The following is a 123,586-nucleotide window of genomic DNA, read 5'->3' on the forward strand; positions in this document are numbered from 1 at the left end:
CACCATTACACCACCACCACCAGCCTGCACAGTGGTAACAAGGCATGATGGATCCATGTTCTCATTCTGTTTACGCCAAATTCTGACTCTACCATTTGAATGTCTCAACAGAAATCGAGACTCATCAGACCAGGCAACATTTTTCCAGTCTTCAACTGTCCAATTTTGGTGAGCTCATTCAAATTGTAGCCTCTTTTTCCTATTTGTAGTGGAGATGAGTGGTACCCGGTGGGGTCTTCTGCTGTTGTAGCCCATCCGCCTTTGTGGCTTCACAAATGCTTTGCTGCAGACCTCGGATGTAACGAGTGGTTATTTCGGTCAAAGTTGCTCTTCTATCAGCTTGAATCAGTCGGCCCATTCTCCTCTAACCTCTAGCATCAACAAGGCATTTTCGCCCACAGGACTGCCGCATACTGGATGTTTTTCCCTGTTCACACCATTCTTTGTAAACCCTAGAAATGGTTGTGCGTGAAAATCCCAGTAACTGAGCAGACTGTGAAATACTCAGACCGGCCTGTCTGGCACCAACAACCATGCCACACTCAAAATTGCTTCAATCACCTTTCTTTCCCATTCTGACATTCAGTTTGGAGTTCAGGAGATTGTCTTGACCAGGACCACACCCCTAAATGCATTGAAGCAACTGCCATGTGATTGGTTGATTAGATAATTGCATTAATGAGAAATACACACACTATATATATATATATATATATATAAACTTTCTAAAAAGTAAAAAATAAGCCTCTCATACATCACTTGTAAAATAAAAGGTGGGCACTTTTGCTAAGATTTTAAGAAGCGTTTTTTGCATGTCGATTGATGAAATGCACTCAATGCTTTTATTTTACGAGTGATGTATGAGACGTATTTTTTTACTTTTTAGTACACTTTTTAACTTAATATAAGCGTGATTTTTAAAAAGTATTTTTTATATATATATTATTTTCAACTTTTTAGTTTTGGGTTTTAGTATAATTTTGTAAACAATATTTTAACACTTCCTTTAATATTGTTGTTACTAGCGCCATCTATTGGTGAAATCTTTAACTAGTCTTCATATGAAAATTTAAATTTCTTAATTAACATGGATTAATTGATAAATTAGTGAAACTGATTATTAATTCATGTATTGTCATCAGAAGTGAGTAAGTGTTCAAAATTTCAAGTCATTTGGACAATAGGAGGTGGGTTAAATATCAATTTGTACCAGACAACAAACAGGTGAAGTTAAAATAAGTGTGGTAATATGATTTAGCAAAGCAAAGCCATACATTTCCAAAAGATCAATTTAGTTTTGGAAAGAATAAGGAACATGTGAAACAACTGGAATGATGAGAATGATCCACGACAAAATCTGGGTATTTAACCAAAAACTTGTTTTATAGATATTGAGAAAAGTAAGAATACTTTATGCACTGTTCACATAATTATTAGAATGGACAAGAATAATGGACGTTTGACTGCAGCTTTCTACACAACTCAAATAATAACAGTAAGAATAGCCAACCCACAAATCAGACAACACTGTGATTAAAAGAGGAGTGTATATTGTCACCAACAGTGTGCATGCAGAAGCAATGATAAAAACGGCATGTAAAGACCTAGAAAGTTGGTTATCTTATTGGAGGAGAAACAGTGAAATCATGCAAATTGGCTGATGACAATTCAGAACTTGCTAGTATGTACAGTGGAAGGATGACAAGTTTTACCAAACTTAATGACACAGCAAAAGAAACAGAAATAAATGGTAAAAAGGCTACAAGTGACGAGGATATCAAATAAGAGAAGGCAGACGATTCATTATCACTGATGAAATGTGGAAACTTGGAAAGAGCACTGCATAAAAGCTATTTAGGCAGCTTTATCACATCAGATGGATCCTGTTCAAAAGAAATCAGAACTGAAAAGGCCTAACAATTTATGAAGAAAAAAATAGATACTAAATAAATGCACCAATACACTTGAAAAGAATAATAAAGAGTTATATCAGTATCATATGTGTGACAGTCGTGAACAATATTAAAAAGAAAATGTAAAGGGACTGGAAACATTTGAAATATGGACCTCGTAAAGAGTGGTGATCATAAGTTGGATAGATTGGGAAACATATGAAGAAGGTCAATGTTTGGTAGAAGAAATGCTTGGACTCTTGCTATCAATCATGATATGAAGGACTGGAAAAATGCTAGGCAGGAATACCCTCATGTTGAAAATGATTGAGGGAAGAATCCTGTCGAGAAGACCAAGAAGAAGGAAAAAAAGATTAAAAAAATAAATAAAATAAGTGAGTTTCAGAAAGGAAGGAAGGACAAAGTAATCTGGAGGAGAAAAATATTCTGTCTAGAGACAGATCACATAACGATGATGAACAGAGAATTTGACAGGGTCCCCAAAGTAATTCAAGTGGGGCTATGTCTAGTATAGGAGAAGGCTTTAACTTATTATTTGGGAACATATGGTGGTTGACCCCAAACATGCCTTCCCCTGTTTATATAACACAAGAAGCCAAGAATTATACACACACTTCAATCTGCTTCACATTCTTCTTTTCTTGTTGTGAACATGCATCCTTTCTAACTATCCCATGAACAAAAAACACAGTTTTAGAATTTTTTTTAGAATTTCAGGAAGGCCATTTTCTTTTGAGACGCTGACCAAAATCAATGCGTTTGCTATAATGATATGCAAGGAACAGACAAAATTACTTCCAGTACGGTCTCATCAACACGTTGGCTAACCTTAGCATTTCCTTTCCTTATTAATGATCCACCGTCCCAGAGACCAAGATTATTTTACAATCACCACTAATTGCCGAGAGTCACACTGGTATCATATTGTGTATTAGGAATGTTAAAATCAGAGCTGTCACTACTTCTTCACATACTGTACTGTATATTCGCAGCTTTAAGACATAAAAACAAGAAATCCAAACACAATTCCTCAACTATACATATTTTTTTCTGCTCTAATTCATCATCTCATTTTAAGAATTGCTGCCGAGGTCAGGAGATTACATCAGGTATATCTTAAAGTCAAAGTCTAAGATTGACACTTGGGAACCCCTGTGCAGACGACAATCCTCCTTGTCAGCTTTCCATTAAAGGGCCACAAACCTCTGTACAACTCTAGGGATAGAAACATTACACATACCTATTTCTGTGAAGCCTCCACTGAACTGAAAGGCACTGTAATTATATGAACAACTTATTTTTAGTACAGCACTCTCCACTGACTGCAGGCACAAAGCATGGTTAACAATTTTCATTTAAACTACAAGTATAGATTATACTAATTACTTAATGAAGAATTATTATACATAAAAATAAAGTTTTGTTAAAAGTAGAAAGATTGCATATACAGTACAGTGGAACCTCTAGATACGATCACCTCTGTATACGAGAAATTTATGACAAGAGGAAAGTATGAGCGAAAAATTCGGATCTAAATACGAGCATTGGCTTGCGTAACGAGCCAAGAGCCATGCTATGGTTATGCGTGATGCGTTTCCTGATCCGCCTCGACTCGGGGATTCACCCAAGCTGACGCTACCAGCCCGTCAGCTCACTCAGTGTTCCTTGTTCTCCCGTAGCATGAGGATCTACGTGTTTGTGCGCTTGTGATTTCATTGTTTCGCTGTAGCTGTTTGCTGTATAAGCGCATCCAAAAATATCGCGGACATGCAGACGGAGAATAGTAGACGATTGCCCTCAAGAGGAGAGAGAGAGAGGCAAGCGAGCGGGAGAGATAAAGAGAGAGAGAGACGCGTGCGCGAGCGAGATAAGGAGAGAGAGAGACGCATGCGTGAGCGAGAGAGACGCGTGCGCGAGCGAGAGATAAGGAGAGAGAGCGACACATGCGCGAGCGAGAGAGAAGAACCATCAGCTCAGTTATGCTCACATGACGCTCAGCAGACAAAATGTATCCATACTACTTGTATTGCAAGACATCGCTCGTTTTATCAAGTCAAAATTAATTTAAAAATTTAGCTCTTTTTTTACTTGCAAACCTAGGTTCCACTTGTATATATTATTTATCAGTGTTATTTGTTAGGAAAATTGATTTTTATGTTGATATTTTTGGGGGTGCGGAACGAATTTAACTGGATTTCCATTATTTTCAATGGGGAAGTTTGTTCTAGATATGAGAAATTCGCTATAAAAGCTCAGTGCTGGAACGAATTAAACTCGTATCTCGAGGTTCCACTGTACATGGAAATTAAAAATGTCCATTAATTAATTGATGAACTATGGGCAGCTAACAATGGGGAGATGAAAACTGTAAAAGAATAATTCAAAAACTTAAGTCATAGCTCTGGAGACCTCTGACAACTGGACGTTTACCCCCTTATGGGTTTTCAATAGTGGAGTCTGTGCTGGCCATCCAATCTGATAAGGGAGTCTTTCCAACCAAAGATTCCAATGCTCCTTTATCCAAGATGACTTTTCTATACACAGGAAAACTGCCTGGCACTACATCAGAAGCACCAAGTGCCATCTTCAGATTCTGAGAAGAGAAACATAATAAAGGAGGGTTAGTAACAGTTATATATAAAATAACATCATATTTCTGCACAAGTGACTAACAAACAAATGCAGCTCTAGTCAGGGTATGCCAGACTAAAGTGAGTCTTCAGCTGGAATTTAAAAACTGAGACTGCTAGGGCATCTCTTGTATTAGCAAGCAGATCATTCCATAGCTTTAGGGACCATGTACCTAAAAGCTCAACCTCCTACTGTTATTTTATTAAACCTTGGAACCTTAAGTAGGTTGGCATCTTGAGATTGCAACTTGCAATCTGGTTTGTAAGTAATAAATTCAAATTTGTAAGCAGGGCCTTGCCCATTAATGCTTTAGATGTTAAAAGGAGATTATTCAGAAATATGCCCTAATTTTAACTTGGAACCATTGTAAAGAAGTGAAAACTGGAGTTGTGTGTCCATATTTTCTGGTTTGTGTAATAATTCTTGCAGCAGCATTTTGAATTAACTGAAAACTGCAAAAAGATAGAACAGCCAGTGTATAATATATTGCAGTAGTCAATCCCATTAGAAATAAATACAATAATTAATTTCTCAGCATCTTGCAGATTTACATCTTAATCTTACAATATTTATAAGACGGGAAAAAAAAAAAAACATGTTTTGTATTGTTCTGTGTATTTTAAATGACATGTTAGAGTCAAAAGGTAACACCTAAACTGTGTGTTAACTCGTAAAAATTAATGGCGATTTTAATAGAGTTACAGTGATGGAACGTTGTTGTGGTAAGCATCATTCCCTCCATATTCAGAGACAAGTAGTTTTCCTCCTTCCCCTACATTAACTCTTTAACAGCATTGGAACATGTTTTATTTAAAAGAACGGTATAATTAGGTGTCATCTGCAGATGAGTGAAAATGTTATGGTTTCTAAATATTTCAAGAGGAAGAATGCAAGTGAAAACTGTAAAGGTCAAAATACTGAGCCCTGTAAAACACCATATATAACTTCTAACTATATGGACCGCTGTCAGCACATTTCTGTATGTACTGGTATTGATTCGACAAAATAAGGATTAAATCAGGTAAGCTCAGTGTCTGTGAGCCCATGGTAGTTTTCTAGCCTGTGTAGTAAAACTAAATGCTCAATGTTATCAACTGCTACACTCAAATCTAACAGCGTAATTACCGAGAAATTTCCTTCATTAGAGGATATCAGGATGTCATTTACAGCACCGGTTAGTGCCGTTTCTGTAATATCAGTGTTCAACAGCGGACTCCAGTGTGTCAGGCTAGGTACCAGAGAAGTACAATTTTCCATGGTGTGAAGCAATTAAAATAGATGTGCATTCCCTGGAAAAATCCCCAGTACAAATCAGATACTGTTGCTCTAAATATTTCCCTGGTCAGGAAGAATCAATTTCTATACGAATACCTAATATTACCTAACTTGTAGGCTGCGATTATCCCAACATTTTCTTTGGAATATTCAATTACATACAGCAAAGCAAAGAATTGCTTCTGAAAATGATGCAGCAATTCAGAGGAGAACATCAAAACAGATTATGGTGTTGAACATTTTGGTAATTTCAAAACATTACACATATTTAACACTCAAAATAAATATAGCAGTAAAAAAAATAGAAGTCATGCAAGTTACAGCAAACCGAATACAGACATTTTCCAAAGAGAGCTGTGATTTCAAATAATGGCACAGACGACAGTTCTAGTCTGCATATTTTTCTTCTCATGGTCAAATAAAAATAAAGTAAAAAAATGAATTTGAAGACAAACAGACTTATGATAGCAATTGTCCATTATCCACAATGACACACAAGTGACAGATATTTCAAATGATTTCTTTAATTAAAAAAATACCAAAGAAACCTTCTATGGTGGTGGTTCTGTTTAATGAGACATTTAAATAAAATGCATTACTATAATTATTGACCAGTAATGGCGCACTAAACGATGACTTATAGTTTTCATCCTCTTTCTCTGTACGTTTAGCATTCGTTTGCTCAGAGGTTGATGTGCTTGCTGCTTCCTGAGCAGCTCTTCTTTTCTCCACTCTAGTGACCCTGCATCTTCTCTTCTTTTGTCGGCATCGTTTCGCGTTAAAATTGATTAAGTCAGTATTTGTGTTGCAATTACTTAGTATGTTTTCTTTAATTTGGCACTTAAGTCTTCAATCTGCCTCAAGAATGATTTAAGATATGAAGAGGTAGGGGAAGTGAAGGCGAAGGTGGTAGGAATGAGAAAGGCAACTGTATGTATGCATGCACTGCACGGCCGCCCTGCTGGCCACTGCTGAGAGTTGCTCTACAATAAAATAAAAAGAGGAATAACCTTGGATGTCACTCATCACCACAAAATTGGACAGTAGACGTTGCATAGTATATGAGTACCAAATTTCAGGTCAATAGGTCAAACGGTTTGCGAGCTACAGGTGATTTAAAAATCTTGGACAGACAAATGGACAGCCACGGTAGCGTATTATATACAAATATTTTCAGCAAAACAAATGAAAACAAATTCCTTGATTCTGGGAATGAATCAAAAGCGTGAATAAAATAGCTAGTACTATACACTCCAAGGTTTTCATGAAACAAGGCAACAAGATTATGGACAAAACTTTAAGCTAGTCAAGGAACTAGCCTGGATCTCCGATATGAACATTACTTCTTAAAGATAAAGGACATTGTGGGGGGAAAAGGTGCATGTCTCCTTAGTTATACAAGGGACAATCACCATGGATGGATTAAGGCCAACTACCAGCCCCTACTAAACACACAATTTTCCTTTCTAAAGAGAACCACCACCAAAGATCCTTATACAAATGTGGTGTCTTTATATTACCCTAGGCCAGTGGTTCTCAATCTGTGGGGCGGGCCCCCCTAGGGTGGCATGAAGTAATAAAAAGTGGGGTGTGAAGACATGAAAAAAAGAAAACAAGAATCAAAAATATGAAAAATACATCTATTGAAACCAAAACAAACTAACTTAAACTACATTCTGATACATGAAAAATATAGAGTTAGATAAATGTCTATAAATGTTTAGCAGGTATAATAAAATATGCTTCTATGATATATCATTAATTACAAAAGAACAAATTGGTATTAGTGGGCTCCTTTCAAAAAATGTTTTTGCGTGATTAAAACTGTTATGAAAACTCGGGTTGCAAATACTTAAAGGTTGAGAAATGCTGCCCTAGGCTGTGCTTCTCCCAATACAGCTCAAGCAAACCATTTGAGGTTTCTTTTCTAGGCAGAAAGTAAATATGGAAAAATGAATGAAGCCATTTATTTTACAGAATTTCATAATTCTTTATACTGTATATAAGTATGCCAAGCATAATGGAAATCTAATGAATGAAAGTGGAAGTCAAAAAGTAGTTGAATGTTTGAATGGAAACAGAAGGAAAAGGGAAGAGGCATGGTAAAGTGCAGCCAGAAGAAAGCAAGCTAGCAGGCCACAGTCTCTACGACAACATGTATTCATATAGCACACTTTAATATAAAAAGTGTACTTAAAAGTGCTTTGCAAAAGCAAAAGAAAATATACAAAGACAAATAGTCCAGTCCATGAGTATGAGCCCCTGAAAATTCTTAAACGGCTCATACAATATTTTTGGTAAATTCCTTAAAATTTAAGTTGAAAGTCTACACTTCAATCATATCTTGATTGCTTCAAATCCATTGTGGTGGCGTACAGAGTTAAAATTATCAAAATTGTCACTGTTCAAACACTTATGGACGTTACTATAAATAAAATAAAAAACAAGAATTCCTAATGGAATGGAATTAAGCAGACTTGTTGATCCAAGCCAGTTTTTAAATCTCTTAATAGTTACAAAGGGCAAAAGTCATAGTTTAGTTTAATAATACATGCTATTGTGAGACGGCTCACTCAAGTTAGACAGTGAGAATTACTATTTAAGATGATCAGCAGATGAAATGTACTCATAAAATAAACTCAATGTTTTTTACCAAAACTGTAATTGGTCTTTCATCAAGTTTTAAATGCTAATCAAAACCAAAAGATGTCAATACTAAAAACTAGTTCATTACCAGGAAAAAGTAAATATTGGATACTTCAAGAATGCACCCACCAGCCTTTAAATATCACTTTTATGATATCACACATCACATGGTCTTAGGTGTTAATGGGATAGCTTGCCATCACAATTTTTAACACAATCATTCCAAAATACAAAAAGTATTTGGTTTTGTCTGTGCTGAGTGCGTTTTGCTTTCATCGTCCCGTTTACTGTCCATTATATGTGTGTCAGTAAATGTTTACATATATTTTTACTGTTTTCTGGTTATTTCGTCATGTCACAATCTGTAAGGCGTATGGCTTGTTATTAGATCAAGGAGCCTCAGGTTATCCAAGGAACAGTTGTGGTAATGTAGTGGCCGTCTGGGTAAGTGGTCAGCCATTACACAATCTTGATTGGGTTTGATTGAGCAACCAAAACAAAACTGAGCACTCAGATTGCGGAGGGTGTGGGCACACACAGCCACACAGACAGTAGGGTTTTCTTATATAATAGATAAATTATTCTGATGCTAAATACAGTCTGCACCCAATTGCTTTTCCAACTGCAAGCTAGAAATGCTTTTTAATTTTGTATTTAGTCCATCCAGCTCTATTCTTTCCATGAGTAGTAGGAATGCACGAAATACGAAAATAAATGCCTTCCCTGCACTTAAGGGTCAAAAAGCTGGACTCTACTATTGATTCTTGTCATATTGGTGACTTCTAGAGAGAATCGTTTGCTGCCAGAGTTAAAATGAGTATTAGTGAGGTTTTAGTAAAATTACTTTTATTAACTAAGAAACATTTCCAGAGTATAGCCCTGCCATTTTTTCACAGATGTGTAATATTGTGTAATGCCTTCACTGAATCCCGAGCAATTTACTGCAATTTCCTTCTCAATGCCCTATCTTCACAATGTATTAACAGAGCACAACAAATCAAAAAAACTGCTGCTAGCCAGCGAGGCATCAGACATCTCTTCTGAAATTCCTTTGCAGGATTCTCAGTGAATAATTGTTAACATTTATGTTGGCAACTTTGAGAACCCATCTCCCAAAGTCTATCTTTGAAGCAGAGCAAGACTTTAATTTTTCAACCACAGCTGAAAACCAGTTTCAGTTTGATTTAGATTTGTCTTTCCTGTACTTATTTCTTTTATCACTGCACATTTTTTCATGGCTATATTGATGTACTCTTTGTTACTGTCTGTCAGCTTTGACTGTTCAACACTTCCTTTGTACAGTACATTTAGGTCATTCATTTAAATTCTGACATGTTGCCAGGATGTTTCCAGGCTCTTCCCAGGAAAATCAATATGACTTTGACATGTATGTTTTATTTCAATATTATTGGAGTTGTTCAGTATTTTGTTAGCTTAATAAAAAAAGAAAACGTGTTGGTGTTCGCTGTAGAAGATGTTATATAATATTAACTTTGATTAAGTTAATCTAACACTCTACTGTCATTAGCAATGTGAAGAGTTACATTACTCTCTTTGCAAGGGAAAAGAGCTGGTCACATAAGGTGCCAAAGAGGGAGATGAAGGACCATTTGAAAACAATGCACACAGACAACCGATTATTTGAGCAGAAGGGGAGACCTACAGATCCACCCATTCTTCAACCAGAACACCAGTTGGACGACAGCCCCGCTAAGTGGAGAAAGGTTGAGAAAGTGGTGAGGAAACACGAGCAGCTTCAGCTCCAGGACCAAATGGAGTTCCTTATCAACTATACAAAAATGCACCAAATGCCCTACAGGTCCTGTGGAGGTTAATGAAGGTGGCATAGAAGAGGCAAACCTTCCCAAAAAAAGTAATCCCCAAGGTAAAGGATGTCTTGAACATCAACCAATGTTGACAAATCAATCTTTTGAACTCTGAAGGGAAGATATTCTTGAGCATTGTTCCTCAAAGGATAACGACCTATCTGAAACAGAACAATTTGAACAGCACAGTGGTATAGAAAGCTGGCATACCAGGATTCCCCGGATGCTTAGAACACAAAGACATGATATGGCATCAATACCAGTATGCAAGATGGGAAGGAAGAGATCTACATGTCTTATTCCTGAATCTACCCAAAACTTTTGGATCTGTCCCTCGTTCTCTCCTCTGGACAGCCTTCAACCTCTCATATGCCAAAGACCATTACAAACTTGGTCAGGAACTACTTCCAAGATTTGCAATTCTATATTACAACCATAGAGTACACAACATCATGGCAATGACCGAAACTTGGAATAATGGCAGAATGCATCATTACCCCACTACCTTTCACCATGGCAATGGAACTGATCATCCGAGCATCAAAATGGATTGTAGGAGAACAGTGTCTGCAGTTTGGACAACAATTACCTCCCATTCATGCCTACATCACCACCCTGACATCAACCGTTGCAAAAAATAAACTGGGAGAGGATGACGGTAAAAACAAGCAAATCAAGGAGCATATCCATCGCCAGAGAAAAACAGTGTCAGAGATTCCAGTCAAGAGCCTAGGGCAGAGGTACAGCACAAGTATCAAAGACTCAGACCACAGTAACAAACTAAAGGGGGAAAAAAATCATCAAAGGCGATACTAATATATACACAAGACCTTGCTTCCTGGCAAGATGATCTGCAGTTCGGGTCCTCCAGTCTGATGGAGACCTCATAGGCCGTTACAGACCACATCTCCAAAATTGAAAAGCTGGACAAGACAATCAATTCATTCATCAAGAAGTGGCTAGGTCTACTGCAGTGACACTGTAGGATCAGCTTGTATGAACATGGTATGCTGGAGGAGTATGAATGCAGCAAAGTGGTTGGACATGACTCTGATGGAGTCTCAAGATTCTACAATGCACACAGCTGCTCCTAGACAGGCAACAGGGAAGAAGCAGACTCTGTACAGTTAGCAATATCTACTCTCAGGCAGAGTTGGACAGGTGCAAAAAGGAACAGGTAGGTTTGGGTTAGGGAAAAGTCAACTAAAATGGCATAGCGCAACATCTATCAAGAGAAGAAAGCTGGTGGTTAGCAAAGTCCGGCAGCAAGAGGAGGCAGAGACACATGCAAGGGCAGTCTCACAGTCCAAACTGGACCAGTGGACTAGCTGGGAAAATCTGGAGCATTGGAAGCTCTTTTGGAAGAATCTGTGGGAGATAGAAGGAAGCCAAATTAGTCTCATCATCAGTGCCACCTATGATGTTCTTCCCACACCCATGAATCTACATGAATGGGTTGGAGAAGGTCCATCATGTGATCTCTGACAAACCCCAGCAACATTACATCACATCCTCACTGGCTACAAAACCAACCTGACGTAGGGCTAGTATACCTGGATGCAAATCAGGGTTCTACATCAACTGGCGATTACCCTGGAAGAAAGCAGATCTACCACCAATGCCCTCCCTCCTCTGATCACTGGATTCATAAGAGCAGGAAAACCTACAGTGAAAACGTCTACAAGTAAGGAACCGACCCTTCTGGGGATGGGATGGGCTGGGGATGGAAGATGAAGGCTGATACCTGATCTTGTGGTGAACCTTGCAGGAGTTCTTGTTCATTGTGGGGTTAACCAGGCTATGAAAGGCAGCAGCTGATAATGCATCCATCCATCCATTATCCAACCCACTATATCCTAACTACAGGGTCACAGACATAGCAGCCAAGGCAGGACAACATAGCTGGTGTACACAGGCGCTCCCAGTAGAAATAGGGTGTACTGTAGGGGGTTTGTAGCCACGTCAACAATCAGGCTTCTGAAGGAGATGGGAGTATGAGGGCAGGCATTCCGACATGCCATCAAGTCACTATCAGAACCTACCGAACATAGATTTGGCTGAAGAGAAAGGATCCCAACTGGGCCACAAAATAAGGGGTAAAAGTGGAGGAGTGCGCACCTAGGATGCCAGGTGTCGTTGTTGAGCCCTATCAAGGTGTCATGGGCATATCAACGAAACACAGATGAAGCAGGGAGCCCATCTGATGACCCCAATGAAGCAATTACATCATTCCCATTCAAGACAGTGCCGTATATTGGGATTGTAATATCAAGTCCTATGAGCGGGACAAAACAGTTTGAAGGAATCAAAACTTCATTTATGTTGCTAGTCACGCTGTCTGGACATAAAACACTTCTAGCAGTTCTATGCCAGTAACTGGTAATCACAGTGTTGTGATAATAGCTATATAAATTAAACTATATAAAACTATAACAAATCCCTTACATTTCCACAAATAAAACATTCCATGTGATTAAAGCCCTCATGCAGCTTACTCACAGGTAAATCTTGGCTTCCACAATTACCTCAATATATAAATACTGTTTAAGGCTTTTCAGCGATTCAGACATTATGCAATCCTCTAACAATGATGAAAGTTTTCCCCAGACTAAAGAATTTTTTTTTGTATTCAGTGTGAATTTTTCTAAGTTTGTGACACAACCTGTACTGCATGTTTATGGACAAAAGACAAAACAACAGCCAACAGCTATGTAACATTAGTGTTAGAATGTTTGCTTTCAATCATTACAAAAAAAAAAAAAAAAAAAAAAACTCCAATCTCTTTTCCTTTGGATTATATACTTAATTGTCTCAAATGTCCATTACTGCTTGTTTCAGTAGAATATCTGTCTTTGTACTCTGTGAAATGAACACACCATAAATAAAGACAAAAATAAAACACTGAATTGAAAAATGAAGAAAAGGTGAGATGTGCCAAGCAATAAAAAGTGTGCTTACATTTCAGTTATATTTACTGCAGAGTTGTACAAGTCTATTTATGATTTTCATATGCCATCTACTGGACAAACTGTTTAGTACATTAAAATGTGATGGTGAGATACACCTTTCACAAGTTAAATGTAGCCTGTAGCTCTACAGTCCAAATCTGAAATTAACTTACCAAATTATAGGACAATGAACTACCATAAAAACAAATAAATTTGGGTGCAGAAGCAATTTCTGCTCCTAGCTGGATCCAAGTGTGCAAATCTAAAAGGACCTACACCAGGACATACTGTATTCCAAAAGGTAAATCTCACCGCTCAGGATGGTGTTTCAGCCACTATCCAGGCCCTGCTGAAAACTAATAGCTACCTAGAAATTACTGAATTTTTCATCACCAAATGAAACTATATAGGGTGGTCCAGATCTAATTATGCAATTTTCATTACACTATAACCTAAGTTTATTACACAGAAAATCACCCAAAAAATCCTGGACCATCGAGAAGTGTGAGAACTGACGACATGAAGAATCGTCTTCGCGCCGAACTGGAATCGCCCCCCTCATCCAGTCAAAGTCATCCAGAAGACCTGGATCTGCATAATTAGATCTGGACCACCCTGTAGATTCGGCTTCTCTTGAATAGTTGCAAGTTAAAAACATGGTCTAATTTTACCAACTACCACACACTGGATAGCAGTACAACCTTCTTCTTTTGGCTGTTGCCACAGCAGATCATCTTCTTCCATATCTTTCTGTCCTCTGCATCTTGTTCTGTTACACCCATCACCTGCATTTCCTCTCTCACCACATCCAGAAACCTTCTCTTGGGCCTTCCTCTTCTCCTGTTACCTGGCAGCTCTATCCTTAACATCCTTCTCCCAATATACTCAGCATCTCTCCTCTGCACATGTCCAAGCTGGTCCCCTTTGACCTTTCATGCTATGATTAGTGGTTAAATCAAATAGGATAGATAATAGATCAAGAGCTTAATGATATTATTCTTGTACATTCCTGAGAAGAAAAAAAAAATCAAGGGCTAAGGCCTCTGATGCCACCCACTAACAAAGCACAGCATATCTCAGTTATCTGCAAAAACAACACTCTCCAAAGACTTGTTTCCTGAGAATCCTGTGGAAAACTTGGACTTCCCTCATCTAAGCTAACCACATTTTGCAGGAGTCCTTCAATACTGCCTATACGTGGCACACAATTTCCTTCTGTTCGGGTCAAATATAATACAGTGCATCCGGAAAGTATTCACAGCACATCACTTTTTCCACATTTTGTTATGTTACAGCCTTATTCCAAAATGGATTAAATTCATTTTTTTCCTCAGAATTCTACATGCAACACCCCATAATGACAACGTGAAAAAAGTTTACTTGAGGTTTTTGCAAATTTATTAAAAATAAAAAAACTGAGAAATAACATGTACACAAGTATTCACAGCCTTTGCTCAATACTTTGTGCATACAGGCCTGATTGGTGGATTGCTGCAGAGATGGTTGTTCTTCTGGAAGGTTCTCCTCTCTACACAGAGGACCTCTGGAGCTCTGACAGAGTGACCATCGGGTTCTTGGTAATCTCTCTGACTAAGGCCCTTCGTCCCCGATCGCTCAGTTTAGATGGCCGGCCAGCTCTAGGAAGAGTACTGGTGGTTTTGAACTTCTTCCACTTATGGATGATGGAGGTCACTGTGCTCATTGGGACCCTCAAAGAAGCAGAATTTTTTCTGTAACCTTCCTCAGATTTGTGCCTCGAGACAATCCTGTCTCAGAGGTCTACAGACAATTCCTTTGACTTCATGCTTGGTTTGTGCTCGGACATGTACTGTCAACTGTGGAACCTTATATAGACAGGTGTGTGCCATTCCAAATCATGTCCATTCAACTGAATTTACCACAGGTGGACTCCAATTAAGCTGCAGAAACATCTCAAGGATGATCAGGGGAAACAGGATGCACTTGAGCCCAATTTTGAGCTTCATGGCAAAGGCATGTGCTTTCTCAATTGTTTTTATTTTTAATAAACTTGCAAAAATCTCAAGTAAACTTTTTTCACGTTGTCATTACGGGGTGTTGTGTGTAGAATTCTGAGGAGAAAAATGAATTTAATCCATTTTGGAATAAGGCTGTAACATAACAAAAATGTGGAAAAAGTGATGTGCTGTGAATACTTTCCGGATGCACTGTACCATTAAAGAACTCCACCATTCAGCACTGTCAATTTGAGTTACACAGGACCATTAGCACTCATACTACTTGTTTTGGAGACCATTTTACCCTTAGGTTATAAAGGATATTTCATAATTGCTTATACTATCAAGTCAATGAGCTTACCTTATATTTATCATCACATACTGCTTTTGATACATGTTGTTGTATTTGCTGTCAGGTGTTTGAATTATAAAACATTAACTAGTCTGTTGGAGAATTTTAAGTAAGACTCTCCTTGTACAGGACACACCAGACCAACTTAATAAATGCATACTTTAAGAAACAGATATTAAAACTACATGGCAAGCCAAATTAACGTGCAACTCTAAATTCAATTTACATGCCCGATAGATAGATAGACAGATAGATAGATAGATACTTTATTAATCCCAAGGGGAAATTCACATAATCCAGCAGCAGTATACTGATACAAAGAAACAATATTAAATTAAATAGTAATAAAAATTAAAAGAATTAAAATAAAATTAATGTTCGCATTTACTCCCCCGGGTGGAATTGAAGAGTCGCATAGTGTTAGGGTAGGAACGATCTCCTCAGTCTGTCAGTGGAACAGGACAGTGACAAAAGTCTGTCACTGAAGCTACTCCTCTGCCTGGAGATGATCCTGTTAAGTGGATGCAATGGATTCTTCATGATTGACAGGAGTTTGCTTAGTGCCCGTCGCTCTGCCACAGATGTTAAACTGTCCAACTTTAATCCTACAATGGAAAAAATGCAGTTTAGCTTTTCAGAAATCTAAGACTCATTTCAGGATATCTAAAAGTAAGTTTCATTAATACTGTATTAAGAGATCTTCAATATATTTTGAACTCTCTCAAAAATATTTCAAGATATCTCAGGCTTATTTTGGAACTCAGTATAGTATCCTGTATATTTTAAGATATCTGAAATTAAAATTGTAAAATTTCACATTTCTTTGACAGCATTTGAGATATCATCAACAAGAAGGAAATAATTTTAAAATTCCTTAGACTGACATCAAAATGGGTATTATACATATTACAAAATTATATTCACATATCTTGACATACATTTTAAGATATCTCAAATGGAGGACAAAACTCTTTAAAGATGTCAGGAAATTAGAGATACTTAGAAATGCACTGTATTTTACATGTCTCAAAAAAGAGTCCACATAAAGGACACCAGAAATACATTTTATAAGTTCCTGATTAAATTTCATGATATCTTGGTAATATATCCTGACCATTTTGAGATATATAAAATATACTTTGAACTATCTGAAAAGCATTTTAAAAGATCCTTACCTATTCATTGGGAGATAAAATAAAATGCAACTGAAAAATTCCAAATTGACAAAGTATTCAAAGAGCTATTCTTCCTAATTTCTCTGGTTTCCCCAATCACAAAAAAGCAAGCCTAACTAGACTTTAATACTAAAACATGTTTTTGAACATGAAGACAAACCAAAAAAAAATTTATATCTACACTGACTGATAACTACCTCAGAAGAGGTTATCATCCCAGGCAGTATAATACAGGCTACTAATGAAAGTCACATTACTAAAATTAAGAGATCAAAGGCAAAACATTCAATTTTCAAAATCTTTCTGCAGAAATTGATGTTAGACAATTAAAAAAAATGTAATGAAGAAAAATCCTGTTTTGTACAAAACACTTCCATTCCTTTCTAACCTTGAAAATACATGGCATTTCAATATATATAGATAAAAAGATTTACAACAATACTTATTGTAGCGTACTTATAACCTTAATACTTAAACATTTCTCCTATTTGTGTAAAAACTCTTTTTTACAGTTAATGCAAGACTGCCTTATTATCATGATCACACATTATGGAAAGTATTTGCATGCATAAATTAAACCAAATCACAAATGTATTTTCTGTTGGCAGCACAGAAGAACTCTAGTACTTGCACTTGATTTTCCTAATTTTTTGTATATCTGCATTAGTTTTAGTTAGTCACTTAATGTTTGTAAAATGCATACATGAGCATTCTACAGAAAGCTTGTTGATAATGTGATAACCAAAGAGCATGAACTGAAGTTTTAACGACAAAAAAAATAATGTAATTTTATGTCATCAGGTCATATAGCATACAAAATGTGACAGGGAGCAGGACTGACACTATCAGCTACAACAACAAGATTTATTTATATAGCACATTTTCATACAAACAGTAGCTCAAAGTGCTTTACATATTAAAGAATAGAAAAATGAAAGACACAATTATAAAACAAAATAAATCAACATTAACATCGAATAAGAGTAAGGTTCAATGGCCAAGGGGGACAGAAAAAACAAAAAAACTCCAGACGGCTGGAGAAAAAAATAAAATCTGTAGGGATTCCAGACCATGAGACCGCCCAGTCCCCTCTGAAGTATAGAAGTCCTTGAAAGGACAGCTTATTGTCCCTTCAAGAACTCCAGCTGTTGTACCCCCACATGTTTAACACATGATTTAATGCATTTCATAATGAAAATAATAAAAGTATTTATCTTAGCATTCGAAATGTTCAGAGAGCAGTAATATTGTGAAGTGAATGTATTCTGTGTGGCAATCGCTGCATGCGGCTCCTCTCAGTGCAAGAGGAAGTCAGTTTAAGAAGCACATCAAGATTAACATGAGTCGGGGAACACTTAATTCGAAGTATTTAATGTGCTACATTAGTTATGAAGGGGTTTGAGAATATCCAGTAAATTAAACATTTTAAGATTAAGTTTACAACGTTCTACTTTAATGACAAAATAAACTATGAGAATGAAGCCAACATGCAGACTTTATTCTCAACATAAGCGTCGAGATTAAAGTAGAAATGTCGAGAATAAAGTCAGCATGTTGACTTTATTCTCGATATACTTTTTTCTTCAGTGCCTGCATTTTTTCCCCCTTCTACATGGCCCTAATACACCTCAGTATAACATGGAAATACTCGACATGATGAAAAAATGTCCTAATCTCGCCAAATCTGGACATTTATCTTAGCATTCGAAATGTTTACAAAACAATAATATGGTGAAGTGAATGTATTCTGTGTGGCGATCGCTGCCTGTGGCTCCTCTCAGTGCAAGAGGAAGTCAGTTTAAGAAGCAAGTCGAGATTAACATGGGTCAGGGAACACCTGAAGTATCCAGCTGCAGTCAGGACAGTTTTAATTCTCGGACAGATCCGAGCACTTCAGACACTACGAGGCCCATAAATTGACACCCTGTTCTGTAGCTATTCAAGTTTTGCTGGTGAACTGACACCTATGTTACACACCCCTCATGACGATTTCAATTCCCTTTATATCCTGCACTCAAACGTGTATTCAGCATTTATTAAACTTCTAAACTATTGACATCTTTCAGTTCTGCATCCGAAGCAATTGTTTTGGTGTCATATACAGTATTAGAAACAAACTGAACAAAAAAAGCTTAACGTTTTGTATTTTATAGCACATATTTTATACTGTATCTGTGTTTGCCATGTCTCATTCATGAGACTGCACCGTTTAATATGTTAGTTATATGCTGCACTCAATGGAGCAGTGGCTCTTTGGCTAAGGATCTACACTGGTAATCAGAAGGTTGACCCCATATAAAAATGGGAAATGCTAAGGAAGATGACGAAGAAGAATAAATTATGTGCTGCATTCAGCTGCGATTAACACTATATATTCTTACAGACTCTGAATTGAATAAATCATATAATATGGCAAAGTCAAAATATGTAATACTACATGCCTGATGTTTAGGAGCTCTTTAGAATATTGTCTTTGTGGTCCTCTGTGTTGTACCATTATTACTGGTGTGCAAAATTTTTATATTAACAATTCATTAATTGTGGTTGGAGTTTATGCTCCAGCGAAATGACACACTTGCCCTCAGAAGCATGAAGAGGTACAAAGTAGTTGTTTGAGTCACCCAGCTAAGATTGGCTTTGCGTACCCATAGCTGATGGCTCACAACATATATTCATATTTACTGTGAGGTCTATTACATTAGCGCCACAGAATATCCTAGTGAAGCTTTTTTTTTTTTTTATTTATAATAAATATTTATTTGCACACACGTTCAGTTTGCCACCATTGCTATAATAGTGCATTTAGCACAAAAGTGATCTGTACCGCAAACACCGATTTTAGGGGCTTGGGGATGAGAAAGTGGGTGGAGTCAAAAGAGATGCAGCTAACAGGAGGCCCTCAGAATGTCTCGCGTCGCTGAATCTGTCTGAGGCCTAAACCTGTCCTGACTGCAGCTGGACTGTATTGGGAACACTTAATACAAAGCATTTAATATGCTACATTAGTTACTACAGAGTTTGAGAAAACCTAGCAAACTAAACATTATTTTAAGAAGAAGTCTACAACATGGCAAAGTTAAACCTTTTTTTTTCCCTCTCTCTAGTTTAAAGGTTTAAATAAAGTCGACTTTTTTCTCGACACTTTTTTTTTCTCCTCCATGGCCCTAATACGCTTCCGTAGTGTTACGTTATAAACAAACGTGTTCTGAGATTTTTAAAGAAAAGCCAAACAAAATGACACCTTTTATTGGCTTAAAAAGATTACAATTTTACAATACAATATATACAAGATTAGTTAAATAAAAGGTGTCATTTTGCTTGGCTTTTCTCTACATTCATAATGGCTAACACGGTACAACACCCTAGTACTACTGAGATTTTTAAAGAAAGGTAGTTCTACTTATAAATCATGGCATGATTTTTAACAAATGAAAGCAGGAATTCATGGCCCCTAGGCCAGAGTCTCTGGCGGGCCCTTCACCTAGGGTTAAGGAAAACATGATACCCAATTGGAGTCTGATATTGTTTTTAGTTTTCAAAATATTTATGCTGAAGTTGACACTCAACGCTGTAGGATAAATTCTTGCTTTCTGTTCATACGTTTTGTTTGTGCAGAATATCTACTCATCCCACACCAGGCCCCTGTGATCCAGGGCCCCCTGGCTGGAGTAAGGTGACTATCCATCCCTGTTTTCCGGGGACAGTCCCTACTCAGAAACACGTCCCCGCTTTGTCCCCGATTTCGTCCCCAGTTTCAGCTGGTTCACTTTTTAGAATGTATCTCATCACCAGGATAATTTGAACTCGGCGCGCATGCGCAGTATTTTGAAGGAGGTTATGCTTTACCGCAACTTTGGCGAGAAGTCATGTGATAAGCTTTCGCTTTGTATGTAGTCTAAGTTCCTCTAAACCACCCCCGTCTCCGGATTAGCCCAAAAAATGGGTCACCTTAGCTAGAGCCATGTCAGCCCCCAAGCCATGCAGGAATTCCACTGTACTCTAAATATAATGACCCATGCAAACGTACATGCTTACTTATCTACTCGACAATTATTCCTCCCAGTAGCGCGAAATAACATTCGCGAAATGCCCGCTTGGACACACTAAAAAGTCGTCAAACTATGCTTTTTATAAACGGATTAAAACTTCACTAAACCCACAGGTTTACTCCGAACGAGGCATTACGACGAAATGAGACGAATGTGAAAATAACAAAACGACGGACTTGACTGTTGAACTACTCAAGAACAGGAGGAGGCCGTATCTGCGCACTTTGGCGCCCAGTGTTGTGTTTGGCGGGACACGCGCACCGAATTGGCGGTAAGCAGCAGCAGCTCCTTTCTCGAGTGGACACGTCACAGGACGGTTAGCAGTGGCGCAGTTCCAAGACGAAATTTAAAATAAATAATAATAATAATAATACAACAGACGCAGCAAACAGCGCGAACTCACAACAGATTTTCTACGTCCGGTATAGTTTTGTTTACCAAAACATTTAGAAAACGGTGTTAAAATATTTCCGTAAGCGATTTTTCTTTTTCCTTTACCAACCTTTGATTTCGCACTGTCAGGATTCAGCCTGAGCAAATCAAAATTGAGACTTTCAGTAAGTCTCGCGGCGCCTACAATGACTATATAATGACTTCGGCTTACGTTAAGAATATGACGGCTGTTGTTCACTACCGGTTAGTTTATGTTGATCTTCCGCCCGAATGGCCGCCTTTTCTCTCCTCGACTCCCCTTTAATTGGTTGCGGCACATTCTGGACTTATCGACGGAAGGAGGGTGGGCTCGAATTTGTGACGCAGTCGCCGTCATTAACGGCCTTACCGTACCGTCCCGATTTGGATAACGTTTAGTGTGCTTCTGACATTCTGACAGCCCAAAGCGTGACATTTATGCAACAGCAAATATCGTTATTGGAAAAAAGTCGTTTGAGAAAAATATCGAAGGACCACTTTGACTGAATGGAGATCACCGTGGGCATCGCATTGTGTCTGTCACTGCAAGAATGCGCCTTCCACGTACACCACAGTTAGTTAAAACACTCATGAGTTTAATGTGTAAAATGCATTGTATACATAATTTAACAGACAAGCTTGCATCCGAGGGCCACTTATGGCCGACTTCTCCGTTTGCCATTAAGCCATTTTCATTTGTTTTTCATCTGCTACAATGGATCTGATTATTTAGCCAGTTCCCCAGTGCTTTCAATTAAGATTAATAAGTGAAACGTAATTAATTTGTCAAATGCATGTTTATATTAAAGAATCAGAATGTTTATATAAAATAATCAGAATATCTTTATTGTCATTGTAACAAATACAACTAAATAGAGTTACACATCAGAAGGAATTTATTTATTTATGCAAATAGCAATCATATGTTTTCTACACGTTATCATCCCTATGGTGGCATGAACCTTCTGGTTTCCAGCAGTTGCTTGAAATCATTAATCAGGAGAAAATCATTTTGGGGTTGCTACCCCATATTTTGGGATATTGGTCACAATATGCAAATAAAATTAGTTTCCGTAGTATATTTTACAAAGTTATTAAAAAATGTTGCATTCTCAAGATAAAATATCACTTAGTAAGTGTTTACATTGTTCTTTTCTTTAGTTATTTAAGAACAGGCTTCTAGCAATTTGCATTGGAAGATGTTTTATACACACCTGCTGAAATCTAAAAGAGGGCCTTTGGCAAAAATATGGCTTGCTGCTCACTGGGAAAAGAAGATCACCAAAGTCCATGTTTATGAGTGCAATTTAGAAACAACAATCAAAGATATGATTACACCCAAGGTAAGTATGTGTTTCATTACCAGTATGAAGCAATAATAACTGATTAAATATATTTAAACAGAATGTGCAAATTGTATTTTTTCTACAGTTTTTTTTTTATTATTAAACAGCACATTGAATACAGTTCTGTTAATACATCAGACTTACACAAACAGAATAGTTTTTCTTTTTTTTTTTTTGCTGCATGGATCGTCTTAAATCACCCTATGACCCTGAATGGAAAAGCACAGTTCAATTACAGTAATCTTATAAAATTATTTTTCTAGGTCATGCACTGCAAAACATGGGGTTCCACATTTAAATATTTTTCGTTATTTATTTGTCTGTAATACCTTTAACTCCAGGGCGGCACGGTGGTGTAGTGGTAGCGCTGCTGCCTCGCAGTAAGGAGACCTGGGTTTGCTTCCCGAGTCCTCTCTGCGTGGTGTTTGCATGTTCTCCCCGTGTCTGTGTGGGTTTCCTCCAGGTGTTCTGGTTTCCTCCCACAGTACAAAGACATGCAGGTTAGGTGCCTTGGCAATCCTAAATTGTCCCTTGGTGTGTGTGCCCTGTGGTGGGCTGGCGCCCTGCCTGGGGATTTGTTCCTGCCCAGACCCCCATGACCCTGTGTTAGGATATAGCGGGATGGGAAATGACTGACTGACTGACCTTTAACTCCAGAATAGAATAATCTAGAGAAAATGCATTGTCAGATTTTTTTATTATTATTGTTTATTAGCAAAAGTTTTTCAGTCAAGGATCATAAATGAGGCATTAGCTGGATAATGGCAAACAGTACCTTCAAGAGAGTGTGCAGAGTGAAAGATCTGAAAATACTCCATACACTGAGTACACACTCATTTTCTCATCATTCCCTTAGTACTGCAGCTTTGCACCTATGTTTTATGCTTTATATAATTTCCATCCAACACCCCCCATGCTTTTTTTGATAAGGTCAAAGTTTCAAGAAAAGTTTAGTAATATACTGAAACAGAAAGGAAAATCGATAGGCAGAAACCACGTGACTTTGAGAATGCATCTTTAAGTTTATGCAGATTTGAGTTCCTTTTATTATATGAAGTAAATATCAACAATTAAATTTTGTTTTTGTATATATACAAAAACTTCACATCAGACTGAAGGCAAGTTAACTGCATCATGAATGATACAGTATGTTATTATTGAACAAACGTGTTAAAACATAGTAAAAACAATCTGGGGTCTTCACCTGTAATGAACCTATCGCACTCAAATTGTCAGCCCCATTCTGAAATAATAAAACAAGCCAAAAAATAATAGAACAACTTTTGAACATGGACAGTCTACAGTCTTATTATCTCAGAAAACACAGCCCCAACATGCTCAAAGCATGCTTGTAAAAGGATATTTTGAAAGTTAAATGATTATTTTTTACTGTATTTACTTTAAAAAAGGGACATTTTATTTTCTCTATTTTCTTTTATAGTCTCTTTCCACCGTACATAGATTTACAGTACTAGTTATATAAATTGGTAACTTTAAAATGACCTGATGTAAACTACTATGAATGTATGAATGAGTTCTGTCTTGCAATGATGCTTGTGGAATAGGCATCCAGTATGACGCAAAAAATGCATTTAGGTGGTTGTGTTTTAAATGTAACATTTTGCAAAATTTTGTTCAAAGAACATGCTTTGTCTGTTTCAACCCTAGATAGAAATCGCTTTAAGAATTTCCGGACATTTGCTTCTAGGAGTTGTGAGGATCTACTCTAGAAAAGCAAGATACCTCTTGATAGACTGCAATGAAGCTGTTGTTAAAGTTAAGATGGCTTTTCGCCCAGGTGGCTGACTTATTCTTCTTAACTGGATGATAAAAATATGTTGAAAAAAATCATAGATGTATTCAGGAACTAAATCAGTAAAAAATAAATTATACTCTGGTAACAATTAAGACAATAAACTGATAAATAAAGTTAGCATAATGATAAAAATATCTAGATTTTTCTATATTTCAGTATATTAATACAAATTGAGTTAAGAATGGTATTAAAATCAACAGATTCACATTGTTTTCAATCTATTTGTTTTCAGAAATGTATGTTTTAAATAAATCAATCTTCATTTTTATTTTGTAATTTTGTTACTTTATCAGTTAATCCATGATTCAGACTTACACCACTTTTCTGTAGGTTTAAATGATCTTCCTGAGCAGAGCTTAGAAGCTGCCCATAAAGCCATCACTCTTGTTGAAGACTTTACTGGTTTTGAAACAGAGCTACCTGATATCAAGTAAAATTTTCTTTTTTTTTCCATTATATTTCATTCTCATGCATCACCTATGATCTAAAGAGTTTTGCTGTGTTTTCTGTTTCCATGATATATCATAATGATTTAAAGCATGCTCAGTTACACCAACTATTTATACAGTAGCTGACATGTTTATTTGATTTGCTTTTGTGCCAAGACAATTAAAATGCAGCACTGTGCTAAGGCATTGCTTAAACACTTTATTTAATAATATGTGTATTTATGAATGTATTGTTTGGCGTTTTTTGATCCACTATAATTATTTTACTGTAAACCTTACTCAATATTTAGATTATACTGCTAGGTATACTGCTTCACAGTAGGAAGATAGACAGAATCTGCATAGTTATTAAAACCGGTTTCCGTATTGCCTCTTCAATAATATAACCAATTGTACAGCATTATTCTGCGGGTAGAATACCTATAGATGAGAAGGCATGTTCTATGTTTTACTGCATAAACGTGAAAAAAACAAAAACCTTTAAACTTAAGCCTGCTATATAGTGCTATTCACAGGCAAGATTAAGTGTAACTAATTTTAGTTACCGGTAGTTCTATGTTTAATTGCAACACATAAAAACAGGACGGTATTTGTGCAGTTGTATATTTATATGTACTTTTTGTGCACAAGGTTAAACCAACTGAAATTGTTTTGTCTGGTTAAATGAAAAAAGCCTTACCATAGAGGAAATGAAAGTTCAATATCAAAGTAATCTAAACCATGCCCAACTGAAATCACTAGTGATGAAATGGAATACTTCCTGTTTGCAAAGATACAGAGAATATTTTTTTTCTAGTGCTATTGAAGTTGCTGAGTACTTTACTTTGAACCAAGCCAAGACTGAAGACATCACAATGAAAGAGGACTTGGGAAGGAACTTTCTTATTTTTGGTATTTTCAATATGTGACATTTGAATAGAATAATATCATTAATCTTCACTTAGTTTATATTCTGTGTACATTCATATATTTTATTAACATTTCTGCATTTGATTTGTGCTGTTTCAGAAAATGATCTACATGTCTTTGATGGAAGCATGAGTTTCTGTGTCGATAATTCTGTACTGTCAGGTGTTAGTAATCTTACTGATCAGTTCGTAGCAGACGGTTTTGGGGATGAGGATGGTGGTGGTATTTTAGGTATGTAAAATATTTAAACAACGTTACTTTAGCTTCTCATTTTTTGTATGATGTGTAATTTATGTTTATAATATAGATAAATGCTGAACTTTTTTTTTAGCAATGTCATATTTTTTAAAGAAAAAAATCTTGATTCATGACATATAATGTGATTAAATTTTGTAGTATGTAAAAAAAATTTTTTTTTGTTAATAATTGTTTAAAAAGGTTTCTGTAGCATCCAGTAATGTATTTATACAAAATATGAACAAGTGCTTTTATAGATCTTAACTGTGTGCCTGGCGTTTCAATCCATTATTAATACAATATATATAATGCATTATCTTTATACTTACTCTCCCTAGTTTTCTCCTGTCATTTGTTCACTCTGTTCACTGTGATGAACTACTATATATTGAAAGAAAAAAAATTCCATAATGATATAATAATTATTTTCAAAATCTTCTCTATCCTTGCTATGAGTTAAGTATAATTACTTTTGGCGATTAAATTACCCTTCCTACTGTGGTTTCTGAAGTGATGGTTTTGTGGCAAGTGTTGACTAAGCAATGTTTTAAAATGGTATTGAGATGAAAATTTATTTGAATACTTACAACAAATCATGTTTAAGAAAGGAAAGCAGAGAGATTAAATTAATATATACTTGCAGCAGAGTTTAAAAACAGTGTCAAGAGCATTATTGAAAAACGCATATTAACCTTGAAATTCTGAACGATTTGCCTTCCATTTTATCAGAAAGTAGGGCATGTCTCTTACTCCACCTGGAGGAATTGATGAAATGGCAGCTTAAGCATGTTTTCTTGGAGTTAATCATTTAGATCTTATTTTGGTACTGTTAACACTGAGAAGACAATTAGAAAGAAATGTTGCAAAAAGGCAAAAGGTGGTGCAAAAAGAGCTCTGCAGTATTTTAGTAGTAAAACAATGGTCAAGGAGGAGATGAAGTAGTTTTATAAAACTAAAAGATACTGACAGTATAATATAAAATGCTCTAAACAACAATTCTTTTAAGTTTTCAACATGTTGCCACACTTTAGATTAATTTGTGTAAGGTGAAATACAGGTATATCTGATATGAATAAAAACCTGAGTCAGATGGCACACAGTGAAAGTTTTGTATTTTCTTTATGTAATACCAATGAAACTGTCAGCAAATAAAAGCTAACATTTTCCGTTTCAGAAGAATGACTGTTTTAATTAGCTGTATGTTTCTTAACCCAGAATTTACTTGTCCTACTCTTTTGATTTTCTTAATATTCTCAGAAAGTTATAGGTCTCCTTCCTTCATTTTACATAAAAGTGTCATTTAAAAAGTGTTTAGTTGTAATTGAGAATGAAATTGAAACATAGGCTTTGTGCTCAATACCATGGTTACTATGTTAGATATTTAGACTTTAATACTGTAGCAGATGTTAAATAAATATTTATTTTCACATTGCTTAGAATTACACCATTTAAAATTAAATAAAATACTTATCAGCTTAGATATTTTACAGATAAAATAGCACTAGGATCTTTATTATTTTTAACCTGTATTAATTTCAAAAGAAGCAGGTAGCTACCAAATTAAATGGAGTCAGATGCTGGATGAGAATACTGGATGTGCACCATCTTACTGTATCAAATAAAGATAAGTTGTCTAAAGTGGATAGTGTACTATTATATGATGTGGTCTGCTGAGGGAGTAATCCCTGTTCTGGGTTGGCAGATCACCTGAATAAAGTAATCAGGAAGATCAACTATATTATAGGACTTAGCATGACTCATTGGTTACACAGAAAGAGGACAACATGAAAAACTTAGATCCATGACCAATGCTACCCATTTTTTTCTTCCGATATTATCCTGGAGTGTTTTTGGCCAATGACTGATCACTGAGACTAACTGCTTGGGTTATTTTTTTTTACCGTAAATTCACCAAATTAATGTTTTTACCTGTATACATTAAAGCCATAATAAAACAAATGACATACATACAATATACACTATGTACATACAAAGTATTTTGCAGTATGCTGGAAGATTTGAATTTCCCCTTCTGAACAAATAACACACCATCTATGTAAAGAACAGTAACACTAGAAAAGAAGTTAGAAGGGTTTTAAAAGAAAAAAACAAGACTAGCGGGAGTTTAATTCTGAGTATTTGCATGCTTTGATCCATTAAAATCAAAACCCGGATCATTCCTGTGATAGAAATTGCTTTTGCTGTTTTACAGTATTTATTTAATTGATGTTGTCAGTTTGTGTGGTGTATTCTGAAGTTTACAATCAGTTTTATTCTGCTATATATTTAACTTCTTTTCAATAATATGTAGTAATGATAGTAATTGAATGTGCAGTTCCAATTTATTTACACAGCTTCAGTAAGAAGTGGATTTTGGTTTTGACCACAAAGCCAGTCATGACTCTCCGACATTATTTATTTATATTTCATTTTATAATAATAAATTAACATGTTAAATATATCTAAATTAGTTTTTTCGTAATTTTCCTTTTTGACGCTAAATATTTAGATTTTATAATCAGTGGTGATGATGAAGATTATATTACAAAATATTCTTCTGAGATGAACACTTCAGATGTTCCCTTTTTCCTGACACATGAAAAGAGTCCAGGTATATATGTTTTATTTATTACACCTTTATCAGTTATCATGAATATATATTATATATTTTATATAAAAGAATTACCTCAGTTTTGCAACCTACATAATAACTAATACATTGGATTTTCCTATTAGTAACTTACATTCAATATGTAGAATCATCTTAAAATAATATTGCAATAGTGAAAGAATATTTTAATTTAAATTCTTTTTATTCACTTTGTATTATGTAGATTGTTGAGAAATTTGTATCTAATTTTAATAATTTTATTTTAAACTTCCACATAAAAAATGTAAAAGGTAAAAATGTAGAGGAATATTTTCTTTGGAAAAAGAAAGGCTTAAAAACAGAAATGTTATTTTGTGTATTTCTTTCTACATACACTATGCAATGGTATTCTGCTGATTTTGTTATGTCTTAGATGAAACCAGTTTTAAGTTGATTTATAAGCACAATGTATTTATGATTACTATAATGCAGACTGGACTTGTAAGTAAATTTGTTGTATAAGAATTAGTAAAATATAGAGGGGCAATTTGTTACATAAAAGATTACGTGACATTGTCTTTTTCTGGTAAATATTTTCCAGCATAGCATGCTTTAATTTACAAACTATTTTGCCTGACAAATATAAAATATATTTGGGTGAAACAACAAAAATGCAGCATGCTCAGCACAAAAATGTCATTCAGTATATGGGGTATTTGACGAAATATAAGATAGCATTAAATAAGTGAGGGATAAAATTTTTATTGAAGTCATGTACTTGTACACCGGTGTATGCATTGAGATAATGAACCCGGGAAGACCCAGGTCCTTATTGTGTTAGCTACAATTACTTTAAAAATAGATACAGTGTTGGGGTATATTTGTCAAAATTATAAGTGGTAGAGTCTGCTCAACTTGCTGATGAGTCATGAATCACAGATGCTGTGATGATGCTAGCATGGAAATCAAAGGGAAACACATTATCATATAGTGGTAGTAGTTAAAAACTTCTGAACGTTTTTGCACCTGTATTTATTTGAGTTGTAAAAAGAACAAACAAGCAGAGGCAAACTGACTGCAAATATAGGTTTAAGTCTAAAATGGGACCATGAACTATCATCAATGATAATCTGTTATACTATTTGCATTGATTGAAGTCTGGATCATGCCCAAAATGTACCTTTATGGGCAACATTGGTCCAACAAACACCGTAGCCTATTTTGTAGAAAAAAAAATCTTATGGTCTTTCATCTTGCTGTCAGCAAGTTTATGTATGGTGCATAGTTAAGCAAGTCTATGTGCCCAAATATTTACTATTCTGGAGATTTAAGGAAGTTCTGTTATGTCGTTTGTTGCATTTTACCGATTGCCCCAAAAAGCAATAAATGCAGATCCCCATTTCAAAACATTTCTGTTAGTCAATGAATGATTTTGCAAGACTAACATGCCATGGTCATCCCAGTCACCTGATTTATTTTGTTATGGGATATTCTAGAGATAATATCAGAACACAAAATAATAGAATTTCACTTTGAAGAAATATACTGCTTCTGTCCAATAATTTTTTGGCAAGGTGGTCCAGAGCCCTATTAAGATGATTTCTATATTTTTTCGGTAACTGTGCAAAGAAATGCACATAGTAAATTACTGTGTAAATTAGATGTGTCATTATAATTATTAGTATTACTATTAATATTAGTAGTAGTATTATAACATAGGCATATATCTGTGGACACTTTATTTTATACTTTATCTTAAATTACATTATTAAAATGTCTTTTAAAGAATAAAATTAATGCATTAATTTATGAATATATTAGGATAAGTCAAACTAGAGATTCCAGATAACATAATCTGGGCTTCATGTTGATTGGAAAAAAGAGAAATCATAATTGCTAGACCAAATGGTTATCCAGACACTTCTTGTACATTGTCAGAAGTATTGTGGAGCAGGTTAATATTGATGATTTTAGCAGAATGCTGTTTTGTGATTTTGAGTTCCTATGTGATGTTCTTCTTTAGATATCTTCTTCTAAGGTCAGTAGGGATAACTGTATCAGAATGGTAACTATGCCAAGTACCCCAATATGACACAAAGAAATTAAAAAGATTTTAAAATACTTATGAGCTAAAACTGACAATTTCATAATGATTAAAAGTTAATACAGTATTAACACCTTTGATGGAAGTTTTAACAGGATTTTTCTATACTAAATAAATAATTCCTCAACCAAGGTTTAGATGCCAAAATCAGTTCAATGTCTTCTTTATTGACCAGTAGATCTTTTCAAAGTTCAGTGTCTAAATATGTAAAGGTCTGCCTTCTATGGCAGTTTTATTTACCCTTAAAATTTCAAGCAGGACTGTATCTTGTACTCGGTGTGACAGTGTGACTACTGTGTGAATGAGTAGAATGAGTAGTCATTAACATTTCTTGTAAAGGAAAGAGGTGGGTAAGTCTGTTTTGACTTTATTTGCTAAAATAAACTTTTTAAAATGTCCATCTAAAGTTAATGTTGGATTTAAAAAACTAGAAATTTAGAGTTGTGATTTTATATTGTTATGTTAATTTTTTTTTGTAAATTATATAATCTATCTTCCCAAATTGTTTGTTTTTTGTTCCTATTTTTGTATTACTTGTAATTTTGCCCGGTGCCTTTTCCAATAATTATAACTAAGCCTATATATCTCATTGCATTGCCTTAGTTCTTTGCTGAAGTATTAACTCTCCTGCTCGTTATTATGGTTCATATTCTTGGTTTTTGTTTGCCATTTTTGATTTTTGTATTTCTTGTTGGATTCTGGTTATTGGGGGTGGCGCAGTGGTAGCGCTGCTGCCTCGCAGTTAGGAGACCTGGGTTCGCTTCCCGGGTCCTCCCTGCGTGGAGTTTGCATGTTCTCCCCATGTCTGCGTGGGTTTCCTCCGGGCGCTCCGGTTTCCTCCCACAATCCAAAGACATGCAGGTTAGGTGGATTGGTGATTCTAAATTGGCCCTAGTGTGTGCTTGGTGTTTGTGTGTGTCCTGCGGTGGGTTGGCACCCTGCCCAGGATTGGTTCCTGCCTTGTGCCCTGTGTTGGCTGGGATTGCCTCCGGCGGACCCCCGTGATCCTGTATTCGGATTTAGCGGGTTAGGAAATGGATGGGTGGATGGATTCTGGTTATTGGACTTGCTGCTTTCATCAGAGACATTGTTCCTAGAATTTAAGATTTAACTTAGTTTCTTTTTGTATTCTGTATTATTGTGCATTTGAAGTCTCTGTTGTTCAGTTTTAAAACATTTAGTCCTACTCACTAATATAGATTAAAACACAAATAAACAAGGAGAGAACTTGTAAACCTCATACAGTTGGAGTTGTAAGAAAGGAATGCCATCTTTGCTTTACCACTCTGTCTATAAGTTAAAACCTCTGTACTAAACTTTAACCCGATTAAACCCACTGTAAATATATACTTTTCACTTTTGTTGAATTTTTGTAATTTGATTGCTAGGCACATGCCCACTTGATCTGTCCTTCAATAGTTGTCACTAGACGACCAAAGAACTCCATGTGCAAGTTGACACCAGCATTTTTTATTTTTTTTTTAGTTTCAATGAGCTGCTTCATTTCTGGCTGATCCAAGAAGACGGCCTGTAAAAACGCTTCCAAAACACTCTTTGTTCTCTTTTGCCAGCATTTTATGAGCGTGACCATTGATTTCAGTGGAGCAAGCGTTTGGCTGAAAGTTCTCAAAAACTGCTGCATGGAGAAATTTTCTAAACCACTCACTGCTAAAATGCTTAGGTGTTAGTAGTACCATTGAATATAATGGGAAATAACTTTTCAAGCAGTTTAGGAGCATTTTGTCTTGTGTTAAAACAGTACAAAAAACACTTAAGTAAAAAGTGGATTTTAGTTTTGACCCCAAAGTATATGGTGCCCCATAACACCTAATTGGCATTATTGTACCTAAATTAATTATATAATAAATTAATTAATAAAGTATCTATCTATCTATCTATCTATCTATCTATCTATCTATCTATCTATCTATCTATCTATCTATCTATCTATCTATCTATCTATCTATCTATTACATACGCAAAAATAAACAGCTATTACTCTGTTTTTATGTAATAAAGGGGCTGTAAATGGCTGAAGAGTAGCAAGCACAACACTGTGGATTTTTAAAAGAAAGTATTTCATGTGATTAAAAACCTTTGTTTATACCTAAAACTCAACTAAATATAACTCAAACAAAAATTGTGCTTTAGGAGTTTCTTACAAAAAACTGGATTTTATAGTACATAACCAAGGACCTTTTATGATGCACTACCCTGGAAGCAATTTTCTTTAGTGCTCCAGTCTGTCACCAATCATTGTACCATGCTTAGATATCATATCCCATAGCATTGCAAAGTTATACTGTTTGGCACAAAGTGTCTCCCTTTTTGGAAACATTTAGTCTCTTGCATCTAAATAATCACTTAAAACAAGTGTTGCAGTGGCAGTTATATAGTTTCTATTTTTAGAAACGATATATATATAGAGAGATAGATAGATAGATATTTTTATATATCAAATAACATATATCACTCTGAAGTAACAAGTAAACAATTTGTGACTATGTACTTATAATTACAGTATATACTTTGCTTTCAAAATTATTTTTCATGCTGGTCCATGAAATAATTTCTGTTTACCGTTAGACAAAGTTAACCTTTACATTTTATGCAATAGATTGGAGTTTTTGTGCTGCTGTTTGCACATTTTCTCCAGCCTTCTGTTGTAGTTGTGACACTGAAGTTCAGTGTGTTATTTATTTATTTCTTGTTGTTGCTTTTTCCTTACATTTCATATTTGGAATAAACTAAACTTACATTATTTCATAGTTGCTTCTTCCAGTGCTGGGTTATGGGGTTGGGGATGATGCCTATTCTGGCAGCCCAGGGCACAGGGCAGGATACACGCAGCCCTCAGTGCAGAGCTGGTCAAACATACACATATACTGCACATAAACCAGTGTTTCTCAGTCATGTTTAAGTCGCAGGTGGCAGTCGTTTGGTCGATAGTGCATGAGACTTGTTCACAGTATAATCCTCCTTGCCACCGCCACCAAAGGGATCAAGATTTTTTAACTTATTTATAACCACACTCACTTTACCAAGCGCTCACTTCATAATCCCATCCTAAGATGGTCACACTTCAGTTTTATGTCCTGTTTGTAATCATATTTATTTAAAGCATAGTATGAAAATACATTCCATACCATTTTTTGGAGGTTATAAAATAGAGTGGTAGGCCAGTATAAGGATTCGGGCAGACACCAGCTAAATGCCGTTGGTGTCATTTGTCAAATGCCACAAAGTCACCATTCTCTTATTAATATTGTCCAGTCTAGCATATTCAGTTTGTCTGACAATCACGGGAAGTTTTTCTAAATAATTATTTTATTGTTCAGATGATGCCATGAACTGGAAAATAACTCACAAAACTGACATGAAAAGACATAATTGAAGAAACAATAAAAATGAAGCAAAAAATAACATGGGAATTAAACAAGATGAACAAATATCAAGATTCACAGTAGCGATAAGCATATTGTCTCATCAGATTTAATATATTAAGGTTGAATACCTGCATTGTTGTTTGTTTGTTGAGATGGGTGCTTTGCTGTCCAGAATGTGGGCTGCATGCTGCCATTACTGTGCACTGAATATTGTTTGTTTGGCTTGCTTGGGATCTGTTTGTACCTGTACATAACTCTTGACTTAACTTTACTCTTGTTAGATCTTGTTTGCCAAAAAGACATCTTTCAGTTCTTTTTGGAGGGTTTTTGCCCATGAGCAAAATGTATAGGAAATGAAATGAGACTGTATGCAGGGGGCAGGATTTCAGTTGATACTCACTGCCATGAGTAGGTTACACCCTTTGCCCCTCTTTTTATTTTATTCCTGATCCCTCCAGTTAATGTCTATTACCATGTAATGTTAATTATGCCTCATGAAAGTGGCAGTAAAAATATAAAGTGCTTGGTTTTCAGTCCAGTATTGTGGTTGTTTGCCTTTGCAAAAGTTTCTAGTTCAGTGCTTCCAGGTTAATTTGTTTTACCAATTTAAGTGTTTTGGCTGGTTTTGATCTTTTGCTTGTCTTTGGACTCTGCCTTTGTTTTTGTTCTTCTGATACCTTTGCCTAATTGTTATGCTTGTTTGCCCTTGGGAAAATGTTTTGTGTATTTCCTTATACATTTTTTTGAAATATTGTGTTTAATATTTTCTGTTTTTAGAAATTTGTCAGCCTTTTAAATTCAGTTTCTATCTAGTGCTTTGGTTACATTTACAAGTATAGCAGTTACTGTTTTGACCTCACACTGTCTTTATGACATTTCTCTTTGGATTACAGATCAGTTAATTAAATACCACTTTAAATAAAAACTTGTTTTAATGTTGGCTTGTTGTGATCTGTATTCTGAGTTTTATGCTGCCAAACATGCTTTATAATGCTGTGTGCTTTTCACCTATTTACAGATACTGACTGACAGTTACTAGTAACAGCACACGAATGTTTTGCCAAACATAAATTTCTTGATAAAATTAAATAAATCCTAATATTTCAAGGAGCATACCAGCTGTAGTAGAAAGGCATCTCCAAGACACACACATATTGCTACCTTTGCAAATACTATGCTGGTTTAGACTTACATAGAAACATAACGTGCAGGTCGTTGGAATATGGGAATAACCTGGGGCACCTGGTGAAAACACACACAGCTACAAAACTTGGTTTGTGAAGCTCCACACAGACGTTGACTGATGTGGAAGGTATATATTTATGGAGTTTTGTGACTTCTCCCCACTCCAGTGCTCAGGAATACTCTAGAATGTTCCAGAATAAGATTTGACCGATGTATCAAAGAAAAGTTTGTCATGTGTTTCACTTTAGTTATTGTTTTCATCATTACTGCCACTTAAGAATATGGATGGATGGTTAAATTGAGCTGAAATTTTAACAACATGATGTAGTGGTTATAAAACTTAAAATCTTACTTAGTGGTACTGTTAAAGGCATATTATTTTAATTATTATATTGTCTGGCATTTTTTATAATATTTCATTAGTATTAAATAAATAATGTATTTTACCTCAATAAGAATATGTTTACTGTACATCTAAACTAGTAAATGGTTCTAAAATTACATATTAAAACCATCATAATCAGTAGATAGAAAATCTCACTGCCTATGAATTTAGTTAATTAAGAACAATTACATTTAAATAGTTTATTTTTCAGATTTTTAGTTTAGTACTTCCTACTTAGACATAGTTGAATCAAAATCAATAAATTAATTAAATAGTTGAAGCTTCCATGTTTGCTTTGGTTTTAGTTGTGGATAAACACGCTTATGATGAATCAGAAGACAGTGTTCCAGCAATTAATGAAAGTACTCTGTTATTTAATGAAGAACTTTCACTGAAACCAGTTAAACTTTCTAGTAAGTATTTAAAAATGACTCATTTCAATATTATGTATTGTTCAGTGTATGACATTTAAGTAAAACGTACTGTATGTAAGAGTTTGGTTAAACTGTTTTAGTCCAGTATTTTATAACTAATTATAATTACTTGTTACTGTTAATTACTGACCATGATGATACTTTTTACAAATTCTGTATAAAATGTAATTTTTTTAGATTCCCTTGTATAGAAACTAAGTTATTTGGCTAAATACAAAAAATGTTGAAAATGAAACAGGAAGACAACAGCTAGTCAACAAATCAGGGCAACATCTAGGAAGTATGGGTAGGAAGTGGAAAATAAACTACTGTGCGAAAGTGCTATCTCCATTTCTTAGTAGTTTTCCTTGTGCTCTTTTGATGCCCTGCATGAGTAAATGGAGTGAAAAAAAAAATTCTCCAACTTGGTTACTTATAGCCACATTATGTAGTCTTGAGTCCTCTTTTCACATCAGCTGAGTGAATAGGCATGATGAGTGCCTGCCTTTCTAGATATAGAATGTTTGGGAATGCATATAAATGATTCTGATAATTAAAAGTGTAAATGTATTAGAGTGCCAAAAAGGAATGTGACTATTTGTCTTCAACAAGCATAATACAAATTGTTTTATGTATTGACATTTAATAATAACTTTTTCTGCTTTACTGTTGCAGCCATGTGTCTTGTCAGACAAGTTCAGTTTTTAATTGTCATACTTTTTCTTTAAGTGCATGTGAATTGCATGTCACTCTAATTAAATGTAATTACAGTGACATGTTATATGTTACCTACCACCTACTGTATTTAGTACTTTGATATCTTTATTGAAAAGTGATGGTTTCCATAAGGGAATTTGAAACATTTAAAAAAAAATAAGAAAAACTAACTAACTAATTAACTTTTTTTGTCCCCAGTGAGGAATTTGTTTTTATTTTTTACAGAAGCTCTTTAAATAAATGAATACATGAACAGAAAAATAAATATGTATACACACATTATGGTCTAAACACATACCAGAATGACTAAATTGGAAGAAAAATTTATCCTAGAAGTATACTGAAGAGCCATATAGCGATACTGATTAACTAGCCAGTGTACATCACACCTTTTAATACTGTAATTGAGTCTATTTTTATTCAACCAAACTTTTTTCTTTGTTAAGTTGCTATTCCCTTAGTGAATCAGATATACAAGTACAATGCAGATTAACTGGTTGTTTATAAAGTAATGCACTAAGAAGCATTGTGCAATCTGTTTAACTGTATAATCTAACATAGTTCATCAAACTATTTCATCAGTATATGAAAAGTAAGAGTTTGGAGTATGAGTGTTAACTGTTCAAACCTAACAATACTTCATGTGGTCCAAATTAACAAAATGACATCTTTGGAGAGACAACATATGCAGTTTACTTATTTGTTTGGAATGTGGAAATTTGCAGGATTTTTAAATGAAGAAAAAAGCAAAATGGCTCAAAATAAATGTTAGCTTGATCTATAAACATTGTTCATTTTTACTTTTTTCAGATCTTTCATCTTTTAATTAATTCTTCCCAAAAAAAGTATGTCTTTAATATAAAATGTGATTTTTGTACAAGAGGTTACAAGGAGGTTGGTCAGCTTTCTGATATGTAATTAAAAATTTCAGTATTGGGATAAGAATAATTCTGTGCATCCTTGAAACAAAATTGCATGAACTTGATTAAAGTTTGGTCTGTAAATGTGATGTTTTGGTTTTGACCATCTGAGTTTAGGCTCCATGTGATACTTTTCTTGACAATGTACTGTAAATATCTGTTGATAGAGATCATAAGTGGAATGTTAGGTGGAAAAGAATTATAATATCTGGATGTACAGTATGCAGAGGTGGAGTGATTTTAATTAGTTTCTTCAAAAGAACAATCCTTTCCTACAAGCAACAGGCAGTAACAGTTTTTTTTTTTGTCTCGGTTGGAGGTTGCCCATGTCTTACGTGCATCTTTCCTTTTGAACAGACTCATTAATGTCAAGTTGCAATGCTTTCCTCTTACTGTTAACATGTTCATCCAGAGAGCTCCTTGTCCAGGCTATAATCATTGTGAAGGGCAGTGCTTTGTACCAAGCACAATTACATATTAGAAAAATGTTTTATATATTGTGGTAGATATGGGGCACTCTTGCTCCCTTGAACCCCTGTCCACGACTCCAGACACCAGGTAAAAGTCCTCAGATTTACTTTATTTAATCGCCACAGTGCAGAAAACACTCTCTCCTCCACTATTCTCATATAAATCACAATACCAATCACAAATACACAAATAACCAATTCTCCAGCTCCCAGACACGCTGCCACCCTTCCACCCAGCTCAGCTCGCCGTCTAGGAGCTCCCACAGTCCTTTTATATCTCCTGACCCGGAAGTGTTCCCAATCTCCAGTCCATGTGATTCTCAATCACTTCCGGGTCAAGTAAAAGCTCTTCTCTTCAACCCGGAAGCCCGTCGCTCTTCCTATGACGAACTTCTGGGTCATAGGGCATGAAGAAGTCCTCGGTCCTCCCTGCAGCTCCCTCTTGTGGCCCCCATGGCATCCAGCAGGGCTGTGCATAAAAACCACATTGTCCATGATGCCCTGCTGGTCTTCTGGGGACCTCCATGCTGCAAGGAGTGGTCCACCTGGCGGCTTGGGGGTATTGGCCAGGATAAATGGCCGGCCATCCTCCACAATATACAACATCACACTGAAAATAGAATAAAAATATGAAACTTGCCAGTTCTCATACAGTATCATAGTTGTTTAGGTTCTGGTATTTTTGGAGGCATGATTCTTTATTCATTAAGATGTACTGACAGGTTTACAGCATTACATCACACCTTGCAATATGAAGGGTAATGTTTTTTAAATTTTCTCCAAAGATTAAGACATTAAAATAGACCAAAGATATGAATAAAAGGAGCAACAAAATAATTGATTTTAAATTCACTTTTGCAGCACCTTCAGAAAAAAAGAATAGGAAGAGGAAAAGGAACCTTCTTATAGACAGTTCAATGCAGCTTTCAAGTAGTGCCATCCAAAAGCAGCTTTCTGACTTCTCCGACATAATTACTTGGTTAGACTTTGCCCCACCTACCAAATCTCTAATGAAATGGAACAAAGCAGGAACAGCAAATAAACTTCTTTCAAAGCCAACCTTCGGTTTGATGAATAAAAAGTTATTAAAGGTAATTCCAACTAAAAACTTAACTTTTTGTATACACTTATGCTAAAAACAAAATTAAAAACATTTCCATAATTGAAATATTCTTTGTATATTAAGTGATTTTTATTGTGTAATATAAACATTATGTTTTTTACTTTACATAGTACTACGTTTTTAAATGTTAAATTTAAGAAGTGAAAGTTTTCACTAGTAATAATAAAGCTTAATTGTGGATGCGTCAACTTAACATAAAAGATTTCAGTTTCTTTAGTGGCTATTCATTTTGCCTAATCTTACTTTTATACATTGGGCAACATCCATTCATCCATTTTCTATACCGACCTTTTTCCTAGTTGCAGGGACCTTGGAACCAACATCACCAAGAATGTCTCAAGAGGACACCAGTTCATCACAGACCATGCATATGTATTAATATAAATAATTTGAAAAATAATGTTTAAAGAGCAGTAATCTTACTTTTATTGTTTAATTCTAGCAAGTCATCCAATTAAAATAGCTTGTTTTGCAATATGCAAAACTCAAATATTGCAAGGAAAACAATATTAAAATTCTTCCTTCTGAGATTCTAAAGTAATACTGAGCATTGTTGGATTCTTAATTTTATTGTTTATTTTGAATATACTGTAGACAAGAATATTGTGTGAACGTAGCTGAAGAAAACTAAAGAGGTGGTCATTGATCTTAGGAAAATAAAGACAAAGATCCCATGTATGGAAATAAATGGTGAACTAGATGGCAGAGTCACATCCTAAAGCTGATTGATTACCAGTTAAATGAAGGTGCTTTGGATATAGCTAAGAAATTCCAGAAAAGGCTGTTTTTCTTGCGTAAATTGAATGACTGTATTATGAACAGCCATATTCTCCATATTGCGGTGGGCTGGCACCCTGCCCGGGGTTTGTTTACTGCCTTGCTCCCTGTGTTGGCTGGGATTGGCTCCAGCAGACTCCCGTGACCCTGTAGTTAGGATATAGCAGGTTGGATAATGGATGGATGGATATTCTCCATATGTTTTACTTATCTGTTCTGCAGTGCATTCTTTCTTTTGGTTTAATCTTTATCTTTGGCAACGTGCCTACCCAAGACAAAGTCAAACTCCAGTGTCTGCTTAAAGCAATATATAGGGTTTCTGGGGTGGAACAAAAATAAGTGCAACAGCTATATGAGGAAATAGTTCTTAAAAAACACCACCAAATTCTCAAAAATCCCAAACCCTACTCACTAAATTCTACATTTAATTTCAGCTCTGTGGAATTAAACAGTTTCTTACAATGTCAAATAATAACTTCCATATATAAGAGGTCATTTGTACCCTTAGCAATTACATTATTTAATGAGAAAAGGTAACTGGAATACACACCCATCACTGACGTGGAAGATTCATATAAGCCAAAATATAGATGGATAAAAAGTTTATTTTAGTATATGTATTTACATATGCATGTTTAATATATTTATGCATGTTGGTATTCATTTATATGTGGTTTCTTTTACTATATTGCTTATTCCTTGTGTTTTTATTTTTAAAATATATGTCTGTGTAAGTTTAGTATTGATGCACAAACCAAATGAATATGCATATATGAGATATGAAAGTTAAAGTCGAGTTGAGTTAAACAATTAAATTACATGGAAATACAGTGTCACAGAACATATCAGGTTCACGCTGTAATTCTTAAACCCATCTCTTTCCCTTGAAATAAATCTGATCGATGCTTTTATTATTGTGTTCATTATATAAATGTATAAATAGCAATATTTTTAAAAGACTTGCTATTCTTTTACTTGTTAGAAGTACCTAATTATTTCATTTCTTTAATGTTTTTCAGCTGTTTCCAAGCTCCACAACCATTGATAATCTAATGAGTCATGGAAGTGAAGAAAAAGAAAATAAAAGGCATCAGGAATCTAATGAAAATGGTTAACCTACTCTTTATAACTTGCATATTTAAGGGTCATGCAGTACAGTGATGCTAAGGCCTAGGTTTTAATTGCTTAGTCTTCATTTTTATGTTCTTTAGCCACTTTTTAAACCAAATTTCCATTAAAATTGTGGACTTAATAGGTTTAATAAATGAGCTAGAGTGCCAACTGTAATATGGATTTTATCTTATACCACTCATTATTTTTGTCTTTTTGGCAGCAAATGTAATTCATCTCTGATTGTTGGTAGAAACCGCTTTTTTCCTTCAAATACTTAATCATCAGTCTTATGCTTGGGTGTATTATAATTGAAAAGTATTAGTTATAAATGTATTTTACACAGCTGTATGGTAATTGTAATAAATTACAGAATATTTCCTAAATCTTCATGCCCCCTGCCCAAAGTTGCTTGCTTCTTTTTCTAAACATTTATTTGATATTTTACTTTATTTCACTTAGTAAAACAAATTATAGAAGCAAAAAAACATAAAATAAAGAAGTAACAAGGCCACTGTATTCAGTAAAAAATTCAGTAATATTCATTTATAAAGGCCGTATGTTTAAGATTTTAGAAATTACCAGCAGTTTATGTTCATTAGTAGTAAATGCAAAATATTTACTATTAAATATGATACAAATTTAAATATGATAAATTACCACTATCAGTCTTACGTAAAATCTTTTTATTTTAATGGTTAAAAGCTAATTAAATTAATAATTTAAATGTGAAGAGGACAGAATTAACTATTTTAGAAGATTCTGTACTCAGAACTTTGTATTAAAGTAATGTAAGAATCTTACTATCAGATGAAACAATGTACATGCTCAGTTTACACATCCTTCTGAACTTTTAAAATATTATTTTCTTTGTTTCTAACATTTATTTGAACTGCCTATTTAACTTTTCATATATTTCTGCTTTGCTGAATATAACTTTATTTTAATGTATGTGACCAGATGAGGGTGACACTGTGCCCCAAACCCCAAAAAACAATCTCACAAACAAAGTCCCAGGCTCAAACGTGAACATTTATTTTATAAAGTCTCTCTCTCTCTATAATACAACACAATACCAGAATGTATCTTTTCTGTTCTCTTCTCTGCTTCTTCTTAGTGAGTGTTGTCCAGCTCCTCTCCCGACTCCAACTTGTACTGAAGCAGAACTGCTTCCTTTATTTAGGACCTGGGTGTACTTCCGTTGCCGTGACATGGTCCTTTAGTAGCACTTCTAGGTTAGACGAAAGTCCATGAAACAGTGACCATTAATCCCTTTAAAGCCCCCCGGTGACACCCATGGAACCCAGCAGTGCTGCCCCATGTGATTACAGTTTCCAACATGCCCTGTGGGTATCTGTAGAGGTACCGTAAACCAAGGATGCTTCCATCTAGCATTTCAGAGGAGCAAATAACCCAAGTAAGTTGCCTCCCCTGCCTCTCCATTGTACTGGCATCCCAGATGGTTTAGAAACCTTTATCAAGTCCTTCTGGGATGCCAGCCTCTTGATTCCTGCCAATCTCTTGGCTGCAGGAGGGACCACCCTTCCCATTTGGTAGGCCATCCAGGTAAGGAATCTTGAATCAGCTCAGCCGGGATGCTGGCCCATGCCTGCCATCCGTTACATGTGTTAATTTTTCATCCATATGTAAACTATAGAATATCTTTAATAAATTCTTTTGTCATATTTTGCATATGTCTTTCACATTATAAAGGGTTAATGTTAATATGGAATGAGTTTAACTTGTTTTAAAGATTACATTTCATTACAAGAATATATTATTCTTATTATGTGTCTGTATATTTTGTCTGAAAATATTTGATCTATGAAAATACACTTTGAAAAAAAAATATAGCACAGCAAGTGGATATTAAGGTCATAAAATTTTCTATAAACATTTTAAACAGGAACCTTATTAATAGAAGAGGCAAGTCGATTAGAAGAATCTGTAATGGACAGAACAAGAAGTGAATTGCAGTCGCCATCTGATACTCTGATTCATCATAATAGGTCTTGGCAAAATGTAAGTAAATCTTTTTGGCTAAACTGATATAGATGTACAGGCAGAAAAGACCCCTGGGCAGGCCACTAGTCCTTTGCAGTAGTATATACATTAGGGACTGTAATGTGCACTTTTGAATGGTTCTTAAGCCCAAAAACATAGGTGGTCAGAGGGATTTTATTAACAAAAAAATAAATAATTATGCTAAAGAAAATGACAGTGTACAAAAATAAATAAAATAATAAAACAACAAACACCTATGCCTTCCAGGCCTACCTAAAAAATAGTGGCACCTGCACATTACATTTATAAGCACCTTTTTAATAACATTTAAAGACACTATGCATATCAAGTAAGTTAAAAACAGAGGCATGTAAGAATAAAATAAATACATAAAGCAAAACCATCTATTACAAAGGATACTATCAACACATTAAAGCTTGTTCTAAAAGATAAGTTTTCAAGTTAGTTTTAAAAACATTCATTTTAGAAGATTGTCAAATGTAAAAATTATTTAATTTGGAGGCATTTTGCCCTTTGCCCTTGATTATTTCAAATGGTGTGTGACGGCTAGATGTAATGATTTTGTTTCATTTGTGATGTTTTGTGTAATCCTTCATGGCAATTTTGAGTTGTGTTTATGATAGCAAAATTAATCAGTATGTGCAAACATAGATATCAGAAATGAAGGCATCCTTAGGGCTAGATGAATTCAAAACAACACTGCGAAAAATGCAATACACAAAACAAAACCTGAATCAGTTAACAAAGCAAACATCCTGAATACCAACACATTGTTTATCTTACTGGCTAGTACTATTTGTTTATTTAGAAATATCCAGAAACTTAAACACAGGAAGTAGTATATGACCACTTTATATAAGTGGGTAATTATGACAATATGTCACCTGAGTCACATGACTAACAATGAGCATAGCTACCATAAATAAAATGGCCACGATTCAAAACAAAATCGCAGCACAACAAGTCTGACATGCTACAATCATGAGACTTATCCTGACATAATTAGTCTTATTATATGTAGGTGAAAGTTGTTGGCATCATTTGTTTTAGAAGTGCACAGCTTCTGACATCTGTATTTTAACGTCATTGAAATCAGCATTATTAGTTATTCGAAATTGAGGATAATAACAAGTTTACAACTTGCTGTGTGTATTTAGTTTTTTCAATTATGTCTCATCATTTAAGGACTTGGTGCTTCAACTATGAATTCTTGTTACATTTTTGAGTTTGGTAAAAAAAAATATATTGATATATACCATTTTACTATTGACCTACTCTAGTTTTGCTTTAGCTCAGAGGTTGGGTTTATTGTCCTGGTTAATATTTACATTTTTGCTCAACCGGCATGTAATATTTTCCAGTATTGTATCCTTCCTCCACTTCCCTTCATTTCTAACTAGCTGTCCATTCTTGGTCATTATACACTCTAACATGTGTAATGTTTATTGGGATGTAGGCAATGTTATGTTGACTCCACTAATAGTAATTTGTATTTTCCATCCATATCATCTGATCCCAAATCCTTTTTTCAAAACATAGATCATTAAGTTAAGTTAAGACGAGCTTTAAAGGAATTTCTTCTTAATAATGTTTATTTTTCCTTTTTTGACATCTTATACAGATCAGTATATATAGCTGACGTGCAAAATGGTGCCAGCCATAAAAGCAAACATGATGAATGTCAGGATTTTATTTTTAATTTATTATATTTGCTTTTGTCCCCATGCAATATTAATGTTTATTTTTATTTCTTTATGTTAACCTTTTATTGCTGATTTCTCTGCTCATGATTTTCTGTGTTTGTTTTTCATGTTTGCTGCCATATTGTTTGTCTGGTTCCTATAATGATGTGCCTAGTGACCTATTACATCCTGATTACCATGATTTATAAGATAAAAGTTCACTTTAAGCAAGTGTAAGTTAAGAACTTGCTTAAAGTTCACTTTAAGCAAGTGTAAGTTAAGAAACATCTGGTGAGAGTTGGTTAAGCAATCAAAGCATTATCTAGGAATACACTTTTATGTGCTCTTTTTGTTTAGACTACGATTCTGGTATTGTGCCTTGTTTTTAGTATATGACACAGTGATCTCCTGTGTTTAGTACCTAGCATGGACTCAGACAATCCTTGGGCAATGTTTGTACTTCTCTTTTTTATTTAAAAAAAATTGTCTGATTGGATATGACTATATGTCCATGCCGAACATAATGTTAGTCACTGTCTAACCGGTGAAATGTAGCTTCTATTGTATGGCTGGATCATTGGTGTAATAATGTTCAGATGAAAATGCAAACTGTTTAATTTAATTTAATTTGAATTGCCTGCTGACAAAAGGGAAATTAGTCAACTGTAGGGATGGAGTACCTGGATGGGAGATGTGCTTTTGATAGTGAAAATCAGAGAAACTACTCTAAAAGTTGAAGCATAAAACCCTGGATGTATCCAAAAAGAGTATATCTAGAGGCTGATTGCCAAAATACATATTGTTTAAAAAATCTAAACATGAAACTCTCAATGAACTAGAAAGGTGAATTACTATAAATCAAGAATCAAATGGTGTGTTGCCACCACAATCCAGATACAAAACCATAATATAATCAAAAGACGTATTAACTTCTAAATATAGATACAAGACTGTTAACAAAATCGAAATGAGAATTGCTATAAATAAAGACAAAAAAAATCTTCACCATGAGAGCTCACAATGAAGTTGTTTAAATGATTGATTTAGGATATTGGAGTCTACACAGAATAGAGTGTGAAATTATAAGGCATAGCATAGATGTGGTGCACAATGCCTTCTGAGAGAGGATCCCTAGCAGCAGTGCACCACTTACTGACAACGCAGTTACAAAATATTGCAACTTACAAATTGTCAACATGAAGCACTAAACATTTAAGGATAAAAAATTATATTAATGTATAATGCAATTATTAACATAAAACTGTCATGGTATTAATTATCTCTAAAGTATAAAGCATTTAATAAATCACAGTAGAGCAGCAGAAAATAAGAAAATATTTTTAGATGACTAGGGGGCTTTGCCCCCTGCTCACTTTGCTCGCCAGTCCCCCGCCCTGCGCTACACGCCAGCCATTGCGTGTCTCTGTTGCTCATGTATGTGGATTTCACTTTCACCAAACAACAAATCTTTTAATTCTCACAGTTACACCTCTTGATTGGGAAGAAACACTACTTTTCCCTGATGGCAACATGAATTAGACGATCATCAAATCTCCAACTTAAAGTTTAAATCTGAACAATATATTCGATTTCTTTTCGCTGATCCGTTATTGCACTGAGAATAATTTCCGTTTATTTGCGCTAATGCGGTCTTTACTATAATTTTTTCACCTACGCTTTGTCTTTTATTTCTGGCCCCGGGCATGGTTAAATCTCTTAATCACTTAATTGCGAAAAAAATTATTTTGACTTGAAAAATACAAAACATATCCTTGAACATATACGTTTTTGGCAGTTCAGAAATTGAGCTGAAATGACTGAGAAAAGCACGAACCGTCGGTCTGGACAAAGTATTCCAGCCACAAGGATAAATATTGGCCTTTGCAAAAAACTTTTTTATGTGCATATGTTTGCACTAATTACAGCGCAGCAGTAGTGCTGCTGCCTCGCAGTAAAGAGACCAGGGTTCAAGTCCTGAGTCCTCCCTGCATGGACAATACATGCTCTCCACATCTCAACATGGGTTTTCCCAGGGTGCTCCAGTTCCCACTGTCCAAAAATAAGCAAGTTAGGTGAATTGGCAATGCTAAACTGTCCCACTGTGTGTTTGGTGTGTGTGTGTGTATGTGTTAATGTCCAGGTTTTGTTTCTGCCTTGTGCTCCAGCCCTGCCCCATACCCTGGGTATGTGGGTTAGAAAATGACATGACATGATGTGACAAAAGGCTTTTCAACCCAACACAGATTTTCAGTTCCTATACATTTTGTGTTTTGAAACCAGTAGTATAATAATATTCAAATGTTTTTAGGGTGCTACTTCTAATCATTTATCCTTTTGCATAGATTAGTATAAATTTATAAATGTGCATTTATTTTGCTTTTTTCCATTAGTACCCCTGTGCTCTTTTTGTAGAACAGGTAAAATTAAAATAAATACAGTCAAAGGATACATATCCTGAAAGGTCGATTACCTCACAATCGTATATCACAGGACGTTGCCAATAAAGTTTGAAGTTCATGTTACTGAAGCAAAACTTTTTTCTAGACAATTCTGTGCTGTCTTTTGGGAAGTATATGTTTTAACTGTGTGATTATATAAGTGGTTTTGGTTCTCAATTTTAAAACCTTTCCTATACAGGATGATAAAGAGATGGAGACAACCATTTTGAATATGGCTTCTTATGATATTCTGTCTATTGATTCTGCAAGACGAGAGAGTGAAGTTGACCAGGCTGAAAGCAATTTTGAAAATGTAAGCACAGAATACTTTATATGTATTACAGTTAAGAAAGTTTGACTGTTGTAGTAATGTGTTCCTCCTCCTTGTGATCCTGTATTAGAATAATCATGTTCAGATAATGAATGAATAAATAAGTATTTGCTGAAGTAATTTTTAATATTTGTTGCTTCAGACCACTGTAGACCATTTTTCCAAGAACTCAATATGTAATACAGTATTGTTCAGTGCTGCTGATTTGTGTTCCGCAGCTTCATCCTTATAATCTGCCTGCTTATCATTTTGAAAAAAAAAAACATGATCAGAGTAATTTCAGCTAACTTGTAGACATTTAATTGATTTTTCATTCACAGTGTCAGTAAAGTTTCCCTGATAATTGTAAAGACCTCTGAATTCAGAGAAATATTGATGCAATTGTTATAGCTGGAGTTGGTCTCCTTAATGAACATGCAATATAATAATTAACTTATGAACCTAAGATGGGTCCCTTTTTGAAATTAGCTCACTCATGGTATTTATAATAAACTATTTTACATAGCAAAGAAAACAGTTTATTATATTTTTATTTCTTCTGGTGGATGAGATAGATTGGACCTGTTCTTTCAATAGCAATGGTAACCAGACTTAATCCTTATTTAACACTGACCCATATCACTTATTTAAGGGGCCAGTTCTCATTTATGTACTTAATTCTTGTTTACGGAGCACTATGTTTTAGTATTGTAATAAAATTAGAAAATAAGTTAATGTGAGACAATTTTACTTTATTTACAGTTTAAGTTCATTTCATTGATTTAGCTTTACCACAGAACTCTGTGTTATCAGCCATCCCACAAATTCAGTCCAAGTAACAATACTGTTAACTGTGTTCCAGCTTATTTATTGTCCATTACACCACTATTTCATTAGTAGAAATAAAGTTTTTCTTAATGTTCAGAGAAATGAAAACAAAATATTGATTTAAAAATCCAAGGTAAGTAATTTGTAACAGTGTATATGTTTAGTACATAAGTTAAAAGGTAAAACACTACACAAACTGCAAAATAATACTTAAAGAGAAAAAAGAAACCATCTGAGAAAACAAGATTAATTAAGAACTGGATATGGTTCCTGGAAAAGAAAAATCAGTAGACGAAAGGACTGAGCTTTGAAGCCCTCTTCTTCCTCGTGGCCTCCAAGATCACCTTATTTTTAACAATATTTTAAGTTAATCTGTAAGTGATACCAACGGCCACTACACAACAGCTGTATGTAGCTGGCTATACAGCATTACAGTACTCTTTTTTATGGGGCAAAAATACTGAAATTAACTCATCCTTTCATCTGTTCATTTTCTGTATTAACTTTCCCTCTTCACAGTGATGGCTTTTAATTAGAAATGTAACGGTCACACAATATGTCATTTGTTTATTATATGTAGAATCAAGAAACATACAGTATAAATTACAAATACTAGAAACTTGTAATTCACTTATTTTAATACAGAGGAATGGATCTTTTGCCAAAGATCTGTCCAGTACAATACCCCTTTCAACTTTCCCTTTTATAACATAGTATAAGTGCCCACAAGGAAAGACGGGCATCTCAGCCGGGATGGAAGATGATTTCTTTCTCAGAATGGAAGGACAATTAAGCTTGCCAGCTAGAGGAGGAAATGACTTTGTGCCCAGCAAGAGTAAAACAACTGATAATCCAGCAGAGCTGGGAGCAGTTCCATTCCCCCATACAGCAGGTGGCACTGGTCCTCCTATGACGTCCCAGTTTGGACACTCACAGGGGTGCTTGGGTGTTGGGAGTCCAGAAGGGCAACCCTGCCGTTCTCCCTGGGTGCTGGTAAAGGGTGCTGTTGGGGGATGACCTCCATGCTTTCCACGTGAACCAGAAGTGCTTCTAAGGACGGCAGAAGCATTCCTGTATTCAGCTTGAAAAGGAGCCTGCCACCTCACATCAGAGACTCAGAATCGCGAGGCAACAGCGACGTTTAACTTACATTTATTTAATTTAGAGGTGTTTTTGGCTGGAATTTGTGTTTAAAAGTGTGGGTGAAAAATAAAAAAAAGCAATTTTTTTGAACCCAGAATTGTGTTGGATGACTTTGTGTTTGGGCTTTGGAGTTCCCCCTTGTGGTCATATTAGACATTGAATAATGTTGTGCTCTGCTCTTTACACAAAAATACAATACTAAAGAAAAATCTTACTTTTTTAATCCATAACTATTGATTTTATTTTTCAAAAAATAGGAATCAAATCCTGACAACACAATTGATAACAGAGAGATACACCTGAACAAGAGGGCTCATCAATTTTTAAGTATTTTACAGGTAAGCAATTATTTTACTTGATTGATCTAGAATTATTGTTTAATTATTTAAGTCAATTATTATTTTTTTCTAAACTGCCCGGTGTTCTAGTCTGTGGAGATGCTCAGAGAATTGCATAGATTTTGAAATAATAATACAGTACACCCCACAACTTTAAATTACAAAATTAAACTTAAGGAAGACTTGCATAGATGGTCTACCCTTCATCTCACTTTCGCTGGAAGAATTAACATTGTCAAGATGAGTATCCTTCCTAAGCTTATTTTTCTATTTCAAAGCATTCCAATATGCATCGATAAATCATTTTTAAGCAGTCAGATTCAATCATAATCTCATTTATTTGGAATTTAAAACATCCACATATCCAAAGGGCGACCCTCGAAAGATCTAAGGCAGAAGGTGGCATGGTTCAACTTAACTTTAAATTTTATTACTGGGCGGCAAATACACAAGCTATAAAAACCTAGACATTGATACAAATAGATGAACATACAGTGATTTGGTCCGCAATAGAAATAAAATCATGCACTACTTCTTTATATTTATTGCTTTTTACCCTAGTAAATATAAGTTATCGCCAATATACTAACAACTCAATTGTGCTACATTCACTCAGAATATGGAACCAATGTAGGAAGTACTTCAAGATAGAGAAGCTTTTAAGTGTGAAACCTCTGCATGATACCCACCCTTTTCCTCCCTCTCAAATGTACGCAGTTTTTATTGTCTGGAAAACATTCGGGATTAAATGACTTAGAGATCTGTACATAGACAACATCTTTGCATCCTACAAACAATTACACTCCAAATTGAACTTTGCAGTGGCACATTTCTTTCACTACCTCCTTCCAGATTAGAAACTTTGCCAAACAAAACCTGCCCAATTTTCCTCACCTCCCGCCTACTTCTATTCCATCAAAAATATAGATCAGTCTTGAGAGCTCAGACTGCATTTCTGTAATATACAAAACATTTTAATATCCCTTCCTTTTAAAGATCCCAGAGTATAGTGGGAAAAGGATCTCTCACTCAACATTTCAGAAAAGGAGTGAAAGGCAGCAATGCACAGAATTCACTCGAGCTCCATATGTGTAAAGCATACAATCATTCAACTTAAAATCATCGATCGAGCGCATCTGTCTTGTTTAAAATTGTCCAAAATGTTTTTATTGCAAGATCCAGCCTGCGAACGTTGCAATCAAATTCCAGCCTCATTGGGCCGTATGGTTTGGACCTACACCAAATTAGCATCATTTTGGACCAGAATCTTTACAATCTCTTTTAATCCACTAACAGCTGTGTTTGGTGTACTTCCAGATGGGCTTAAGGTGGAAGAGGACAAACAAACTGTAATTGCCTTTACTTCACTATTGGCATGTAGACTTGTTTTTCTCAACTGGAAGAATCCTAACTAAGTTCTTTTAAGTCAGTGGGTATCTGATGTTATATATTATTTGAAATTGGAACAAATTAAATTCTCACTTAGAGGATCTGTGCAAAACGTTTTTAAAACCTGGCAGGATCTAATCAATACCATTTTAGAATAAGCATTTAAATTGAGGAAGTGGATTCTCTTCCCTTATTTATTTTGATTGTTTTTATTTATGTATTTATTTACTTATTTTTCCTACTATTAAAGTTTTATTCTGCTGGCCTATCTATCTTTCTTAAGGGTGGAGATTGATTTGATTTTAACTTAAGTTTTGTAAAATTTGAATTGCTTGTATGGAATGTTAGTTGTTTTTAATAAATTCAATAAAAAGTTAAAAAATAATAAATTATTCTTGGCTGCTAATTCAAAATAAACTACAAATAAAAAGTGTACTTAATATTTAAAGGTTGTAATCAAGGAGTATTTAGGGAAAATATAGCATTGACAAAAAAATCTTAATGATACCATCAATAAGTTTGTTGATTTGTTTAACAATAAACTTGATAGCATAAGAATGCAGAATGAGTAGTAAACATTCCGTATCTGCATGCATATTGTAACTTAATAAGAAAACAAAAAAATTCTACAGCTGATTTCTAAAGTGAAAACAACCACTGCCCTCTTACTCTCAGTTAATTAGACATTTTGGTAAGGCTCCCAATCTACAATTTTCTCTGTAGATGAGGATTCACAGTCGTTAATCTTGTATGGTATAATGGTAACTAAAAGATCCTCATTTTAAGAAATAGAACGATGAAATGTAATTGCTTATAGACTAAAATATCTGCTCAAGACAAGTGAGACGAACATATAGCGCTGAAGTGTCTATTCTTAGTTCGTTTAGAGATTTTCTGAACTTTCTTGATTTTACCAGCTTATTCGATCACCATTGCTCTTTTGAAATTTTGCCACATTCTGCTCTCCATTGGTTTAATGTAAATTCTTGGTGATAGAAGTGTAAACTTTTAGGCTGTGGCTTGATGTACTTGTTTCCAAATTAGTTGAAGTCTTTAATACCTAGTTGTTACCTGTCACAATTAATCATAAGCTTGTTACCTAGTAACAATTTAACATAAGAAATCATGTATTTACTTTGCAATTTGACATCTCTTACTCTTCTAATTTATCGTGGAACAGGTAAACAGTTTTACAATTTCAAGCCTTTAATGGTGCTCTCCAGTGCTATATGGAGTTGCAGGTTATGGCTCTGGGTTCAAGTGGAGAACTTTGCTTTTGGAGGAGCACACTTGTTGCCTTTGCCACATGTTACTTGTATGAGTCTGTGCTGTGGCAGTTTCTTCCTTAGACTGGTCTGAGAGTTAGGCTCTCTGCCATTGCTTTTGAGACTTCATAGGGAAAAGCTGGACTTTTCCTGATACAGGAGTTTAGGTACCAAAGTTCCCTTCTTGAAGTAAAGCATCTTCTTAGTCCTTTCAGGCTGGGTTCAATGACTGGCAACAAGTTTAAACTTTGAAAATATTAAGCTTCTGTGGCCTCATCACAGAATTTTCAGAGTGATTCCACAGTGTTTAGTTCCAAGAGCTCAAAGGTGGAGAAACTCCCAGACCTGAAGATACAAGGTGCATTTAGCTCCCCTGATTGAATAGATGAGCTTCTTGGTGTTCTGACCACGATTGAATATGACAGGATTAACAAGAGGACAAGGAGCAGCATATGGACTAGAGGAAAATATAGTTAAAAAGGATCGATACCAAGAGACAGAATAAACCAATTACCAAAGCTGAAATAAAAACAAATCTGAAAAACATGCCAAGGTAAATACTCAAATAGCTCTTAAACAGTATAAAACCTGTTTGTTTTTGTCAACAATCTTGGGTGGCATATACAATGCTCTGTTGGCTTAAATACCATCGTGCTAACATCATTGCTGACATCAAAGGAAGCAGCTTTCGTGATACGAGACATTAGCAACCCCATAGCAATGGTAAACAAACAGCCATCTAAAATGAGGTCTATCTCTAAATTGCCTTTCCTAAGATTTCTTCAATTTATTTTCTCTACAAAGGTAATTTGTTTGGGAGATTTTTCTTGTACTCTCTTTGAGTCAATGCTTGGGGATGTCAAAAAACAGTGCCTGTTATGATATTGTATCTTGGCACATCCATAAAAAAATATATGAGTTAAAACACATCAGACTATAAAAGAGCATCCAGTACGTTTTATAAACTGGATATTGCAATAATTTAGATTTCAATGAATTTATGCAGAGTAAGGTTAAATGTTCATCATAATAACTAATGTTGTGTAATTTTTTTCTCTTACAGAAACACAGCCAAAGTGGAAATACGACTTTTTGTTTGCAAGAATTATGCAAGCATAATAATCGCAAACAAGCTGCTGAAAAATTTATTTGTCTTTTAGCATTAAAAAAGCAAGGGGCGATTAATGTAACACAGCTAAAACCTTATAATGATATTCTTGCAACACCTGGGTCGAACTTTTACAAAATTTAATATTTCAATTAATCTTCATTTTTCATTTTAATGTACTAGTTCAGTTTTTCTTCTGTTCCTGGAGTTTGTTCAGAACCATAAAGAAGAAATAATTAAATTCAAATGTAACCTGAACTCCCATTCTTCTTTATTGTAATACCTGTTAATGTGAGTAATTTAAATGCTGCTGTGCTCTTACTGTTTTAGCAAGCAGCTGTTTTGTCATATTCAAAGTTATTACCACGTTAAATGTATACCGTAAAACAGTAAGAAGCACTAAAAATAAATTTTGGGTTAACAAGCAAATTTAAAAAACATTATTTTTGCTAATTGCAAGTTGTTTTGCATTTGCATTGGCATTCTACGTACACTTAAGAAAATGGGAAAACAGAAAGGGAAGAATGTTAACTTTTCAGATTTCTTGTGCAATACTTCATCACCTGGAGAGAAATATTTCAATAGTAGACTCCTCAGTATCTAAAGTTGGATAGTTCTGTTGAAATTTGACAAGAACATCAGTAGAGGTAAGAAAAGAAACAGAAAAAATATTCCTAGTAGAGTACTTATTTTAAGTTGAACTTTATTTTGCAGATTATGTTTACTTGTATTCTAACATCTATAAAAAAATATGTTTTGGCAAAAATACTGTATACATTAAGGCTTGAACATTTAGAGAACAATTTGACCGACTTTGTAGCATTGTTTATTTTTTGCAAACGTTTGTGTTTTTTTGCATGCCATCCATTTACTAAATGAACAAGTAACATTTTAAGGTCATGGGAGACAGGAGCTTATCATACCAGTTTCTTATTTAAGGCAAAATCCATGCCTAAATTTGGTGACAGTTCATCCCTGGGTATAGCAAGAAGAATGTGTACATTCCAACCAGACAATGCTGAGGCTGAAATTTCTGTAGATTTATGGCAGAGCAAACAAATTTACTTCTACTTTTTTTGAAAAAAATTTCTTAGTCAGTCTTTAAATTGCATTCCTAGTTGTTTATCTTGCTTTAGATTACCAAACTTGATCCTGACTTAGCTATGTGGCTGCTTTTTGTAATTATGGAGATTTCCGCAAAATCTTTATGTTTATGATTTTGTGTATCATATACAGTATGATCTAATTTTCATTATCATTTATCATTAAGCAGGATTTAAAACGGTTTATAAATACCACTGATGCGATGTTTTACTTTATTTTTAAAGTTTTGCTGTTGTGTGACGTGTGACCTGCTCCTTTCATGCTTTTTATGAATTGTTGCGTATGTTTTGAGTAAATGCTGCATTTATCATAATGTACAATTTAATAACATGGATTAGAAAAAAGGTTAATGAAAAATAATAAGATCAAGAGTGAATCACTGTAAACGTTGCGTTAGTGTATTATTGTTAATAGCGGGATTCTTTTTTGACTTCGGCAATTTCCACTTCCCAGACACGCTTTTTTCTGTGCCCCACCTCAGCAGCAGCTGCTAGTTGTGCCACTTTAAGAGGACAGCCAGAAATCTCTGCACCCTCAGCTCTTCCCACTGCTTAATTAGCCTCACCAGTCAGGGAAGAGGAAGAGTTGGGAGGTAGCGCCGCGGCTTAGGCTGGTGTGTCGTAAAATCGTAAACAGGTAAGCGGCGTGATGCGTCTTTTCCATCCTGTTTGTATGTTGTGGCAGCGCTGCATTGTACGCTTCAAAGGTTGGCATGTCGCAGTGGTGCTGAGGCCATATGATAGGTAAGTAGGCTCAAGGTCGCTCCGATGATGGTTTGGGTGAGGGTGCGCCTGTTCATTATACGAGCGAAATATGGTTTGGAGCCCGTTTTTTTTATTTTTGTTTGCGGTCGTATTTCCTGCCCGCATTGCCGTGTCTTCATTAGTTAATCTACAGACTCCCGTTTCTGCCTCAGGTGTGCGACTTCTCCTTCATCTTTACTATTCGTGGAGTTCACTCCACGAGTCCGCGGCCCAGTTGTTGAGTTCAATCTACGTTTCTTGCATTTGGAAATTCATAATGCAAATAGATTCAAAACTGTGGTTGCAGAAGATGGGTCATAGCGGGCCTTGTACTCCGTTGGAAGCCATTTGTGACAATGTTGCATTTAAAATAGATAAATCAAGCCAGTCAATGGGTGACGTTTTTTTTATGTTATTTATTTGATTAATACAAATGTTCGTGACTGAGATTTTCTGAAATACTTTTTGCACGTTTAAAGTCATTTGGTGGTGGAACAGATGCATTTATGAGTGATTAAATTTAAGTAATGTAAAGAATTTCATGGTCACGTAATTGTATTTAGCTAGTTGAAATTACTTGCCAAAAATATTAATGTAACCTCTTCCAAAATCATTGTTAGGCCGTTAGGCCATTTATGTCGTTTAAAGTAAAACGAGCAATAGAATATGTGTTGTTATGTATGTCAGGTAAATGCACAAATGAAACTATGTTAAATTATATTTTATAGTAAAAATTGTGAAGTTATTATAAAAAGACTTGATTTGTCAATTGCTTTTTTTAATTAATAGTGTAATGTCATGCAGATCTTGTTTCTATTAATTACACATTGTGGTTTTAGTTTTATTGTCATTTTTTTTAATGTGCGTATAATTTAATTGTACATTAAGGCAATTTAGATAAATAGTTATTTTTCCAAGGGTGACAGTGTTGTCGGTAATGCCGCCATAACACTTTCAGCAGCAGAATAGTCACTGTTGACATGGTGGATGCCTATTCTCCCTATGTGTCTGTGTGGTTTTTCAGCCTTTCGAAAAGATGTGTGTTAAGTTAGCTGGTGGCTTTAAATGATCCTGGTATGAATGTGTATGCATGATTGAGCATGATTTAAAGCACTTTGAGCTACATTTTTTTGTATAAATATGTGCCATATAAATAAATGTTGATTGATTGAGCAGACCCTGCTCCTTTTGCTTGTTACATTGAATTAGCTTTATAAGTAATTGGGTAGATCGAATACTTCAAAAGAATATAGTTGGGCAAATAGAATGTAGATTCCTATTGAATATTATTGGGCATTTACAAAATTAAGTGTCAAACTTAATCAGATTTAATAAGATAAATATATTCACTTTCATACTGTATAACGCATTATCTAGTTTTCAGATCCGGTGCTGCAAATTTTATATAATTTAAAAACTTTGTAGTGCTGGTGTTTTTGGTAGTCAATGAAGAGAGACTGAAGCAAGTTTTAAGGGACAAAAATGATCACATTTTTTCCACTTTTTTTTTTCCTTTTTCTTTTTTTTCAAGAATTAGCCATTGAAAAACGACTGGTGTTAACTGAATTATTTATGTCATGTGTTAGTATACTGACAATGGAATATGGCATATCTCCGTCTTCTTGAAACTAGTATTCATATATGTTTTGTTTGTTCTACCGGTTGTTTCATAATGTTTTGGTAGTTGAAGTGATGGACACTGCATTTTTTGTAAAACCCAACAATTACCTCCAATGTAGTGTTTACAACTTTGTTCTTAGCAAAGAAGTGAGCTCTTTTCAGTAGCTCTGTTGACTGCATATCCATGTGAAACTGAGCTGCAATCGCACATAAGATATTTTCACAATCTCAGTTTTTGATAAGACTGACTGGAAAATGATATATACATTTTATATTACATCCCATTTTATAAATACAACCTAAAATTACATATTTACAGTAATTCCCCTATCACACTGCACACAACTTCATTCCTTTCCCACAACAGAAGAGGTGGGATTTTTCATTGCCATAATATCCATTCTGTTTCACTTCACAATGAAGTTTAATGCTTCTTGTCAGCAACAGGCAAATGCTGGATGTGGGCAGCCTACCCTAAATCATTGGTAACGTTTCATCCTGTCTCAATAGGTTATACCTGGAAAATAACTAAATAGCCTATAAAAGGCATACAGAAATCCAGATATTTAACAAAAAGCACTAAAATGGACCTACCAATAAATAAATAAATACATAAAAAAATGTCAAAGTAGTAAAAAGTAAAAAAAACAAAATGAGCAGCAATTATTGTCAGTTTGTGTGCACAAGATTTTCTTTAAATAATATGTTCTGGCGACATTCACCCACGTTGGTTATTCAAGTCAGGAACTTTGTTTTCTTCTCATTGACATTCTGATTTGATACCATCGTCCATCTTGATTTTTAACACAGTGATGTGATAAAGGTTGCCTAAAGAGTGATGTAATATTAGTTGAGAGGTATAAATTTACAGACAAGTCTGATTCAAGTGTTCAAATACATGTTACATTCAAGTTGCATAATGTATGTTTCTGCTACAAAATGGTCTAAATCCAGTCCGAAAGATTGAAGTTCCATGTGTGTTTTTTGAATGTTCAAATGAGTGAAACAAATCAGAATTTTGCTTCTGTATGAATGTAACCGTATTTTATCTTCAGACTTCTTCAAACTTAATCCTTTGTTCCTATACTTTTTGGTGTACACTTTGCTATGTCGTGGTGTTGTTCTTTTAAACAAAACATTTTTCATTGATTATTATTTTTATTTATTTAGCAGTTGAAGAATTGCAGCTGCTTGAAAAAGGACTGTCCAGTGAATAAAATGAAGCATTAGCTGAGAAAGGTAAGGTTCTTGTTAATGAGTGTAGGAAAGTCTTCTTAGGTAAGGCTTTGTAATCTTTGTTTTAAAAGGAACAAAACATACTGTATAGTTGCTTTGAAATTAAGACTACTCTGATGACGCAGAATACATAAAAGGTGGTTCCCAGAATACCCAAGGTTAAACTTTCTACAGAGTACAAAAATATACTTCACATTTGTTGATTATGCAATAGTTTACACTTTGGCTTGCAGACGTGTTCTGAGTTTCATGAGAGTCCAAATACTAATTGCCATTAGGTGCAGTTTGTCACTGATGTTATTCTGTGGGGTTGCTAGTTATGGTGTTTACCATATAGGTTATGCAGTATCTGTAAACAACTGGATGGCAGTTTCATGTTTCAAGCAAACTTTAAATTTGACATACAGCAAAAGTTGTAATTTTTAAAATGAATTTCTACTGCATTTTTAAAATAGCTTGTTTCAACATGCTGGATGTTGACTAATATGAAGCTGTTTGAGATGTCTTTTTTTGTATACTGTTCAAAGGCATCTTGTAGGTTTTTTATTTTTGTTTAGGTTTAAAATGTGAATTGATGATTGATTCCTTGCTGTATATTTTGTCAGAGGGCGGCACGGTGGCGCAGTGGTAGCGCTGCTGCCTCGCAGTTAGGAGACCCGGGTTCGCTTCCCGGGTCCTCCCTGCGTGGAGTTTGCATGTTCTCCCGTGTCTGCGTGGGTTTCCTCCGGGCACTCCGGTTTCCTCCCACAATCCAAAGACATGCAGGTTAGGTGGATTGGCGATTCTAAATTGGCCCTAGTGTGTGCTTGGTGTGTGGGTGTGTTTGTGTGTGTCCTGCGGTGGGTTGGCACCCTGCCCGGGATTGTTTCCTGCCTTGTGCCCTGTGTTGGCTGGGATTGGCTCCAGCAGACCCCCGTGACCCTATTCGGATTCAGCGGGTTAGAAAATGGATGGATGGATGGATATTTTGTCAGTCTTTGTTCTGGTAAGTGGAACTTGTGGTTTCGTCTTTGTTTACAGACGTTTAAATTTAAACATTTGGAGGTATTGTTTCAACATTTCACTAAGTTTAAAAGGGCAGTGTGCAGCTCACATTTTCACAAGACAGTGGAGGAGAGCTTATTCTAATTGAAAAAGAACAATGGAGAGATTGAATTGGTGGTCAAAAGTCATCTAGTAGCAGATCATATCAACTATCTTAAGTTTAGAGGTGAATCCTTATTTTTTTTTTTTCCCCTCATAAACTAGAATACCAAAGTAAAGGGTAGTCTCTAAGTTGGTAAATAATAGAGAAACTTTGAAAGATTTTTGTTTTTGATAGATTTTATTATCACTGTTCTGTAAATATGACCTTGATATAGTCAGAGGCCTTCAATTGTCAACTTGTACAAATTCTTAGCTCTGTGAAGAATAATGAATCGTTGCCATCCACGTGATGCAGCAGTAAAATCATTTGTAACCAGTCTCTTTTAGCATTTTATAAATCCTTTCTGAAGAGAACTGGTAAACCAGGGTCAGATATCCTCTCCAGTGAGATTTACATTCAATAAAATTTGAAGGACTCTTAATGTGCTTACTTCCTTGATCCTCCAAGGTTATTTGTCATGTAGAAATCTTATATTTGAATTCGTAGTCCCCCACCATCCCCCAGGCACTTTTTTTGTGTATGACTAGTATTGTCCTTTTTAAGTAGTCTAATATCATACCAATCAGTTCCTCCTTGTGATGCAAATGATTTACAGTAATTTTTTTTTTGTTTTGTTCATCCAGAAACAAGTCTCATTAGTTTTAGAACTATTTTAGTGAAGTTTAAAAAAAAAAACAAAAACTTATCCATAGAATAAAGAGTGACAGATTTTCATTAAACCAGTAGGGATATACTAGCTTCAAGAATGGTTTTTCACTAGGCTCCATAAAAAGAGAAACCAATAAAGTTTTTACTTGGCATATGTCCTACAGATTAGTGTCAATAGTACAATACCAACAACTGACAAAAAAAACAGCAAAATTATTTTTTTACTCATTGAAAATGCATACATGCACAGTATAAACAAGATGGCTGAGAATTTTTAATCTTTCACGTTGAACCAGAGAAAGTTTGATATAATGGAACTCTAGTCATAGATTGTGTTTGAACATAGCGTGAATTATGGACAAAGATGCTCATAAGTGTACCTGGCACCACAGAACCTTGGGTAAAGGTCAGTGATGAGCTGTAAATGTATCATCTGATCTGAGGTAATATGTTTTGGGCAGCCCGGTAAAAAGAGGTGTTGATCTGTGAACTGATCATGACATGATTGTGAAATGGCTCCAGTGGTTGGAGCATCTCCTTTTGAGGCCCAACTGGATATTGAGGAATAATAGGAGCAACTATCATATCTGTTTATAAAAAATACATTTTATTTATGTAGCACCTTTCCCACGCTAGTATTTTATTATATGGTAGATAAATACTGTACTTAAAGTCCTAAACTGCAAATGTTCTCGCGCTAAAGCTAATTTTATAATGGTAGTTCTGTGCAGAAAATTTCAGCTGTATTGTTAAGGATATGATCTAGAAGTCATTTTTATCCTTTCCAATAGATAAATATTCTGAATACATGTACAGCACGAAAGCACTATCTACTGCATGTGGGTGTGTGTGTGTGTGTGTATATGTTTCTGTTCATTTCAGTGTTTTTTACTCCACTCTGTTCCTGTTTTGGTAATTATCTGCTGATGTGGCTTCAAACATTTGGGATTTCTAGGTAAACCCTAGCCTGAAATGCAGTATGAGTCATTTTCATTTTATTTATAGCTTTTGGTTTTTGTAGTGGAGCAGCTTGTTCACATAAAGTCAAACATCTGAGATCAAGCTAAGCTTGATGCTGACAAAAGTACCGATTATTTCCATTCAACTACTGTAGTATAACCTGAATTTAATTTTTGCTCAAGGTCATTGCTGTCATTACCACTCAAGAAATTCTTGAGCATTACAAATGGAAGATGATATACTGTGTACTGTGTTCATTAGTACTTTCTAGACAGACAAGTTAGCAAGGTTAGTTTACTTGCTTAACTTGGCACGAGTATTTATACGTTTTTTCGTGATTGTTTTGATGCTTTTAATCTGTAGCATCCTCTCCCCATTTTCCATGGCTAAGAAGCTGCACAGTTGGCTATCCACAGACTTTTGCATTGAGTTGCAGTTCCTTTGACAGTCTTAATGGTTGTCTAAAGTATATGTTCTATTAAGGGACTTTTTTGTGTTTACCTTTTAAGCATTTGATTTCTGCTCTTGCTAGGTAAAATTATGAAATGCATTTCCTAGTTGTTAATAACTTATGTCTTCCAAAGACTATCTGCTTTATAGTACACTTGTCATCTGTTGTTCTTCCTCAGTTGTAATCTATATTGTTATCTACATACATTAATCACATTCTTTGTGAGTGTGAGGTACATTATTAGAATGAGATAGCTGGAGAGAAGAAACAAAACTGTTTCTTTTATAATTTTCCTGTGTTAATCAAATTGGTTACTTTTTTAAAATATATGATTTACTATTAAATGGATCTGGATTGTGATCCTTAGCTGAACTGCTTCTCTAATGTACTTTTAAATAAAAACTAACAATTAAAATAAAGGTTTCTTAAGTTCAGGAGTTAATTTTGTGTGATGCTGAAATTGGGAAATTGTGTTTACTTTTAATGTGTTCCAAAAAAGTGTAAGCAAATTTTAAAGGTTATTTCCTATTGATTTCCATCCATCTTTTTCCCAAATGCATTTTTTCATCTACATTAGCAAATTGACTCCATCAGCCTTGCAGTGCTCAGCACCTTGAGAATAGTTAATTATTTCAGTTTTTCCTAAGGATATTAATAGGTGATATATTGATACAATATTGAAAATTGTCATTAAGAAATGTTTGTTCTAGTTTACTCCATATATTTGCAATCTGTTACATTTGACCTTGAGTTTACAATTTTCTACAGTTTACAGTTTCTCTTTTGCAATGTTCTATCCTTCAACAATAATCATTCTAGTGTGTTCTGAATGTACCCCAGGGTTTTTGATCTCTTCTCGGAGAAACCCAAGAGCATCATAACTATGCGTCCAATTTGCTTTAACTGGCTCTTTTCTGTCTAGAGAAGCTTCAGCTTTGATCAAAAGTCGTCTGTGTTGCTGCGCTTCTACACAGAAGCCTGTTGTTGGTTGTTTATGCTTGTGATCTCATTCTTTCAGTCTGTACCAATATCTTGAATGACCATAAATAAGGATGGACATGTAGACTCACTGGTAAATTGACATCCATATTCACAGACTCGGCTTCCCTTTCTCCATTAATGTTCCATACAACATTTGTCAAACTGCAGTCAAGGCACTGATTTGTTGGTCGATCTCAGAGTAGAGTATTCCAGTACAAAGTAAAGGTCACAGTCTGATAAGACCTAGAGGACAACATCAACTGCAAACATCTGAAATACTTTTCTTTGGTCCCTAAACTGGATACCATCCACCCCTCAACATGATATCTTGTCCATGAGACTCATGAAGAAGACATAATACAACATGCACTCCTGTTGAAGTCCAAATGCTACTTTGAACAGTCTTGGTTTAGTACCAACTATGTGAACATGGCTCCCGCTCGCAAGCCTTTGGCCTGTCAGTACCTCTTTCCTATTTTGGCAGTCTCCTGTGCTAACCATGTATGGAAGGCTTTTTCAGCCTGACGGCATCCCTTACCTCTAGTGTCCACCATTGGGTCCTTGGATTGCCACCTTGCGTGGCACCATTGGCATCCAGGCTGCAGCTTTTTGCAGCTAATTCCAAAGTGAAGGCTTTGAACGAGGCCCATTTGAACTTGTATGTCTCCAACCTACCCCAGAATGCGGGGAAAAGCTCTTTCGGAGGTTGGAGTTGAAAGTCTTCTGGACAGGCTCCATCTGCCCCCCTGATGTTCCCAGTCCACCCTCACTACTTGCTTGGGTTTTCCAAGAGCTGCCTCCACTATGTGACACAACTTCAGACACAACTTCTGACCCTCTGTCCACCTGAGTGTTCAGAACATATGGCTCCAAATCTGATGATATGATAAAAATGATCATAGATCTTTGGCTTAGGGTGCTGTGGTACCAAAAACACTTCTAAGCCACTTTATGATCGAACAAGGTGCTCATTATAGACAAATCATGCATATCACAATAGTCCAATAACAAAATACTTCTTAGGTTTAGATTAGGAAGCCCATTCCTCCCAGTCACCCCTCCCCAGGTCTCTCAATCATTACTCATTTGGGCATGAAGAAGTCTCCTCGCAGAATTTATGGATTCCCCAACACTGGACCCTTCCCAGGATCCCCATCAGTGACTCCAAGAATGCCGCCTATTCCAAACTAACATTTGGTGCATAGGCATATATGTATAATATGGTAGTCGGAGTCCTCCATCTATGCAACCTTCACTCTAACGGAGGCAGCTCTCGCCCGATACCTTTTCCCCCCCCCACCCCCCAAAAGGGCAAATCAAGAGTAAAGGAGAGTCCAGCCTCTTTCAAAGTGTTTCTTTGTAGAACAAAGGGAGTGGGTGAACATGAGCCCAACTATATCTAGTTAGTTTCTTTCTGCCTTGCCCACCTACTCTGGCTCCTTTTCCCCAAGTGAGGTGATATTCCACATCCTAAGAGTCAGTTTTTGTGTCTGGGTTCTAGTCTGTCAAGACCTCTGCCTTCAACCACCACCTAGATGCATTGTATCAGGCCCCCATTCCTCCTGAACATGACGGGACCAGGTCATGCCATCACTGTTAATTTGTTGCTGTTTAAGTATACTGTATTTATTGTACAAAAAAACTCCTATGTCACTGTTTTAAATACTACAGTTTGACAGCAGTTTTAAACCACAATTTAAATTCTGTGGAATACCTTTACATTTCCAATCGCAATCCTCATGTGCTGTGCATGCTAGTGGCATTATTACAACTTTAGGCTTTACCATAGTTGAAAGCAATGTTAATCTCAGAACCTCAAGTATAAAGCAATGATGTTTTGTTAATTTTTTTTTTTTACTTTACGTTTAATAAGCAGGAAAACAATCGGGAATCTTAAAAAAAAACGCATTGTAACTAGCAACCACAGAAGGCAGCAACAACCTACCTCAAAATGTATAAAGCAATGGTATTGAAGTTTTTTTGCTTCCTGTCGTCGGGCATAGTTGTGAAGCTTTGCTCTGAAGTTTACAGTTTTCTTGGGCCCATACAGATTTTCACTAGTATAAGTGAAGGTAAAGGGAGTGCCCTTTGTGTGTGCAGATGTCCCCCAACCAATTAGTAAAAAATGAGTGCAGGGAGTTGATGATCGGACAACTCTTCATCCAAATCACATTAGTTATGTCCACTAGAAAATTGTTAGTGGGGTACATTTGTTATCAACGTAGAGTTGGCACCAAGAAATGAATAATAATGTGAAGATTGTCTTTTCAAAACAAAAAAAGGATATCTGTAAATTTATCATTAAATTACAATAAAAGCATAGTCACAGAAAAGTAATACATACAAAATGTAATATAAATTTCATTAAATGAGGAATACACATCTTTTAATTGACATTTTATACCTTATTTTGGTAAGCAGGAGGTTAGAACACGGTTTGCTTTCAGTTGCAAGTTAAACTATTGAAAGGGGGAGAGAATGCCAGAACACTTTTGATTGAGGGCAAGGGGATCATGTTAAGGCAAGATTTGCATCTTAAAAAAGACTTGCAGTGAGTTTTAGATGGAAGGTATGTCACAATTAAGGCCTGCACTCGTTATATATTGCCACTGGTCAGTTGGTGAAGATGTTACCTTAAGTAAATCTTGGTGCATGGCTACTTAAAAGATCATTTTAGGGATTTCACAGAGAGGCTGAAGTTTGTATTATAACACAAATGGAGCACGAGGTTAGGGACATTTTGACCGCCAATTAATGTGAAGAACATAGGAATACTGTATTAACAGAAGTACCACACCAAAATAAACATCCCAGAAATGTTTGAAACTAACAGTGACTTAATAAATTTAATACAAGTTGCTTCAAGATTGGAAACCACAATGCCTTTACTCCTGTCCCGACTTGGCACCAACCGATTACTAAGTGGGTTTTTAAGAGTGCTAGGCAGTTTGTCCACTAATTTTAGCAATAGGGAAAATACTGCATATTGTCTCTCCTGCTTGTGCATCTCACTACAACAACAACATTTATTTATATAGCACATTTTCATACAAAAAGTAGCTCAAAGTGCTTTACATAATGAAGAATAGCAAAATAAAAGACACAGTAAGAAAATAAAATAAGTCAACATTAATTAACATAGAATAAGTGTAAGGTCCAATGGCCAGGGTGGACAGAAAAAACAAAACAAAAAAAAAACTCCAGATGGCTGGAGAAAAAAATAAAATCTGTAGGGATTCCAGACCATTAGACTGCCCAGTCCCCTCTGGGCATTCTACCTAACATAAATGAAACAGACCTCTTTGGATTTAGGGTTCTCACGGAAGGAGTTGATGATGATGGTCACGTAGACTTCTGGCTTTTAATCCATCCATCACTGTTGGAGCATCATAATGCTTTGAGTAGGTGGTGGTGGCGCAGGCTGCCACCACAAAGAAACCGAAAAAAGAAACGAGAGAGTAGGGATCAGTATGGATTTTAGAGCCACCATGAATAGTAGTTATGATGAATTGAACACACAGAGTATCAGGATAAAGTTTAAAGTGAAGTTATGAATAGGCCATGTTAAAGTAATGTGTTTTCAGCAGTGTTTTAAAGTGCTCTACTGTATTAGCCTGGCAAATTCCTATTGGCAGGCTATTCCAGATTTTGGGTGCATAACAGCAGAAGGCCTCCTCACCACTTAAGTTTTGTTCTTGGAATTCTAAGGAGATACTCATTTGAGGATCTGAGATTACGATTTGGAGTATAAGGTGTCAGACATTCCGATATGTAAGGGCGAGATTATTTAAGGCTTTATAAACCACTAGCAAAATACCCGCGCTTCGCAGCGGCAAAGTACTGCATTAAAATTTTTATTAAGAAGAAAATTTAACCTTTTTAAACTGAGGGATATGTCAACTCGCATGCAGAACCATAGGTGAAGGGCTTAAGCATTTCACTCTTATAGTGCTCCTGTGTAGTATGATTATCTCCTGTACCATCATCAGTCCACACCTTGATCCTGTCCCAGTCATTCAATACATAAGACACAATGTTCCTCCGGATATCAAGAGTGAGCCTGATATGGCCGTGCAATATGTAACAAAGAGAATGGAAAAGATAGGTGGTATCTCCGGGCATGGAAACCACATCGGTAAGTGATAGTTCTTTGATCGATAGTGATCATCTCGATTGACATGGTAATGGGGGTTGGAATGATAAAGGAAATGGGTACCTGAGCAATGTAAAGTAAGTGTAAAATACCTATACAATAACTATAATTGTAATAAACAAACAATAAAACAAAGGAGAAGCCGTGGATTAAACAAAAAGGCTGTAGTTATCAGTAGGGAGACGTGAATCCCGTGGCGAAGCAAGGAAGGGAATGTAGAGACTGGAGTGACGGACGGCCTTATATAGGCAGGCAGCCAACAACGTGGGAAGCGTTGGGACGGGGGACCCAACGCCGCCTCACACGGTGACCGAGCTGCAAGCTATGGACGCATATATGTACATACGTAGGATTCAGTTAGCGTTGGGAACCCGTGTACCAAATTTCTTGACGATGGGCCCATAAGTAACTAACAAAGACTGTTGAAAAGTTCAATATGGCGACTGACAGTGGCGTCATACCACCGAAATAAGTACGTACATTGGTTTCGGTTAGCTCAGGGAAGCCACCAACCAAATTTCGTGAAGATGGGGCCGTAAATAAGAAAGTTCAACTTGGCGGACGTTGTTGACCGTTCTGACCGTTACGCGTAGAATTTCGAAATGAAACCTGCTTATTTGTTGTAAGTAAGCTGTAAGGAATGGGCCTGCCAAGTTTCAGCCTTCTAACTACACTGAAAGTTGGAGAATTAGTGATGTTGGAAAGTTCAATATGGTGGCTGACAGTGGCATCATACCATTGAAATAAGTAAGTACATCGGTTTTGGTTAGCGCAGGGAAGCCACCTACCAAATTTTGTGAAGATGGGGTCAGCTTTCTACCTACACGGGAAGTTTGAAAATTGGTGACGTTGGAAAGTTCAATATGGCGGCCGACAGTGGCGTCATACCATCGAAATAAGTAAGTACATCGGTTTCGGTTAGCGTAGGGAAGCCGCCTACCAAATTTCGTGAAGATGGGGCCATAAATAAGAAGGTTCAACACGGCCGACGTTGTTGACCGTTATCGACCGTTATGACCGTTACGTGTAGAATTTCGAAATGAAACCTGCTTAACTTTTTAAGTAAGCTGTAAGGAATGAGCCTGCCAAATTTCAGCCTTCTACCTACACGGGAAGTTGGAGAATTAGTGATGAGTCAGTCAGTCAGTGAGGGCTTTGCCTTTTATTATTATAGATAAGCAGAATTTTAAAGTCAATCCAGAATGACACAGGTAACCATTGTAGTGACATCAAAACTGGAGAGATGTGCTCAGATTTTCTTTTCCTAGTTAGGATTATAGCAGCTGCATTCTGCACCTGTTGCAAACGGTTTATGTCTTTTTTGGGTAGTCCTGAGAGGAGTGCGTTACAGTAATCTAGTCGACTTTAGCTATGTTTCTTAAGTGAAAAAATGCTGTCTTAGTGATCTGATTAATATGCGATTTAAAATTCAGATTACAGTCAACAATTACCCCTAAGCTTTTTTACCTCCGTCTTGACTTTTAATTCTAATGTATCCAGTTTATTTCTAATAGCCTCATTGTATCCATTATTGCCAATTACTAAGATTTCAGTTTTCTCTTTATTTAACTTGAGAAAGTTACTATTAATCCATTCTGAGATACAAGTCAGACATTGTGTTAGTAAATCAAGAGAATCGGGGTCATCAGGTGCTATTGATAAGTACAGCTGTGTGTCATCAGCATAGCTGTGGTAGCCCACGTTGTGCCCTGAGATAATCTGACCTAATGGAAGCATAATGATTGAGAATAACAGCGGACCCAGGATACTCCTAATGGAAGCATATAGATTGAGAATAACAGCGGACCCAGGATAGAGCCTTGTGGAACACCATATTGGATATCGTGTGTCTTTGAGTTGTAATTACCTACAACTAACAAAAAAGTTTTCTCCCTGCCAGGTAGGATTCAAACCAATTTAAGACACTGCCAGAGAGGCCCACCCATTGACTAAGGCGATTTCTAAGAATATTATGATCAATGGTGTCAAATGCAGCACTCAGATCTAAGAGGATGAGAACAGATAAATGGCCTCTGTCTGCATTCACCCGCAAATCTTTTACTACTTTAACGAGTGCAGTTTCTCTGCTGTGATTTGTTCTAAAACCCGACTGAAATGTATCAAGAATAGCATGTTTTAGGTGGTCATTTAGCTGCATAATGACTGCCTCCTCCAGAATTTTACTTAAGAAAGGCAGGTTAGAGATGGGTCTAAAATTTTCAAGAGCTGAGGGGTCGAGATTATGTTTCTTAAGTAGGGGTTTAACTACAGCAGTCTTAAGACAGTCTGGGAAGACCCCCGTATCTAATGATGAATTTACTATGTCAAGAACATTATCAATTAGCACGCCCGATACTTCTTTGAAAAATTTGTTGGTATTGGGTCAAGGACGCAGGTGGAGGGTTTTAATTGAGATATTATTTTTGGTAAGTCAGATAAATCTATCCTAGTGAAAGAGTTTAATTTGTTAATAGGGAATGCTGGGGTTTAGGAGGATCCTTAGTGTTGGGGAGATATACCATGTTATTTCTAATATCATTAATTTTTTGATTGAAAAATACAGCAATAGCCTCACAGGTTTTACTGGAAGTACTTAGGAGGCATTCCTTTGAGTTACCTGGGTTTAGTAGGCGATCAATTGTAGAAAATAAGACTCTGGGATTACTAGCATTGTTATTTATAATCTTAGAGAAATAGCAGCCCTCTCAAGACAGACAGTGTTATTGTATTCTGTTATTTTAACTTTTAATATTTCATAGTGGATAGTTTTAGTCTTCCTCCATTTACGCTCAGCTCTGCGGCATGTTCTCTTTAAATCCGACACTCTTTGGGTCTTCCATGGTATAACAATGCTAGAAGATTTTTAACTGTCTTTTCAGGTGCAACTATGTCAACAGCAGCTCTCACTTTAGTATTAAATCTTTCCACCTTACTATTTACATTATCCTCGCTATTATAGTTGGCACTATAAACGGACTGATTGCTTAGAATGTTTGTAAGTTTTAAAGCTGCTGCTGAGTCAAAGCGTTTTTTAACAATATGCTTCCCATGGGTGTTTTTTTATCATTATTTCTATATAAAAAGTAGAAGAAAATGGTCTGATAGACCAATATCAATGATCTGCTTTATATCAACTTTCAGTCCTTTAGTAATCACTAAGTCTAACGTATGACCTGCTTTATGTGTAGGCTGATTAACGAGCTGTCTCAAATCAAAAGAATCCAGGAGGTTCATAAATTCTTTTACTTTTAGATCACACTGATTATCTATATGAAAATTAAAGTGCCAACTATTAGGAGTGTGTCATAGTTCGTAATTAAAATTGACATTAAGTCAGAGAATTCCTCAAAAAAAGACGCATTGAATTTTGGAGGTCTATACACGGAGAATACTAGAACTTGAGAATCTCCATGGATAACAACGGCGAGATACTCAAAGGACTTGAACTTACCAAAACTGACATCTTTACATTTTAACCGGCTCGAGTAAATGTTTGCCAAGCTCCCCCCTTTTTCCCTGGCGGTCTGCACGAGTAAAACTGTAATCCGGAGGCAGATTCGATTAAAACGGCCGCGCCGCGAGTTAAGCCACATTTCACTTAGTGCAATAAAATCTATTTTTTATCACTAATAAGATCGTTGATAAAAAACGTTTTGTTAATTAAAGCTCTAACATTTAATAGTGCCATATTTAATGTTTCGGATGGGCAGAGATGAATACTATACTGTATGCGTTATTGATATTTGGAATAGGAACTGAATTATTTTTATTAGCGCCGCTCTGTGTGTGTATTTTGTTTAATCTGTGATCTGTTTTTATAGTTTTAATACATTGTTCCTATAAAATAGTAATTTTAATTAGATTATTGGAGTTTATGCCGTATTGCCTAGATTTTCTACGTGCATTGAGATTGCTTATTACAGTATTAATGTTGTGCACTTTAACGGAAGATTCTATTAAACACTTATTATTAAACACTTATCATGTCCTAGCACAACAGTATCATTTTGGAAAGGGTTAAGAGCAGAGATGGATAGTCAAGAGAAACGAATTACTCACCATCTTTTAGAGATGTTGGGCTACATGTGGCACACATGTCCATTACAGACTATCTTCCAAGCACTACGTTTCCCACTGAAATAGCCAACACTGGGTGCATTTACACGCACACACATAATTGGGTTAAGGTGAATAACTCAGTTTAAGCAGAAACCTTGCTGTTTACATGCTGATGTAACCTTGGCGGAGTTCTTCTTTGGCAAAACTCTTCAGTGTCAAAAACTGCACAAAAAAAGAGTTAAATCATTGGCCACTATAAATTTAAGATAAGCATAAGGCCTGTGATAATCTTGTCTTTATAAATACTAGGGGGCCTCGCCCCCTGCTAGCATTGTTCGAAAACCCGAGGGCCTGCACTACGCGCCAACCACTTCACATCTCTGCCACTCGCATATGTGGATTTCACTTTCACAAAACAACAAATCTTTTAATTCTCGCGGATACGCCTCTTCATTGGGAAGAAACACTACTTTTCCCTGATGGCAACACTAATTAAACGATGTACAAGTCTCCAACCTAAAGTTTAAATCCGAACAATATATTCAATCTCTTTTCGCTGTTCCGTTATTTCACAGAGTAATAATTTCCGTTTGTTTACGCTAATGCGATCTTTACTATCTTTTTTTGAAGCTTTCAAATTTTGGTACTTTCGTTATCTCTAACCTGCTCTGCATGTGTATCACACCAATGTTTTTGAATTTTTTACTGCGTTCTACTTTGTCATCTACTGTTTTATTTCTGGCCCCGGGCATGGTTAAATCTCTTGGCACAAAGTCACACAGGGCGTGAAAGTACCTCTCTGAAAAAGTCACGTCTCGGCCCAGGACTTTTTTATTATAATTAAGAGATGTTCAGTCAAATTGACAATTTTATAGGTTTCTGTTACTGGAGTGCATGTAACAAATGAGAAATATGTTGTCAAAATTTAAAATTGTCAAATGTAAAATTAGCACTAGATTTTAAATGTGGGTGCCTTACATGAATGTGCCCTACAAGGCTGGATGAATGGATATTTTCTTTCATCATTCTGTTGGCTTTTTTAATAATTTTATGATTGCACCACAATTACATGCTGTTGACTATGTTAAATGCCATCTGAAAATATTCAGTAATAACTACAGCTGACTGTGCATACATGTGCACATCAGAATTATAATATTGTTCAATTATATTGTGGTATAGATATTCAATTTCATTTTTAGAATAGGGGTGACAAAGTTTTTTTGAGAGGTATGTCTTATGTATAGAATCAGGTAATACATTTTTTTTTTTTTCTAGAACACTTGCATGTTTAGGGTGTAATTTCCATTGAATTTTCTGGAACATTTTAAACTGACATCTGATTTTTGCAATATGTGTGTGCAAGTGCCAGCCCTTGAAATACAAGCTTGCCATGGCTTTTTGGTTTAGCAAGATCAGGAAATAACAGCCCATCATAATTAATCAGTGTCGCTGTAACAGTGAAAGCAAGCACTGTAGTTCAGTGTCATTTAGGTGAAGCTGTGGTGCGCCTGCTTACTGCAGTGAAGGAAAGAGGAGGAGAATGGTAGCTGTTTCCTGTGTGCAAGCAGAATTGTGCAAGGAAGAATTTTTTTCATTAGCAAATCGTCAATGGAAATTTTACAGATGCTGAGCGATCTGGATCCAGTTCAAGTCTTTGCACAGCAGGAGAGAACTGAACATAAAATGCTATTATTAAAGGTTAGCAAAGACAGGAGCTTTAATTTTTTTATTACAGTTCTATTTCTGTTTTTAGTCACCATAAGATTTTTCAATGGTGCAGCTTTCCAAAAGATGCTTATACACCCCAAAATGGTATGAATAGATAATGTGTCATTTAAGATATCTGGAGCTTTATATTTGTAAACAGGCTAAAAATGCTTTTGTTCCTGTTCAACTTTTATTTATAAAGGTCATTTGTAAAAGCATCAGCAGCAGCTTTGAAGCTGGCAGATGTTGTTGTATGGTTGTGAGTGGTAGTCATCCTATTCTGTATTTGCTCAAAAATCTGAACTGTTTGACCTATATCCAATCTTGTTCTTTTAATGAATCTTCTAATCCTGACATGCTGTTGCCTAGCAACTTTGTCTGCTTTGAGAGATATGGATGTAATATATATAAAACATACAGTGCATGTGTTTGCATACATTTATATAAAATATATGTATATAATACGTGCATGTTTTAACCTTGACATTCATTGTTTCCATTTTCTAGATGATTAGAATCATTGAAAAGAAAGCACAGCTGTTCAAAATACTTTTTACCTATATAGTGATTGTTATGTGAAAAAGACATTTGGAATCCTTTTTCCATTACATTTGTGTTTAGGCTAAAGTAACCATTTCCTTTTCAGTGTTTGTTTTTGTAATTTTATTTTTTGATTGATATAGGAAATCCACTTTATTTTGAAGTAAAAGTAAAAATGTTTAATGAAGCTGCTAATCTCTAGATAGACACAGAACTTAGTGATGTGTGTGTGTGTATGTATGTATATATAATATATATAAAAAAAAAAATTGAATGTTATTACACTATGCTTGGCCTAGTATGTAATTTAACCATTCTCTACTGTTCCTGTACCCCCACTATTCTTTTGACATCTATGCTTGGTTGCATAACTATATAAGGGCTGTCATGACTTATTTTCTCTAGTGAAAAGGGCTTATCAGCGTTTTCCCAGTCTAAGGAGTGATGAGTCAGAATTGCAGTACTACTTGTTATTGTGTTCATGGGCAGCTCTTGTGATGTGCTTTGAATTTTTCTTACTGCTTATAAGCTGCTTTCTCTACAAGAATTTGTACACCTATATTGTTACATAAATATTTTATCTAGATCTTGCAATCCTGTGTTTCTTGTTGGAGTGATCTGAAGATGTTTATACCTCTGTAAAGCAATGTTTACTTTTTGGATCCTATTACGATCCATTTATTTAAATGCATCAGTTTTCTTAAGTAGGACAGTAAGCGTTTTACGTTTGACAAAAGCCGATGTTAAGTAGCTTGCCTTGTATTTTATTATGACCTGTATATGCAGCATGCAGTTTATGCCACATGGAGACCTTAGCCTCTAGTTCAACTCCATTTATTTGATTTGCACTATATACTGAGGATGGGCTTAGTGTGCTGTAGCAAGTTTACTGATTACATATTTTATAAAATGCATAATGTACACACACAAAAGACTGATTTAGTGTAAACGCACAACGCATCAGTTATTTTAAACTCCTTAATATAAATCCTAACAGTACGTGTACATTGATATTGTGGTTGACAATGGTGAAGGAGAGTTCCAGTCTGCAGCATATGTAAAGAAAATAAACTTCTGGTGGTCCGCAGTCTGTTATAAGACAAAGTCAGAAGTGCCCACATGTCTGAGCTTTTGGCCAGATGTCCACATAGTCCTAACTGTGTATTCTACAGTATTTTATGTAATTGTGCTTTGAAGTCTAAGGTAGCAAAACCACTTTCATAGTTGGATTGCAAGGCTCCCAAATATTTTTGGGTGGGACAATAGCTAGGCAGTATAGCAATCAAACAAAGTATCTCTACCAAATAAGAAGAGAGTGGGAATGGAGAAGGGTCAGTAACTGTTCATAATTCTTGTACATTTTATAAAAATCACTAACAAGCAGAAATACTAGACTAAAGCACTGAGGCATAATCGTAATTTTTAAAAGCTGACACCTAAGGATTTCTTTTATACTAGCAGACAAATCATTCCATGTCTTGTAGTGTAGCAGTGTCACAATATTAGTGAAATTTTATAATAAACGTTACCTTTCAGTACTACAGCAAAAACAGAACTCTCATTCGATGGCTTTTTATTCAAATTCCTCCACCACTGAAGTGAATAATATTGTGCCTTTTTCTATAATACTATATCAAATACATAAATACTAACAGTCCTAACAACTTTCAATACTGATATATCTATTAAGTAGCTACCCCAACTATCATTTAAGTAAACAAGTATTGACATTCATAAATAAACACAATGCAATGTAATGTGGGGTGGAGGCGGGAATCCCTCCAGTGTAAAAACAAATGCATGGTTTGGGCGGTTTTGGCATAAGGTTTATAAAGAATATTATCATAAACTCCCTGAATTATATTAGCATGTGAACATTATAAATTTATTATGAAATTTTTTTTTGTCCAATAACTGAAAAATACTTCATAAAATCCATACTAAATCTAAAAATTCTATCCTTTATCATGTGGTATATGTACTGTTGAATTGGTGAATTCCAAGATAATTCTAGATATTTACAATTAAACGCTTTAAAGCTGTTTTTTGTAATAACATGGTTTAAAGTCTCATTTGCTAGTGAATCCTTTTGTTAGGTTTGTAACATTAACTATTGTAAAAAAAAAAAAAAAAATTCAATCATTAGCTGGTTAGTGAAGAAAAATATTTTAACAGAGGAGTCAAATTAATTCAAATTTCAAATGTCAGAAACTCGCACTGCTTTAATTTTCCAAATCTGTCCCTCCTTTTTTGGTTTTACATTTGTCCCAACTTTAAGGCGGCTTTTGTGAAATTAAACTTGTCACTTTTACATCAAGTCTTTTTTTCAGAACCACTATTTAAACATCCTTTTGTTTTAATGTTTTCAAAGTTTCTAATGCTAGTGATCACATTCCTATTTGTCAGTAATTTACATGTCTGTAAGCACGGTACATGTTGTATTAATAGTGAGATGTCTCTTGTCCTTCAAAGCATTTAAATACTAAATACATTTTTTTTGGTATTAACAAATGGAGCAACTTGTGCCATTGCTGGTGTAGACAAGCCAAACAGCCACTTGGTTTGAATCTCACGTCAATGTTTTCTTGCTGGAACTGTTATCTGCACAGCCAGTCCTCTCACAGTTCTGTATGTGTAACTGTGGATGAATGTGAGGTCCCTCTCCTCAATCCATGAAATTAATGCAGGCCTTGTATTTATTCTGCGATTGTAATGAACACTTCATACAAATTTCCATCTGTTCAAGCATCTTTCCAGTTTGCATGCAGTTTAATGTATCACAACTATGTATGATGCTATTAAAAAAAGTTAATCTCATTATCGTTTCACCTCTTACAAATGCAAGACCAATAAAAGTGCATTCTTGGTACTATTGATACTGTATAAAAAGCTGGTACCAAAGTAATGTTTTTGTGACTTCTCTATTTATTTAAGTGTATTGATTGTACGGGGTGCCAGCAGTTACTCTTTCAAAACTACAATCAGAACAGTTAATTACATAGCAAAACCCAGGACTTCAAACAGGAATTGCCATATAAGAACGGAATAAAAAGATTGGTAGCCGGAACAGATCATTCCACAAAAATAAATTGTAGTTGGGACGGAAGAGTGTTTTGTTGCCAGCTTGGATAACCAGAAACTGCACAATGCTGACAATTATACCATTGAGGTGATGTTGTCATGTGATGACCATAAATGTGCAACCTGCCTAGTGGCCGCCTGGCAAATGAAACAATACCAATTACAAAATAGCAGTGCCCACATAAAATGTAATTCATTTAAATGCCTATTAAAACATACCTCAAGGTCCCATCACAATAAATGATTTTTACAGTTATTATCAGTTGCAAGCTTCATTCAGTCAGAAGTAGTGTGCTCCTGTGAATTCCAATCATGCAGTATGACATTCTGACTCAATCGGTCCAACCGTATTCTCTCCAACCAGTACCATTACACCACTACAGAATAAAGAGAGAGGGGTAAGTACTGCAGAACTTTGTATACCTGGAAAGGATATGTACAATACTAGCTGTATACCAACATCTAGATCATAATGCAATCTCCAGTTGGATGCAGATAAGTAGGACCTTGGTTATCTAACGCTTTATATGTAAGAAGAAAGATTATTCTAGCCATCTTAGCTGGAAGCCAGTGAACAGATTTGTGAACAGAAGTTATGTGGTTGTATTTTCTAGTTCTAGTCATTTTTGCAGCTTAATTTTGAATTCTCTGAAAGCTGCCTATGGAAAAGTTTGAACATCATGTGAATAGTGCATTTGCATTGCAAAGTAGAAATAAGTATATTAATTTTTCAGTATTCTTTATGTTCAGAAAAAGTTTTCGTTTTCCAATATTTTAATGCTGGAAAAAGCAGGTTTTGGAATGTGGTGTACATTTTAATACAAAGTGGTGTCAAAGAGAATGCCTAAGTTTGTGTGCTGATTTAAATAAAACTAGTGTTTCATTGCAAAGTGAAGCTAGATTGACTCGAAATAGAAATGTGTGCTGATATCCCACCCAATAGCTGTTCCTCTTTGTGATTGATGAAGAGCAGTGAGATCATAAATACTGTGCAGTTGTTAGTGTTTTTGGTTCAATTTCTACTAGTTTCAGTGTGTGGTTTTCTTTAAATACTTTTTTCCTTCTACATCTTTTAAAATATTAGATTTATTGGTAATTCTAAATTGGCTTAGTGTCGGAGCATGTGCCTGAGTCTGCACTATAATGGTCTGTTTTACTTACTAGGATTCGTTCCTGGCTTATGTTTTTTACTGGGGAACGTAAACTAAATTAGTAGTTTACATAAACAAAAATACACTTTCCTATGTATTCCATTTAATCTTTATTATCTTGGAACTGAAAAGAAATCTGCTGACATGTTTGGAGTATTCCTCTACAGTTTTTGTGACACTTTCTTCATTGATTGAATTAGAGCAAATGTAAAGTTTACAGAGATATTTCATGGTGTTAGGCTTAAATTATAAAACTTGGGAAATAATGGCAAAATGCAATTAGATTTAAAAGAGAACAAGGTTACTCTCTATGTGAGGACAATTTTAATATACAAGATACAAGAAGTTTAATGTCATATACACAGTAAAAACGCATGTTAATGTAATGAATGTAATGAAATTCCTACTTTGCTTGCTCACCTTCATATACAAAGACAGAAAGACAAAAGAAGTATAAAAACAAATCGCAATTACAGTTATAAGATTACAAAATAAGGTGCACATCGCCTGATGACATACCGCAGCAGTCGGTACCATTTATGAGGCTATGAGTTGTGGTTTGGATTGACTAACTTTTAGCATTGTTGAGGAATCTGATTGCTTGTGGGGAAAAAAAAAACTATGCGTCAGTCTTGTGGTGCATGATTTCACACTCCTGTAGCGCCTTCCTGAAGGAAGCAGCGTGAAAAGCATGTGTTGAGAATGAGTATTGTCTTTAATTCTGTTACGCACCCTCCCGTGACCCTACTAGTATAGATGTCCTGTAGGGAGGAGAAGGTTGCTCCAGAGATGTGCTGTGTAGTTTTAATGACACGCTGGAGTGCCGCCTTTTCCTGCAAGGAGCAGTTACCGTGCCATACAATAACAGAGCAGGTGATAACACTCTCTATTGTACCCCTGTAGAAACTGGTGCAAATTTTGGTTGGCAACTCATTAACTGAGCACACAAAAGACTGTTCTTTCTGAGGACGTTGTTGTGTATTGTAAGACCAAGTCAGGTCCTTGCTGATGTGAGGGTCCAAGGAGTTTGAAGATTTTTATAGAAAAAATCAACAATCTAGCGTATATTTCTAGTAAGTGCAATCATTAGACCTAACATAATATAGCAAATAGTGAGATGGGACATATTCTTCATATACATACACTATGCAACTAGGTATAGCCAGCACAGTTAACCTGTGCCAAGAAAGTACTTTATAACAAGGAGAATAGTTTAACGTTCAATAGCTTAATGTTTAATGTTGCAATGAGAGCTTTTAAATTCATGATAGAAAAGGAGAGGACTTAAGCATAGATTTGAATATTGGCATCAAAGTTATTTTAGTCTTTTCTAGAGAACATCTAGGCAGTAAATTCCACAAACCTGAATAATACATTTGAATAAAAAAACTCTTCGTTTGTGTGGTTTGTTCCTTTTGCTCATAGTCATTTTGGTGTAGCAGCATTTGAAATCCAAATATGCTAAACAGTACTGTAAAGTGATCTTTGCATATCTATGTTCTCCCAGGTAGTTCAAGATTGAAAAACCGTGCTCACGCTTCATAGCGGCATCCACCTCCATGTCTGCTCCAACGAGCCGGAAATCTTTGACTGGATCACGCAGGTAATAGACAGTCTATTAAAAAAAAAAAAAGTTTAAATGATATTTCCTGTTTGTGTATTTTTGCTTGGATTTCTTCTTGTATGTGGTGGTTCAGTGTTTAGCACTATTTCTTCAGTTTCAGAAGAGCATGCTTAGTTCCCAGTTGTAGCTAGTGCTGCCAAGTGTGCTCATTGCAAAGTACACTTACTGTACATGCATCAGGTCAATTTAATTTTGAAAGTAAATTTCACGTTTCAAGTTACGTACATAATACAATGAAATTATTACTTAAGTGTCTCGCATAGACTAGTTACAGTCCTACAATACCAGCATCAGACAATTAACAAACTGTTGTACATTGAAAATAACATCAGGCAAAGTATACAAGAGTATGAATCGGCATGTCCACAGAGTTGTTAGTATGAGTAATTGTTGAGTAGCCTTAAACATAATAAGTTTTAATTGTGTATTTTAATTTTCATTCAGTTTAGAGGTGTGTGTGTGTGTGTGTGTGTGTGTGGACTTGACGGATCTACCGCTCGCATATGGGGAAGCGATTGTTACATAGGCATAATAGAACTATTTTACAGTACAGTGAGTAATTAGCCATAGTTAAAAAATAGTAAAACGTAATAAATTGAAAGAAAATTATGATTCATGTTGCGTTAGAGGTGTTTGTTCTATTTGGTTTTGAAATGAACATGTAAATACTTTTTAAACTTTGTTTTAACTGAATTTTTACAGTAAAAGTATATTTTTTGAATGAACTTTTCATCAATAGCGCAGTGAATTTTGATCCCATGTTTGGACTTACATCATGATAATGCAACGTATAACTTCCCGTGAGTGAATATTGTTTCTTTCTCTAATAAATAAACCAACTTTTTCTAATGTTTGTCCCTGTGATTTGTTAATTGTCAATGCAAAAGCTATTGTAACGGGAAACTGTAAACGTTTAATTACAAGTGGCATATCAAAATCTCCTTTGGTGTCTAATGTTATTTGTGGAAGATGTACTACATGACCTTTCTTTTTGTTTGTTAAAATTTTGCATGTCATTGCCGTGTAACCGAATGACAATTTTCGTGTTGATTCGTTTGACTTCATTGTTTCTCGGTGCTAGGATTGCCCGTGTACTCATTTCTTCTGTTGATAACCCTTCGGGATGAAATTCTTCAATAAGATTTGGACGTAATAAGTCTTCTTTTATTGGGAACCTAAAGTGAGGAAAACATAAAAATTTATAAGAGTGGAGAGCACAGGAACTGTGTCTGATAAAGGCAATCGCACAAAGAAGAGTTGAGGACTGTGGGCGTGGTTGAAAATGGTTGAGAGAAGGGTGGGACTTGAAAAAAAAAATCCCTTGGCAATAGTCTTGTCTATACATATATACATATATACACATATATAGTGACAGACGGCTGGGGCCCTTCTTCTTCTGGCCATAATTATGGAAGGACAGGGGAAGCAGATGTACATGGGGCTCTGCCTCCCGCAGGTCAGTAGATGGCAATGGGGCCATTGCCAAAAGATTTACTGTGTCTCCCAGCACAGTCTCAAAGGAGTGGAGGACATTCCAGGAGACAGGAAGTTACTCTAGGAGAGCTGGACAGAGTCGTAAAAATTCCTTAACCCATCAGCAGGACCGGTATCTGTTCTTTTTGAGCAAGGAGGAACAGGATGAGCACTACCAAAGCCCTGCAAAATGACCTCCAGTAGGCCACTGGTGTGAATGTCTCTGAGCAGACAATCAGAAACTGACTTCATGAGGGTGTCCTGAGATCCCAACATCCTCTAGTGGGCCCTGTGTTCACTGCCCAGTACCGTGGAGCTCGATTTGGCATTTGCCATAGAATACTAGAATAAGCATGTTAGTCTTGTGTGTTCTTGATGAGTAGCTTATGAACATTTGATACATTTGCAACTTTTTAAAGAGTTTTATTGTTTGTTTGTTACTGTGTGCCATATAGCAAACGTTCTGGTAAGAAACAAGTAATCCATAATTAAAAAGGTAATTCACATTTATAATTACACCTCAAGAATTGTGAATGTGAAGAAAAAAAACATAAATATAGTAAGTTTATCTTTTAACAGCAAAAAAGCTGTAGTGGAATTAATGATTTAAAACCTATGTGCTTGTATGTTTTCTTTTAAGCAGTGTTTAATTGCCAATATCAATTAATTGACTTGTGTGAGAATATATATTTAGTTTTATTTATTTTTTGTAGTTACAGAAATGGTGAGAACTCTTTTTTTTTTTTTTTTTTTAAGAAAAAGCCTGGTTTCAGATAGGTACATTACAGAAAAAATATTTGACAGTTTGTAATTGAGAAGCACTTTTATTTTCCTTTTAGCCATATGTATTATGGATACATACTTTTGTATATATTTTATTGAAGTATATATTTTAAGGAAATGAGTACATTATGACCCAATGCTTCTACAGTTCTAGAATATGCTTTTGCTTCCCACCTTGTAAAAGATTATGTGCGTTCAGAAAAATGGATGACTGGATGGATTTTTGTGTACACATATGTATGAGATGACGGCAATAGCTAATTGAAGCAAATGCTAAATCTCTGAATTACAATGTGCGTTTCATTTGTTTATCAATGTCATCTTTTAGATGAACTTGGCTTTAGTGACATAACCTGAACCTGGGCTAAGTAAAAAAAACTTACTTCAAAAATGTAACCTCAGTGCCTAAACAGTCTTCACAGATTAAAGACCATAAAGAATCTTTTTTTTTTTTTTTGGTGTTTTAAGAAGACCACACCTAAACATAGACAAAGACAAAGTGCCAGTCCACCACAAGCACATGCCGGATCCACATTAGAACCAAATCTAGATGAGAACAGACCGTTCAGCCCGGTAAAGCTCATCGGTCTTGAATGCTTAATTCTTCCAAAATAATTTAGGGACCTTTTAGTTTTGAAGGTCCCTAAAGTTCTACTGTCTACAACACTACTTGGCAACTTATTCCATGTGTTTTTTAGTTCTCTGTGTGGACAAAAACTTTCTATTGTTTGTGAAAAATGTACCCTTAAGTTTCCAACTGTACAGTATCTACTTGTTCTTACTGAACTAATTTTAAAGTCTCGATCTACTGTACTAATTCCCTTCATAACTTTAAACACTTCAGTCAGGTCTCCTCTTAATCTCCTTTTGCTTAAACTGAAAAGGCTCAGCACTTTTAATCATTCCTAATAACTCGTTCCCTGTTGCTCTGAAATCTGCCTTGTCACTACGGACACTTAGTGGTAACCAGGAACCATAGTTTTTAACAGTACATTTTATATAGTAATCAAGTTTGATACAAAAGCAATACATAGCTCTGCATACAGCTGTGTTCTCCCCAGAAATTTTTTCCAGCTGGGTGGCAGGAAAATGTAGCCGGGTGGGGCAGGACGGGGAAATTTGGTTGTGGGGAAAATTTTAATTGTGCACTATTTTTATTTGTTAATTATTATTAATTATTTTCCAATGCTCAATATGACTACTTTTTTTAAGGTTTGACACTTAGGCCAGAATATTTTTATTAAATTGAAGAAGTATCAAATTCAAATTCAGAATCCGGCAACCCTAAAAAAGTTTAAATAACAATTGTTATGTCAGGAAGAAGTGAAAACAATGAAAAAAAGTATGGGAAACCTAATAAAGAAAACATTTTACAATATTTTTCAAAGCCAACTTGCATATGCAGAAGGTGTCTTCAGTTAAATATTTATTCTTCTTCCTAAAGGCCCAGTTGTCTGTAGCTTTCTCATAGTCTAAATCCCCAGGATCTGGGCCCTCCAAGGAGATCAGCATGAGATTATTTAGCGTGCTTTGATTCGTGCGATTTCTCAAACATGTCTTGATCCTTTTAAGGGCAGAAAACCCCCTTTCACATTCAGCTATGTTCACTGGGATCACTAGCCCAATATGAGCTAGTTTGGTTACATTTGGAAACGACTGTGAGCTCTGATGTCATTTTTAGTAAAAGTCTTTGTATGATTGAGTTCTGATCATTTTTGACATAACTGTCCATTCTTACCCGCTACTTTCAAATTTTAATATTGGAGAGCTACCACTTTGGAGTAATGATCGAAAAGAATTTCAGCAGACTCACTTGAATCGTGAGTTTCTGCATTGTCAAACAATGATGAAGGCTTTGAAAATATTTCCCAGGAGTGTCTTTCAACTCCATGATGGACAATTTTGAGGGGAGCAAAATTGGCTCAATTTCGGTCTTGCCTTTGCCCAGCCTTAGTTTGGACAACAAAAGTAATTCGTCTGAAAGTATCATCAGAGAGGAAACAAAATTGTACGTTTTAATACATCTGCTTAATCCTTCAGCTGTGATGTCATTTTGTTCAGTGGCCTCTCTTTCCAGCGTAGCTATGACACTCCTCATACACTGTCGTAATGACTGTACTGCAAAGTCATGAGACAGCCATCTAGTGTCACTGGCCATTTTCAGCTCAATCTGGGGAGTGTTCAGAATATTTTGAATTTCCGTTAAACCAGCCATCCTAACTGAAGAGTTTTGGAAGTAATGGAACAGCTGCCTTAAGATGTCGTTCAGCCTTGTTAAATAAGGTACAGCAGCTGCTGCTTGGGCACTTGCAAGGGCAATCGGTGGTTTACACAGTGGCAATTGACCAAGAGTCCAGATATTTTATCTTTAAGCAGTTTTGCCACACCTTTCTGTTTCCCAATCATAACAGCCACTCCATTTGACCCTAGTCCAACTAGATTAGCAGTTTTCAATCCTAGAGTGTCCATTGTCTCACTCAGTGTGTTGGTTGTAGTCTCCGCTTTGCCATCAATCATATTGCAGGTTGATACAAAATTAATTCTGACCTCTTTAGTGACGTGGCAAACATATTTAATGTAAATAATTGTTTTACAACTGAGACGTCTGTGGTTTCATCACACAGAATACTGAAATTTTCAGCATGTATATTTTTTAGTATGTTATACTTTATTTCTGATGCTGACATCCAGCAGTTCTTATTATTCTTTCAGAGATGTAATGTGCATTTTTACCAATATTGAGATGTTGTAAAAAGAAACAAGCTATTTCTTTACAGTGTTCCAACAGCTTTTCAAACAACGCTGTATGGATCTTAAAGCTCCCACAAAGGCATCACTCTGTTAGTTATTTAACACAGATACAGATCTTTCAATTTGACCGATTCCAGTTTGCTCTAGTACACACTTTCCTAAAAGGTCAGCAGAAGACTCAATGTGCGTTTTTTCTTTTTTCATGGTCTAGCAAGATTTTTTTTTCGAATTCTTGTGCATGGCACATTTACCCAAAGTAACCCCTCCTTTTGTGTTTTTGAAAATTTCATGCACAATGAGCACCACATAACATTTTCTTTGACCATTAGCCAATCAAAAACTTTAAACCATTGTTTGTTTATGCCGGATAAGCAGTGCTTAGATTTATCAATTGGCAGAGTGTGTGCTGAAGCGATTTCCCCTGATGGCCCAGCTTCTGCAATGTCCTTGTCTGAAATTGCCACATCAGGAGTTGACGCCGCACCTTCATTAGTTTGTGGCGTCTCTTTTCTGAAATAACTGAGCAGTGTTGTTTCCTGAACAGTTTTTTTTTACTCATATTGGTAAAATGTTTGGAAAAAATTTAAAAGTACCTATGAATAAGACTTTTGAGTGGGAAAGTGAGAGCCTGTTGGATATCCAATGTACACTTGCACTAACTGCAGGGCAAGATATGAACAAAAAAAGGAATGTCAGATGGGCCACTTTAACAAAACACTCAGCAATTCAGTGTGACAAAACTTTTGCTCAGGACACAGTGTGTGCTGCAAGGGTTTCTACACACTTTTTTTGCAATATGGATGTAGGTCCAAATATGAGCAAATATAATAACGGCAGATGAGGTCACTTTAACAAAACCCTCCGTGTGAGCAAATATAAAAATGGTAGAGGGAGTGACTTTAACAGGAAGCACAGTGAGTGCTACAAGTATTTGTGCACACAGAGCACACCTAATGCTTAAACAACTGTGTGTATGTGTGTGTGTGTGTGTGTGTGTGTATATGTATATGTATGTATATAATATATATATGTGTGTGTGTGTGTGTGTGTGTGTGTGTGTGTGTGTGTGTGTGTACACACACCAGTAACGGCATACTGCACGATAATGTGCAGTGAATACACTTGACTTGAGCATTCCTAGTTTTCATCCTCTGTCTCTGTTTAGCATTCGTTTGTTCTGAGGTCGATGCACTTGCTGTTTCCTGAGTAGCTCTTCTTTTCTCCACCCTAGCGGCCCGCTGCTTCTCTTCTTTTCGCATTAAAACTGATTAAGTTAGTTTTTGTGTTGCAATTAGTATGTTTTCTTTAATTCTTCACTTAAACTGGCACTTAATTCTTCAATCTGCCTCAAGAATGATTAGCGAAGGTGATAGGGAATCAGAACGGCGCCCATACGCATATACAGTATATATTGGTTTGCTACATACTGAAAAAGAACACATACTGCACTGACACTGAGAACGGAGAGATCACTTCCTGATGCCCTTTTTCTGATATCTGACAGGTTGTTCCACTAGTCCTTTTTTTTTTAAATCAGTCCTCTTCTCACCTGCCCACCTCAGCATCCTTTTTGCTTGTGAACTGCCGCTCCATCCCCACTATTAGCATGTGCAGCCCCCTCTCGCCCATACTCCTTGCTGCTGTATTAAGCTGCTATGCCCCCACTATTACCATTCGAAAGCCCACCTCCCCATACGCTGCTTGTAAACTCCACTGCACCTCGTCCCCACTATTAGCTTGTTCAGCATTGAGTGATTGGCAATACTGTATCTCACTCCGCGCCTCTCCCACTTGTGATTCTGCTTCTAAAGTATTGGCCCACCAGCCCGCTCGTCCCTTGCCATCTCTGTAGATCATTAATCTGCCTGTGCAATGTCATGCAAGATGACAGCTGGGCGCTCAACCAAATTAGCTGGGCGGAGCGCCCGGCTAAAAGACGCTAGGGAGAACACTGTACAGCCTTGTGTTGCTTGAAAGTTTATACTTTACTTTTTTCAGTCTGTCATGGTGAAAAAGGAGCTGAGCCGTAAGACAAAGCTCTCAATTTACCAGTCGATCTACTTTCCTACCCTCGCCTATGGTCATGAGCTATGGGTAGTGACCGAAAGAACAAGATCACGAATACAAGCGGCTGAAATGAGTTTCCTCCGCAGGGTGTCTGGACTTTCCCTTAAAGATAGGGTGAGAAACTCAGTTATCTGGGAGAGGCTCAGAGTAGAGCCGCTGCTCCTCCGCATCGAGAGGAGTCAGATGAGGTGGCTCGGGCATCTGATCAGGATGCCTCCTGGACGCCTCCCTGGTGAGGTGTTCCGGGCACGTCCAACTGGGAGAAGACCCAGGACACTATGTCTCCCGGCTGGCCTGGGAACGCCTTGGGATTCTCCTGTAAGAGCTGGAACAAGTGGCCAGGGAGAGGGAAGTCTGGGCCTCTCTGTTCAAGCTGCTGCCCCCGCAACCCGACCTCGGATAAGTGGAAGAGGATGGATGGATGGATGGATAGACATAAATTTCAGAATCTGCAAAGAAAACTGTTACTTGTGTTGCATAATTCACATATCTGTTATCCAGTTGCTTGCTCAAAATGTGCAAAAAATTACTTTTTTGCTAAAATTTTGTAAAATAGAATTATCAGCTTGTACGTTTTACAGGGAAGCCTATGGTCTCGTAACTTTTTGAATTGAAGATGGAAGGATCCTGACCAATGAATAATGGGGAGGGAGGGAATAGGTATTTTTTGGTCAAGAGTCCTGTCTTCAATTCCTCTCCATTCTGCATTAAAACGGGAGATTAAAATATTTTGACAGCTGCCACTACAAGGTACAAAATAATTTTTGGATGAAATATTCCTTTAAAAAAAACTTATCCATACAAAGTAATTTTATTTTTAGTAAGGATATACAAATGTAAAAAACTTTATTAAGCAGATTGATAGGTTATACACATTGCCGCAGTCTCATCATACTTCCAATAAATATTCATTTTAAACCATACCCTTTGTCATTATTGATTTCAAAATTCTAATAGTCCTGGAAATAAGAGACCCTTTAGTTACTCAGCTCAAGTATTGAGGATTTAAACTTTGACATAATTGCAACATTTGAAACCTTGAAATGAGACGATGGCCACTGCCTTGACAGAACAGAGTTGACCTTCTTGCTAATTTATGTGATTTAGTGACCTTTTGCAGGGAAGCCTGGTCAGTAACACTGTGCAAAATTACTGTAAAATAAGCTACAGAAAAACATTTTCTCTTTAGTGAAAAAATGATAGATGGGCTTTCGTTTTATTGGTTATACCATTTTAAAACTCTGCTCTGGCTTACATATGTATCAAATCTTATTTGCTTTATTAACCTATTGACTGTAGTGCTTTTTTATTTATTTATTTATTTATTTTATTTTTTTTGTTTTGCACTAATTTAAGTTTTTTTTCCTAGGTTTTATTTTTGCATGGAAACTAAGTTTGATTATATATATATATATATATATATATATATATATATATATATATATATATATATATATATATACACACACACTGTGTGCACAATTATTAGGCAAGTGAGTATTTTGACCATATCATCATTTTTAATGCGTATATTCCAACTCCAAGCTGTATTAACTTGAATGCTTATTGGATTTAAGCACGTCAGGTGATGTGTATTTGTGTAATGAGGGAGGGTGTGGCCTAAGGAGATCAACACCCTATATCAAGGTGTGCAGAATTATTAGGCAGCTAGTTTTCCTCGGGCAAAATGGGCCAAAAAGAGATTTAACTGACTCTGAAAAGTCAAAAATTGCAAAAAGTCTTTCAGAGGGATGCAGCACTTTTAGAATTGCTAAGATATTGGTGTGTGATCACAGAACCATCAAACATTTTGTTGCAAATAGTCAACAGGGTCGCAAGAAACGTGTTGAGAACAAAAGATGCAAATTAGCTGCCAAAGATTTGAGAAGAATCAAACGTGAAGCTACCAGGAACCCATTATCCTCCAGTACTTTCATATTCCAGAGCTGCAACCTACCTGGAGTGCCCAGAAGTACAAGGTGTTCAGTGCTCAAAGACATGGCCAAGGTAAGGAGGGCTGAAACCCAACCACCACTGAACAAGAAACATAAGTTGAAACGTCAAAACTGGGCCAAGAAATATCTGAAGACAGATTTTTTCAAAGGTTTTATGGACCGATGAGATGAGAGTGACTCTTGATGGACCAGATGGATGGACCTGTGGATCAGTAATGGGCACAGAGCTCCACTCCAACGTGGAGGTGGGGTACTGGTATGAGCTGGTATTTTTAAAGATGAGCTAGTTGGACCTTTTGCATTGAAGATGAACTCAAAATCAACTCCCAAACCTACTGCCAGTTTTTCAAGACACTTTCTTCAAACAGTGATACAGGAAAAGACCATGATTTTTATGCAGGCCAATGCTCCATCACTTGCATCGAAGTTCTCCACTGCGTGGCCAGCCAGTAAAGGCCTTAAAGATGAAGGAATAATGACATGGCCCCTTCCTCATCTGACCTAAACCCTATCGAGAACTTGTGGGCACTTCTTAAACGCTAGATTTACGGGGGAGAAAAACAATACACCTCTCTGAAGAGTGTCTGGGAGGCTGTAGTCACTGCTCCACAAAAAGCTGATCGTCAACAGATCAAGAAACTGACAGACTCCATGAATGGAAAGGCTTATGACTGTTATTGGAAAGAAGGGTGGCTATATTGGTCATTGATTGATTGATTTATTTTTTTTGAAATGTCAGATGTTTATTTGTAAATTTTGAGGTGTTTGTTTATTATTCTCACTATAACAGATGAAAATAAACAAGTGAGATGGGAAAATTTTCATTTTTCCTTTAGTTGCATAATAAATCTGCACACTAATAGTTGCCTAAAAATTGTGCACACATATGTATTCCCCTGATGATGTTCACACTCACATTTCCGTTGTGAAACATTCAGGTTTCAGGTTTATTAACATTTTGGATTGACTGATAGCACTGTGTTTGTTCCATATTAAAATTAATCCTCAAAAATACAACTTGCCTAATAATTGTGCACACAGTGTATGTATATATATATATATATAATAGTGGCAGTAGGGGGCGCTAGTGCTCCCTTGAACCCTCAGGTACCACACCAGACCAAGACTCTTCATTTTCCTTTTTCAGAGTGCACCAAGCACCTTCCACACTAGTTAATAGTTCACCAGTTAATTTTGTGGTTTTTTTTAAATCAAACTGTCCAAGTAACCAACATTTCAAATAAAATGGGTGTCATGGAAAGAATTTTACTACATGCTACCAATGCTGTACATCACATGTGTTAAAACCCGGTAGCTCACTATCAGTTTGTACATCATGAGATGTTTGACCTGTACACTATTAATCCCAAGGGGAAATTCACAAATTCATAAAGTATCTATCTATCTATGAGTCATTGCATATGCTACATTACAGGTACTATTTATTGCATCTGCCTCTGTACAGGAGATACTAACTCTGCTTCTAGAACTACCTTAAATGCACCTTGACTCTTTTTTAATTTTTTTTTTATTTTATGTTTTAATATTTCCAAGAGTTATTGCTGTTATCTTGAATTCTTACTTGATTGATTCATTTATATACCGAGCTTGTGAGCAGTATTCTGTATTGGAAAAGAAGCCATATTTTGATATTGGAACATTCAGTATTTAATGGGTAATGTCCCTGTAGAGAGGGTGTAGTTGAGGTCTAGTGCATGGATTATAATGGCAGAAAACGGGATGGATATAATTTAATACAATAAATCTGACTGAAGGGGAAGAGATTCCTTTGTTTCAAGTCTTGTTAAAGAGAGAGCCTATCCTTTACCTTTTCTTTTTCTCCTCAGATTCAACCCCCTGAAGGCACTGCAGCCGAAACGCCGTTTGCAGCAAATGTTGTCTTCCCCTTCAGCGTGAGAATTTATTGTGTTTTTTTTTTTCCCCACACACACTATTCATTTTCATTACAACAGTTGTATATATTTATGCTTTTTGTGCAGTACAAATAATATCAGTTTTGATTACTTTGATCTTAAATGTAACTTGGCATACCAAAATTATATTTATTTTACCAGAGTCATTATTGAGTAACAGTAACAGAATTAAGAGTGGTGATTTTGTGGAGTATAGTGAAAAGTTTTTTTTTTGTTTGTTTGTTTTTTTTTGTTTCCAGTTTTTGCATGATTATGCTTGGTAGAAGATGCCTGGTCTGGAAAAGATATTGGAAAATGGTTGGAATGTATTATTTAAACAAGGAATATCTGTGCCCCCACTTTGAATAAATGTTAATGTTCACTAGTTACTTGGATGAAAGAGCATCTTGTAGCTTACTCATCCTAAAGAGCAAACTCTGACTTGTGTACCTGGCATTTGACAACTGTATAGTTGGGAGTCTTATTAGCCTTTTCGATTCTTGGAGCTCAAGGTACTTTAAATTCAACAAGATGTTTATTTGAACCAGTAATGATGATTGATTGCTTGTACTGAAATAAATGCTCAGAAGAATAAATCAAAGTCCTGTAGAGGTTGAGCTTATCCCAAGCAAAATTGTGCACAAATGTACAAATATAAGTATTTCTCTTTTAAAATTAGTAGAATCATTTAGACTCCTGTTCCTAAAAAAAATACTTTGCTCCCTGGTGTATGATTCTACTAAAACGGTCCCTGTTTCAAACAATTAGCTTAAAATTCAATAAGAATTTGAAAACTTTTGCAAATATACGTAAGAGTAGGTGGCTGAGATCATATGCATTCTGCATAGGATAAACTGACCACCCATTTGCTTCAAGACGTTTGAGAAGGAACACTGAAACATAATGTGGCTTATTTAAAAATAGACATTTACCTGTGCACTGTGTTAACTTGTGGTCTTTATGCTAGGAAATGGCAATAAAGAGGGAGAAAAATACTTGAAGCGTAACTTCTTTAATTTATTGACAATATGCTCCTTTCCTGGAAAAAGCTGCAAATTTTGACTTTCAAAGTACTGTAAAATCACTGCAAAAAAAAAAAATAATAATATGAAGTGTGGGAATCGCCTTTCTTTCATTATAAGATATTAACTAGTTGTCATGGTTTATTAAGTACTCCACTGCTCATGTTTTAAAATATTCTGAATCCTACCACTCTAAGTCAGGGCTGTGGAGAGCACATACTTTCCCAGTAGCTTTGAGCACAAGTCAGAAGCCGGCACTAGATGCGATACCAGTCCATCACCTGGACCACACCTGTACAGAAAGTAACAAGCTAAACTACAGCCCAGAAGGGGAATGTTTCATCTTTTATTATGGAAGAGCTCCAAAATTAGTCAGTTGTGACCTTATGTACTGTGTCCAAGATCACCGTGTGTCTTTCTATGAAAGCTGCAGTTTCATTAACTCTGTAAAATCTCAGCAGGCCACTGGTAAATTTTTAAATCTGCAAAAAAATAACTTTGAGTATCAAACACTTCACAAAGCCAGTTGTTACATGATAAGATCTGATTTGATGTAGAAGGTCTGGTGGTTCTTAACGTATTCAGATGCTGCTTATTGTATACAGTAGAAGAGGGTATGTTCTATGCTAGATATGCTGTGTATGAAATGTTGTAGAAGTGTAATATAGCCAGCGTTCAATTACAGCTTTGCTTCATAAAAAAATAAGGAAGTTGAGATCTACATATGAGGTGCACTCTTCTTTACCTTCACTCTGTTTCACTCAAGGATTCTTGAAACTTGCCCAACCTGGGTGAGAGAGTGAGAGTACAGGAGCTGTGCATCTTGTTTCCTATGGCACTGTGCTCTGCAGTGAATATGAGAATTACAGTACAAGGATCTTTTGTTTTTTTGTGTGAGATGACAACTCAATGAGAAATGCAGAAAAGAATTGCTGCCTGCCCAGAATCCTGTTTTTATAGTGAAAATATATATCTTTTTCTTTTCCTCTAGTAAGAACCGTTTCAAGTTTACAAGATGTATGGAAGATTTAGACTTTTTTTTTTCAAGAAAGCTAAATTATACTTTTGGTAAATAAGAATATTGTGCATTAGAAACAAAATATAGAAACAGAAGGTTTTGATCATAGCTGTAAAAACTGTATTGAGAGTATCAACAAAGGTAAAAATCTAATTTTCATTTGACAAACTTTGTAATATACTGTGTGTGTTATGGTGCTTCTTTTGGGGGACGTCATTGTTTACTGCTCTCTAAAGAGACAGCCCTTATATTATTGCAGAATCAGTGATTCTGTTCAGAAGTCCTCCCATGTTTCTGAGCTTACCACAGAGCATTACTCTAGTAACCCTGCTGCTGTTTGACAGATTATACTCGCAGTCAAAAACTACACAATGATTAATTATAAAACTATGACAAACGTTCATAACTGTAATTTTATTTATTTTTTCTTATTTGATAAGTAAATGTGTTTATCTGGGTGGTCCAGATATAATTATGCAATTTTCATCACGCAATAACTTATTACATTTATTACATAGAAAATCACCCAAAAAATCGCAGACCATTGAGAAGTGTGCGAACTGATGACATGAAGAATCGTCCCAGCATAAATCAAAGTCATCCAGACGATCTGGATCTGCATAATTAGATCTGGACCACCCTGTATTTATAATCATTCAAATACTGTATGCAGACATTAAATTTGCAAAAATGAAATGGGTTGACTGTGTTTTTTTTTTCTGTACAGGAATACATTCTAAACTGCATTATTATTGCCTTTAGTAAATTACCAGATGTTACCATGTCAGTATTCCGATGGCTTTATTGCTCAGAGTAAAATGTTTAGTGCTCAGAAGTGTGCTCTTAGTCTATAATCACTTAGCTTTGCATGGTCATCTGAAAAATGTCAATGAATATTTTATAAATATTAATGGTGTTTTAGTTGTTTTCCTGGTGTTCTTAATGCTGCTTTAGTTTCATGATTACAGAGTTCAAAATTAGCTAGACCAGTCTGAGATTTTGTCAATTATCAGAGTTGTATGAATTTTAACTTTTGACTGGAATTATATTTCAACAATAGTATAATGTCAAGGTGCTTTACAGTAGGAAACAAGTGGGGGGAAAAAATATCAGTATATTACATAATAATTTAAACAGGGTGGAAATTGCACTACTAAAGAGGCCACAATGCTTTTGGAAAGTCTTTGTACAGGCAAAGACTGCAAACACCTAAAGGTATGTGCAACCATTGCAGTGTTCTCCCTAGTGTCTTGCCAGGCTAATTTAGTTGAGCATCCGGCTGTCATCTCGCATGACATTGTGAGATGACAGCCGCAGATCTGCAGGCACAGGCAGATCTAATGATCTGCAGAGATGGCAAGGGACGGGCAGGTGGGCAAATACTGCTAAAGCTAATAGCGGGTGTCGAGGCGGAGCAGAGTTCACAAGCAAGGAGTATGGGGAAATGGCGTTTTGAGAGCGTGCTGTACATGGTAATAACGGGAGCGGAGCGGCAGTTCACAAGCAAAGAGGATGTGGAGGTGGGTGGGCAAGAGGAGGGCTGATAAAAAGTCTGGTGAAACTAGCCTGTCAGATATCAGAAAAAAGGCGTCAGGAAGTGATATCTCTGTTCTCAGCGTCAGCGCAGTCTGTATAGTGCAGCTGAGCATACATCAGCTCTCTTCTTGTAAAGTACATAGCAAACCAATATATACACATACAGTTGTTTAAGCATTACGTGTGTTCTATGTGCAAAAATCCTTGTAGCACTCACTGTGATTCCTGTTTAAAGTGACCCCATCTGCCGTTCTTATATTTGCTCATATTTGGACCTGCGTCCATATTGCAAAAAGTGTGCAGAAACCCTTGCAGCACACACTGTGTCCTGAGCAAAAGTTTTGTCACTGAATTGCTGAGGGTTTTGTACGGAAGCATATTAGGGCCACGGTGAAGAAAAAAAACAATATGTCGAGAATAAAGTCAAGATGTTGACTTTATTCTTGACATTTCCACATTAATCTTCACGCTTATGACGAGAATAAAGTCGTCATGTTGCTACATAACTTATGACAGGGGTTAGAGAAAATCTAGTAAATTAAACATTCATTTTAAGATGAAAAATAGTTTACGATGTTCTACTTCAATGACGAACTACAAGAATAAAGTCAACATGTCGAATTTAATCTTGAGATAAACTGCGAGAATAAAGTAGAAATGTTGAGAATAAAGCGGAAATGTTGAGAATGCATACCTGCCGTAGTGAAAGTGTGAATTGAATATCCAACAGGCTCTCCCTTTCCCACTCAAAAGTTTTATTCATAGGTACTTTAAATTTTTTACAAACGTTTTACCAATATGAGCAAAAGAAGTGTTCAGAAAACAACACTGTTCAGTTATTTCAGAAAAGAGATGTCACAAACTAATGAAGGTGCAGTGTCAACTTCTCATGTGGCAATTTCAGACAAAGACATTGCAGAGGCTGGTCCATCAGGGGTCTCTTCTGCCAATCAATAAATCTAAGCACCGCTTATCCAGGCATAAACAAACAATGGTTTAAAGATTTGGATTGGCTAATGGTTAAAGAAAATGTTATGTGGTGCTCATTGTGTATGAAATACTCAAACACACGTCCCCCCAAGGAGGTGTTACTTTGGGTAAACGTGCCATACACAAGAATTCGAAAAGAAAGCTTGGTGGACCATGAAAAAAGTAAAACACACATTGAGTCTCCTGCTGACCTATTAGGAAAGTATGTAAAAGAACAAACTGGAATCGGTTAAATTGAAAGATCTGTATCTGTGTTAAATAACTTACAGACTTAATTTTTAACAAAAAATGAGTTGCCACATACAACTTGTTTGAAAAGCTGTTGGAACACTGTAAAGAAATAGTTTGTTCCTTTTTACAACATCTTAATGTTGGTAACAATGCACATTACACCTCTGAAAGAATAATGCATAAGCTGCTGGATGTCTTTTAGTATCAGAAATAAAATCTAACATACTGAAAAATATACACACAGAAAAGTTTTTCAGTATTCTGTGTGATGAAACCACAGATATCTCAGATGTACAGTAGAATAATTAATTATTTACATTAAATATGTTTGCCACATCACTAAAGAGGTCAGAATTAGTTTTGTATCAACCCGCAATATGATTGATGGCAAAGCGGAGACTATAACTAACACACTGAGTGAGACTATGGACACTCTAGGCTTGAAAACTGCTAATCTGGTTGGGTCAAATGGAGTGGCTGTTATGTTTGGGAAACAGAAAGATGTGGCAAAAATGCTTAGAGATAAAACATCTGGACTTTTGGTCAACTGCCACTGTTTAAAACCACCGATTGGCCCTTGCAAGTGCCCAAGCAGCAGCTGCTGTACCTTATTTAACAAAACTGAACATCTTAAGGTAGCTGTTCTGTTTCTTCCAAAACTCTTCATTTAGGATGGCTGGTTTAACGGAAATTCAAAATATTCTGAACATTCCCCAGATTAAGCTGAAGTTGATCAGTGACACTAGATGGCTGTCTGATGACTTTGCAGTACAGTCACTACGACAGTGTACGAGTGATCTCCTTGGATGGCTCAGATCCTGGGAACTTTGATTATGGGAAAGCTTCAGACAACTGGGCCTCTAGGAAGAAAAGATGAATAAATATTTAACTGAAGGACACCTTCTGCATATGCAAGTTGGCTTTGAAGAATATTTTTACATTTTTCTTCATTAGGTTCCCTTGAAAAAAATTATATGTTTTTATTTTTCTTCCCGACAGCAACAATACTTGTGCCTCTTGGTTTATGTCATAAAAATTATTTAAAATTTTTCTTAAAAAATATTCTTTCACAAGTGTCAAACCTTAGAAAAGGAAGGCATATTGTGCTTTGGATAATAGTTAATAATAATTAACTAATAAAAATAGTGCACATTTAATTTTCCACACCACCAAATTTCCCCGTCTCGCCCCACCCAGCTACTGTTTCTTGACACCCGGCTGGAAAAAATTTCTGGGGAGAACACTGCATTGCTTTTGACTTCATCCCTGAAGAGATACTCTGGTAGAGGTCACCAGTGACACAATTTTCCATATAATTCCAGCTTCCACAAAGTTTCATTCAGCTACTTTGCACTTTCAGGTAGCCCTGATTCTACAGTATATGGTTCTGATCCTACTTCTATATAATATTTATGTAATTTTTTTAACTGTTCTTTTTGCAAACTGTTAACAGCTCAACCTTTGTAGGTAGCAGCAATGCTGGTTTACTAGTGATAAACATTTCCTTTTTTCTTTAGCTCATCTGGGTAAATAACTTGTCTTTCGCTGTTTTCAAATATGTCAGGGTTTTTGGAGTTAAATCCTACTTGGGGAGATAGTTGTGATGGGCAACAAGTGTAAAAGCAGTCTCTATTTATTAGGCTTTTTTGACACCGAGCACAAGAAAAAATCTGTTCAATGTTAAAGTGAAAACAAATCTTTGCAAGTTGTTTTAAATGTATTACAGTTTAAGGCAAAGACTATTTCCTAAGTATTCACCTCCTTTACTATGATTTTACACTTAAATCATCACTAATGCAGCCAGTTAGCTTTAGAAGTCACATAATAGTTAAATGAGCAGTCAAGGAGTAAAGAATAAAGTAACTCTCAAAACTGTGTCAAGGTTATAAAAGAATACACACAATTTTAAAAGCCACTGAATAACTGTAACACAGTTTCATCAGTCATTAAAAATGGAAATGACATGACACCGGTATAGATCTGTCAGCATGCCATCTTCAAAATCTGAAAATGCAGGGGCAATAGTGAGGGTGGCCACCAAGAGACCTATTACATCTCTGAAGGAGATCTTCAGTGGCCGAGATGTGTGAGGCTGCAGACAACAACTGTTTCCTGGACACTTCACCACTTGCTGCTTTGCTTTATGGGACAGTACCAAAGAGAAAAACACTTTTTATCTCGTATGACATTTCAGCTCGAAATTGCCAAAAAGGCATAAGGAAGAATTTGAAATCCAGTGTAAAAGGACTTTGTGGTCTAAAAGTATAATTTACATTTTTGATACTTGTAGTAGCCCTCTCGCGGACTTTCCTTTCACAATACATGAAGACCTTGAATGTTGTAAACTTCATGTCACTTTTTATTCATTTATTTTAGAGCTCATGAAAATTTGTGCACACTCTACATATAAGAGAGTGAAATTAAACTTTTACACTGTTTCTTTGTTATTAATAAGAGTGCCTTCCTTTTAATTTTACCACAAAGGTGTACTGAACATCCAATTCTAAAGATAACAAAAGAACTAAAAATGCAGTGGAGAAATCGGATCTTTTTATCTAACGTAGCCTATGTATCTTAAGTATAATATTGTTTAATTTCTTAATATATTTCTACATGTGGAACATTTACACTGGTAGCACAGAGTGTGGTTTTGTAGTTCATAAATGAAATGTCTAACCACTGCATAGATATTGTGTATGTGCCACAGATCAAAATGCCAAGGATTCAAATGGTCCTCATACTTTGCAAATCATGCATTCTACTAGTATTTTTACTCCCAGACCAATTCATTTTAAATCTCTTTTCCAACAAGGTTTATGAAAGCAAGCAGAATATCATTTCAGATGTTTTGAAAATAAATACTTTAACTATCTGCTAATCCCTTCATTAGACTAAAACAAGCCTCTTGTCTTTTAGACCATATAATTACAGGTATATCTTAAACAATTTCTCTATATTAATTTTGATCATCAAAATTCCGATTTGTATTATAGAATTTGTGTAATATTCAGTTTTAAGAAAAACTAATTACAGAAGTAAATCTTAGCATAGATGAACAGTTTTATGATGCCATGTATTTCAGGATAATGTCTGATACCTGTAGTGTGGAGTTTTATGAACAGTAGCTACTATAGGTTCTAATAAAGGATTTTACTTGTGGTGTGCACTGTCTCTACATGTGGTTCTTGTCTATGATGTGGTTTTAGTAGCTTTTCTGTTACTTTCCCCACTTTATAGGGAGATGTGCAACTCTTTCTGGCACTCCTTTTGGAGCTGGACATTCTCAGCTAGCTCTATGGAGAGTTGGTTCCAAAAGAGTGGGTGAGCTTCCTGCTCCAAAGAGAATGAGAGAAAAGTGTATGCACCTAGTTTTTAAAGACAGTTGTAACCATTGTTGGCTGAATTATAGTCCCCTCAATTTGCACTTAACATTATCTGCTTAGAAGTGCATTTTGTCCACCAGAGTGAAAAGGGTGCAGCTTACCGTTACAAGCTGAAAATTTTATTATAAATGTAAGTGTTCTTGTCTGTAGGAATCTTTTCAAACATGTCAACTCCTGAATCGGTTAATTTTTGTTATCAGATGAAGCTTACAATGCAAGATTAAAGAATCTTGGAAGAGCTGAAGCTTAACCATTCATTTTAGTGTTTACTGTGGAATGCAAGTAGGAGTAGTGTACTTGGCTCTTGGTGTCCCTTTTTAAATTTACTCTCTTATTGGACCTTGTGTGCTCCTGAACGTCTAGCTAAAGAGAACAGTGCCTACTTTGGCTGGCCATTGTCCTATACATGCAATAAAGAAACGCCCAAGCACACTCGGGACCATGTTGTTGCGTAAAAAATAGTTGATAGGAGAGCCAATACATGCTTATTTTATCTTTTGTGTATAAGTTACTAGGTGAAGTAACTGACTGACAAGCACATTAGTATAGCATTTAAGTGTGAAAGTTTCATATTGCGACAACCCTAATACAAAACAACACATAATACAGTATATGTGTATGTATAAAATTTGCAAAACTAACTCATTAATAATGACCTTTCATCATATTTCAATGTATGTTATGTTTAATACAGAGGGAAAAATCATTATTGCATAGAGTCTGATGTATGCGTATGTTTGTATATGAGGGTCCCTCTGGAATGTTTAAGCCGTACAACTTGAATGTACATGGAATATTCTCTGGTGTGGATACATGATGTGTGTAGCTAAATGTAGTGGCAGATCCACATTTTAGACAGTGGTGTTTTATGTTTATATCATGGTGGTTTTAGTTCCTTGCTAAATCATACCAAGACCAACAATGGCAAGAAATTGCTAGTTTGTACTTGTCCAATAATCAAAAAAAAGTAAAAATTTCAATCTTTTTTTTTTTTGTTGACCTGTTAAGACTCCTGCAAACTTTTTCTTCAACCTTCATATTTACAAGAATTTTCTTATCTCTCTTTCTCATTATCTTTCTATTGTCTTTCATTATTTCTTTTGGTTAGTTCACATGAACAAAAGCCTCAACATATAATTGTTGAATTTTGCAGTTAAAACACAGGGTTGGGGGTAATGCTTTTTTTTTTCTTACCCATTACTGTCTTTCACAAATACAGTGGAACCTCGGTGAACCAAAGCAATTTTCCCCCATAGGATTGTATGTAAATACAGTTAATCCGTTCCAGACAATACAAAGTGTATTTAAATATTTTTAAGCGCAAATATAGTTAATCATACCATAGAATGCACATCGTAATAGTAAATGTAAAAACATTGAATAACACTGAGAAAACCTTGAACAGAGAAAACTAACATTGCAGGAGTTCACGCTAATAGCATAACAACCCGATCGCTGTAAACACTTTCTTTTTAAAATGAGTTTTAAGCACAGGGGGAAAAAAAAGGAACATTAGAACAAATCCGAACTTTATTTAAAAACCATCCACAAGCAACCAAAAAAAGTAACATTGCAGGGGTTCACGCTAATAGCCTTACAACCCGATCGCTTTTTTTAAAAAATGAGTTTTAAGCACAGGGAAAAAAGGAACATTTGAAAAATCTGTAATTTTAATAAACCACCAAGAAAAGTAACATTGCAACAAATCACACTACGAACCACTCGCTGTAAACACTTTTTTTTTTTTTTTTTGAGTTTTAAGCACAAGGGGAAAAAAAATGAACATTTGAAAAAAGAGAAAAGTAACATTGCCACAATTCATGCTACAAACCGAAAAATGAACATTTGAAAAATCCGTAATACAAAAACTAAACATAAACCACCAAGAAAACTAACCTTGCATGAGTCGAGTTCTGGCTTGAAGTGAAGAGGAACTGGGTGGAGAGGAGGTTACAGTTTTGAGGAAGAGTCTGGCTCTGTGATGGAGGGATGTTTTCCTTCAGGTGTTTTCTCTGTTGTGATTTCTTGGGTTTCTGTTTTTTTCTTAGCAGTTTAGCTGGTGTATCAGACTTGGAGGGTGTGTCGGTGCATTGTCCATTAGAAGAAGACATTTTTTAGGCAGGTTATTCTCTTCGAGATATTGCTTCACGGCGGGTGAGAAAGCCTTGTGCAGCCATTCCAAAAACAAGGTCTTTGTGACCCAACCCTTCGTGTTTGCCCTACACATCACGGGTAGTCTGGCATTGTTTACATTGTGCTGCTTGAAAGCATGAGGGTTCACAAATTGGCAAACGAGTAGCGGCTTGATTTTTACGTCGCCATTAGCGTTCGCACACAGTAAAACGGTTAACCTGTCCTTCGTTGGTTTATGGCCGGGCATAGTCTTCTCTTCCTGGGTAATGTAGGTTCTCTTCGGCATCCTCTTGCAGAACAATCCAGTCTCGTCGCAGTTGAAGACTTGTTGCGGGATGTAGCCTTCGTCCTCCACTAATTTTGTGAAATTTTTCACGAATTCTTTTGCAGCTTCAGCGCTGGTACTAGCAGTCTCTCCATGCCTTACCACACTGTAAATGCCACTTCTCTTGCGAAACTTTTCAAACCATCCTCTGGCTTTAAATACCTCACTTTCGCCACTCGTAGAAGGATAGTTTTGCAGCAAATCGCCATGAATTTTCCTGGCTTTCTCGCATAACATCGCCTCGCTTATGCTATCCCCTGCAAGTTGCTTCTCGTTCAGCCACACTAGCAACAGTTTTTCCACCTCTTCCAGCACTTGAGGCCTCTGCCTGGTTAGCACTGTAACTCCTTTTGCAACATCAACTGCTTTAATAGATTCTTTTTGCTTTTCTTATTTTTATATTAATAATATTATATATTCTTTTTTCTTATTTTTGCTTTAGAATAGTCAAAATCTACGATTTTGACTTCTTGTACTCGGCGGCAATATCAGTAACACGAACGCCACGCTTATACTTTTCAATAATTTCTTTACTTCGATTTCAATTTTCTTCAAAACTTTCTTCTCGCCACTCTTCACTTGCTTAGAAGCCATGGTTAACTGCAAAAGCACACGAAATACTGTAGAGCACAAAGAGTTCACAGGTAAAGCACGCACGTCTGACTGAGAACAATGAACAGGGAGAGGCTGAACACGTGCTTAAATACAGTAATCAGTGTGTACGAAGCGGAAGGGAAATGGAATAGAGCACAAAGTGTTCACAGCGAAAGCACGCACACACGTGCAAGCATGCACGTCTGACCGAGAACAATGCAACACGTGCGGAAATCATTAGCGCACACAAACCGAAAGGGAAACTGGCTTATTCGTATACCGAGTGTGTGGTCGTGAATCGAGGCAAAAGTTTGGCAAACTTTTTGGTCGTAAACCGATTTGTACGTGTACCGAGACGTTTGTGAACCGAGGTTCCACTGTACTTTTGTAGCGTATGTCGCAAATGTCCATTTAACTAAACAGATGTTACCCCATCCTAATGATTTTTGTGTGCCTTATCAGGTTGAGTGATTCTACTTAGTCTAGCTTACTTATATTCGTTCTGATCTGGGCTCATGTTTTTTCCCCCCCTTTTGAATTAAATCCAGGCGACCATCTCCTCCTGTCAGTGCTGGGACATCTCTCCGTGAACCCTTCTGCACATCCTCCTTAAGTAGCAGCAGTAATTCTGGCTCTTGTAAAGGTAGTGATGGAAGTCCAACCCCCAGGTAAAATAAAACGCTAATATTGATCTTGGTTCTAAGTAATTAATTTTTAATCTTATATGATAAAATTCCTCCAGATAGTATGTTTAGAAAAATTTGTAACTAGTAAACAGTGACTTGGACTTCACCCGTGAACCAGTTGACATTGTATCTTGTTTCAAATTTCACTTGGTACGTACGCAGTACTTTCTATGTTAAAAATTTTATTAAGGAACAGTCAGAGTAAATATAAACTTATGTGGTTAATGCTTATCATTGCATTTGCATTAATTATAACTTGGTAGTGATTTGGTCAGACTATTGTACATGGCAATATTTATTTTAGGAATATCCATCATTCTTTTCTCACCGTTTTTCCTGGTGACAGTGGTAATAGCCAGCAGCTTATCTGGTTTGACCGGGGCCTCCCTATCCCCAACTAAAAGACAGTTGCTTCCAGTACAGCAGAGAACAAAAATCCATTCAGCATATCTTGAATGTGCTTCTTGATCTTCTCCCAATAGCATGTGGTTTGTACACCTTCCGAGAGGGGAACATGGGAGAAACCAAAAAACATACTTGAACCGCCTAAGGTTACTCCTTTCCATCAGGACTGTTCTTGGAGGTGATCTCAGATTGTTGAGCAATGCTGGAAAGTTTTTGGCTATTTGTGCTTACAATCTCATTCTTTTAGTCACTTCCTGGAGCTTGTATTCATAAAAGATAGGGATCTAGATCAACTGGTAATTCAACAACTTTTTCCAGAAACCTAATTTCCTTTAGCTCTCCTTAAAAGGACCAGTACAATTGTAAACTTTTTGCCACATTAACTTAATGATCACCTCTACTTTTGCTTTTGAATAAGACCCTGAAGTACTTGAACTACTCCACTTCAGGCATCTGCTCACCCAGTACCTGTATATAACAAATGTAGAGTTTCTAAAAAGGTTCCATGACCTCTCGATATACAGTGGTAATTTTCATCCCAAATATATTACACCCTGCTATGAACCAATCCAGTGTGGACTGAGATCACATTCTAATGAGGTCTATGAGATAACATCAACTTCAAACACCAGAGATATGTCCCTTAGGTTCCTAAACTAGATATTTCATAACCTCAATTGGGCCACAAAAAATTGTCTTTGAAAAGTCATGTGAACACAACTCAGAATCTGTAAATATGGGAATCAGATGGCACAAAGCAGCAGCCCTGGGACCCTATACTCTTGCACATCATAGCTTCCACAAGATACTCCGGGCTTACAAGGTCACAAGCTTTTCAAATCTGAAAAGCACATATTGACAGGGTTGGCAAATTCCCATGACTTTGCAAATACCTGTTTTAGGATAAAAAGTGGGCAGCAGCTGAGCAGCCAGGATAGCATTCACATAACCTCTCCTGAATATGCGAGACATCAGTTGGGTAGAGTCTCCAGTACAGTATACTGAATTAGACTTTACACCTGCCAATCCCATGGCTCTGCCCCTGCCTTCCATGCAACATTGAAGAGGTACTTTAGCAAAAACATATTCACAACATACAGGTGGAATCCCGTTTATAATGAAACTCACAGGATGATAAAAATATTTTCTTATAAATGGAAATGTTGTTATGACGAATATGGGGAAAATACATATAGCATTGTGACTGGGACTGTCCAGCAATTCAACCATGTCTAACAGCAGTGGGGCAAGGACAGCTCCATAGTTGCTCTGCTACGTCTGGTAAACAGTAAACCAAGGGCAAAGCAATTGGTTGTCATCTGCAGGATCAAGGATATAGTGGACCGGCTTGTTGCGCAATGTTTAATATTTAACACCAGACTTTGATCTGCTCTTCCTCATACATTCCTGGTCTCTCTCTTCTCCATACCGTGTCTGCCACAGTAGTGATTCCGAGCTGCTGGTGGTGTTCTAATCTGAAGATGGATCGCCCATGCCGTGGCTCCTAACAGCTCCTATTTTGAATGAAGTCCTGAGACTACCTCCCTTCTCTATACAGTAATAAAGTACCTGTATTTTCCTTGAAAACCTGGACTTCTCTTCCTGTGTCTCGTGCAACTCTGTGACCCAAGCTTGACAATACCTGTATATATATAATAAAAAAAAAAACACACCGCTTCTCAAACTACCAAAAATATTTTATTTGAAAATGAGGCATTAGATGTTTTATTTTTTTAATACAAATGCAGGTATGAAAATACAGAATGAAAATGAGTTATTAGATGAGATAAAGGCGCGGTTCCAAAATGCTTTTGCAATATCAATTTTTTTCTTCATTCCAGAATCAACTTTTTTCAGGATTGTTAATTTTTCTTTCATGTAAACTGATGCCGTTTCTCACTTTTTTTTTTTTTGTTCATCTCAAAGAAAACTTTGAGAAGCTCTATTAAACTCGATTAGTACGGTATCCTCGCACAACACAACTACCCACACAGATGGGGCACTGACTCAGAATTCTGCTGTATGATGTCGTGCCTACACGATCACGTCATCTGCCCGAGGCTGCCTGAGACCAGAAATTTTGCAACAGACTGTCTCTCTTGTTGACACTACCTGTTGCAGGGTTTCCAAGACTCTCTGCGGAAAGTGTAGGAGCAGGATTAAGTATTTTGCATCACATTATTATCTTTGGTGGACATTTTTAGTAAAAAAAAAAAAAAGTTATACCAAGATTTATATTTTGTTAAAAGAGAGATTCATTTAAATTCAGCCACAGAAGATTGTCCCTGCCTCGTCCAAGGAAGGCCTATCCTCTGTATTTAAGAGTTCCTCAGAGTGCTCCTTCCACCTCTCAACCAAATACCCAGTTAAGGGTGTTTCTCCCTGCCTTCCTGAAACAGCCTGTGCTATGTGCAGCTTAGACTTACTCGGAGAGCCTTGCCAGTCTATTCAAAAGTAATTATCCATGGCTTTAATGCATGTGTTTTTGCTTTGGTCCTTGCCTTTTTACCATGCCATGACTTCTCAGACAAATCTGGACAAGCTTTTGCTAATGCTGCACAAAAGGACTCTTTCTTCAACTTGACCGCTTCCCTTACTTCTTGTGTTTACCTGCCTATCCTAGGACTGCTGCTGTAACAGGTACTAATAACCTTTTGTTAAGGTGTTGAACACTGTTCCCTTCAGGTTCTGTGCCTAAACATCTTAGATTCAGGAGAAGCTCTTATGGGTGGACATTCAACTTATTCTAAACAATGGTATCGGCTAGTCTTTTCTAGCCCCTCACCACCTCTTTAGGTTTTCCAGCTCTATTTGAAAGCCCAGTGCAACTTCATCCAGGTATCTGGAACAAATGGCCCTTTATCTACACAACTACAAAATCAATCACTTCCCTTTGTCCCAAGGTACTATAGTTTTAGGCACATTTGAGTATCCTAGCATTCGAACATGGTGCTTGCTCAAAGCATGTTGAGTTGCGGTATTGCTCTTCAAAGATGTTGAAGGAATGGCATAATGTCATAGAATTTCCCATAAGGATTTTCACTGCACATTGTCAAATGCTTTCACAAAGTTGTAGAAATTTGGCAGGAGTGATTTCTGTTCAGTAACATTTCGCAGAACAATCTTTTTGCAGCATGGACATCCCTGTTGAAAGATAGCCTGTTAATTTTGCAGTTAGGGACTGACTGCATCACATATTCTGCACAACAATATGAGGACAGAGAGTAGTGTGATTGTAGTGTCTATGATATCTCCTTTCTTTGGTACCTTGACATACATGTTTTTTTGCCACTCCCTCTGTGTCATTGTTGTTTGCCAACATGTGTTGCATAGTGTTACTAAAGCTTCTTTCAGGCTGGCTCTGCTGTACTTCAGAATTTCTGCTTTGATTTGTTTTGTTCCAGGGGCTTTGTTGTTCAGGTCTTTCACTGCCTGTAGTACAGCAGATGCAATGAAGGAAAGAACTTATGAAGGAGAGAGGCTCAAAATGAGAGAAAAGTGCTGATTTGTACAGAAGAGAATAAAAAAAACAATCTGGTGAGCCACTGGATATGTAGAGTTGTCTGCTCCTCCGTTTTGGTCATGTGGGACTTGTTAACTGAGCTGTGCTAGTATTTAAACTAATGCAGCCAGTAACTGCTTGTGTTGAACAATAGGAATCCACTTTTCTTGTATTTCTCCCTCCCTCCCTGACAACTCAACTCGAGCTTTATTGCTAATCACATCTTATTTGAGCTTTACCAAACCTACCTTCCTTCCTTCCACATTACAGCTAAATACCACATATCATCCCATTCTGTGGTTAAAGTGAAACCATATAGTAGGTACTCTGTTGTTGATTTCTTGTTCCCCCTCACAATACATTATACATTTTTATGTGATGTTTTAGTCTAGCAGATCCCCTTGGAGAGCAGTGTCTGTTTATTTTAGTATTTGATATTGAGGAGTTGGAGGAGCAGCATACAGGGGCGATCGGAACTGGTTTATTTTGGTATGATATCGAGAAGCCTGAAATTGGAGCATATTGATGATGTTATATGAAATCAAACAGCCCTTTAAGCCCTGATCACCAAACTTTTTCCAGTGCAGAACATTTCATCTTCTTCACTTCTTCCATCCTGTTGCTAGTGCTGCTGTTTGACTGACAGCCCTCATTTACATACACAGTAGGACCCATAACTCTGCATGATCACTTCACAGCTCTGTACCGAGAAAAGGACACGGTGTGTTAGAAAAGCCCCCTCACTACAACACTATTATTGACAAATTTCAATTTTCTATAGCATAAGGGTTTGTTACCCCTAAATATTGAAATCCAAACATCCTTTCTTAGCAGTCAGAAAGATGAAGTGGGTAATACCTCTTCCTGAAAATGCTTGGGAAGGCTGTGATGCTTTTTTTTTTTTTATCTAGTTTAGGAAAATAAAATACAAAACATTTTGCTTTTATTTAGGTAGGTCTTGGAAAACCTCTTTCCTAATTGACAATAAATGGTTGATTTAAAGCAGGAATAATGAGGTATAAGCAATTTTAAGATTGGTCTTCATGTACTGTGGTTTTTAGGCATCAGTGATAAATGCAGCGCTGTAACAGATCTATCTGTTGTGCCAGGTGTGTGGTTGTAAGACGTTGTACATTGAAAACGGACAACTGTCCATTTTTGATCAATAAGCCAAACTTTAATAATTTGACAGACTGACAAGCCCAGCAGAAGTAATGGCCTGTGCATGGAAACCATTCATTTACTGTAGACTGCATTGCTGCTGAATTCTGCATTAAACATGTTGAGATCTTGCATGAACGTTACATGGCAGCTTCCATGAGAAACAACACAGTAATGAATATTGTACATAATAACAAAACTAATGTCTAGAAGCAAATAAAAACATTGATTTGAATGGTTCAGTTTTAGAAAGTGACAATTTAGTTGACATGATTCAGAGGTTCTTTAGACTAACTGGACATTTAGCAGCAGGTTTAGCACCTTTGCTAAATTTATACAACTGAAACCATACATCAAAGAGAAAAGTATCATTTGACAGTTTGCACCTCTAAACAATAAACACAATGTAAGGGGTGCTTACAACATGAATTGCTTTTATGACCTTATTGTTCAATAAAAACATATATTTTAGGAGTAATTTTACCATGTTTTATGTTTCTGTGTAATTAATATCACATTATTATATTAGTACATAACCTTGAATTTCAATATATCATGCTTAAGTATCCCTTAACTACACCAGTATTTGAAATAAATGAAAATGTTTCAAAGCATTCTGTTACAGGTTCACACTCCATGCAGGTCTGATTCTTGTCAAGATGTACATATGGGCTATGTTATTTCAACATTTATTTATACATTTACAAGGATACTTTGTGTGTCAGTTTTTGCCATCTTTCTTTTCTTTAGACGGCACATGAAGTACTCCTCCTGCAGTGATAACCATGGCATTAAGCCACCAAACCCCGAGCAGTACTTGACTCCATTGCAGCAGAAGGAAGTCTGTATCCGTCACCTGCGAGCCAGACTAAAGGAAACCATAGACCGACTGCAGGAGAGGTAGATGTTGATGTTTTTAATTGCTTACAGTATTGTGTTGTATATAAAGACAGCTTATTTTAATCTTAAAATATTCTTTTTTTTGCAAATAGTTTCATTAAATACACATGGATAATTAATTGTTCAAGTCTTCTGTATGGGATGGGAGGGTGTGTTATCCGGGTTTTATACTGTAGTAATTGTGTGATTCTGTTCCTGTGATCTTGTCTTACATATGAAGTATCTGAGCAAATGCACTTTTACACATTCAATTGAAGGTAGCAGTACTAATGTACAGTGAGTATTTCTTTAGGCCTGGCCTTTGAATGAAGTAATGCCCATAGTCTTAAAACCCCAAGGGTTTTTGATGATTTCTCTGGAAGATTATTCATGAAGTCTGGTAAATCTCTACTGATAGGGTAAATTGTTTGCATTCTTTTTCTGGATGACTAACCTTTACTTGTATATGACTCTTCTCCTGTTTCTAATATTATCAACCAATAATTTTAGATACATTTTAGACTATTTTTATATATTCATCCTTCATTTCACTAAGGATGATTTTGTTTTGTAATTGTGTACCACTCCTCAAGATCCTTTTCTTGATGGAAGAATTATACTGTGCACTACCAGTCCCTAGTGTGGCAGCAAAAAAAAAAAAATTCAGAGTTCAAATAACAAATACTATTTTCTACCAGCCACACAACAAGTACAGATCACATTAACAGAAGCAAATGTAAGAGTGGAATGAAGATTTGTCCTTATAAATACTGAAAAAACACACACCAATTTAATCAACTGTTTACAAAATCCTACACTGCAGTGCATAACCCCCCACTCACGAATTACAAAATACTCAATGTATAAACCACTGATACACAAATAATAATTTATAGTAATGAATAAACAGTGAATAAATACATTCCTTTAAATGTCCATTTAAATGTAGTAATGATTTCCTTAATGTTTATTCTAATTCTGCAGAAACACTGTCTCCTGACACGATGGCCAGGCACTCCCTTAAAAGAATTAGAGGATAATTATCTGTTTTGATTATGACTTTAAGTCCTTTTGCCATCTGCAGAAATTAATATAGATTCACCTGATGGATCCCATAGATCAGGCATGTCAAACACGCGGCTCGCAACAGAAATCTGTGTGGCCCGCATGACCGATCCTAGTTAGCACTGAACTTGTACAAAATGATTACTATCGTTTGTGATTGAATCATTCTGCCTCTACGGCGTATACATATTGACTTTTCTTACTTCTGACAAAAGCTTGTTTTCTCATGGCATTACGGTACCAGAAACATCATCTGCTAATATAGCCACGAGCCATGACCAAAGTTAATGAGCCACGCAAATATATATTGAATAATAAACAGAAAGAGAAAATAACGACACAGCTGATGGCAATGTGGCTGAAAAACATTGTTTCTTGTTAATTAGTACGCTGTGTTTACTAAAATCGCTTGAGTTGGAGCAGTAAGCTATATGTAGTATTATAACGTTCTGCCATAATGAGAATATCATGGGCCGCCACTTGGTTGCTACGGACACGCACATATAGAAGTGTGTCATGAGCACGAAGCGGCTATGCAGTGTCTGCAACGGACATGGCCATCCGCCATGCATAAGTCTGTATTGATATTGGCGGGCGAAGGGGCCACCGATTCTTTCTCTGCCCAGGGCCGCCACGAGCCTAGAGCTGCCCCTGCTAGGCTACACAACTGGCTGGCCAGTGGGCAGAACTGACCCTCACGAGTAGTAATAACTTGCATATTTTCATGTTATTTTGCTCTAGTTTTATGTAATTTTGTGCTAGTAGTGTAACGAACAGTTAGTGCAGACTACAGCTGAAGATTTGAAGTGGACATGAGAAGTTGGTGAGTTGTTTATTAACAAATTTTTATGATTTTGACTTTGTAAAATTAGTGTAGGTCAGGGGGCTTTTTGCATATCGGCTTATTTTACAATATAAACTTTGAAGTAAACTTAGTAAAGTAAAATTTGATTTTTGGAGGATTTGTTTTACAACTTGAATTACTGAGCAATGAATTCAGTGAGCGTTTTCGTATTTTCAGTTCAAACAAACAGGACTTTGCGCTGTTTACGTCACCATACTCTTACAACGTTGAGAATGTGCCTGAGAATGTCCAAATGGAATTGATTGAACTGCAGTCAGATTCTATTCTGAAGGCAAAATACAACAAAAGTTGGTGTGCCAGGCTTATATGCTTACCTGTCACCCTCGTTTGTGCAGATCCATAAGTTGGCATCGAGAGTACCGTCTATGTTCTGAAGCACTTACCTTTATGAGCAATTGTTTTCATTAATGAAAGCTACCAAAACTCCACATCGCTCAAGACTTACCGTCGAGCACTTTTCATCCCTCATAAAAGTTGCAGCTGCACAAGATTTCAAGCCTGATATTGACGAACTGGTTGATTTTCTTTCTGTTCAATTAAATACAGGCAGCAATGTACGGCATTTTTTTTATTCTGCCATAGTCTGGTGTCTATAGGAATTAGTGTCAGGAATTTTTTGGGTTCTAATTTCAGGACTTAATAATTAGATCGCTGCATTTCTAGTTTCTAATAACTTTCTTTTGCAGTTTCAGAAGATGCTCAGATTTTTTTGGCTCTTCCATTGTCTTTCATTAATCCTATTCAAGTTTAACTAGTGAATATTTATGGGCACTCGCGCCTACCTTCGCTTCCTGCAGCAAAATGTTTTATATCTATATTTCTCAGCTTCACTTGCCTCCACTGTCATAATTACTCATCTCATACTTTATTATCTTGCTTTTAAGTTTTTTTTTTTTTCCTTTGGGCTTCGAGTTTAATCACAATATCCCAGTGTGGAATAATCTGTTCATCACTCTCTCTCAAAGCATTTTTGGCAAGCTTGGTTCCAGTTATTTATACCAAAACTTGGACTGTATGACCTGTTGACTTTAGGACCCAACGTTAATTTTCTTCCAGCATCCTTCACCTGTATTTGCTTACTTCAGCAGATTTATTTTGATGTCTCATTCTAGTCTGTCATGCTTTACATTTCTGAGCTTTTGTGCCTTGAATTCTTCAATTCTGCTCATTTCTACTTTTTGGCTTTTCACTTTCCCAGCTTTGTAATACAGTACACATTTATTAATTTCCACTTCCATTGTCATCAGTTCTGGGACTCGGCTCATGCCTTTTTCTTTGGCATTTATTTTTTAATATGGGTTTTGTAAGCAGTAACATTTTAGAGGCTAACTCCACATGGTGATTTTACTCAATGTACTGCTACTGCTACATCACCAGCTCTAATTGGCCTGTTTTGCTTTTGATTGGTTTGCTATAGCAATGTGTTGCATGCAGTTTATAATTAGTACAACTTTTTTAATTAGTAAATTAAAGTAAATTAGTAAAATTGTTGTTTAGAACTAATGAAAAAAATGTTATGTTTTAAGTAAAGAGACTATCTTGCTGAGAGATCACTCACTTAATTTTAACTTGGGTGAAGCTGTGTGTAAAAACACATTTTGTACATTGTAGTTTGTTTCTCTCAAAAAAAAAAAAAAATTCAGTTATCCCTTGCAGTAGTTGCAAAGGGAGTTCCACATGGCTCTATTTTGGGGCCACATCTCCTTCTCTTCTACATCTTCCCAACAGACAATATCTTTCAACATCATGGCATCTAATTTCACTGTTATGCTGACAGCGTACAACTTTATCTATCCACTAAAGCTTACCTCCATTTCCTCTCTAAATATTCTCACTGTGTGTCTCCAAGACATAAAGTCATGGATGACTCATATTTTTCTTCAACTAAATAGCAATAAAACCGAGGTGTTCCTCATTGGTTCTAAGTCAATACCCACTAAGGTTGACTGAAATAGTGCTGCTAATTAAAATGGAAAAACAAACATCTCTTCCCAGGTTAAGAACCTGAACATCATTTTAGACAGTACCCTTTCTTTTTCATCCCACATAAATAATGTTTCTTGCACTACCTTTTTCCATCTCCAAAACACTTCTAGACTCCAGTACTTTGTTGTTCAAGAGCAGGACGAAGTATTGATTGATGCCTTAGTCACTTCACATATAGATTACTGCAATGTCGTTCTATTTGGCATCCCCCAAAAAATGTATCCATCACTTACAACTCATAAAAGTTCCACTGAACTTATTATACCTATTCTCTCACAACTTCACTGCCTCCCTGTCTCCTACTGCATATAATTCAAAATACTACTTTTAACATTTAAAGCTCTCCACAGTCTTGCTCCTCCTTACCTCACTGGTCCCCTATAGACTTCTACTACTACTTCTCGCTCCCTCAGATCCTTCTCTGCAGCTCTACTGTACCACGCATCAAACTCTGTTATATGGGAGTGAGAACATTCTTGTAGTTCTCCTCTTTTCCCCCCTCGTAATTCAAAACTACTCACAAAACATATCTTTTTAAACTGCCATATCAACTATGATTTTATCACTGTTCTAGCCAATTATCTTTCACGTTTGTTACTACTATTTATCTTTATTGTTATCTGATTTTATTTTTCTATTTGTTTTTATTTCTGTTACTGTTGTTTAAATTTTTGTATGATGACCTTGAGTGGTGAGAAAGGTGCCTATTAAATAAAATGTATTATTACTATCATTTCGCAGGTGTTAAGGACACCAGACCCCCACAAATGTGTGCACAAATACATTTTGGGCCTATGATTGTACAATCAGGGCTGTGGAGTCGGTAGATAAATCCTTCAACTCCGACTCCTTAGTTTCCGGTACTTCTGACTCAGACTCTCCGACTCCTCTATATTTAATATGCTAATGCATTTTCTATGTTGACTAAAGGAAGACAACATACACGTCATTTAACCACAGAACTACTGGCTAGGAAGCTGCCTCTCGACTGTATTGGCCAGTTTAAACAAAAGACAAGAACCCCTGAACACACATCAGGCCACAGCACACACCTCCATCTACATCATTACACTTTTCACTCAAATGAACTTGTTAAACACATTATATCTGAAATAAAACAACACTTATTGTAATGTACCATAATCCAGATCACAATATGTGAAAGTCAGGTTGTTTAATACCTTAGTTGATCTTCACACTAGTAGTAACACATCTATGTACCGGCCTTTATTCTTACATCAGAGAAGTACTTAATTATGACTGTTGCTTGTGAAATGGGACATTTGAACTTGCTGTATTTTTTTTTCATTACAATTTTAAATTTATTAGGAGTCGGAGTCGGTACTCCAAGTACACAAAATTGTCTCCGACTCCTTGACTCCAACCCCACAGCCATGTGTACAATATTCTAAGTCTATTGCACTAAATATGCAACTATTTATGGTAAACATGAGAGAGAACAATCACTTTGCAATCAATCATGTGAGTGAGGCTGGCTGCCAAGGTAAAGACGCATGGCATCCCCAGACAGTGTATAGTACTAGTGAACTGTAACATTTTACAAAAGGTAACTTTATGTATTCATATATACTATATACATTATGTATGTTTACGGTAACAAACAATAAAAATGATGACTATTACAGATACTAAGAAATCCAGCAAAATGCTAAACACTCATGACACAGTCTAGATTCACAGATGCAGATGATGGTAGTCTAGTAATGAAACAATATGCCCATAAACGGCCTCATGAAACTTATGTAAAGTTTTGTTCTAAATGGATTCCAATATAAGTGAAGATCTTTAGAATGTTGAGTGCTCCCCAGACAAAATCACACACACAAGAGGGCACAGGATACAAATATAAATCCAGAGAAAAATGTACTCCAATGGGTGTAATTGTAATCAAATTGTGCAGTGAAGCGTTTACACAAAAAAAAACACCCAATGATCTTATGGTTCGCTTTTAAAAACTGCGCTTCATAATGTTTCACACAGCAGACCTTGTGGCAACCTCTGAAGCTGCTCGTTGGTACAGTACTCCCAGGGCTATTGGGATTTGCAGTCCATTTAATCATATTTACGTAGCATTTAGCAATGTACAATTTCTTTGTTCAACAGCTTGTGGTTGCTTTTTAAATGGCTCTTTTTTTATTATTATTATTATTATTATTATTATTATTATTATTTTTAATTATTACTTTCAGGGACACGGAAGTTGATGAACTCAAAGCTCAGCTCTCGAGAATGCAGGAGGATTGGATTGAAGAGGAATGCCATCGGGTTGAAGCACAACTTGCACTAAAAGAAGCCAAGAAAGAGATTAAACAGCTGAAAGAAGTCATTGACACTGTCAAGGATAACATTTCTGATAAGGATATGGGCATTCAAAAGTACTTTGTTGATATCAACATCCAGAACAAAAAGTTGGAAACCTTACTATACAGTATGGAAATGGCACAGAATGGCTCAGCAAGAGAAGAAGGAAGTGCTCTAAATCTGGAATCTGCAGGTGGATCCCCAGCTAAATCCTTAACAAGAAGCTCTACCTACACAAAATTAAGTGACCATGCAGTTCCAGAAAAGAACATTACTGATTTTAATAGTTTTTCAGCAGAAGAGACAGTAGACAGTGGCTTTGTTTTAGGCGATAATGGCACCAGCAGAACAGAGCTTCAGGAACCTGGCTTCTTATCAGAGGATGCTTCTTTAATTACTTCATACACAGCTGCCTCCAGACTCCCACAAAGTTCCACCTTTGAAAAACTGATAAGTAGTCAGAGTAGCATGGAAATTGGGATCAATAACCATAGCTTTCATCAAGTCCAGGAGCAAGCCATACAAACCGACTTTATCCACTACAACCCAGACCTGGACACCATCATGGAAAAAGTAATGAAATCTCAGGCATGTAGTCCTACATCTACATGGATATCTGAAGAAGGAGAGGATATGGAGATGGTTCCCTTGGATCACCAAAACCAGATACTATCGGAGTGTGTCTGTGCAATGGATTTGGCTTCTACTGATCCCAGCACGATGATTATGGTAACTAGTACTGACTGGCCAAGTGCTGTCTCAAGTCCTGACAACTGCCAGCCAACCCTAAAGCAACCCATAAGTGCATTGGGGCAAATAGACAGCCCGGACAAAATGGAGGTGGTGAAGGTGGAGGATGATGATGATGATGATGAACTTGATGAAGAGCAAAATCCTAAGGAGGCACCAACAGCAAAAAGTCCAGAGAAGAGCTACTGGAGCCGACACTTCTTAGTGGACCTCCTGGCTGTAGCTGTACCTATAGTGCCTACAGTGGCCTGGCTGTGCCGTGGCCAGCGTCGGAATGGTCAGCCAGTCTACAACATCAGCTCTTTGCTTCGTGGTTGTTGTGCTGTAGCACTGCAGTCCATTCGTAAGATCAGTGGAGGGTGTCAAATGAATGGTGGAACTCAAATATAACTTTACTTGTTCATCACCTTCACTATTGCACTGAGATGCTGGAATTAGACATGCATTTATCTGACAACGATTGTAGCTTTTCACGCTAGACAAAGGGTCAATGTCTGAATGTCTGCCAATGTTCAATCAAGAAGAGCCATACCCTCCATATTTATGTAGAAGTGACTTATTTATGTTCCTTAACATATTGGTGGCCTGAGTCATTTTGTTTCTAGGACTTATGTGCCATAGAATGTGATTTCAAGGTTTAAAACAAAATATATTCATTGAAATCTCTTCTTCTCCTGATTGTGTATTAATGTTTTATCAGAGATATTGCTGTAACTAGGTCAGTTTAACTCTTAGAGGAAAACACTACACTGAGTCACAGGTGTCTTTTATAGATTACACAAGCAATTGTAAACAAAATGCAATTTAATCATTTTTAAACAATATCTTCAACTAAAGAACTTTTTAAGATGGTAACTATTAGCATATTTCACTTTAAGAGGATTTATACATTCAAGAGTGAATTATTACTGTTTGAACATAGAAATCTCTTCTCTGTGTATGTGTGTGTGTGTATGTGTATAATATATACTGTAGAAATATATGCAATGCTGTGGAAAAAATATTTGCCCCTTGCTGATTTCCTCAATTTTGCTTATTCATAACATTTCATTATTTGTGATCTCCAGATAAATTTAATATCATACAAATGACAACCTGGGTAAACACTGCTCAGTTTTTGAACGATCATTTCATTTATTTAAGGAAAAGTTCACCAGTACCTATACCCCTAACAAATTGATACTTAGTTGTGCCACCAACAACTGCAACAAAGCTTCGAGTAACAGATGACCAGTCTTTACCATCGATGTGGAGAAATTTTTATCATGCTCTTTTCTGCAGAATTTGTTTTAATTCAGCCACATTAGAGTTTTCAACTGTGAACTGCCCATTTCAGGTCCCACTCTATATTGTCAATGGGGTATAAGTCCGGACTTCGAGTAGGCCACTTCAGAACCTTAATTTTATTTTTTCTACAGCCATTCCAAGGTGGACTTGGTCTTGTGCTTCTTATTGCCGCCCTCCTGCATAACCCAGTTGCACTCGAGCTTCAGATTACAGATCTGTGACCAGACATTCTCCTTCAGTACTTTCTGGCAGAGAGCTCAATTCATGCTTCCCTTGATCAAAGCATGTTGCCGAGTCCCTGAGACAGCAAAGAATCATTGCACCATTACACAACTACCGCCATGTTTGGCTGTGGGTTCAATGCTCTTATTGTGGAAAAGGTGTGTTAGCTTTACGCCAGATGTAACAGAACCTGTGTCTTCCACTTTTGATGCATCTGTCCACAGAACATATCCCAAAGGTTTTGGGGATAATCAAGATGTTTTTTGGTAAATGTTAGATGAGTCCTTCATGTTTAGTAAGGATTTTTACCTTGCAGCTCTCCCATGGATACCATTTTTGCCTCGTATCTTTCTAATGGTAGAATCACGGATAGAGATGTAAACTGAACTGAGGATGGCTAGCAGTTCCTTAGACATTTGCCTGGGTTAGTGTGTGACTTCCCAGGCGAGTTTTCCATGCGCTCTTGGAGTAATTTGCTTCTCTTGCAAGTTTTCTCCATTTAGAGATGATGGCTCTCACCGTGGTCTGCTGGAGTCTGTTTTATAGATTGCTTTGTAACCCTGCCCAATTGATATATTTCAGTAACTTTCTTTATCTGGTCTTCTGGAATTTGTTTGGACTAAGGCACGGTGTGAAGTGAAGTTGAGCCCTTTTAGTCAACTTCACAGGTTCTATTGAGTTGACTTTTAGATTCGGTAGGGCTGGAAGCAATCAAGCTTTGGGTGTGTCTATTCTAATTTAACCCACTGTCATTTAAATTTGGTTCAGTGGTTGGTTAAGTGACTAAGGTGGTGTGAGAGGTGTTGGTGAATTATTTTCCTACAATAAATCAATCATTTAACACCATGCATTCTCTTTACTCAGGTTGTCTTTTGTATTATACTATAGGGTGGTCCTGATCTAATAATGCAATTTTCATTACGCTATAACTTTTAAGTTTAATACATAGAAAATCACCTAAAAAATCCGGGACCATTGAAGTGTGAGAACTGACGACATGAAGAATCATCTTCGTGCCGAACTGGAATCGTCCTCACATAAATCAGTTCTACAGAGGATCTGGATCTGCATAATTAGATCTGGACCACCCAGTACATTTGTTTGGAGATTAGAAACAAGTTTGTATCGTGAAAAAGCAAAAATGAGTAAATTGGGAAGAGGCTAATACTTTTTCACAGCACTGTTTTTGATTATGGTAAATGATCTTAAAAGGATTTAATCTCATTTTCAAGTTTTAACACACTTTTCTAGATCTTTGTCATTATTATTGGCCAGTTCTACTGTGTGTATAAAGTATAATCAGTGCAAGTCTTATTTTTAGAATTTTGCCAGAATGAATGATGGGTGAAAGGAAACCTAGAATCTGGCAGAACAGCAACAGGCAAATGTCAGATCTATTTAAAACACATCACATACTGTATACAAACAAAATGTCTTTCTTCAGGTTTCTATTGTTTAGCTCATACTTTTTTCCTTAATGTTTATGTAGGAATTCTTTTCTTGGTCTTTTTCCACCCTTCAGTATGTGGAGTAAGTGCTGCATGCTTTGAGAAGGCCCTTGTGAAGTACAGAGCACGTGCCACTCGTGCCGGGAAGCTTGTGCACTGCGTTTCATGGTGGATTTGGATGGCCCTAGAACAGCCTCTGGGCTCTTGCCATACCGTGCACAACTGCATGCCAGTAGGCCTCTTGTGTTTTATGTTTGACCAAAATGTACACAGACTTGTCTGAGAAGAATATTTTGACTTAAGTGTACAGGAAGACTGATGAAATTTCTTTCACTATTTGCATTAATGTATTTTTCTTAAACTTTTGGATAATGGAGTGAGATGGAGGTTTTATTTTATTTGATTCCTTCTTGATTTGCTTTTGTTCTCCCAAGTCTCTAACAGGGTCAGAAAGAAGAATGTTTACACAAAGTGTTTTGGTTTTTTTTTGTGTTTCACATATGCTCCTCTTAAATGAAGAAAAACACTTTGTTTTAGATATACCAAAAACTATTCTGAATTTTTTTCATTTTGCACTGTTCACTTTAAGGTTTATTACTTGAATTTTTTGCTTTGCATGTCTCGAATTGGACATGTCCACTTTTTGCAACTTTTATGTAGATATGATAAATACTAACTATTCTATCTAGTATATTGCAATATTCAAAGGATGTCATGAAAATAGTTTGTGTCAAATTGCTATAATTGCACATAAATACCTAAAATTCCATCTTCTGTTTTTGTGACATCACACTTGCATAACCAGCGATGTTGTCTAAGAATGTATTCCTCTGATCTGTAGCTGCTTTCATTTAGTTCTCGCTTGACAATCACCTGCTGCTGTTTCTGAAACAGTACCTATTAGATAGGCTTAGAGGGGACTTCCAGGTATAGTTCTGCCCCCCAGGTGATGCAGGTTTTCACTCCCACCCATATCCCCTTTTACATGACCAGTGTGTTATTTCTCAGTTCTGTTGTGTCCTTGAGTTACTCCAGAAATGGAAGACCAGGAGCCTCATGTATAACGCTGTGCATAGAATTCGCACTATAACATGACGTAAGCACAAAATGTTCAGATGCAGGAATCTGTGCGTACTCCAACTTCCGCTCCATAAATCCCGCTCAGGCACACGCCTTCTGTCTCGCCCCAACTCCTCCCAGAATTACGCCTCTTTGAATATGCCAATCAATATAAATCACCCTTAAGCTCAGCCTTCTGTGAAAAGACAATGGGAAAAGCACGGGGGAAAATAAGAATTTCAGTGACTACTAAGTGGAGGCAAAGGAAAAACATACTATTTGTTTATTTAAACCGTGGTATAACAAAAGGAAGTTGATCAAGTGAAATAGCGTGTTGGAGAAAACAATCACAAAGTCGTACAGTGCCGGAAATAAAAAAGAAGTTGTCACGTATCAAAGTCTCTGTGAAAAGGCGAGTCGTAGCCCACCGTCTGAGTGTCATATGAAAGCTTATTAGGGTACAGAGGGGGAAAAAGCACGAAATGTCAACTTCAATCTCGAAATTTCCACTTTAATCATATAGTTTATTTTGTCATTAAAGTAGAACATCATAAGCGTCATCTTAAATTCGTTTAATTAACCAGTTTCTCAAATCACATCGTAATTAAAGTAGCGCGTTAAATTATTTTGTTTTGTATGTGACCTTCTATGTGCTCTGTGTGTGAATCACTATGTGCTTCTTAAACTGGCTCTCTTCCTCCGACAGGACACAGAATCCATGACATTCATAATATTATAGCTCTCTGAATAACTAAAATACTGAGATGTATACGTGAGATCATTTTCATGATGATAGGAGTTATTAAAGCACGTTATTAAACATGGGTTTCATGGCACAGTGATTGTGCGCAACCTTTGATGAAATTATTTATTGCAGCAGTGCTTGTGGTGGCCCCTTCGCCCGCCAATGTCAAAATGGTATCTTATGCACAGTGGCTGGCCACGTCCGTTGCAAACATTGCATAGCTGCCTCGTGCTCATGACACAAGCGTTTAACTTTTGTCGAAATTTGCCGCTGCGTTTTTAGCTGTGTCATTATTTTCTCTTTCTGTTTTATATTCACTATAAAAAATATTGGCGTGGCTGCCACTGCAGTCCTTGCTTTTCTTTCTCCAAGTAACTGATCGCCACACAATCAGCTCTGTAATAGACGTTAAGCCATCTGTAAGCTTAAAGCGCTGATTCTTCAAAACATTTAAGGTACACTGAATAATTAAACATGTGCTACGAAGAAGATATTTCCAGTGAAGAATATAGATTATTTAAATGAAGTTGAAGTTTTATCTGTATAATAAACATATGTTGCTGCATTTCATCTTAAAAATATGAAATGCATATGTAAATATGCGCTTTATAAAGTGGCTCAGGTTGTGCAATATTATAACTAGTGCAAGTTTACAGTGAGGTAATTCTACTTATAAGTACAGATAGTTCTACAAGGAGCAATTGATTGAGTGCGTTTAATAGTTCTTGGGATGAAACTATTTCTGAACTGCGAGGTCCGTACAGGAAAGGCTTTGAAACGTTTTTGCTGTGGCTGAGGCAGCGTGTCCTTGAAGCTGTATACCGATAATTCTCTTTCCGATCAGCTGCTGCTGTGATTCACACTCAGATACAGTGATATAAATACTCCGAGTGGTGCAGTGAGAGTGATATGGAAAAAGATGATCCGTTGTGGCAACCCTTAAAGGGAGCAGCTGAAAGAAGAAAAAGGAGCAATGAGAGTAACGACGCTAAAGCAGCTATAGTATTAAAATACAGTAATCCCTCACTATATCGCGCTTCAACTTTCGCGGCTTCACTCGATATCACAGATTTTATATGTAAGCATCACTAAATATATAACTTGGATTTTTCGCTGCTTCTGCGGACAATGGGTCTTTTTACTTCCTGTACATGCTTCCTCAGTTGGTTTGCACAATTGATTTCATATAAGGAACGCTATTGGCAGATGGCTGAGAAGCTAACCAATCGGAGCACGCAGTTAAGTTCCTGTGTGCTGAATGCGATGTTAACCAGGAAGTCTCGTCTTGCTTATTCAGCACCAACGTGTTTCGCTGTGTAAAGAGTTAACTTTTGTGCTCTTTTGTGTTTATCTTTGTGCATAGTCAAGCCCTTCATTATGGCTTCAAAACGATCTGCTACTGCTTCAATGAGGCTATGATTCTTTTTATTTAAGTAGGAAAGGAATATAAGATCTACGGCCGCAGTGTCCTTTTAACCAGGGTGCAAAACGAGTTGTAAGTGGATGTAATAAGGCAGTAGTCTGGATGGGATCTGCTTTAGGGATTTGGATTGAAGAACAACAACGGCGGTGCTACACAATCGCCTGAAGAGGCTCCTTTAGAAGAGCTGTAACGCTCTCCTTTGTTGTGCAGTAAAATTAAACTCATTGTTATTGGACAAGTCATCGTGTCATTGTTGGTGAGTAACTATAATTCATTTTCTACTTACAGTACTTAGTACATGTATGTATGTTTAGTGTCTCTGTACACACATTTTACTGTATACAATTTTTCTTGCATTGTACGTATTTATTGCTGGTGGCCTGTCTATTGTAATGGCTGTAACATATGTGATATCGGAGATGCTCAATATCTTTAATATTTAGGTTTTACTGTATATAAACAGTGTGTTTACATACATAATTTCAATTAATCTTACCTAATATCTAAGAGAATACAAAGGGTTTATGCTGTAGTTTGACCATTTCGTGGACCGTTATATTGTTACAAGTTAATTACAATCAGATGCATTACACTAATAAACAATATGCAGTTAATTTCAGTGTATTTATAAAGCCGAGTCAGGAAAATAAAAAGAGTAACCACACAGGAACAGTAGCACTGCTTTGACGCTGGGTGCCGCCAGTCTGCAAAACCGAGCGGAGAACTTGCGTACAAGGTATGAGGTACCGTGGAAAAGTACGTGGCTTTACGCCAAGTGTAGGTTTTATACATCGTGATTTGAACGTGGAAACATTCTTACGCAACATTTCTGTGTGTACGCACCGTTTATGCATGAGGCCCCAGTTGTGTTATAGACGATTACTAGATGGATGGGATGAAAACCTGCAGCCAGCAGGGGGCACTAGGACTAGACTTGGACACCCCCGCTATATTAGCATTAAAAATCAAAGAGGCTTCTTCAAAGGACCTTCACTGGCAATTTCTGTCTACCCAAGAGCTGCATTTTTGTGTCCAGTTTTTGCCACCTGCATCCTCATTTGAAGCTTTTTGTTAAATTGTCATAAGCTGCTTGTGTTGCTTCAGACTGAATATTAAATCATTGTGCTGGTTAAGGACGCTGATGATTTTTACTTTTTAACTAAATTAGGAATTATGTGATAGATATTGATTGACAAATTTATTCTAAATCATTTTTTTTTCTTCAACATCTTTTTAATCAGAATTGATCTGGTAATTATACAAACTCGCCATAAAACCAAACCTTTACACAAATTTGCTTTGGCCTGCTTTACCTTTGTCTTTGAAATCCCTAATTGTTTGGATCTTCTTTGTTCCAGGGTAGCTACTTGTGCCGTCTGTTGGGGTGCAGGTCATACATCTTGAGTGTTTGGTAAGAGAGTTCATTCTTTAAGGTTACAATGCAAACTGCCTAAATAAATACTGTTATGGTTCCAAAGATAATTATATTCCATAGTTTAATTGTGGAAGCATTATAAAATACGCATTAGGTTTTTCAAGGTGTGTGTGTATATATAAAATATAACATATATATATCTCTATCGGCTCAGTTCCTGATCTTTAGTCTTAATTTTGTCAAGTCTTTAAGTGCTGTTGAACGCATCTCGGACGCAATGCCATCTGCTGCTTTGCCATTTATGAAATGCTCAGCGATTGACACATTGAGAGTTTCATACACTGGTCAAGAAAATGAAGGGAACACTTAAATCACACATTGGATCTCAATGAATGACGTATTCAAATGGAAAATCTTTACTGAGTGATACTGTGCGATTTGTTGAGAGCAAAATGCTGTAACAGTCAACAGAAACCAAACTCACCAACCCATGGAGGGCTGATTCAACATCACATCAAAAAAATCAAAGTCAGAGATGGAAATCACAGGCTGGGCCAACTCGCATGAATTTCATCACAGCAGCACTTAATGTGACTCAGGAGTGCATACAGGCACGTGGGGGGCCATACACACTACTGACAACCTCTGGGCTTTTCCTGATAAGATGGCAGGTGATGTCCTGGGGGATCTTCTCCTAGATGTGGATCAGGACATCAGTGAGCTCCTGGACAGTCTGTGGTGGTATGTGGCGACGCCAGATGCACCAATACATAACATCCCAGGAGTTCTCAATTGGATTCAGGTCTGGTGAAGGTGCAGGCCCGTCTTCATCCAGGAACTACCCACACACTCTGGCCACATGAGGCCCTGGCCTTGTCCTGCACCAGAAAGAACCTGGTGCCCACTGTATCAGTGTAAGGTCTGACTATGGGGCTGAGTTCGTTCATTCATCCTGGTACCTAACTGCGCTCTGGTTACCATTGCTTAGCATTTGGAGGTCAGTGTGACCCTCCAAGGATATGCCTTCCCAGACCATCACTGACCCACTGCCAAACCAGTCAAGCAGAGGGGATGTCACAGGCTCCACAACATTTACCACAGCATCTCCAGAGTCTTTCATGTCTGTTGCATGTGCTCAGTGTAGACCTGCTATTGTCTGGGAAGAGAACAGGGCACCAATGGCAGAGCTGCCAATTGTGGTATTCTCTGGTGAATGCCAATCAAGTTACATGCTGATGGCTAGTGAGCACAGGGTCCACTAGAGGAGGTCGGGCCCTCGTGCCATGGTCATGGAGTCAGTTTGTGACAGTTGGGTCTGAAACATTGACACCAGTAGCCAGCTGGAGGTCATTTTGTAGG

General features: G+C 36.3%; 2 protein-coding genes across 10 annotated transcripts; both read left to right on the top strand.

Moving 5' to 3' along the window:
• Positions 1-24,330: 24,330 nt before the first annotated feature.
• LOC120538324 (double-strand-break repair protein rad21 homolog) lies at positions 24,331-53,912 on the top strand. The gene is made up of 12 exons (XM_039767785.1): positions 24,331-24,346; positions 24,695-24,794; positions 25,610-25,704; positions 25,822-25,953; positions 28,469-28,570; positions 35,915-36,022; positions 38,991-39,220; positions 41,049-41,139; positions 43,046-43,161; positions 47,484-47,597; positions 49,823-49,903; positions 53,621-53,912. The coding sequence occupies exons 1-12, from the start codon at positions 24,331-24,333 to the stop codon at positions 53,807-53,809; spliced, it is 1,374 nt and encodes a 457-aa protein (XP_039623719.1). The 3' UTR covers positions 53,810-53,912.
• Positions 53,913-55,292: 1,380 nt separating this feature from the next.
• On the top strand, positions 55,293-115,325 carry snphb (syntaphilin b). Of its 9 annotated transcripts, none has more exons than XM_039767852.1 (7): positions 55,295-55,405; positions 58,303-58,371; positions 78,757-78,852; positions 89,750-89,815; positions 101,596-101,715; positions 107,552-107,701; positions 113,807-115,319. In XM_039767852.1, the coding sequence occupies exons 3-7, from the start codon at positions 78,809-78,811 to the stop codon at positions 115,056-115,058; spliced, it is 1,632 nt and encodes a 543-aa protein (XP_039623786.1). In that variant the 5' UTR covers positions 55,295-55,405; positions 58,303-58,371; positions 78,757-78,808; the 3' UTR covers positions 115,059-115,319. The 9 variants fall into 9 exon arrangements, with proteins under 9 accessions (XP_039623792.1, XP_039623793.1, XP_039623786.1 ...); XM_039767854.1 differs by having other exon boundaries at positions 58,306-58,371; XM_039767853.1 differs by lacking the exon at positions 55,295-55,405 and adding an exon at positions 55,417-55,512.
• The last annotated feature ends 8,261 nt before the right edge of the window (positions 115,326-123,586 follow it).

The sequence above is a fragment of the Polypterus senegalus genome, chromosome 10 (genome assembly GCF_016835505.1).
Source record: "Polypterus senegalus isolate Bchr_013 chromosome 10, ASM1683550v1, whole genome shotgun sequence".
Classification (NCBI taxonomy): domain Eukaryota; kingdom Metazoa; phylum Chordata; class Cladistia; order Polypteriformes; family Polypteridae; genus Polypterus; species Polypterus senegalus.

Bases quoted from the DNA above. Each gene is read 5' to 3' on its own strand.
- LOC120538324 (XM_039767785.1), top strand. The intron at 24,795-25,609 runs GTAAAATTTTCT...TTTTTTTTCTAG, and splicing joins ACAGAGCTACCTGATATCAA to TGCTATTGAAGTTGCTGAGT. The intron at 43,162-47,483 runs GTAAGTAAATCT...TTTCCTATACAG, and splicing joins ATAATAGGTCTTGGCAAAAT to GATGATAAAGAGATGGAGAC.
- snphb (XM_039767852.1), top strand. From the start codon at position 78,809: ATGTCTGCTCCAACGAGCCGGAAATCTTTGACTGGATCACGCAG. The intron at 78,853-89,749 runs GTAATAGACAGT...TTTTCTCCTCAG, and splicing joins TCTTTGACTGGATCACGCAG to ATTCAACCCCCTGAAGGCAC. The intron at 107,702-113,806 runs GTAGATGTTGAT...TATTACTTTCAG, and splicing joins ATAGACCGACTGCAGGAGAG to GGACACGGAAGTTGATGAAC.